Genomic DNA, 144,179 nt, shown 5'->3' on the forward strand with positions numbered 1-144,179 from the left:
TATTGTAAAACTCTTTTCTCCTCTAGAGGTTGGCTATTTCATTTGCTGAGCTCATTGCGAAGGCATAATCGCTGTCCACTATACCACAGGCTGCACACCTCGTCACGATGAAATTAGCCGCACTGCAAATATGCCCGACTGTACTCGCTTGGCCCTACGTTAAGTCTTGAAGTTCCGTCAAGGCTTCGCCGAGCAGACGCGACGCTTTTAAGTAGGCTGTGGTTGGGAGTTGCGTTTACCAACACCTACGCTTTCTGCATTGGGATGGCCGACACCGCAGCCTGTGACCACTGTGACAACAAAGAAACCACAAAATAGTAATCAGCAAAGAAAAATAATGGTTTGATTAGCTAAGGCTCTTCATTTTCTTGTTCAAAGTAAATTTAGTCATTACATTCAATTATTGCTCAAGCTCCCACATACTTTCACGACAAGTTTTGTATCACCAATGATAAGAAATGATCCTGTTGCGTTTTTACCATGAAACGAAAATCGTGTTGAATACACACCTAGAGATTCTGAAAATACATTCGAAATTATTTTTGGAGAATAAAACTCAGACAAAAAGTATTAACGCTATGTTTCAGTGGCTGTTGGTTGGTTTGTTTGAGGGATTTAGTGCAGCTACTACATTAAGCTATCACAGATGCCACTGTGGGGAGTTTCGAGTAACTGCGACCAGCTGGGGTTCCTCAACACGCACTGACACTGTACAGTAAAGAACATCTGGAACACAGGTAACCAACACGTATGAAACTTTTCCGAAGTAAACGTAAGCCACGAACGTACACATTTATCATATTATGCACCATTTATTTCTCTGTTGAATAAATCAGAGTGTTTTTAAAGCAGTGTGGTAGCAGGATGCAAAATTTATACAGAAAAACAAAGTGCAATAGATCCAGAAGAGAAAAAGAAGAAGGAAACACTGCATAAATTTCAATCTCTTCAGTCTATATAATTTTGAGCAAGCCTTCTTTACACATACTTAATCATGAATATCTCATATGATATCATTTCATGAGCCCGTAAAAAATTTTCTTCATGTAAGGTGTATCATATGTTCTTGGCTCACCAAAACTACTGGTAGATGCAGCATGAGATGACGGTTCTAGAAAATAAAACGAGTAATGAACATGAAATAGGAGAGGACATTCTCCATAGCTATTATTTATGGAAATATTTCTTTATTTGAAAGCTGTCATCACATCTTATGCTCCATCTTCTGCCTTTTTCAATTGCTGTTGCTAGTGAGTAGGGCTCATATTTTTTATATAGTTCTGAAAAAAATATTATGGTACGTTTTTACTAAGTAAACATTTTTTAAAAGTATGTGCTATGTTCAAAAAAGACAAAAAAACTGAACACTCTACGAACAGCGTAATCAGTAAAAAATTTTATGAATTGTTTCAACACTTCTATATGCATTTGCTGTGATCCTTTGAAGAACCTGCGTTCAAATATTTTGCTGTACGCAATAATGACAGGTACAGAAATAGAAATTATTCGGCGTAGGTATAAGGTGGATCTGTCACATACTTTGTGTGTCTGCCCTCTAATCAGCCGGGCAGGCCAAGTATTCAACCAATTGGTAACAATGAAAACCCGTACGGCACAGATCATGGCCAGGGAACAAACTCTGCATGCTTTTGCTCTCCTGGAAGGCTACCGAGACGGGAGAGTTACTGTCTGCCATTTCGCATCAGCTAACCCACATTGAAATGTCTGACAAGTAAACTCAGCTTTTCCTTTATCTTTTCAACTAAGCAAATGTAAAATTGAAGGTTTCTGGCGTTGTGTGCATGCTTAGACTCAGGAATAACTTACCTGAAAAACCCATGAACAAAAAATTTAATATACAAAGCAAGCTATTTAAAAAAAGTATGCTTGGAGAGAAATAAAACTGAAGATGTGATGGGATTTCCCCATCCTCGTGGTAAAATTCTTTTTAGACAACCTTTCGATCTTAAAAAATGCAAACGAAAGTGAGATGGTCACAAATCAAACAGGTTCCTGTTCTCGTCTTGTTAAATAATATAATAAACTCATGTGTCATGAATATTCACCAAAGAAATTAACTGGGATTGTTATTTCAAACCGAGAACATGTCAACCATCTGAATGATCTTTGTTAATATTTGCATGCTTCATTTACATCTCAAAAAATCACGTCGCCCTCATTTCATTGTACTCTTGTTAGTTGAAAATTATTACAAGATAAAAACAGCGTTACACAAATGGTGCAGTCGATAGTTTTGATCAATCGACAGTTTGCTTTCGTGCTATACAGGCCTGTAAAGTTGTAGTCTAAGACTTGAAAATGTGGTCGCTTTCACAATCGTGGCTTGAACTGTCAAAGTACTCTTTTTTTTCGTCTTCCTTCAAGCTTCCAGGAATAACTAGTGCATTGCTAGCAACCTTGATGCACCACCACATCTCCTTCCGCGTAGACTGTTTTTTGTGTGCGCTTCTCCTAGAACATTAAAGTTAAAAACAAAGCACTCTTTACAGGAGTAGAACGACATCGTAGTGACGCATTCAGTGTGAACTTCCGACTTGGCTACAGCGGCACTATAGTGGTATTCACACGAGGGATAAATCCCCGAAGGAGAGGCGAGGATGGCGCATCACGTGACAATGACGTCATGGGTTAGTGTGTCAACTAAACCTCCTCGCAGCTCCTCGGGAGACACGGGGTTCATTTCTCCGACCAGTCAAACAATCCCCGTGCTGTGGGGGATGTAGTGAAATTTCGGGTGTGTGTCTGGCAACATTGTAGCCCTCCCTCCTGCAGAACGTGGCGCTGGTAGCCTTTGCGAATCACGGTCCGGACTCGCGGGTGCTGTGATGGCGAAAATGAACGCTGAATCAACTTTTTTTTCTTTTTTCTCTCATGAAGAATATCCTTGCTTGTGGGAAATCTCTTCCAATTACTATAGTAAAACTAACCTTAAGAATGGTGTGTGGGAGACGATAGTCAAATAAAAGATGGAGCACTACTCTCTCTACAAAGTGATATTTATTTTGTTTCAATGTCAGTATTTTGATGATATTTGTGACATCACCCGCTTTTCTTGTTGTTGTTGTTGTTGCTACAGCTCTGCTTATTCAGCTTGACAGAGACATCTTTCATTTTATATATGGCCCGCCATGGTAGTCTAGTGGCTGAGGTACTCGGCTGCTGACCCGCAGGTCGCGGGATCAAATCCCGGTTGTGGCGACTGCATTTTCAATTGAGGCGAAAATGGTGTAGGTCCGTGTGCTCAGATTTAGGTGCACGTTAAAGAGCCCCGGGTGGTCGAAATTTCCGGAGTCCTTTACTACAGCGTCTCTCATAATCAAATGGTGGTTTTGGGACGTTAAAATCCACATATCAATAAATTACTTTTAAAATAAATTTTAACAGGCCTCTTGAGCCAAGATTAGACGCTTGAAATATCGGCACTCGTAAAATCCGAGGGATGTCTCTTTTTTTATTTTCAGAAACATGATGTAATTCACATTTTAATTTATCGGCGGTATAAGTCTTTTTTAAGCCGAATTAGCGTAGGGAAGACAGAAGTGGTCTTTTATTATTTTGTGTTTCAAAATTATAATCAAATACTTGTGCCCATATATGGCAAGTATTATTGGCTGGACCACTTCTGTTCTCGGTTGTTCTCATGAGCAAAATGCTATGACAGCATAATTTCTTCGTTCACAGAAAGCCATCCTACATCGAAAGATAATTTGTTGAAATTTTTATCTTCCGACTGAATAGTAGTATTTGACAAGGCAAAGAGACTTTGAGCAGTTTTTTAGCGAAAAAAACTGGCAGATCCCAGGTACAGTGGAAATCGATGATGTGCGAGGCAAAACCGAGGATGGTTGATGTGATATGGTTGACTTGATATCTCTAGATTATCATGTTTGCACCAGTCAGATACCCTCGTCATATATTCACGAACCTTAATATCAAATTTGGTATACGTGACGCAAGTGAAATGACCGAGAGCGCATCATGATCGTGGCATGTTGTCATAATGTTACAAGACACGCATGTCATGATTTTTATGTCAGGGTCTGTCGCTTGTGTTCACCATGAAACCATGTCATAACATACCAGTTTTGCAACATGTCATGTGAACGAAACCACCGCAAGAGCAGCAAAACCATGAATAGTAAATCATGACATTCATAACATACATGTCATGATTGGTGTAAGGCAGAGGGACACAATCTTCCCATTGCTATTTACCGCGTGCTTACAGGAGGTTTTCAGAAGCCTAGAATGGGACCAGTTAGGGATAAGAGTTAATGGAGAGTACCTTAGTAACCTGTGCTTCGCCGATGACATTGCATTGCTGAGTAACTAACTCAGGGAATGAATTGCAACTCATGATTACGGAGTTAGACAAGGAGAGCCGAAAGGTGGGTCTAAAAATCAATCTGCAGAAAACGAAAGTAATGTATAACAACCTCGGAAAAGAGCAGCGCTTCGAGATAGGCAATAGTGCACTTCAAGTTGTAAAAGACTATGTCTACTTAGGGCAGGTAATAACCGTGGAGCCGAACCATGAGATTGAAGTAACTGGAAGAATAGAAATGGGGTGGAGCACATTTGGCAAGCACTCTGAAATTATGACAGGTAGACTGCCACTATCCCTCAAGAGGAAGGTATATAACAGCTGTATCTTACCGGTACTTAGCTACGGAGCAGAAACCTGGAGACTTACAAAGAGGGTTCAGCTTAAATTGAGGACGACGCAGCGAGCAATGGAAAGAAAAATGGTAGGTGTAACCTGAAGAGACAAGAAGAGAGCAGAGTGAATTAGGGAACAAACGAGGGTTAAGGATATCATAGTTGAAATAAAGAAGAAGAAATGGACATGGGCCGGGCATGTAGCGCGTAGGCAGGATAACTGCTGGTCAGTAAGGGTAACTAACTCGATTCTCAGAGAAGGCAAGCGGGTTAGGGGGAGACAGAAGGTTAGGTGGGCAGATGAGATTAAGAAGTTTGAGGGTGTAAATTGGCAGCAGCAAGCACAGGACCAAGTTAACTGGCGGAACATGGGAGAGGCCTTTATCCTGCAGTGGACGTAGTCGGCCTGATGATGATGATGATGATGATGTCATGGATTTTATGTTGTGACTAGTCAATTACGTTCGTAATACAGTCATGTTATATCATACCAAGTTTGGCATCGATACCTTTCTCCAAATGGCCTGGAGAGCTAAAAGTCGTAGGCGGATAGATAGATAGATAGATAGATAGATAGATAGATAGATAGATAGATAGATAGATAGATAGATAGATAGATAGATAGATAGATAGATAGATAGATAGATAGATAGATAGATAGATAGATGGATAGATAGATACGCTCAAAATCGCTGATGTTCGCTAAGAAATCCTTCGCAATAATAAAAAGAGAAAAAAGAAAAGCTGGTGTCGATGACGCTACCAGGAATGTCACTTTATGCGAGTTTGTCCATGCAAAAAAGAAAAGCTTGAGGTGGCGAGTCAAACCGAAAGCAACGCCGCATCTGCATTCCATAAATACATATAAAGCAAAGCGGCAGCAAAATCATCAAAGCAGCAGGGGGGGGGGGGGGGGGGGGTAAAAAGGTCTCTTTTTCAAGCTGCAGCAGCACTTTTCTCCCCCAAGCTACGCCAGCACTTTCCTCCTTCTCCAGTCAGGACATAACATGGCTTTGTACCCCGCCCCGCACCCCCCCCCCCTTGTCTAATAAAAAAGAACTTGCCGATATCTAGGGCTGGCGATAAGAGAATTATTCAGTGCTCCCGTTTCTGCTAACAGTACCAACAGCGAACCAGAAAGCTCAATACAGCAACGACAAGATGAATTCGAGTCCTTAATAAAAAAACTACGCCAGGAAAATGATGACTTAAGAAATGAAATTGCAACGTTAAAGGGGGAGGCCCCTAATGTCTCTTAACCTTCCCCTCTTCCTAAACCCGATGCCACCAACGCGGCTGCTAATACAGTCCAGAGCGCGCAAAAAGCTGTGGGCGCGCAAGATGCACACCCCGCAGCCTCTAAAGGTAAAGTACTAGACCCGGAGCTCGTCAAGCCCCGCCGCGGTGGTCTAGTGGCTAAGGTACTCGGCTGCTGACCCGCACGTCGCGGGTTCGAATCCCGGCTGCGGCGGCTGCATTTCCGATGGAGGCGGGAACGTTGTAGGCCCGTGTGCTCAGATTTGGGCGCACGTAAAGAACCCCAGGTGGTCAAAATTTCCGGAGCCCTCCACTACGGCGTCTCTCATAATCATATGGTGGTTTTGGGACGTTAAACCCCACATATCTATCAATCAATCCGGAGCTCGTCAAAACCCAGAATTGCGAAGAGAAACTCTGCGAGCGAGTCGACAGACTCGACGACAAGGTAGACGCGATATTGGCCCAACATATGTAGCAAATCACGCAACTTAACAGCGGAATAGCTCAACAAACCGCACAAACTGAACAGTTAAGCGTTGCGATATCTCGGCACACAGATGCTCGCGACGCTGCAAGCACACATGGAGGATAATGTGTCTTCCAAGAGGAGTGGGTCGCCCTGTGCGGAATACCCGGAAACTTTACTTTAGGCCGTTACTTGACGAAGAGGTGCAGGATCATTTGAATGACAAGTAAAAACACGTAAAGTCACCATGGATCCACACAAAACCTCACAAACACAACGCTCACGACAGCATATTACACGGAACACGCTCACGCTCTGGCAGTGGAACTGCAGGGGGCTCAGGAGGAAACGAGCAGATCTCCAACAATTTCTACGAATCCGGAAACAATCGGATGTTATCCTTTCGCAGGAATGAAATGACCCGGTCAAGCTGGTGGGTCATAAAGCTGTGAACGCGGGAGCACCACCGGTCGCTGCAACAAAAGTGGGACGTAACCTCACCGTCATGCAACGCGAACTTACAAACGTCAGCATACCGCACGTACTCATAGAGCTCATTCCATGAAAAAAGGTGTGCTTTGGTATGTTTATATTGAACTTAAATTGCTGGCTTGAAGCCAAACATCATTTTTGCACGTTACTGCGAAAGACGGGTGAAACATCTGGCGACGGGTCCTTGCTCATCGCGGGTGACTTAAACGCACCCCACGCGGCTTGAGGGTATGGATACGAAACGCCAAAGAGTAAGCGCCTTTGAGTCAAGGTGCATAATGAGGGGCTCGAGCTTATAACAGACCCTGCAGTGCCTACGCGCAGGGGCGACAGCGTATGTGCGGACACTTCACCCAACCTCACGTTTGTTAAGAACGTCGCTAGCGCGCAATGGCAAAATACGCAAGAGGACCTGGGTAGTGATCACTCAGTGATCGAGATCCAGTTCGATGGTGGACCTCACCACCACCTTCATCGGGGTGCCGCAGAGGGAAAACATCATCGGCTATTGGATTGGGACGCGTTTTGCCAAGCCCGGAATGAGCAGAAACGTGGCAGTGTGGTTATCGAGGATATCGAGAGCTGGACCACGACGCTTAGGGGTGATATAGAAATAGCAACGCGGGAAGTTCTGCCATAAGCAGAGCTAAATGTAATAGACGGCAAACTCCTACAAACCTGGGAAGCCAAACGTAGCGTGCAAGACAGGTGGAAGCGTCAACGCCTCAATAGAACGCTACGCAGACGCATCGCACGGCTAAGCAGGGATATAGAAGAGCATGCCTTACAAGTATACAGAGCGCAATGGGAGGAGACGAGTAACGAGATGGAGAACCAACTGGGCTTGGCCAAGACTTGGCATCTTCTCCGGCATCTCTTGGATCCGGAGGGGACTAAAACAGCGCGCGCACATAAGCTAAATAATTTACTGCAGGAGTACGAGGCACGTCCGCGGAATTTTCGTATGACGTGCGTAGCCATTACTTCACGTAATCAGGCGCCATCGCACACCCGGCATACGGACAGGATAGTGAGAGTAACGTAGAGCTAGATGAAGACTTCAGTGTGGCAGAGGTGACGGCGGTACAGTACAAGCTCAACACGAAATCGGCACCAGGTCCGGGATAACAAACGACGTAACTCTATTCAAATGATGACTCGATAGATACATTCACAGATTACATGAACGAGTGCTGGTGAGCGGGCGCTATACCGAGCTTGGAGAAAACTGCGCGCGTAATTGCAAACGTGTAGAGATTGACAACCTTCGACCGATGTCACACAGGTCCCGTTAATTAGGGAGGCGATCGCCGGCCTAATTCCAAGGGTCGAAGTATCGGCCCCCCGAACAGCACCATGAAAGCGTGGACAATTTAGAAGTGGTCCTTTTTGGCGTGCAAGCGGACGCCGGCTGCGGCCCAAAGAACAAGTCAGAGCCGAGAGTTGATAAACAACACAAAATTATATTCTCAATAATGGCAGATTAAAAAACAATACACAAGTATGCACACTCCACAATAGTTGCATACAATATGTCACCAATCAAACAACGTACTACACAGTACAATCAGCCACACCTGAAACAACGGGCACAGACAACAATACGCATTACAATGCAGTCGCATGCATTGAACAACCAAGACACTTAAAGACTAAAGAGAGAAAACCTATTCAGTCCAAAGTTCTTGGAACAAAAGTCTGGAGGATACTCTTCCGAGAATCACTCACTCAAAGTCCAGCGTTGTTGTCGTTCCGCTGCCCCTGAAGTTTCTCTTCCAGGAAACCTTGCCGAAGTTTCTCTTCCAGGAAACCTCGCGTCTTCAATTGGCCTCTCTCCAAGCTTTAAACTTCTTCGCCGGAAACACGTCGGCTTCACACACGCAGCTGTTGCCACGCGTCTTCGCTCGATAGCGGTAAACACACACTCTTGCCTGTAGCTCGAGTCATCACCCTTCAGGTGGAAATCACCTTCTTCTCCTGTTTTGTCTCCACGGACAAAACCTTCGCCGACTACACGGCGGAATACCCAACGCGCTCTGGCGCTAACTTTCGTCTTCTCCTGATCTCTCACCTCGGCTGCTCGATTAAATACCCTCCACGCGAGATTCCAGAAAGTTCTCGTCATTTCGTCGGCGCGCTACGCAGCGAAGGCTGGGGAGAAGGTCGAGACGATACGAGGGCCGTCCCCAACGGATGACTCAATCCGGCATCTCCACGCCGCTTTCCATCTAGAAAATTCGAGTGCTTGCTCGGCCGCCGATGTGGGGTGAGGAGGTTCGTCGGCGAAGCCACGCTTCCGAGAGGAGAGGGATTGTGCCCGTGGAGCTTGTTTTCTTTTCCTCTTTTTCTTTTGACCTCGCGGCGTCACTCCGGCGTTTCGTCGCGGGAATTTGGCGGCGCGCCCTTTTTGAGCGCTCGTTCTATGACACTGCCCCCCACTTTAAGAATATTATCTCATAATATTCAAAGCCACACAAACGAGCGCGAACAGTCACCACACTCTCAGAGACTGTAACATAGTCCGTCGCTCATGACACGTCACATTCACAATATATCACTCAATACAACTGTACATTGCAATTCAATTCCACAACACATTAAATATAGCCACAGGTACTTGAATGCAACACTCCATCACATATTCCAAACAATACAAATGTACAAAGTTCTCTGATTACAACAATTATACAATACTATACATCACATCACCGTAACAAACATTTTGACTCGCTCGACATACAGTTGTGACACAGGACAACAACCACATTAACTTAACATATAGCACTGTCAAACACATTCCGGTTCGACCCAGCACTTTTCCTGTGTATTTCGAGCTGCACTTGCGTCCTTTCTTACGGTGCTCGCTCGATCTCTTCCTATTGTTTTTGCTCGTTTTGTTCCGGCGAGCCCCTTCCAACGACGGTATCTGAGGCGGCGTCTCAGCCATTGTTGTCACTTCCGACACTGCTAACGGGTCATGACGCTCAACCGATCCTGCCCGGTTATTCAAACGCTTGTTCACGTCCCGACATTTGGCCTGGCTGGCCAACTCCGTCACCTTTACACTGTCGGTCGGTTGAGGTCGTGCCAACGTAAGTCCAGCTGCTCGGCCCGTGAACTCATTCAACACAATCGTCTTCTCATTCACTGTCTCTTGCGCCGCGGCTTCACCTTGGGCTCTAGTGAGATCCATCACGGGCTGCTCCTCCACTGTATCTCGCGGTCACTGGGTTGGCTAGGGCTCTATCTTAGGGTCTTCTCCCAAACATTCCGGATCATTCGGTCCTCGCGCCCCGTCGATGTTTCCGATGACAAGGTCGTACAGGGGGGTCGTCATGCATAAAGCAGTAACCTTCCCGCTGAAGTACGGGGTTTCAACCTCGATTTCTGCTTCGGGAAGCATCCGAACCGTACGGTCAATTAGGCAAACCAGTTTCGTTTTGCCTGTTAACTCCCTTTCCCGTACCACATTTCTCCGCACGATAACAGTGGAGCTGCCGGTATCTCTTAACACCGTAATCTTTTTGTCCGTAACTTTTCCAGGCAGCGTTGGCATTCCCTTCGAAACACCGGTTGGCTGTTTTGTCATTACAGCACCCACAATAGGGATTTTCTCCCCATTTTTCAACTCTACAAATCCGTCGGTGACGGCATTATCATCGGATTTCGGTGCTGCTAGCACACAGGACACCTGGTGAGTTTGACTCGCTCCGTTTCGGCATGCGTCTGCTTTGTGCCCAGTCTGACCACACTTGAAACATTTTACAACCGTGGGGCTCGTGAAGTTAGTTCGGCAGTTTTTAGCATGGTGACCCACTCGGTTACACAGAAAACAACGCGGAATGCTCTCCGGTGCACGCTTCTTTTCTTCGGGAGCCGATTTCTTCGAATCTTCAGGACACTCCTTCTTGACCCTGGCCAAATTAGTTCCACCTTGCGCTTCCAAGAATTGATCAGCCAATTCGAGCATGCCTTCAAGTGACTCAGCCTTCCTCTCTTTCAAGTACAGCGACAGGCTTGGGTGGCAACTAGTAAGAAATTGTTCTCTAATTAGGAGCTCTCTAAGCTCATCGTACTCCTGCGCTGTCCCTGAAAGTTCAATCCATCTGTCGAAATAATGGCTAAGTCGGGCAGCGTACTGCGTAGCCGTCTCACCATCAGCTGGCTTTCCTGTCCGAAATCTGTCCCGGAATCCTTCCACAGTGAATCTAAATCGCTTCAGCAAAGCAGTTTTCACCTTTGCATAGTTGGCTGCATCGGTCGGCGTCAGCCTACCGTACACACTGAGCGCTTCACCACTCAAGCAAGTACTCAAAGCAGTTGCCCATTGATGTTCCGGCCAATTCTGGCTCCTCGCAATCGTCTCAAATCGGTGAAGGTACGCGTCAAGGTCGTCCTTCCTTTCATCAAACGCTACGAGCAGCTTGCTTGGGTTCAAGCGGAAGCCATGATCTTCCTGTTTGCTGCTTTCCACTCTAGCTTGGACCGGAGTTTCACTTCGCTGTTGCAAACGGAGCCGCTCGAGTTCCATCTCGTGCCGCCGCTGCCGTTCCCTTTCAGCCATCTCAGCTTCTCTTTCTTCTCTCGCCCTTTCGGCTGCCAACTTCTCTCTCTCCAACTCCAACTTCAATTGGTGCTCTCTTTCTTCCTTCGCCCTTTCAGCGGCCAGTCTTTCTCTCTCCAACTCAGCTGCTTTTTCTTCCTTGGCCCTCTCAGCTGCAAACTTCTCTCTCTCCAACTCAGCTTCTTTTTCCGTTTTGGCTCTTTCGACCGCCAAGCTTTCTTTTTCCAGCTCAGCTGCCTTTTCTTCTTTGGCCCTCTCTTTTTCTTCCTTTTCTTTCTGGGTGACCCACTTCCGCAGTTCGGCGCCAGAAAGACCCATCTTCTCACCAAGAGCGACTAACTTTTCGAGATCCATTGTGTCTCGCAATCAAAACCTTGCCGCGTGCAAAAAATATCTGCCTAACTCAGTATATCGGAACACTCTCCTGCACTCGTTAACGAGAACACTGAACAACACACAAAATCGTTCCGATAGCACTATCAACACTCGAGGCTCTTTCTCACTACTTTGGACACACTGTGCACCAAAAGGTCCTGTCGCGGACGCCAGATTAATTGTCACACAGGCCCCGTTAATTAGGGAGGCGATCGCCGGGCTAATTCCAAGGGTCGAAGTATCGGCCCCCCGAACCGCACCACGAAAGCGTGGACAATTTAGAAGTGGTCCTTTTTGGCGCGCCAGCGGACGCCGGTTGTGGCCCAAAGAACAAGTCAGAGCCGAGAGTTGATAAACAACTCAAAATTATATTCTCAATAATGGCAGATCAAAAAAACAATACACAAGTATGCACACTCCACAATAGTTGCATACAATATGTCACCAATCAAACAACGTACTACACAGTACAATCAGCCACACTCGAAACAACGGACACAGACAACAACACGCACTACAATGCAGTCGCATGCATTGAACAACCAAGACACTTAAAGACTAAAGAGATAGAAAACCTATTCAGTCCAAAGTTCTTGGAACAAAAGTCTGGAGGATACTCTTCCGAGAATCACTCACTCAAAGTCCAGCGTTGTTGTCGTTTCGCTGCCCCTGAAGTTTCTCTTCCAGGAAACCTCGCTGAAGTTTCTCTTCCAGGAAACCTCGCGTCTTCAATTGGCCTGTCTCCAAGCTTTAAACTTCTTCGCCGGAAACACATCGGCTTCACACACGCAGCTGTTGCCACGCGTCTCCGCTCGATAGCGGTAAACACACACTCTTGCCTGTAGCTTGAGTCGTCACCCCTCAGGTGGAAATCACCTTCTTCTCCTGTTTTGTCTCCACGGACAAAACCTTCGCCGACTACACGGCGGAATACCCAACGCGCTCTGGCGCTAACTTCCGTCTTCTCCTGATCTCTCACCTCGGCTGCTCAATTAAATACCCTCCGCGCGAGATTCCAGAAAGTTCTCGTCATTTCGTCGGCGCGCTACGCAGCGAAGGCTGGGGAGAAGGTCGAGACAATACGAGGGCCGTCCCCAACGGATGACTCAACCCGGCGTCTCCACGCCCCTTTCCATCTAGAAAATTCGAGTGCTTGCTCGGCCGCCGATGTGGGGTGACGATGTTCCTCGGCGAAGCCACGCTTCCGAGAAGAGAGGGAGCGTGATCGGGGAGCTGGTTTTCTTTTTCCTCTTTTTCTTTTGACCTCGCGGCGTCACTCCGGCGTTTCGTCGCGGGAATTTGGCGGCACGCCCTTTTTGAGCGCTCGTTCTGTGACAACCGATATCTCAGACTTCCACGTTGGTAAGGTCATGGAACACGTGGTTCTCACTCGTCTTACCAACTACCTCGAGGACCGAGACATGCTCCCGCACACGATGCTGGGGTTCTGTCGTAACCTTTCCATGCCGGACGTTATGCTTCAACTCAAACATGATATCGTAGACAATACCACGCGATCTACAAAAGCAATACTCGGGCTTGACCTCAAGGAAGCGTTCGAAAACGTTCAACGTGACACAATACATGAAAGCATATGAGCGTTGGGACTGGGTGAAGGAACGTACCACTATGTACAGGATTTCCTTACAGGTCGCCGGGCCTGCTTAGTAATCGGCGGACTAAAATCGCAAGATATAGTCATGGGTTGCACGAGAACGTCGCGGGGCTTCGTAATTCCGCCCATGCTTTTCAACCTCGTCCTTGTCTGGTTACCACGAAAATTGGCTGAGATAGAAGGCCTCCACCACAGCTTATACGCCGACGATATCACCTTCTGGGTTGTCTAGGGAAATGACGGACATATTGAGCAAATGTTGCAGGAGATGGTCGATGTGGTACTGGACTACCTTCGCAACACGAGCCTTGAATGTTCCGCGGCTAAATTGGAGCTACTTCTCTACAGACCCACAAGCAGGGGCCGTAAACCCAAGAATGCCGATTCTTCCGGCGAGCATGTAGAAGGAGATATCAAAGTAGTAACATCGGACGGCGCTGTCGTCCCACAAGTGAACACCATTCGAGTAATGGGCTTGCACCTGTCGGCCAATGGCCACAACGGCGAAAACATACGCAGAGTAGACGATGCTGTCAATGGAACGCTCCGGTTACTGCAACGAATGACAAATCGCCATAGCGGAATGAGAAAAAGCAATACCATCCGTCTGTTACATGCTTTCGTAATGATACACATTACGTACGTCGCCTCCTACCTTAAGTGGCAGGTCACGGAACAAACCAAGCTAGGCCACCTCATCCGCAAGGCGTACAAAGGCGCAATGGGCTTACCAATAAATACTACTACGGAAAAATTTCTCGAGCTGGGGTAGCACAATACCCTAGATGAACTAATTGAAGCGCACAGGATCACCCAATAGGAACGTTTGGTGAGAGCCAGAACCGTTCGACACATCCTTGAGAGAGGGCATAAACTACCATACGCCACGAGGTGAAAAGGTCGGAATACCAAGACATATCCGCGAGTGCATCGTCGTTCTGCTGTTGCCCAGGAATATGCATCCCACTCACCACAACGGTCAGCGCAACAGACGCGCGCAAGGTCTGGAAATTCGGCAACACTAAATACACCGTTACGTAGACGCGGCCCGTTACAAGTGGCAACGCGGTTTCACCATAAAGATCACGAATTACGCCGGAACTTGCATCGCAAGCGCTACAATACGCACGAAAGAAACGCATGTGGCCGAAGAAGCGGCGGTAGCCGTCGCGATAGCTACCACAGACGCCGAAGTTATAATAGGCGAATCTCAGGCGACCCTACGCAACTACACCAGCAGCCGGATCTCCCGCGACGCAGCACACATTCTCAAAATTCACGAAGGCAGTATTTGCCACAAAAACAACAGTTTCCTCTTATGGACCCCCACCCACACAGATCCTCCACTCGCGGGCAACCCGACTGCCCACGCCGCGGCTCGAGGCCTTGCACGCCGTGCTGTGGCGCCTGCCAGCAGCCCCGATATCTCTCAGACATCCAGAACAGCGCGCTAGTGTAAGTGGGGGGATCGCATGACAACTTTCAGGGACATCACCCAACACTACAGACTGAACTGATGCAAATATCCACCACCACACTAAAAACTAAACAAGAAACAGGAGGTTGCCTGGAGACTATTACAGACTCACACGTACCCGAACCCAGTGATCCTGCCCCTCTGCTACCCAGACATTTATACATCCGAAGGCTGTAAAGCGTGCGGGGAAAAAGCGACGCTGCAGAACATGCTGTGGGAGTGTACCGGGAGCCTGCAGCAGTCCCCTATGAACCGGGTAGACATGGCAGTCTCGAACCAAGATGCGCGATGGGAGGCGGCTCTGCTCAGCCGTGACCTCGCCGATCAACTGTGGGCAGTCCGGCACGCCCAGGAAGCCCTCCGTGTCCAAGTACTCGAGGTCATCCCCTAGGCTAGGGTGCTTGTAGCGCCACCCCGCTAAATACCGCCGCACAATGTCAATAAAGTTTTTACTCACTCACTAACTCCCACTTCATAGTACGGTGAAGGCTCAGGCCACACTGATCTCTCCCACCGTTAGCCTCGTCTGTTTTAGTGAGGGACATTTGCGCGGAATTCTCTTTATCGGCGTCACTAGGTTGCCCCTTTTTCCTCCGTGGATTTGTTCCTCATGTGAACACCGCTATACGATTGGGTTGGTCAACCGTGCATTAAAGACCAGGTGTGTGTTCGACCTGGTGTTTCACTTTAACCACCGAGGCGTAAATTGTGGCAGTAGGGGTGGGGCCTGCTGGCTGACGCAACGAGTTAAAAAAAACTTTTGGTTTAATAGGACCACCGTAAACACCCCGTGTGGTTCTAGGCCATCTCGAGCTCGCGAGGCGGCTAGTGTCGCGCCGTGTATATATATACAAACACATGGCGAGTCGGGACAAAGTGACGGAGTTCCCTAATCTTCCACACGTTGTCATGAAAAAGGGGGGGAGGGATGGGCGTGATCACCACCCGTGCAAGCTCGGTATCCTGCGTGGCCTCGCAGGCAAGGATAGAAATGACGTCAGATTTCATTACGGGCTTCCAAACAACCTGCACCTTACACATCTGTAGCATGCTTTCAGTGTTGTTCTATGTAGCAGTTCGCTTTCTTTTTTTTTTCTGTTCACGTAAGCCGGAGCCGTGGTGTCGGTAACTGCTGGCGCCCTCATTCATATTGCAAAATGGTGCAAATAAAAGAAGCGCCGGCCAAGAATAAACATTCACTCGTCAGGTTTGCGATCTTCCACGTTGAATTTTAATGGGGAAGCAAGGAAATATCTGTGACAACTGCGGCTGGAATAAAGCTGGCAGCTATGAATTCTAGGTTTGGTACCCAAAAAGAATGAGAATGAGGGTACTGCTAGAAAAAAGGCACTGTATCAAGTAAAATTGAAGTGATAACGGAAGCTCCTTGGTGCTGTCTACAACAAGGAATTGCCTCGACTTTCTGTTGTCACAATGATGGGAAAGCAGAAGAAACAAACCACTGCGGAAAATAAGCTGCCAATAAGGTGTGGTCACACTCAGGCTACCTTCGAAACATGGCCCCTTCTTCAACTCTTCTCCTCATTGGCTGAGTCGCCATGTTTTTGTTTTATACCATTGCTTCATTTCCTCCACCACTGCGGTATACAAGATACTTTTACGTCACCGCATGGATACAAACGTTTAGACGTCCAAGTTCATAAGTAAATGAATTGACTGTTTTTTTTTTCGTGGTTAGTCCAGCATTGTTGGCGCGTACCCACGGCTTCGTAACTTGAGCGCAATCAAAGAAAACCCCTAACCGGAGCGCTTATGGTCGCATATTAATCACGCCCCTCCTCCCCCTTTTCCCCTTCGTTTCTCCACCTTAATGGGATCGCTGGCTCAAAAGCACGTCTTCTGTCCAAAACAGTCCTTTCTCTTCACCCCCTCCCCTCCACCCCGTCCCTTTGAGACATTGACCTGAAGCTACCGTAAGTGCCCTAAATGTTAACTAATCACCATTAAGTGGCTACTGTTGTAGGGTTTTATAGATAACTTTTGTTTAGCTGTTGTAATTGGTTTTGTGTTTAGTAAGGCACAATTTTTCGCAGTCTTCCAGAGTCGCTATTCATATGAAAAGACATTGACGGTGTTATTGAAACTTGCATCAGTGACCATATGCGAGACTAATAGTGCTAGAGCAAGAAGCCGACTCAGAGAAATTATAGGCATCTCTCAATTATTAACGGGCCGCTGAGCATTCCGGAAGAGCCGTTATAAATTTAAGAACACAAATTTTGTGGCTTTGCTCAGGCGATTCACTGGTCGGGACATTAAAGAGTCAACAGTTGCAAAATTCAATAAAGAAGTTATGATAAAAAAACTGAAGGAAGACTCTCACATAAAGAAGGAGTTAATCCTATGTAAAGTGACAGGCATTCGACACTTACCACGCTTAGAATAGGCCTTAGAAAGCAGGCCCAGATATTTGTTTGCAGCCGTCATAAAATGATGCTAAAAGATATAATTAAAACGACATTAACATGACGGTTAATCATGAGAGAGCTTTGACCAATTTATTAAGGCAAACTGAGGGCTAGCTCCTTTTATGAAAACACCATTGCGCTTCTCATAGTAGTAATAAATACAGAAACAAGGGTATCTTATCGAACATGTCTTTCCATATGGCACTTAGATTATGTATCTAGTTTTCTGGGTGCAAGCTTGCCCATAATAAACACGGTTTAGAACGCCGCACTTTAGCAGTCGTTCCTGTGCTGAGCGTCATCGGCATCGCGTAACCGTCAGAGCGGATGAGTACAAAAGAGAACGAACGCGGAGTGGAACAGAGAAAGGAGGACAGGAGAGCAGCGGGAGGAGAGGAAAGGAGGGGCTATAAACAACAGGCTCTACGGCACCCACCCACAGTGCCACAGTAGTGCACGTGGTCGTGCGTTCACCGAATGACCTCACGACTACAATATGCAGCGAGGGTGCCCACAGACTCCATACATTGAAATAAAGCGCTGCACGAACGAAGGCCTGTCAGCGACGTCTGTTGTACACCGCGCCCGTGTGCCCCCTTCCGCGGTCTCTCAATTAGCAAGGCAGTCACATCTCCGCTTATAGCAAAATCAAAACACGCAAGCCGCAGCGCTAAGAAGTAGCAGTAGAGAGTATTGTATTTTTAAGCCACCTAAGTGGTGCCTGTGTACTTGGACATATTGCGAGTTTCTTATTTTCCGAGATTTCCTAGCATATTTCTTTTGAAACTGCAGAAGTCAAACCTCTTCACGCTTTACGAATTACTGACGTTTGCACTAGTGGCTTTAGAAAACGTTAAGAGTCTAGAGCACGAGGTACTCTACTATGGGAGAGCATAAAGCCGTCTCGTGGGCCTCACCCCAGGCTTGTGCAAACATGCTTGCTTTAACGCGGTCCGGTCTTTGCTGCGGTGACAGTGTCAGTTAAACTCGGCCTTATCTTTGCTGTGGTCAGAACTACCCAACCACGAGACACTATTAGGTCTAATCAAGTTGCGTCTCAGATACGCCTTTCTTTTAATGACGTGGCTATCAATACAGGATTACTCACTGCAAGAACACCAAATGAAACAAGCGGCGATTACCAAAGTGAAAGGAGGTAATGCACCCTGCAAATATGTTGACTGAGATTCTCAAATCCTGATGTCTTGACTTGATTTGCATCTGCCATCTGGAGAGAGGTGGGTTATACACAGCGAATGTTGTTTCATTTGCATGGACTACCATTTTAATATGTAATTAGGTAAATGTAAGTGTACGTCGGCGCTTCTTGCTCTGATATACTTTTGTGTAAATCAACAGTTCAATCAATATTAGTAGATCCACATCACTTTACTCCTTAAGTAGATATTTTTTCGTATTTAGCAGAAAAAATGGGCGTCCTACGGAGGTTATTTTATGGTCAGTCACCACTTCACAGGGTTTTACTTCTCCGTTGATAACGATCCCGCGTAAGGTTTATTCAGCCGGACACCTAAGGGTGCGCCGAAAGCAGCAGTTCGTGCCTGTCTTCAGACAAGCATCGTATATTTGAACTGGGAACCACAGCTACGTACTATTAGACCGAAATGTAGTGCAATACATCAGCGTATAATAAAACGCTATATCTCCCCATATTTTGACCAGTGAACCAGAAGGGCGACGCATCAGTCAAGTTGCTTATGGTGTAGGAACAAGCCATTCATGGGTACCGCAATGTACGGATCGATGCAAAGCAGTTCCGGGATGCAACGATGTGATGTACAATGCAATTTTGTACGTATTTTGAGTATATGTCTGCTGTCCACATACGCAAAACATACAGTGGCTGCGCGATATCATGTTATGAAACAAACTGAAGTATCATGTTGCAACCGGAATCGTCGTCGGCCATTACGTCAGCATTGCAGTCGTCTTGGATGAAGTCCCATATTCCAGTTTATACAGCTTATACTCCTTTACGCAATGGCCTTCAGTGAAGAAACGGAATGTAACGTAAGATAATAGTCCAATGCATTACTATCCTTCTATGCACCAAAATTATTCCGGTGACAAGCACGTGATGGTTAATATTTGGCTTTATTTTTCTTTGATTGAGCTGCATGCTTTTTTGTTACATTTTTTACAGTTCAATATTATACTTTATTTTCCTTTGAGCTGTGCCACTCGAATGCATCATTACAAATTTCATAGGCATGTCGTACTTTTACTGCAGCTTCAAGAGCATTCCTGGTCTCTGCAACTATTTCAAGATCAGCCCTGCTTATCTCTGCTATTGGGAACAATGTTAGTAGTCATACAGATAATGATAATCGGCAATAACTGGCACATAGAATTGTACCAGAAGTATTAGGTAAGTTTTCACGGCCTTTATGTTACCCGCTGAAAAACAGTAGAGATCGATTACGGCATTTTCATATAAAAAAAAGAAAGGTTACAATGACAAATGGTGCGAAGCTCCAATATCCGAGTTATTTCATGCATGTTGATTGCTTTGCTAGCCCTAAACAACTTTCATGACAATTCAGCAAAATTTTATTGCTTATTGCCAATACACTTCAAAATAACTTCACTGGCACGAGTCATTCAAGTTCCTGTAATAAATTATTTCGTTATCAATTCGTATTGAATGGCAGTGAAGTATCATATCAAAGGCAGTGAAAAGGAGATGAAAAAAGTTTGTCAGATGCCACATACCTTGGGAATCTACGTTATGCGAAGCGTGCGGAGTGCAGGAGACCATATTGCAGTTTTGAAATGACAAACATCATGAAATGACGCAAAATATACCGAACGAATCCTGCACGAACATACATATCTTCAAGAATTGCAGATGTCGATATAATCAGGTATTTGAGCTAGTGCAACGAAGCCAACTGGAACATGCGTGTTACGAACACAAGAAGGTGACATGAAGCGCTGATGCTCGCGAAGATGCTCGGCCATGACACTGCTACATGGATCAACTTCAGCGCATGGCTCCTAACTATAATTGACGTTAACCGAAAGTGACGGCTGTATCAAAGGAGTACATATGTAATGTTTGCGAAATCGGATAGCCCAGCACTGCAACCACTATTGACGTTTCACGAACACTAGTTTTATTGGAAAAGTAGTTCCAAGACGTGGCGTAGCTCTGTGGCAGAATGCTTCATTGCCACGCAGAATGCTTGGATTCAACTGCAGCAGGGGCCTTGACATTTATTTGCATTCGTCGGGTCGACGCTAACGATCTTGGGTATTTCTTAACGCTCACGCGTTAAAATCGCCCATGTGTGTCCTCGTCGTTGCTGGGTAGAGACAGATTTCAATTACCTGTGGCGCATACCCACATACCAGTGGCACATACGTACCCGTGGATATGTGCCACTGTCTTGCAGGAAGTGTTTGACGACGTACGCGACGAGATTGTGACATTATTCATGTTTTGTACAGCGCGTCATGTTCGTCAAACCATCTTGCCATCTTATACTAATTTTGGTTCCCGCTAACCAAGAGGAGTGATCATGGGACCACCTAGACGTAAGCGGATAGATAGATAGATAGATAGATAGATAGATAGATAGATAGATAGATAGATAGATAGATAGATAGATAGATAGATAGATAGATAGATAGATAGATAGATAGATAGATAGATAGATGACAGAAGTGCCTCGAGTATGCAAAGAAATGCTTCACATTTAAAAATTTAAAATAAAAGTGGTGCGCGAGAAGTAGAGCATAGCAAGAGGATCACTTTTGAGGCGCGCTCATACGCTGTATATGGTCTCCCTGCGGTCTCCGCAGTTCAAATGTATTTTTCAAATATACTGTTAAAAATGCACATAGAAGTATACTAACGTTACAAAATAACAGGAAAGCATATAGTGAAAATACCACTTCAATCTCTAACTCTGTCTCAGCGAACAGCATAAGTAAAACGCGGTATTTTTGCTATTTATCAATAATAAACTTAAAAGCGGTAATATTTTGCTTTTAAGTAATGTACCAAACAGGAGAAGATTCTTTCACTTGGGCACTTCCTTTGCGGGAATCGCAACGCCACTAAGAAATTCCAACTGCTCCGTGGCCTCATAAACACTTGCGATATGTATTCAAATGGAAAGTTTCCAAACACAAAGACAGTCCACACTAATTGGCTTTGCCTGTATTTGTTTCGCGTGCACGCGAAATCTTTCTTGAGAGAAATTCGCAAGATGCTATTTCACGTATTATGCTTAATCCCATCATGCGACAGGGAGGAAGCGAACGTATGATTTCTGGTATTTTGCAAAAGGAACTTTTTAAGTCATGACGCGTGAGATACATAATTGCCTCTTTCTTGTTTCAGTTTACCCTAAAGGAAAAGAAAACAGAACCAAGATTTACAACTGTGACTTCCCTCAGTTTCGAAAGCTCTACATTATTACTGAAGCCAGATACAAAAAGATTACGCTACGGTGTCAAGCATGACGACGGGCTTTGGTGTAATGTTGCTCGTCTGAGAAAGAGCTCTGACGCAGCGTGGGTGGCATAAAGAGGTCGAAGCCCGACAGGCATCCCGATAGTACTTTCCGCGACAGTTCGCGCGACACGACCCACCTTTTGTCACCCGTGCATACGATAGAGCATTGGCATGGCGCAATGGGGGCCACTATTCCGACATCACTGCTGTGGCAGAACGTGGATGCTTGTTCTGCTCGCCGCGACACCATTTCCCTCGGGAGCTGTAAACGTGCCCTGATTACTTTCCCCGGAGATTCACTCTGTGTATCATTTGTTTATCTTCTCGCTTATGATGCAGGGGGCATATTCATCGCAAGATAGAGCTGCAAACTGGAGATAGCGAACAGCAATGAGCTCTCGTTTTCGTGAGCTGCATCTACATAATAGGGTGCTGTTGTCATTTTGCCTTATTTTCAATCTCTCTTCTGAATGTTACAGCATTTAGCAGCGCAAACGAGGTTACACAAAGAACAAGCGCAGAAAAGGGCGACAGAGGTGCTGACCATTTGTGCGCGTGTTCTTTGTGTAACCTGGTGTGCGCTGCCATATACTCTAAAGTATTACCAACAAGCCCCCCCCCCCCCCCCCGCCCGCCCCAATACGTTTGAAACTACTGAATACATCTCCACTTTGCGAAGTTGCTCCAAGAAAGCAGGCCCGCATCTACCAGAGACCTAAGCAAGCTTCGGCGAATGTTTTTCTAAGAAGGCCGTGAGCTCCTTCCACTCATGATTTTTCACAGCCCCCGTTCATAAGCGACCTCCTGTGTGCCATCGTTTGCTGGCTCTGCATACTGCTCAATACCAGCGTTACCTTCATCCAAAACAGATCCAGCCTATGAAGCTTTTTCTGAAAAGTCAATGAATGCACCTGTCTCTGCTACTCTTGGATCTCTTTGACGTCAATTTTCTGTGCTGTTCAAAAAAAAAAACAATGTTGTACACGAAAAGGCGACAACAGAATTACTGTGCAGCTTTGAGCAAGGCCTCGTGATCAATGTCAAAGTGTTCACGTGTGATTGCTCAAGCATACTGCCGCAATGGTTTACGCACTTTGTGTTTGAAACATAATGCGAGCGTGTTTGGCTAACTTCGTGCTCACGCTTTTTTATAGCTTACAGAACGCTGTACAAGTATTACGCCTAGATCTAAGTAAAGCTTCCAGTAGCGGTGTATAATTGTGTATCACTTGTGTGTATAATGTGTATCACTTGTGTATAAAATTATGGATTACATTCACTGAATGGGATGCTCAGTCTTTGTGTCAAAATGAGCTCCATCGCATTGGCTTAGCGTGTAACAAATGCCGTTTTTGTTTTAGAAGTTGTAAGATTCGCGTTGGCTCTACACAGGCGCTTTAGAATAGAGTTAAGTGTCATTTACTTAATAGAACACAAGTATTTCGTTGAATTTCATGCTTCGACCATGAGATTCAGAAAACAATTTCACCTTTCTGTGCTGCACAGTGCAAAATATCCAGATATGTAACCTGCTCCTTGTTTGAGTCTCATTTGCTGTCAGGCCACTCATTTATATGCTACGGGGAGATGATATAGGCTCTGACTAAAAGTTCTTAAGAGACCCGACGTTTCGGAACCGACTTGGTTCAAGACGCTGCTGCGTAGCCTACGCAGTCACCCTTCAGGGGTGACTGCGTAGGCTACGTAGCAGCAGCGTCTTGAAGAAAGAACCAAACCCCTGAAGAAGGAACCAAGTCGGTTCCGAAACATTGGGTCTCTTAAAAACTTTTGGTTGGAGCCTATATCATCTCCCAGTTTCATATCCAACCAGACAGACTTTTCTCATATGTTTACATTCAAATTTGTATGCTACGGTTTTTATTGTTCGCCGCACCCCCTGTTACAAATAGCTGGCATTCAGACAAATGAGTATACTCACTGATGATTAATGTGGCATTGTATGCAAGAAGGTCCAATGGCACACGCCGCAGTAGAAACATGTAGCTTCGGGAGGGAAGGAAGCATGAGAACGATAGTCAAATAAGAGCAACGCAGCCAAGCCTTTAACTTATCAAATGTTGTCTCAGTTTCGTAGCAAAGCAAACAGCCACATTTACGCTAACTTCATCTACAACTCTGGGTTTCAAGAGGGACCTCATTAAAAATGTAAAACATAACTAAAAAGATTGATTGATTGATTGACATGTGGCGTTTAACGTCCCAAGACCACCATATGAATATGAGATACACCGTAGTGGAGGGCTCTAGAAATTTCGACCACCTGGGGTTCTTTAACGTGCACCTAAATATGAGCACACGGGCCTACAACTTTTCCGCCTCCGTCGGAAATGCAGCCGCCGTAGCCCGGATTTGAACCCCCTGACCTGAGGGTCAGCAGCTGAGTTCCTTAGCCACTAGATCACCGCGACGGGGCTAAACTAAAAAGACACAATTCTGGGTGCCTATAAAGACAAATGTCTCTAATTGAAGACACTATGCGCAGTGTCGTTTAGAGACAAACAATTTTCGTGCACCACCCTTTTACCTCTCTTATTATTCATCTCATGTTAGCTGTGCATCCATAAACATTGAGCGTCACGTAGCACCCACAAAATTTCTCAAAAGAGTTGTTAAAAACCATCTGTGCTGCTTAAGACAAATTTTGAATAGCCTTCGTGGTAACGAAAACACTTGAGTTCATTTTCTGCAAAGTATATAGTTATTCACTGTAGGTGTCTGCGAGTGTCATCGCGCAGTGGTGTGTGCACAAGCACTAAGCTGGAACTGTTTGCGTTGCAATATTATTCCTTATGAAGCAGTAGCTTACGGTGTTTAGCAAGTCTGCGCTAAGAACGCTCTAATCTGTGCTCAACATAGATTGTCCATTAGCCAGCCTTCAATACGGTGACGTGGGCGCCTGTTGTGAAAGATTTTGCTTTGCTTGAACTAGGTTGTAAGATGACACAGACTACGTCGTTGAATATATACTGCCGAAGGAACGTTATTTCTTCTTTGTTGATAGTCGAATTGCAACAAAGGGAAAGAATAATCGCGTAACTCAAGTGCTCGATATATACGGGTAATTCAACATGCTCTTATAAAGTGATATGCAAGCAGAGCTTTTAAATATCTTTATCGAGCATTTAGTGGTAGCTTCTGGTTTACCTATTTCCACTTTATCGGTAAAATGAAAGTTGCCATTGCTATTGTGAACAGCACTTCCATTTCAAGACAGCTGCACAAAATACCACATAGATTTTTTTTTTCATTTTTTGGAACTTAGCTCATCAATTAAAGTTAGGAAGTAATTAGTGCTTTATACGAAAGGCGTAACTTGATTACCTATTGATGAATACTGTATATGGTACTGAAGTATAAATACAGAGACTTTCGAACAGTACAGTTCGGGCAAGCGTAATCATTCTTACTTGGATGTAGAGACAGCGCAAATATACATACGCAGACGGAAGAAGAGACCACAAGGCGCTCTTCTTCCATTTATGTCTGCATGTATTCGTTGTTTCTACATCCAAGTATAAACCACCAACTATTCCAACTTTCGCTTTTAGTGTAATCATCCTAGTGTGTGCCCTTTCTGTGAGCTCGCTACATAAGCCAGTGCTCTAAGTAATAAAAGGCGTATTTCGCGCTTTCTGTTCTTATTCTTCGTCTTCTCCTGCGTCGTTTCCCGCAACGCACACTCACATCAAATAGGTGATCCTGTAAAACTGAGAGCTCTAGAATTCCAAATGTACGGAACGCTTAATGTGCACAGTTTGTGTGAGATTGTTTTACTTCACCACCTACAGTAATAGCACGCGTTTCTACGGCTGATGGTTTTTTTTTTTACTTTGCAATGTATCATTTAAAAATAAGACTCCCCCGCACACGTCCTCGCGCAAATTATTTTGAGGCTTCGTGAGCGAGTTTAGGACGTTAACGCGGCTCCTAATGGCCCAAATATCTTCCACGAGCAAATAAAATATGAGGAATGTATAACTTGAACAAGACTGCACGAGCAAGGTATGACAGATCCTTATAACAAACCAAAGCAACGTAGATATACGATAATAACATTATCATTCCGACGTAACATTGTAAGGCCTTCGATAAAAAGGTGCGGCCATGGTCAGTAAGCAGCTGGCATCGAGCTCAGTGTTGCAAAATCACATCGTGTAGGAGGAAATCAAGCCCTCCTCAGCCGATTTGTTACACACAAAACAAAAGAGATGACTACAAGGGAACCTGGACGTAGGGTGCCAAATAGATAAATAGAAAGATAAACAAACATATTCAATATGCACTTCGTTCGTGACAGAAATGTTCCACATTTTAATTGCTCTCATATGATTTTCTCAGACAATAAGAAGCACTTACATTTTCACTCATTTCCTTCACAATTAAGTAATCACAAATTGTAACCAAGCCTAAAATCTAACTTAAAGTTCCTTTTTCGGTTATCTTGGTTCCGTGATGTCTTGACCTTAGTGACCGTACAATAAAAAGTTCTTTCTACAATTCAGACTACAGAAGTACCTCTATTGAGGGAAATAGCGTCAGCAAAGAGCAAAATAAAGAGTCGTCGATTGCCTCTGCTTCTGACTTCTCTTTAAATATTGAATGAAACTGTTTAAGCGCTAACCTAAAAAGCGAACGAAGAAAAGAGGCACAATCTGAAATAAAAGAGCGCATTCTCTCAAAGACAGCAATGTTTCCTACCAAAGTTTAGTTTTGAGATAACAAACGTCTTGCTGCTGACGCCATGCCTTTTTTTTTTCGTTTGTTTTTGGCAAGATTGGGCTCTTAGAAAAGAACTGTGATTTGTAGAAAACGATCTGAAGCTAAATATGGACAGAAAAATCAAGACCAATTCAATATAAGATCAGACTGTTCACTGTCGCTTGACCTCATTATAAATTGAGCGGCTGTGCAGTGCTCTTCGAAGAGTGGCTATCCCTTGTTTCATTTCACTTGACCTTTCACAAATTGCTTGAGGCGTCATTTAGCTTGTGGGCAGTGTCCCGACTGTCCATCCTCTAAACCTCATTCTTTTATTTTGATCGGTGCAAAATGATTCGTTTTTTAATGAACGAGTCAACTGCTGCAGACCATAATAATTGGATTAGAAGCAATCACTCTGAAACCTTGGCTCCATTAGGACATAAACATTGAAACATGAAGGCGAGGGCTTTAAGCAGTTCGTTTTGTTGAAATTAAGTGTCAGCGTCAGCGTCGTTGCATGTGAGCGAAAACTAAGTTTCGTCCTTGAGTAAATTTGGAGATTATTTAAGTAAATAAATATACAAAAACTTTGGTTTAAGTGGAAATCAAATCCATACCTTCAGCGGGCCAAGCAGCTATTTTACAACAGAGCTATTCCACTCTTTGAAACTGATTCCGCAAAAAGAAAAAAAAAATCTATTCTTGGCAGGATAACGCTATCACGTTCAACTCCTAAAAGCGAAGCTTAAGGGTCCACGAATTTTTCTCTGCTTGTTATGTTCTGGTGCATTGGACTGAAGTACTCTTCACGCACAATAACATGGTAATTGCGGGTTAAGCCCGCGAATGAGCGTATGCAGTCGAACTCTGTATTCCGGTCACGTAAGCCTTCCCCAGCAATGCGGGCAGTTACTTTGGACATATGTTTTGTACGATATCTTTGCTTTGTTACCGCGCACTGTAGCTGCGTAGTGACGTCATTTGTGTGAGAGAAGTCACATTACAGGCATCACATAAAAGGCTTACGAGCCGACGGCACAAATAAAAAAGAACAAACAAAGCAGCATGAGTCTCTTCTTGTGTTTAATTTGAACAGTGAGAGTAAGGAACAAACATTTGGGATATTTGGCTCATTGATTCGCACAACTATTGCTATAAAGCTTCATGGGACGCGTATAACGAAAGCTTCCTGTGGTTGGTATGAGAAATGTCTACCATTGATCTTCACAAACTGAAAAAAATAATTAGTACGAATGATCATCAGATATAAAAACATCACCTTGTGACAACCTTCTGTGCAGAAAAAAACAATGGTCTTTCGAGAATTCTTCAATTATACTCTTCGGAGCAATATTAATTGAATTCGTTAGCTCTCTGAATGCCCTATTAAAATGGTAATCTAATTTTAGCATGTTCTCATATATTGAGCAGTTAGTGCAAAATTTTGTTCTTCTATTTATCTGTTCTCGGCTTAACAAAACATGTTTGCTTTCGTAGTAGCAAGTAATATCGTAGTTTTTCCATTTGCAGTAGCCTTCTATTGACAAGTCTACGGGAAGAAATTTAGGTGTAAAGCACCTTGGCAACACCATCTATTTAGCTCGCTGAGCAAGGCAAAACGAAAAAATAACTAAGCAAATTAATAGAAAATGCGATAACATTTCATATTTCTAAGAAAATATGCAGTTTTTCGTACGTCCTAGCCCAGTGTGCGACGATAAAAAACTTCATTGTGTGTTACGAACCACATGTCGTGTGAAGGAAGCATAGACATCGAACGTTTAATTTTATAATTTTGCAAAGACCTCATTACCTGAGCTATTTTTCTCGCATCAATACTAGTAACGTATGCTGTTTTTGGTGTTGAAAATGTTATAACAACATTAATTAATCATGTTCTACTAAGTAACGCTTCGTCTTTTCCTGGCCTTTTGCTCTATGTCACTGGGTGAAACTATAATCATAAACAGAACTTAACGTTGACATCTTTCGAAGAGCAACTCCCCGCGGCAGTAAGTTGACCCATGGCAAATCTAAAAATTGCTAATAACTTTTCAATCATTGAGCAGCTTATGTACCTTCATATTATCCGTAAAAAACTGCTGTGATAAACGAAGACTGGAAACGAAGGAAAAAGAAATAAAAACCGTTGTCGTAACAAGAAAACAGCTGGTCTATCACTGCACAATGTGAAACGGAAACACAGTAATAAAACATTACAGGAAGAAGGAGATATGTACCCGTGAGTGCACATTTCTGTGCGGCCAAACACTGTCCCACTGGCCTGTCATATTTAGAAAATGCACTAATTGATATTCACTACTTTAAGCATCGCTGAGCCGTGAGCACTCTATTCATGTAGCGTATAGGCGAACAGTAGCCGACCGGCTAGAATTTGTGATACATATTCAGCCGTTCAGGTGTTCACAGGTTCGGTAACGTACCACGACTGAACCGTGCACCGTAAGCATGTTTCAAAGTAGCTCTCAGGTCACCCAACTGCTTTCAGAGGCAGCGCCGTGCCACTTGGCGCAACCTTCCTGCCTGAATATTCCCGCAGGAGAACAAAGATTGGCACGAGCACACGCGAGTTGGTGTGAGAGGGTAACCTATTGAGTCGTTGTGCATTGGTTCATTTGGTTCGTTTGCCCTGTTGATGCAGCTGTCGTGGTCAAAAGAATGCGACGAGCGGACAACTTCGCCACCTCGCGAGCCAACATCGCAATAAAGGGCGTCGTTAACGTCAAGGTGCCCGGCCACCAATCGGTGGTGAACACGACACGAAACTCACTGCTTGAAGACGTCGACGGCGGCTGTGCTCCAACAAGCGGAGGGAAAAAAGTGTTTTCTTTTCGTTGGTATACACGGTGCTTTCTCTCCACTTCCGGCTGCTCACAAAAGTAGGCGCTGCGCCATGCTTCTTGCGCTAATAGTGCCTTCCTTTCTATGCAACTTCTCCCCCCCCCCCCACCAGCCCGGTGCAAACACGCGAAACACGTATATTACCTCATGCTTCGTAGGCCATTGACACCTTAGGTAAGTTTTGCTATTACTGGTGGGAAGATGATCAACATGAGTCAACTGCAGCATCTGCTGTTGGCTTATGTGATTATTTCTAATCTTCAAATAAAATTTCGTGCCCTCGTATCCAGATCAACTATAACCTAGCTATAAAAATGCGCCCTTGATAAAAAACATACAATTTGAAACTTTCCGAAAATTCTTAAGAGTCCAACAAAACTGTACCATGCTTTATTTTTTTTTTGCTCTAGCTGTGAAGTTTTACAAGAGCACTGGAATATTCCAAGTATCACCATCTTGTCTCTCCACACATACAACGAAACACACAAACAACGCACATTCACATTAGTAGTATCTTTTCCTGCTTTTTTATGTTGTGCCCACATTGTCTGAGTAAACTAATACAATATAGGAGTACGAATTACCACCATGCTTTCGCAGGATATTGCGATGAATATCGGCAAACGTACAAACGTTTATCAAAGCTTGTTTGCATAATTTCAACAGGGTATCTAGTGAGTTTTAAAACTGCATCCGGCACAGCTGTGTTGTATGCCAGTGATCAAATGTGCCATGGATACGAAGTCCCGTATGTACTCAAGCTTATAGTACAAGTTGCTTGGCAGAGTTGCTACCTAAATAAAGGCTAATGTCCACAAAGAACTAATCATACTGATTTGACAGAGCAAAGAGTGTTTTATTGCGGTCCCAATATCAATCTTACAGTGCATTCTTAAGCTGTTCAATCCCAGGAATGTGGGTAATATACAGCATTATAGTTTTACATTGAGACAAATGGGTGAGTACAGCCGCAATCCCCATCCTTGTAGAGCACGCGATCAACTGGTTTTGCTCTGTGGCGTGGCACCATGAGGCAGGTGCGGGCTTGACGTGGTGTACCCGTGAACATACGCGGCCTAATACAGATGCAAATCTGCACACATCTAATCTTTGTAGGCGCCTTTGTTTCGCCGGCTGTGCACGTTATTCGAAGATAAAACTTTTTCATGTATTATGGCGTACCTCAGAACAGCCACAAAGGCTGCATCTCTTTTTATGAGAGAGTAAGGCGCGTGTCATCTGTACATGCGCATCATTTTCTTGTCACCAAGATGGCACAACAGCCCTTCCTCCGGATGCATATTTGGCTAAAGAAGCACACTTTTCGGCAATTCAACTAGAGCAAAGTGGTTCTGCACTGTCTGTTTGGTCACGAATGCGCTTTGGCACACCCCGTCGAACCTCACCATGAGCACCGAAGTGTCGCCTCGCAGAGCGAAACCCGCTGGCCACGCGCTCTACCCAAACGTGGACCTGGCTGTACATCACTTTCCCACTAGACTAAGACATCGTTCGGCTCATTCAGTTAAGGATGACGTGGTATGTTTTAACGCAAGAGCGTAAGAAATCTCGAGTCGCAGAAATTCCGCCGTCGGCGTCGGCACCGTTGGTTTTAGAGAAAACTCGTTCGTGAAAGACAAATCGAGAAAGAAGAACTAAAATAAACAAATTATTGTTCGGCCCCATTGAGCATCGAACCCGGGCCGTTCGCATGGCAAGAAGGTGTCCTACTACAAAGCCACGAGGTTACTTGCAGCTGCTTTGGGAAAAAGCAATACATAAATGCTATCTAGTGAAAAAAGTCTCCCAAATGCATTTTGTTCGACAGGTGTCACGACGAAAACGAGCCCGTTAGGCGATTTGTAGGTGCATTTGGGAGGTCGTCCAACTAACAGCCAGGAAAGTGCAGCCATCGCCGCTAAAAACACACAGGAACTTTCAAACAGCTCTAAAAATGGGCAACTATGTTCATCTAGCGGAAAACATACCTTTCCAGAGGCGTTGATCAAGCTGACAGCAAATGCTAAATAATGTGCTGCTATCTGTTAGGCATTGTGAGAATTTTTATGGCCTCCGAGATGGCAAGCGCATGGCGTGTATCTTGGAAGCCATGCGACTCATGCTTGAGTTCAAAAACCTGCACGTGCTATTCGAGCGTGATGATGATGATGATAATGATGATATGTGAGGTTTAACGTCCCAAAACCACTATATGATTATGAGAGACGCCGTAGTAGAGGGGTCCGGAAATTTTGACCACCTGGGGTTCTTTAACGTGCGCCCAAATCTGAGCACACGGGCCTACAACATTTCCGCCTCCATCGGAAATGCAGCCGCCGCAGCCGGGATTCGATCCCGCGACCTGCGGGTCAGCAGCCGAATACCTTAGCCACTAGACCTTTGCGGCGGGGCACCATTCGAGCGTACGTGCGTGTGTGTGTGTGCCTGTGTGCCATCTGTGAGACATTGAGCAAAACGTGTCTCGGCTACAGCAGAGTGCCATGCTAGCAGAGGGAAGTGTCCACACTGCACAGTCACTGCATTATTATAGACACATCGCGCTCGCGCTTGCGTTTGTGTGTGTGTGTGTGTGTGTGTGTGTGGCGTGCGTGTTCGTGTGTGTGTGTGTATGTGTGTTTGTGCGTGTGTGTGTGTGCATGCGTGCGCGTGCGCGTGCGCGCGTGTGTGTGTACGCGTGCGTGCGTGAGTGTGCGTGTGTGTGCGTGCGTGCATGTACGCGTGTGTGTGTGTGCGTGCATGCGTATACGTGTGTGTGTGTGTACGCGTGTGTGCGTGTATGTGTGTGTGTGTGTGTGCATGCGTGCGTGCGTGTACGCGTGTGTGTATGTGTGTACGCGTGCGTGCGTGTGTGTACGAGCGTGTGTGTGTGTGTGTGTGTGTTTGTGTGTGTATGTGTGTGTGTGCGTGTGTGTGTGTTTGCGTGCGTGCGTGTACGTGTGTTTGTGTGCCTGCGTGCGTGCGTGTACGTGTGTGTATGTGTGTACGCGTGTGTGTGTCTGTGTGGTGTGTGTGCGCGTGCGTGCGTGCGTGTACGTGTGTGTGTGTGTACGCGCGCGTGTGTATGTATGTGTGTGTGCGTGTTCGTATGTGTGTGTGTTCGTGTATGTGTGTGTGTGTGCGTGTACGTGTGCGTGTGTGCGTGTGTTTGTGTGTACGCGTGTGTGTGTGTGTGCGTGTGCGCGCATTTGTGTGTGTGTGTGTGTGTTTATGCGCGTGTGCGCACATTTGTATGTGTGTGTTTGTGTGTGTGTGTGTGTGTGTGTGTGTGTGTGTGTGTGTGTGTGTGTGTGTGTACGTCTACGTGTGCGTGTACGTGTGTGTGTGTGTGTGTACGTCTACGTGTGCGTGTACGTGTGTGTGTGTGTGTAACAAAACATATTAATAAGTATGAATTTAGCGGTTGAAGAGCGCACTAGGGGCCGGATTTCGCTGCCACCTTCAACTCGTAAAGACAAAGCTTAAGGGTCCCCCAATTTTTGTCTAAGTTGTTGTTGGCAAACAACTAGCTGTAGACTGAAGATGCGATCTTCGTTTGTGCATTAAGACAAACAACCTAATATTTAAAACAAGAATGTAACTGTGAGAACTTGTCTAAGAAATCTCATACTTAGTTCAATGTGTCGTTTAACTGATTTCTATGCGATGCACACAACATAATATCATGCAAGTGCTCGCACAAATGTAAAAAAATTGTCTTAATGTAGTTGATTTAAACAATTATGGGCAATGGTATGTGCAAGGATTTTCGCTTAACCTCACCAAACTCTTCCAAGTGCTCATACAAATCTAAAAACAATTATGAATTATTGTAGTTGATTGAAACTGTTATAGACGATGGTACGCGCAAAAAATTGCTTTTACCCTAACCAAAATGAATATGGCATAAATATTCATTTATGCCGTATTCCTTCATGAAACTATTCATTTCAATTATGGAAGTTCATAATCATTTATGAAGTTCCTGCACAACATCCCCTGAATGGAAATTGATCAGCGGGGGCAAAGGCTTACATATCTAGACAAAAAAAACTTGAAGTGGTATAGTTTTCACGAGAGGCACAGATTTGTTTTGGTACAACAGTTCTCAAGAACAAAAATTACCGCTTGCAAAAAACTCACTAACCGAACAGCTGCATTTCTGTCAGGCTGACAGACGGTAGGGTGGGACTTTGACAATGCTTCGACTAATTGAGGAAATTCGCAAATATGTAACAGGGCTTTCAGTAAGGACAAACTTCTGGAATGCTGCCTTCACACATGGAAAGACTGAATCCTCAAAAAAGCGATGATCGTTACTACAATTGCTCAAATCATTTATTATGCACCTGCACCTTACAGCATCCGGAATATTCAAAAACATTTAACGCGTGTCAGAGGCATTCAAAAGAGTTACTGGTTGGAAATTAGATTGTCCATCGTATGAGAAGCTGAGTGGAAAAATCTCTTATGGCTGTGCGCTCATTTGAGTGGCAGGGACAGCAAATATTACATTTTAATTTATCCAAAACTTCTAAGCGAAATGATAGTACAGGACAGGAAATGCCACTGCGATAGAAATGATCACTCGACAGAGTCATTATCAGGCCGTGTATAATTATTCTGATTAATGCAGGATAATTGCAAGGCACTTGCTCCAGCAGAGGGCTAGGAGGACTTCCCAATAATACGTGCTTTGCAAAGTATTCTATTGACTCATTCATTAATTCGGAACTTGTTCAAAATCTCACAATGCACTGAGAAAGGTGAACGGCTTCAGTAAATATTTGTCAAAAGAAACAACTTCTTGACCTAGCTTTGAGCTTTTTAAATCACATGACATATCATTCTTCAAATGAAACATTTAGAACTTCTTTAACTGTTATAATATACTGCGTAGGGGTGACACCAACTTCAGGTTAGTTAATACAATGATGTTTAGTCTGTTCTCCTGCGAAAAAATAATAAATTAAATCCACGTAACGAAATCTCATAGAAACGAGAAATGTAGAGGGCTCTTATTTGGTAGAGTAATGAAATTCATGTATAATGTTGAATTCTTATCACAGAGCATATCGCGAAAAAATGAATGTACAAGACGTATGCATGGCGTCAGGATGATATGTACCATTATGTTTCTGAAGAAATAATGTATCTTTATAAAGGGCCATCAATCTAACTATTTAAGCACTCATTACAATAAAAAGCAAGTTTTAAATTACGCTCTCGTTTATTTATAAAAACGCAGATATTCAATAAAAACAAAGGCTCATAGAAGTATTCAGACACGAAAGTTCAGATGGATTTTGGTGCAGGCTACATTTTGTTCAAATGTAATATGATAAATCTTAAATTTCATGTACTTCCAGCTTTGGAAATGTATGTCGCTTCTAATACAGCCTTGGTGATAACACATAAAAAAGTCGTGAAGAGAACTGCTGATGAAACTCAACATGAAGTAAGCGTCGAAGACGTCTCTATGCTTTCGTAATCATTAGTTGTACACGGTTTTTTTTTGTTCTGTGTGTGCATCCAATTAGAACGACGGTCCTAATGGAAGATACTTCCATGAACGTGCCAACCAAGGCGTTAGTGGTGGTGACAATAAAGTTGTTTTCATTCATTTATTAGTGGTGCGAGGCTCGCCAGGCAGCTTCCAAGTTTATAAACTAATAAGCTCGACTAAGCTTTATTTTTTTTTTGTTCACTACATTTAGTTGCTTTAAAAAGAGGTGGGAGCCGCAGGTTTGCGATTAGTGAAACTTGCACGTATGCGATGCACGTTTTCACGCGAAGAGTTTGGTAGGACATGATTGGCTACCGAAGACTTGTTAGCGGCATAATGACGTTACCGCTATACTGCAGGCTTCGTTATAACGTTGTCTTCCATCGAAGGTCCAAGAGAAAATCTTTAACTTACACGGTGTTCCTTTAAGAGCGATATACAAAGAGAAAAAAGGCTTTTTATTTCTGCATATTGGAAGAATCGTTCTCGTTGACTGTAGGCATTAGTTCAGGGCCCCATTTGCTCGCAGCCCACCACGTGCCCACTGCATCGGCTGGTGCTGCTCCTGCGGCTACGAGCTGGTCAGTGCAGTCCCCCAGGAGTAATGTAAGGGTGAAGAAATAGGACGGTAGCTCGGTGGTTGTGGACATTCCCGGGTGCAGTGATATACCGCCGGCTTATCTCCACAGTATAGGCAGGCAGTATGAGGGATTTTGTGTGGCATGGAGGAGATGAAGGATGTAGAGGAAGGGGAATGAATAAGTATGAAGCTGCCGCCAGGCAACCGCGACCTCCCAGTTGAGTGATTTATGTGGTGGTGGAAAGTACATGCGACTTTGTCGTTAATAAAATGCGTGTCAGTGTAGTTTAAAGCTTCGTTCGGTGTATCGGCTGGGTTGGACAGCTATTCCTATGGCGCCTGGTTTGCAAGCTCTCGAGCTACTGCATTAGCACATTCATTGCCATGGAGGGAAAAAAAAGTGCCTTTTGTTAGCCAGTCCAGCGAAGTAAACTTTTTAGAAAGTGACTAGCGAAATATGAACTTGCTTTCAGATTTCGCAAGCAAGTTTAGAAAGCAGCTTATTTTTCCCTAGTTATAGCAAACTATCGTAGAAAAGTGCAATAAAATTTGATTTTGAAAAGTATTTAGTTCTTACCATTTTTACAAGTATCATGATATTCAGCTTGTAAATATAACGACACTTACAATGCTAACGCCATCTTACAGTCTCATTCTATGTTGATGGGTTCTTTTAAGACTTGGTCTACCCTCGCTAAGTTATTGCTTAACTTAAGCGGCAGCAGACGCTGTCAACATTCGCCCAGTATTGTGCTCATTGGTAACTGTAAGTGCATCAACATAACCGTGGTAACATCAACCTAACTTAACATCAAAACAGACCTCTTCAGTTCCTTACTGTGTATTACCATGTAATTACAAGATAAGAAGCAAGAAGCAACAGAACAAAGAAATAAACGTGTTCACGACAGATACTTCCAATTAAACTCCTTAGAATAAAAAGAGTAAAAGCCTGTCAAAAAAATATAAACACATTATAACACGATACCTTTCCAAACTAATGGATGGCTGTTTACTGAGGTAGTCCAGCTACTGATCGCGGTAGTATTTGGAAAATGTTCTAGCGGTATTGCTTATTAATGCCTATGAGTTCATGAACATTTTCTAAAGCACAGCAGTACATAACTACTAAAAACCGAAATTTGTTCGTCTTATGTGCGCGAGAATCTCCATGCATGCACGCGGTAGAAATTTAGAATACGCTACTGCTCACCCCTGGTCGTTACTCGTCTCTGTAGGCCTAGTACTTTGACATTCTAGTAGGCAATGAATTATCAACGCGTAATGCGAAACAGTGTTCGTTGTCCTCGATAGGATTGACAGCGTTACTTTGCACTCACTCAGGCAGTCACCCACGTTTCTCCGACACTGCTTGCAGAAATTGTGCCCTGCCTTATATCCGGGAGCCTAGAAGAAAAGCAAAAAGCCCGATACTCATAATTCTGTTTCAAACAAAGGGCACGATAAAGTAATAATTTAGCGATATACCTACACTATAATCATATTCTACTTAAGATGCTTTCTCTGCAGATCAGTAATGCTGGGTGCAAACAGCTTCACATCATGAAAAGTACAAGGCTGTATACCAACTAGAAAAAGTTATAAATGAGCAATGCTTATAAAGACATGAAGAAAAAATACTAACTAATAGACGAGTACTAACAGACGAAGATGTAGGAACTGATTGTAAGCAGGTAGATATGATAGGAGCAAAAAATGCCTCGATAAAAGACACCTGTTGGTTATTAAAACAACACCTTTTTGACGTGCAGTAGTTATGTTGCAATAAAAATTATCGAAATTTTCGAAGTTTCCAACTAGTTTGTTTAGGTACTACAAAGACAAAGTTCACCCACAAAGTACGGCAAAAGGAAGTCGTAGTCCTTCTTACCGATCCCTTCATCTCGCTAAAAGTAGCAATCTGAGGTCCTCACTCTCCGTACAGCAGTGCAATACAATATACAGTAAAACAGAGAACATAAAATTTCACAAAATGCTTATTTTGAAAATAGTTCTGATTACACAGTATTTACGAAAGGGCACATAAATGTAAAGTCTCTAATGTGCATGCTCTCAAAGCCTATTGTCATAACGAGTGCATCATGCGGCTGTTTCAATACACTTAGTTGGAGCACAGTAAGAGCACAGTTGGAGCCCTGTCATGTATTTCTGTAATCTTGTTTCAAAATTTAGCGTTCGATAACTTTCATGATGTAGAGGAGAGGGGGGAGATGAACAACAAAAGAGAAGGCAGGGAGGTTAACCAGGCACATGCCTGGTTTGCTACCCTACTCTGGAAAACGAAAAGGGGGCATAAAGATGAGAGAGAGGGGAAAGATAAAAGAAAGAGAGAGGAAAAAACAGGATTGTCAGTCAATCGGCTGGCGCGTATGCAGCAGTGGCACTACACAAAAGTTAAAGGCTGTCACGTAGGCCTGTAGCCCTCAAAAAGCACAACGCAGCTTTGACTACTTTTTGAGCCGACGAAAGGCGAGGAAGGTCTTCCAGTAGCATCTGCATAGAGAGTGGCCGATCGTCCAATTGTCGCAATGCGTCCGAAAGCTTCTTTCTTTCGGAGGCAAATCGAGGGCAATGGCATATCAGATGGTCGATGTCTTCTTTGGAGCAGCAGACATCGCATTCCGCACTGTCGGTCAATCCGATGAGGGTTCTATATGCTTTTGTGAAGGCAACACCCAACCAAAGGCGACAAAGAAGCGAAGCTTCACGTCGTCGAAGCCCGGATGGAGGTCGAAGTTCCAGTCGAGGGTTTATTTGGTAGAGTCTCGTATGTCTTATACTTGGGGTGTTCCACTCCTGCAGGCACAGACTACGTGCCAGGTGACGAAGTTGCTTTTCAGCGTCAGTCCTTGACAAAGGAATAGGAAGGGTGTATCCTTCTTGGTGCAATGTGCGAGGCGCGTGTACTGCAGTTAAACTATATGTGTGCACAGCACAATAACAAGTATCCTCGTACACACATACCTTCCACGTCTACCCTACAGGTGGCTCGTTCTCCTCCATTCAAAACATCAATGCTAATCCAATAAGACGCCAGAAAAGTTCACTTGTTCGTCAGCACACAGCTCGAACCCCTCTTTGGCCATGGACGCCCGAGATAATTTTTCACTCGATATTGTTCTAGGCATCCGGCCTCACCGATAACTTTAGAAAACGCGTGCTTACTTGGTTAAGGAAACTTGTGTGCGCAGAACGCACGTTGTTGAAGCAACACGTCACGACAGATTTTGCTGCGCGAGATTTGCGTGGGTCTTGTTAGAGGCGTAATCAAGTTACCGCAAGTTATTCCTGCGTTATGTTGGTGTCAAGCGTTGAAAAAGTAAAGCAGTGGTACCTGTATGTGTACCTTGCTTTAGTGCGCGGGAAAATCTCTCTGAAAGGACCCGTGTGCTTTACCAAAAACTGAGTCATGCAGTCACCTGATGTTTACTTCTCAAGAGTTCAGTGTTGTGTACGAAAAGTATGAAAAGTAAGCACGCATTCATCATAAGCAAGTTTTTTGCCGTCATAACAATATAGAACTTTTCTCATCACCTTGTTTCAACTGTATTCAAGTCATCCACACCAGCCTGAATACTCAGTTATACAGTGCCTTATCTGCTTTTTTTCAATGGTGAGTAAAATAACCACAAAGCAGATACCTGTTTAAAATTGCTGTCTGTCATGACCAGGACTCAACCACCAACAAAAAGCTGTAATTGTTCTTTTTCTACTTTGCATTGTTACGATGCACCTTTCTGTTTTTCGTTTTTTTAACCTTATCTTCCGTTTTCCTGTATTTATTTCACATTATACCTAATATTCTATTTAGTAAATACTTACTACTTTTTCGCTCTTAATATTTCTTCTTTTCATTTTATGTATGCACCAACTTCAAAGTTGCTCCTGGACACATTAGATATATAAATGTATAAAGTGCAATAAAGGAAACAAAGGAGTATGCAAGGAAATATATATCAATACATAGTGGTGTTACCCTCTAATAGTACAAATTTTTCGCATTGCATTAGTTATTTCGGAGAAATTATAGCGACCATTCACATTACCACTTGAGAGGCCTTAACTAATGAACACTTTTGAGAAACAAGACATCCAATCATGTAGAGATACCTTCATAGTCATACGCAAAGTTAAACGCATGGGAATCTAGCGTTCCCTGTTATACGAATACTTCGACGATGCTTAGGCCCGTCCAAGGCAACAGTCACGGCCATACGTGCTTTCCTACGTAGCCAGTGCGTAACGGTTTGGCTGCGCGTAAGTACAAGTTGTGGAAAGAAAAAAGAAAGCGACTTTTATTCACTTATTCTCTAAATAACAACCAGTAGTCCAACGAAAAGAAAAAAAAAGAAGCGACCGATGCACCACATACACAGTGCATGTAGACATATTCTGTAGCATTTGGCAACACGGTGTGTCATGACAAAACATAACCAGCCAGCCTCTTATTGACACAGTATGTAAGGGACACTTTATTAGACCGCAAATGCGAACAAATCTTTAGTATGAAAGTCATCTTCCACAGCTGTCGCGCGTGTTTTGTTTCTCTATTTTTGTGGCCGATGTACTCTGGTGCATATACTTATCTTCCTGACCTTAGTAACGTTCTTTTTCTCTTTTTTTCTAGACCCTGAATTGACATGACTTAGTGAGCACCATCTCAATTTTGGGGGAGCTCAAAGACTGACGCAGAGACAGGGCTTTTAGATACGATATGCTATCTGTCCAAAAGCCAAATGTGAACCCCTTTTTTTCTCATTGTTACAGTTTGCTTCTCCTCGATACTACGAGATCCATCGCGGAGGTTCAGTGCTTAAGCCTGTACTGTACCTAAATCTATGGCGATGTTTTCCTGGCAGTAGAAATCTGTACAACTTACATACCATTCAGGCGGTCACAACCGCATTGGTATTTCTTGGTCCTTACTTTTAGCTATGGACTCTCGATCACTACTGATTAACCTCTCTCTCTCTCTCTCTCTCTCTACATATATATATATATATATATATATATATATATATATATATATATATATATCGCTTCGTTTCTCGGCCTAAGAACATAAAAAGTAACATAAAGAAATAAGTGGAGTTGGTGAATAGGCAGAAGGAAACTAAGAAGAAAAGCTGTGGTCAACGAACCCTTACAAACACTTACATCTTCTGAAGCTACACTAAGAAACTACCGGTATATTTAGTTGCCTAAGGCATCTACTGCATCGCATTCGCACCAGCTTTCACCTCTTCCATCGCTGTTCTTCCTCGGTAAGGTGGCGTATTCTATCGCAAGATGCACTTTTGTACTACCATGGATGCTTAGTCGTTAGAGCTTCGCACGAAGCTTTCCCCTCTATTTGCGTTTCCTTCCCAAATGTATACCCACAAAGTTGTGGGAGTAATGCTCTCGAGAAGTCCAAGTGGTTAATGAAAGTTTTTCCAGGTGCACCTGTACTTATTGGGCCACACAAAATAGTCATTCAAGAGTAATTTGCGTGGTGTGGGCTGTTAGGACATTAGGACATTTTCGCTAATGAAGTTGCAGGTGCCATCGTAACGATGCACCTGCAACTTGCTTCATTGACTACAACAGGGTACACAGTGAAATGTTTTCTCAGGAGGTGATTTTGTTTTATCTATAGAGAGAGTTACTTGCGGCCATCAAACTGTGGAAATATTGCTGTGATTTAGTAGAAGTATAAGAACTAGACGTACAAAGCTAGGCAGGGAACATTACGAGCCGTAACTGGGGCAATGTTGTTTCTGTCCTTTTCCCTCAACTGCATGGCATGCACTCTTTCTTCGTATTATTCTTATCCATAAGCTACAAACCAGCATCAGCAATTTATCTCTGAAAGAGAGTCACAAAAAAGTACAACATTAGACTAGTATCAGTTTGTGATGGCCCATTATTAAGCACGTAAAAGCCCAAACCCATTATACTGGTCCGCGACTTGAACGTATACAGTATGCACCTTTAGATCTAGCTTCGTCTATTCGTCACCATTAATTTCGTGAATGTGCGTAAATTTTTTGAATAAATATTTCTGAATTGAAACTGATTTCCTTTGGATTATTTTCTTTTGACTCAACCTGAACAAACACGTTGTCGTCCCACGTTTACAATTCCACATCGCCATTACAGCATTACAAAATCGCAATTTTTGACCGAACGACTATATCGAGCTATTCTTCAATAGCAATGAATTTTTTTCTTTGAGAAAAGACAATGTTTTATGGCTAAATTGGCAAATGAGATCGCATATTGGATCATTGCAGTCCCCATTTATTTAGTCTCTGTGTTTTGTACTCTCGGTCTGTCTCGGTGGAACAATGACTGGGGTGCTCGGCTGCTGTCGCAAAGGTCACGGGGTCGATCCCGACCGGGACAATTGCTTTTCGATGACGGCGGAATGGTAGAGGCCTGTGTACGAAGTGATATCAATGCACGACAAACAACACCAGATGACAAAATTTTCCGGAACCCTTCACTACAGCGCTTCTCATAATCATATGGTGGTTTCGGAATGTACAATCCTCGATACTGCTACTCGACGTTGCATAGTACGAATTACGAATTATTTCTTGTTGGAAAAGAATAAAATATAGTGAGAACATGAGCATTATATTGCGCGTTAAAACATACGGAGAAGAGAAGAGCAGAGTGACCTTAAAACTTAGGGCAGAGCGAAACTAATACGCACCTGTAGCTCATCTAGAGTACGACTCACTAAGATACTTGTTGGTTAGTTAAAGCAGTTTAGGGTCCCAAAGTTTCTATATTTTTGAACTAGGTCTCATTGGAAGGCTTAAGATAATATCAATTATATAAGCTTCTTTACCATGGACTGACATCGCATAGTAGACAGGCCTCTACTACTTCACCTGCATGGAAACGCCACCGCCACATCCTGGTTTCAAAACCCCGATGGTCGGGTCAGCATTGAACCGTTCAGCCTCATATGCGGCCAAAGATATGGGACTTCAATTAAATGAACATTTTCATTGCATATGGCGCATTGCTCTTTACCTATTTTATAGATATGCATGATATGCTTGTTTCTCGTGGTAACAGCACAGTGGCCATACATGTTTGCAAGACAGTAGCTGACTTCAAATACATGTAACAGTAGTAGCATTGTTCTCAAGGATTACGTTTTGCCACGCAAAATTCTGGCTTCAGTTCGGGAAGTTTATTATCAATTTAAACAGCCCCATTTCTATTATTACTGAAGCCGATATTTATTTTTATATGCTAATTGTTTCTGAGATAAGCACCCATACGTCATCATATAGCATGGTGTTGACAGTGTATGTGCTCACTGAATGCTATTTTTGCGCCAACTACCGACTTTTCTGAAGGTCAAGCGGAAACCAATATTAATGGCGTGATTATGAAATCTGCTGAAATGTCACACCCACCTCAAATGAAAGAAGCGTGCGCTATGTCAAATCTAGATAAATCTAACTTTCCGAGCGGTCCACCAGCAATCTTATTCGCGAGGCTGGTAGGAGACGCATTGTCGATAAATTGGAAGAGGTTGCGTAACGATGAGTGCTCTCCACGACTAGCGAATAAAAATGTTGCCGACGTTGCTAGAAACTCGCAGCGACAAATGCGGCAGATGAGTTATATGGCTGCACTGACGGAGCCTTGGCGAGCAGGACTCTCTGTGCGGCGTCTTTTGCTTCGGAATATTCCTATTTTATCATCTTGCTGAAATCGCGTTGTGTAAGGTTTTCGCAACTGAGTGAGGAGACGTTGACGACAGGCTAAAATCTTCAATAACGATATTGGAAAATTTTTTTCGAAAAGATATGAAAGGGAGCAAAAGGTCTAGAAAAAGACAACTCCAAACTACTTCACTTTGCTGAGTGCTGAATTTTGGTCGTAATACTGTGGTGACAGAAAAGAATAGCGTTAATAAACGTATACCTATAGTCAGGAATGATTTGTACTTTATTCAATCAGGCAAATTGGCTATATCACGTCCAGTAAGTTTTGCACCATCAAAATTATTTGTCTAGAACATAACTTTAATGTACGATAGTTGACATACATGGCTCAACCATAGTTCTTCTGCGTGGAACTTTTTATTCAAATTATCTTTATGGGGCTAACCCTTGGAGCATAATCGTAATATCAAGTACGATGCCCTTTTTGGCATCTTTAATTGCATCTCATAGTTGCGCTCTTAGAGCCCCGTCACTGTGAAACAATGCTGTATCAAAACATGCGCCTCATCAGCATTCCTTTATTTTCTGGCGCCGTATATTGAAATAAGCAGTGGACCCATGGACTTTTTTCTGAAAACAAATGAGGGACCATACCATCATGTGGTGGTTGATCCATGATCATTTCTTAAGACTTGTGCACATATATACCAACGCATACTCAACGGAAAAGTTTTGTATTTATATTTCGGTTTCTGTCAAAAACCTTTTGGGAGCGCAATGATGAAGGTATCTTCTGCTAGCCGTAAGTTATTAAGTTCAAGTTACGCGCATAATTTCCGGCAATGTTACTTTAGTGTTGAGACAGCCACCAGTGCAGCCTCAAAGCAATGTTATATCTAATTAAACAAAAGCACTTCTATTAAGGTGGTAGTCACTGACAAAGCTTCCCACAGTACGCACGCTGTCGGTAAAACATGCACAGAGCCATTATTGCTGGCTTCCAAGACCGGATGTAGCATCACTCAGCGAGATCCTCAAGCCCTCGCGAAAGCCGTATATGCCTCTTGTGACATATACGTTGGCATTCATCATGGTCTCCATCCACGAGCCGCTCTGATGGCGTTGTGTTCCTGCAAGCAACCGGACTGAGAGACAAACTGTGACTGTTTACTGAAAATGCTGCTCCCTTCTACTTGGATAGTGTTCCAGTCACAATATTTTTCTTCTTACTGACAAAAGTCCTTCTTGTTCTCTTTCATTCTTTTACACCCCTTTTCCCCTTCTCAAGCACAGGGTAGCAAACCAGAGTCTTCGCCTGGTTAACCTCCCTGTGTTTCCTTCATCTTTCTCTTTTTCCTATATGCTTCATCAAATGTGAAATTCTACTGGCGCCTCTCGTCTACGTCAACACGAGTGATGCAAAAAATAACAATAGACTATAATCACGTGATTACATTATCATATGATGTCATCATGACGTCATATGTTGAAAAATTATCTCATATGGACATTGCACGAGATCGGAGCTTGGTGAATGGTAGACATGAAGCGCAAAACTGTAGGTTAGGTGCCTGTAATGCTGGAGGCAAAGCAAATTCTCATTTGGTGCATGAATCATTCTGATGGTGTCACGGCAGGAACAACACGTAGATTGAGTGAAAAAAAAAGCCTGGGTTTCACCCTCCGGTTCTCTTAGGAATATAGTTTCCTATAAATACACTAGAGGGAACTCTGGCGCTAGTGTATATGGAAGCTGCAATGCACGGCGCTTCAGCGAGCATGCCGATGATGAGTAGTACACGGATTTGTCTCATTTTCGTATCTCTGGCTCCGTTTAGCTCCGCGTGATTTGAAGCTGTTTTGTCGCGAAACAAAAATCAGCAAATGCTGAGCAGTTGCGCTTCACCACCTTAATCTTGTAGGCTTACCATTTCAAATCTGGTTACGAAGTTCAAAAGAGTTTGGTCTTTCCTTCGAAACGAAACCAAAACACGGCAATGAACAAAACGGCAAGTGCAATTTGAGGCACGCAAGTACGAAGAATAGGCAAATCGATGTCCAGCGCCAGAGTCCTCTCTAGATAAATTTAGGAAACTCTATGGTCTTAGCGGAGTGCATAAAGAATCCTGTGAGATTTTGCTCAGGCATCACGAAAGCGGGGAGGAAAAAGGTGAGTATTCAGAATTGAATAACACAGCTTTGATTTCATGGCCCAACCTTACATTTATCACGGCCACCGAATGGTTTTATATATCCAGAAAATAACGTCGCCCTCTTGGGAAATACAATACAAGAACCAAATGAATGAAGATCCGACACTACCTTAACTTTTTTTACAGTGTGAAAGAAAGAGTGAGAAAGAAAGTGCGCGGGTTGGAACCATGACTGCCTTGAGAAAATTATGGTAGCTGTTCAAGCAAAACCAAGTAAACAGTAAACGCACCATGAAGGTCACTATTCATGCGGCAGAGTAAAAGGGCAGCCAAATCAAAAATCTGAAAGCAGGCCATTGTTTCTTCAGTAGATTGTCTTTGGGAGCCTACACGGTGCTTTATTTGCTCCAAGTGCGCAAGACAAGCCCGTCAAAATCACGAGAACCCCGAGCGTAAGTACATTTGTCCTTCAATCGGAATAAAAAAGGACGAAGCAGGGGCAAGAGGAATAATACAATTCTGAAGCATGAGCAAACCAAGCAACCTTTAGGAATTCCAGTTTCTGCACTGTTTAGATTAGTGCTATGTTTGGGGAAGACGGGTCACAGTCAGTTCGCAGGCCTTTCTTCCCGACAATAGAAGATATTCGCTCGGCTGCACTTCTGATATCCCCTTGTTCGCTCGGAGATTGCTCGCTTCAGAGCGAACGAAAACCCTCCACCTGCCAGGCTAAGAAGAGAAGGTCCGCCTGGACTGGCGATGGGGGTCGAACCTGGAAATCTGATTTCCCCTTCATGCACGGTTAACAGTGGTTTCCGGGAGGCCTTGCTTGAAGCAATCATTTAGACTCGCCTTACGTTTTCGCCGACATCGCGTTTCGTGTGAGCTTCCCGTGGACCTGACTTGGGAAAGGGTGATGCTGTTCGTTTCAAGCTTGCGAAAGGCCAACTTGGATGAGGCTTGATATAATGGCAGAATTAACGCTCATGACACATCAATCGGAAAGGTTTCAGTGCCCTATAGATCGTGTCTGCTCACACATTGGACAAGGGTTACAAGCTTGAGACAAGCTTGAGACAAGGGGACAAGCTTTGAGATCAAACTGGGAAAGCCGGATGTAAGATAAATATTCCCACGCAGATAAGCTCTCCACTGATTCCAGGGCTGGATATATTGAGCAATGAAAGTATTATAAATACACTAACACATTTAGGTGGAGTGAGATAATTAGGCGTGCAGTGAAGCTGTACGTGCAGCGTACTCGAAAGCGTTCAAGGCGAACGTTAACTTCCACGGTCGTATCGCAGTATTGTAAGTGCATGATTCTCACTGTGAAAATTGGAAGCACGTGTTTACACCCAGAACAGTTGCGACCCCGCTTATACTCCGAACGATTACAGCTGCTAAGCATATAATTTCTCAGATGCGCAGCTCTTCTCTTTCCCGAGCTTTTCGGAAAGAGGATGTTATTACTGCGGAGGGAGCGGCGGAAAAACGCGATGACCAAGTCGTTCATAATGCGAGTTGTGCACCTCCCCACTCGCTAAACCACCAGTTTTCAATTAAAGACTAAGTGTGTGACGCGGCCGGGGCTGTTTTGCACTTGTCTCTCTTTGTTCTGCAATAATGCTCGACTGCAGGTGTCTGCACCATTTATTTGCTCATTATAATAAGCCTTCCCTTTCAGCGGCAACATTTTGAACCCTGCAGCTTAGTTCTTCTAGAAAACACGTCGCAACGAGCGGTGCATGTTCGGTTTTCATTAGGTTTCGAATGCCTCGGCAGTCAAGACGCAGTTCAGGGGTGAAGAAGGGAAGGGGCAAGGCCCCATTGTTGATGCGTCCGAACTGCATTCTCTGCTTCATATAGACGAAATCTATTTTCATTCTTTTTGTTCAACGCACCACCAAGGCAGAAGCAGCAAAATACGAACGAAGCACACACAGCTGAGGAGATCGGTATGCAGAGCAACGAGCAAGATTTTTGAGAGGTGCCTCAAATACTAAAAATGCGCTAGTACCCTCAGCGCTTCCCGCATGATTTAGGTAGTGACTGCGTTCGTTTGCCGGCACTCAGTAATTTGATTGCACCCCTTAAGGGGTCAGGTTCCAGTGCCTCGGCGACAGTTAAACTATCTTGTTTTTAGCTCGAACGTGCGGGTGTGTGTCTTGGTTCGGAACGCTGAGGCATCTCAGACCCTCTCTCTCCAGCTCTTGTCTTCTCTTGCTCTCTTTCTCAATGTCTACTGAGTAGTATACTTCATGTTCGGGGAATTCAATTTGAGGAGAGTAGCTTGAGAATGATTTTATTACTTTTTTATTCCATAATTCCCATTTCTTTCCCCGGCGTAGGATAACAGCAAATCGGTTCAGTTTCCATACTCCTATCTCTGTGCAGTGCTGTTCAGATGACCTCCCCTGAGAGAGACAGTGACAGCACAGTGCTTTTTTTTTCTATTTTAAAAGCCACTGCACATCTGGTCGACCTTCTAGCCTTTCCTTCTTCCTCCTTCAGAGACCCCGCACACATTTGTGTATGTTTAAGTGATTGCGTTGTTTAGCCTACGCTTTCAAAATCGGTGTCCCATTCATTGTGATCACCGTTAAGGAACATGGCTCCGTAATTATTCTATTTAGGCTTTTTATTAGTGAAGGGTCTGATGAGTTCTTAGGCCCTTTGACTATTACTTGTACGCACGTAAATATATTTTTTGTACGTTCCAACGTCAGTGACCGTACAGTCTCTTGATATTTCGACAACGCTCCTTTCAGGGAGGTGTTTTAAGCCCCACATTGTTCAATATGGCCCTCATTGGTCTGGTGAAGGTTCTGCCAAAGTCGGTGTGCCTATCCATATACGCCGATAAAATTTGCCTCTGGAGTGCTGCAGTTACTCGCCCTCAGGTGCGTGCACGAATACAGCGGGCAGCAACCCTCACAACAGCCTACCTTCAGAAACAAGGCCTAAATAGATCAACTGTGAAGTGCGCGTTGATGGCGTTTACACGCAAACCAATGACGCCATACCCTGTTTACATCAATGGGCAGAGTGTCAAATATGCATGGACGCATCGTTTGCTGGGCATAATATTCGACAGAAGTCTTTCGTGGAGCCCACATTGTGCGTACTTGAAGAAGAGACTGCTATTTATTGTGCATATGATGAAATTCTTGTGCGGTAAAACATGGGGAACTTCTGTGGCCTCCATGCTACAGCTGTACAGGGCCCTATTTCTGGGTCTATTGCGCTACAGCTTGCCGGTCCTGACTAACACTTGCAAATCGAATACTCATTTATTGGAAAGTTTGCAGGGTCAAGCACTGCGTATCTGCCTAGGACTGCCCCGATGCGTTTCTACTTATGCCACAATCATGCTTGCCAAAGACCATCCGGTCAGGACATATATAGTTGTGGATTGCCTCAGAGCGCACATTCGACATGCTAGCCGTGTCCCCGACCACCACTTGGCCCTTCTACCTTCCGGAAGACCACGTGCTACGTTTTCAGACGTCATAGCCAAGCACCTAAACAGCATTCCATCAGGATATACGCCCCCTGCGAAAACAGCATGTCCTTTGTGGTGCATCGACCAGCCGCAAGTACGTCTAGAAATTCCGGGAATCAAAAAGAAAAGCGGTCACTCCAGAGTAGCATTGAAGCAAGCAACACTGCTATTATTACATGAGTTGTACTTAAACCGAACGCAGATATACACTGATGGGTCCGTCTCATCCAGCAGCTCATCAGGTGCCGCTGTAGTTCCGGCTGCAGAAATGACAATCAAGTTTAAGTTGTCGCATATGACTACATCTACGGCATCAGAGCTTGCTGCTATAAGGGCTGCTTTACAATATTTCGTTCAAGAACGTCCAGGAAAATGGGTCATATTCTGTGATTCGAAGGCAGCGCTTCAGAGTTTGCAGTCTGCCATGCGTAGGAGGAGTCATGACCAACTGGTACAAGAAATAAGACATTGCCATCATGAAGCTCTAGCACGAGGGCATGATATTATATATCAATGGCTGCCTGGACATATCGGTATTACCGGAAATCAATTAGCCGATGATGCAGCCCGCTCAGCCCATGAAGAAACCCGTGTAGTCCCGATTCCTCTATCAAGGAATGATGCAGCAAGATAACTTTACCTGCTGGCTCGAGATCTCACACGCCCGTTCTGGTCGTCTACCAGCTTCCAAAGGTGTCAATTTTATGAACTGGATCCTTCGCTCAAGCTGAAGCTACCATCACAACTTTCCCGCTGCGATGCGACACTGTTATGCCGCCTTTGGTTGGGTGTTGCATTTACAAAGATGTACTCCTTTCGCATTGGTATGGCAGACACTCCTACATGCGACTACTGCGGAGCTGAAGAGACCATTGATCACGTCCTGTGCAGCTGCGCTTGCTACGACACACAGCGATGCCAGCTCCGGATGGTTTTGAATCGACTTGACCCCAGACCATTTTCTGTGCAGAAGATACTAGGACCTTGGGCATCTGCCTCAGTTGCGCAGAAAGCAACTAAAGCACTGCTACTTTACCTTAAGTCAACAAACCTGAGCGACCGCCTGTAGACTGTGTGTGCTCCCCGAGTGTGCTCGTGATTGTGTGTACCTTCTCATCTTTCTGCAACCTCTTTTCTCCCCTTTATCCTTTCCCCAGTGCAGGGTAGCAAACCGGATGTGCGTCTATTTAACCTCCCTGCCTTTCCTTGCATCTTTATCTCTCTCTCTCTCTCTCTCCTTTCTGCAATATGCCAGGCTGGAAATCTGTAAGTCTCCAATTTGCCAGCTTCCTAAGACGCACAAAGAGTAACTGACAATATTGCCTCCATGAAGAACAAACAGCGTTACATCATCCTCCCCCCCCCCAAAAAAAAAATTTATCGCAGATTTTCATTTGAAGGTTTAATCAGTTCACTCTAACCAATATTTTCAACACCCAAAAGTGCAGTGTAAATAGCGCACGATATTTAGTGTCTGTTTTAATAAAGTTATCAGGCGTGTTACGTCCAAATATCACAGTAAAATTATCAGGGCACGCCATATTGAAAGGGACCAAGACATTTCGACCATCAGTTGTTCTTTCACGCGCACTGGCATAGCAGAGTACACGTTCCTCTGGTATTTCACCTCTACTGAAATAGGACCACCGCAGCCACAATTGAACATGCGGCTTTAGGGTCGCCCCGCCGCGGTGGTCTAGTGGCTAAGGTACTCGGCTGCTGACCCGCAGGTCGCGGGTTCTAATCCCGGCTGCGGTGGCTACATTTTCGGTAGAGTCGGAAATGTTGTAGGCCCGTGTGCTCACATTTGTGTGCATGTTAAAGAACCCCAGCCGGTCGAAATTTCCGGAGTCCTCTGCTATGGCGTCTCTCATATTCATATGGTGGTTTTGGGACGTTAAACGCCACATATCAATCAATCAACTCTAGGGTCGCGGGTTCATATCGTAATTACTTTTTTTTTCAAGGTGGACTCTCCAGCCTATTTTAAGGCTTCTTCAGCTGTGTTCGATAACTGCAAGCTCGCAGTGGTGTTACACCAGCTCTTGAGAAACTTCGAGGTGTGAACGCGGGTACTGCACATATAGGGCGAAAGCAAGTGCCCTCTTGATCCGACCTTTGATCGATTTTCCTGTTGTAATTCTCTCAGATAAGCATCGTACTAAGTACATATCTGCCTTTCTTATGTTGAATTCCAATGGCGGAGTGGGTGCAGCCGACCGACTCCGCGAGCGAGCACTCGACTCTGGCGTAGAGCAACTCCTCCAAATCCGCCATCGGAACACAACCCGCCCTGCTGGAGCAAGGCGGAAGCTGCCGCGTTACCCAGGATACCTCGCGCGTGGTCTTTTCCGCTGTCTGTTTACCACGTGGCTTACCAGCATCGCCGCATCGTTCGTTTGCTTGTTCAGCGCTATTCACCTGTGTGAAATGGATATCACGCCAAGCGTGCAGCAGCTATTGTCCACGATGTCTGCGATGGTGACCACACAGTATGCGGAGCAACATGGTAAGTGTTTCCTCAATTTCAACACTGTGCTGTAATTGTAAGTTGAATGCAACACACGTGTTGGGTGGAGCGATTGTCTGCACGCGCTATGTTCATGTTGCAACGTTGCTCTACTGCTGATGCGATCATGTCACTGAAACGCATCGCATGCGTCATACCGTTGTTCGTTTGCCTGTGTCCGTAGAGAACGAAAACCTTCACCGCATTGATTGCACAAACACCGCTGTAAATATACAGCAAAAAGTAAACGTGCGCGCGACGCCGCTGTTCTTGCACGGAACGGCGTCATTAGTAAGAAGCGACTTCCTATCACTTTAGAATGTAGCCACACGAATAGAAACGAACCGCGTTGGTGACAAGCGTGTTTGGTATAAGGGCAATTGGACCGATCGTCCAAAACAATTGTTTTCTGCCCCCTACTCCGCTCCCGTGGCGAATCTCCCGATTTCAGAAGTCTCTAGGTTGGCAGGTACGCATTTGCGGCGAGATACCTCCAAAGTAACCCCCAGGAAATTTTAGCTGCAGAGGTAGCAGCGTGTGTGCATGTTCTGCTATCTAATGGGTTGGCAATGTTACCAAGTTCAGGACATTGAGCACATCCAAATTAGGAATCGGTCTCAGTCCACAGAAATTACGTTGCTTTTCCTGGAGTGTCACTGTCTGTTTCAGGCCTGAAAGATCCTGCTTCATTTTGATGAACGGTCAGCTGATCAGAAACTCTGTGCATCATGATGAGAGTGTGTAATTCAATCAAGAATGTGCACAATGTGTTGAGCTATTGTTGAAGAACTTGCATGCCACCATGTATGCTTACGTGAAATTGTTATTCAAAATTTTGTGTCGTGATGAGATAGCATAGCAAACATAGAGTTACTGTTTTGTGAAGCTGTGTTAGGAAGCCTCACATGGCTTAGCTTAAGTGCATACATAGTTGCATGAAATTCACATGGTGCTTCTATGTACAGCAACTTGTGTCACAGAACACAAATCGGTCGTTATGTCGCTTCATGTATACCAGCTGTATGAATAACAATGCATTTCGTTTTTCCATTCACAGTGCCAGAACACAGCCAAATGAGCGAGCAACGCAGTGAGTCCATTTATTTATTTATTTAGAGAAAACTGCAGGCCCATTTAGAGGCCCTAGCAGGAGAGGATACAAATGCATTCAAGTAATGAATTATACATGATATATACAGTTAGATCAGTGCAAAGAACACCAAGCACTGTAACGACAAAAATCAAAGTAGAAAAATCGATATCAAGACAAACTAAAACAGGTTGGTGCTTATATATGCCTATAAGCTCTACATTAATACCAACACAGCTGAATACCACAACTCTCTAACAACTGTGTCGGGTGACGTGCAACTGGTAACGTCTGTACAAATGTCTCAAGCACTTTTTTTTTTCAGGTACAGGCTGTGAGTGGACGGCGGGAGAAACAAAGCTGTTGCTCGAGTACTACCAGAAGTATTTTTCCCGAATAGGGCCGATGAAAAAATTTAAAAATAAAAAGGCAATGTTTGCCAAAATAGCGGCCGACATTACAGAGGCTGTGGGGGTCCCTAAAACAGGTGACCAGTGCTGCAGCCGCTACAAAACAGTCATGCGACGAAAAAAAAGCGCTGCAGCACATAACAGCAAATCGGGGAATTCTCCTTGCGATGTTCCTTTTGAAGATGACATAGCCAAAATACGCTGACTAGATGACAGCCTTCAGCCAGAAGAGCTCAGGGACAGCTCTGGAATAGTCTCTATAAAAAGACCGCCCAGACAAGCGTCGACGAGCCAATCGTCGACAAGCCAAGCATCGGGGAGCCAGGAGTTGACTAGCCAAGGTTCAACTAGCCAGGAGTCTACCAGCACAACGAAGGAGCCTGAGCCCAAAAAGCCGAAACCCTCGGCTTCTAGATTACTGGAAATGAATCACTTCTTTGATGAAATGAGGAAAATTCAGGAAGAAAAAGAAAAAATTCGAACTGAACGCGAGAATGAAAGAAGGAAGCGCCATGAAGAGAGGCAAGAGCAGAAGGAGCGCATTCGGCAAGAAAAAGCAAAACAGCACGAAGAAAAAATGAAGCTTTTGAGCCGCTTTCTTGGCTTAGACACTGATGAATAATTTCAGTGGCCTAAAATACTATTAGCTAGTTGAAATAAATTGTGCAGTGCAAAACATGTGTTTGTGTATATAAAGGGGGCTGCGCATTGGTGCACACACACAGCCTCCAAACTACTGTGGGGAACTAAAGGGCCAGTTCAGACAAAACAGAGAATTATGGTGTTATTTCCCACAATCACTTTGCAGGAGCTTGGTCAATACCTTTGCACGCTTAATTTCGCCAAGCTTGTGCAAAGCTCGCTCCTCATCAGTTTTATCACTGTGGTTATCTGTGCAGTTCTCCCACTGAATAGCATTGGGTGCTCCATCATCATCATTATCATCATCTGGCTCTTCATCACCGTAATCAATGCACAAGTTATGAAGGATACAGCAGCTTATAATAAACTTATTGAGCCAGTGGATAGTGTGCAACTCCAGGTACATGAGCTGCCTGAAGCGCTTCTTGAGTGTGCTGAATGCATTTTCAATGAGCACTCGTGTGCCTGAAAACTTAAAATTGAAGCTTTTTTGTTGCTTATTCATTGCACCGTAATCCCTGTATGGTGTCAACAGGTACTCCCGCCGCGGATATGCTGCGTCCCCTAATATATGATAACGGCCCTGACATACTGAAGCTATGTTCTTTGAAAGAGGCGATAAGCTAAACACATGAGAATCATGCATTTTGCTGGAGGTTCCAGTGAACGCATCGAGGAAGCGCCTCTTGTGGTCACAGACGGCTTGCAGCGTTAGTGAAAGGTAATGGTGCCTGTTGCAGTATGTGGAGGCAACCTTGTTGGCTGGGCACTGTATCTTGACATACGATCCATCTATACAGCCAATAACAGCAGGCATTCCAGACACCTGCAAGCAAGTTGTACTCTTCTAATGAGTGATATCATCCATGCCTGAGCAAGAAATGAGCATTTGCGAGGAGTTTTAACAGGAAATGCTGGTGATCAAGCCCATTAACTCACAATCACAGCATACGCTTCATGACTCAGCACAATATATTTTATGGTAAAGATTCAAAATGCAAACCAAATTCAACTTTAAGAACTATTTAAGATAACATACATTGCTGTCCACACCATATACTACACGTTTTCTTGCTATCCACCTTTCTTTTTACAATGGTAAAATGGGAGAGAAAACAAAACAAAGCCTGCATATGTTTTTTCTTAAAGGGAGTTGAAGTACGTAATTGCAATTTAGTTCTTAAATTTAAAACCAAACCTCATCCATATTGTATCGTACATCTGAACAGAAATGGCAAAGCATGCAGCATCATCCGCATGCAAGGAATCGACTGTGACTGCAGGAGAGACATAAGTTGAATGTTTCGAACACAACTGGATGAAGCTCGGTATTATCATCACGACCTATCACATTTTTCTTAAAGTCCCACCTCAGCGTAAAATTGAGCTTGAAATAACCCACAATAAAATGTGCACTCGTGTTTCTGATATGATCAACATAGCTTGGCCGGCCAATATTATTGGTCCTCACAATAAATAAAATCAAAACAAACCTTCTCAAAACTGCTAGTGAGGTTCTCCAAGTCTGCGGGAAACTTGATCACCGATGGTCCCAGCGTCATCAGGAACTGCGCTACTCTCTGAAGAACTCTGTACACGGTGCTTTCTGACATGTCGAAACGGTTTTCCACGTCTCGCATGCAGGTTTTGTTGGCCGCGTACCTGCGCAGGGGGATTTCAGGTACACGAAAGAAAAAAAAACAGCTTCAGATCACACTGCACTGTAAGCAACAGGCTCATAGTCAAATGCGTTCTTGTGCAGGCATCGTACAAAGAAAAAGAAAGGGGGGGGGGTGAAGGGGGGGAGGTGTAACTAACCAGATAAATGTCAAGACATGCATTTCCGCGGATTTCGCTTGAACTCCTCCGTGTGTGCTCGAAGGGCACATTGACGAGACAGCAAACTCCGCGACCAACTTTTCGGCCACAGGTCGAGCCAGCCTAAAGTGCCTCCGGGACTGCTCAAGAAAAGAAACAAACGAAAACACCACAACGTGTTAAACCTTGAGCATAATGCTTTCCTTCTTTTTTTCTATTTCTTTACCTCGTGGTCCGAGTACTGCCGAACGACGTCCTCGATGAAACCGACGACTTTGGGCCTCTTCGCGGGAATGCGGAACAACTTGTTAAATTCCCGCTCGTAAGCGCAAGCTTTAGCGTCGCTGTCGCTGTCCGACGAATCACTCGTGTCAGTACTTGAGCTTTCCGACTCAGAGCTGTCGCTATCGAGTAGCAGAAGCATTGCCGCGCGCTTTGCCGAGGTAGCCGAGCCGTCCATGCCGTCCGCCATTATCAACACAACTCGCGCCGCGCCAGCCGCGCCCCCAAGCAGGCAAACGTGTTAAAGGAAATGCGTCACGCTGAGTTCCGGTCCACTCCACCGATTTCGGCGGAGCAGTTTTTCCTGCTCCACGGAGGGACTCCCGCTCTGAATCCACTCCGGCTCTCTCATTGGAACATTTGACTCTCGCTCTCACTCTGTCATTGGAACACACTTGCTCTGAAAGGAGCAGAAAAACTTGCTCCGACTCCGCCATTGGAATTCAACATTACTGAGCGCAAGCAATCAGCATATACCGCAAATGAAAACGTTTTTCCGCCACACTAAAATTACGCTGATACTGTACTGCAGAGTGCAATTCCGGATGTAGCACAGATGTACCGCAGATCCTGCTGCTTTCCGACAACAAATGCGCGCGCATCAGTGGTTACCAGCAAACGATTAAGCTTTGCTCCCAAATTGCCGATGCGCGAAAAATAAGTTACCTAGAATCTGTGTTCCAGCTCCTTGGCGTCAGTGTCCTTCCAGAACTACGTGTCTGCATCATCGGGTTGTTTCGTTCGCGCTTTTGCACACACGTTTTGACACGTACTATCAGCGTCAAACTAAACCCGAACAGCGGCAAGGCTTCATGATGGTTTAGTGCGTTTCGTTCAGTTGTCACCATTGACAGGTGTGCGCATCCTGTGCGGCATCTTTGCGCTTATATGCGTGCCTGTTCGTAGCGGTAAGTGGACGGCACGCACTATACTATAGCCAAGGCTTGCCGCTGTTCGCGATTCGTTTGACGCTTATCGTACACTTTAAGAGAGCCAGTAAACAGCCCCGAGCTCCAAAAAATATAACGAAGAGAAACATGCACACTTTTGCACTGGGAACATGCTGCCGCAAAAACTTATTGAATGCGTTCTAATATAAGGACGTTGCAAAGACAAGAACATTCATTTGAGCTGGTTTCAAATCCTCAGCTGTTCCCTTCACCTTACTTTCTTGCTTGCTTGATGTTTGTTTCTTTCTTTTTCCTATTCGCTTCATTTGTTGAAAATGAACGAGGTGGGAAGGAAGACAGTGGTGGCGAGAAAACGCCCGCAATGTAAATTCGTCCCTTCCTCTTAGTCACCTCTTCCTCTCCTCCGTTTTATCTCTCCCTCAAAATCATGTACGACATTGTGATGACGGTAACTTATTTTAAGCAATGAAAGAGGGGAGACTATTTCCCGCCTTCCACCCATTCAGTTAGCACAGCATTAGTGTACCAAGCCTGTCTCGAGAAAGACAAGGACATTGTTGCGATGCTTCAGCCTTGTACGAACACCATACTTTTTTTTTTGCCCTTCACTAAGCTAATAGTCTGCAACTGCTGGAAGTTCTTTAGCCAGTGTTTATGGCAGTTCAGTTGTGACCATGGCTCGACCTCAAACGCCACGATTCTTCGATATAATATGAGGGCGCTGAAGTGATGTACGACAAAGCAGCTACGGCCATTCCCCATGCCCGCATTGTTTGGGCTCGGTAGCAAACTGGACGATCGTCTGAATAGCCTCCTTATTTTTTTTTCGTTTCTTCTTGCATTATTCTTCACCATTTTTGGTACTTTAACCCCTCTCACGACCCCTCAATTTTGTCCTCTCTCACGTCAGTGTCTCGAAGTTGCAAAGAGAAAAAAGAAATTTGTGCCATGAGGTTCCTACCTCATGGACTCATCTTCTTTTTTCTTCACGCCATTGAAACGAGTAGTACATAGAGAAATAGAAAAACACGAGAAATAGGTACGTCGCTATAAAAACGACGCCTCTGAAGCCGCGGATGCCGCTCATTTCTATGCTCCCAGAGCAGCATAATTCTGCCGCTTAGGCGCTACTCCCAGAGCAGCATGCGGGGTCTTGGTGATGGAGAACAGCTGTAGCAGATGTCCCTCCACAGCTCGACTTCGCAAGCGCCTTTAAAAATAAAAAAAAGAAAGCGCACGCAAGCCCATCTGGCCTGACGCTCCACTACTCGAAATTCGCGAACTTTTGCGTGGTGGTGGCGGCAACGTTCACCATCAGCGCTTTTCATGTTAGCCTATTTTACTATGTTGCTGATGTCATTGTTAGCGTTTTATCGGCAGTCGAAGCACCTACCATCGTCTATGCACAGGAATTACCACCTAATGACGTATTTGCAATGCAGCCAAGATGTTCGAAGAAAACAACGCGGAGCAATAATAAAGCGTGGAGCAATGGACCACCAGCCTTACATGTTTTTGTTGTTGTTTTATTTGTGTGTTTGTTTGTTTGTTTGTTTTTTGCCGGAAGCCTATGTCTCGCTGATGTGGAGTACCTGAAGGCTACACTTTGTTTATGCTCGTGCTTTTTTCCTATCTTTCGTTTACTACTGGGGTTGTATGGAACATACAAATCATTTTGTTTCTTTCACGCTCAAAGCCTTGTCCCAAGTGTGGGCCCCGAACCTACTCTTTTTTTCTCTGTATCTAACTTTTTGGTGAGTGGAATAAAGAAAGACAGAGAGGAAGAGCGAGAATTTAACTGCTTATTACAACCTTGTCTTTACCTCTAAGAGTGAGGCTAGTGCTTACAAGTCACCAGAATGAGGGGGGAGTGGGGTCGAGGGTTATTCAATATTATGTAGCAAGTCATCACAAGCCTTTTACATTCAGAAGCTAATGCTGGACAGACAGACAGACAGACAGACAGACAGACAGACAGACAGACAGACAGACAGACAGACAGACAGACGGATGAACGGACGGACAGACAGACGGACGGACGGATGGACGGACGGATGGATGAATGAATGAATGAATGAATGAATGAATGAATGAAATGATGGATGGATGGATGGATGGATGGAGGGATGGATGGATGGATAGATGGATGGATGGATGGATGGATGGATGGATGGATGGATGGATGGATGGATGGATGGATGGATGGATGGATGGATGGATGGATGGATGTATAGATGGATGGATGGATGAATGGATGTATGGATGGATGGATGGATGGATGGATAGATGGATGGATGGATGGATGGACGCTTCGCTCCACTCATAATTCATTCCGTATATTTCTTCTGAATATTTTTTTTCTTTCTATCTTTCTGTTTTCGTACCTTAGTACCCTTTCCCATGCATAGGACAGCAAACCGGAGGCTCGTCTGGTTGGCCTTTCAGCATCCTTTTCTTGTTGCTTTTTTTTCTTCCAAAATGCAAGTGTTAATGTATGCTCTACCCTCTTGACACATTCAAACATTCGGCTTCTATATTCAAATAAGTTTCATAGGAATAGGTTAAGCATTTTCGACGTTCAATGCGGACGTAAAGCTTCCGGATAACAGAAAGTGCAAATTCAACCACCAAATTTTCACATCTACCATATACAGCAATCTTTCCATCTATGAACAACCTCTATATACTATATTCATTACGTTATTTTCTCTGCATTCATCATTCTTTATCGAGTTTCTTTATATCCACGACACTAGGCAAGGTCGCTAAAGATTCTAGCCATGCCCACGCCCTTGCAAACAAGATGCAGCTGTCCTTATGCACTCAAAAAGTCCACTGTCACACGAATGTTTATAGAGCTTTGCAGTTGCTGGACGGTGTACTCGCAAATACGTGAGGACACGCGCGTGTTCGTACGTCACACGCATAAGACGTGCACCGAAGCGACGCCCAATGGCAGTACTTAGAAACACCACTGATACCCACCGCCGAATGTCTGGGGCAGGGACGCGAGATTGGCTTTACGGCGCTTTCGTGACCGCCGGCGGAAGAAGAGGCCTTAGCCAAGCCTGTCGACGGGGACCCAGTCATCGATCACGTAGCGGGTGGACTTTTATGCGCATATATTCTGGGCCGCGCAGCAGGAATCGCGACGCCTAGGGACTACAGAGGGACGAAAAGGGGCCGAAAGTACTTACCACTCGGTTTTAGCTTTACTAATACCGTGCAGCATTGTGAAATATTGATTAGTCAGCACCTCAGGAGTGCGACAAAAAAAAATAGAGCTCTTCTTTACACGAAGCCATAGTTTGAAACTCCTGTTGGAAGTCATCGCCCGTGTAGTGTGATCTCTTAGGCCTCTCGCTTTTGCGCTGTTTCGAGTAACTCTGTGTACGTACCAACAAGCCCCCTAGCCACCCTTTTGAAGACAATGGTCTGCATTGCGCCTGTTTTAATTTTAAAAATCGATAGTCGTGAGGTCGGCCTCACTACGTCAAATATCGGTAAGACAGTACGAAGTGATCGCAACTCGACTCGAAGCTCACATCTGCAGTTAACTTCGTAGTTGGCTGAAAGACACGCACCAAGTAAACCATGACCGCTATATTTGCATGACACAGGAAGTTCTAAAAAATTAGCAGCATATCTATGGAGTGAATTAGGAAGAGTGGGGCGAAGCATTTGTCCGTCCATTCGTTCTTGCTTCCGTCCATCCATGCGTCCGTCTGTGTGACCGTCAATGCGTCCATCCGCCCGTCCGTGCGTTCGTCTGTTCGTGCGTCCGTCCCTGCGTTCGTCCATGCATCCGCCCCTGCATCCGTTCATGCGTCCATCCATGCATCTGTCTGCGGGTCCGTTCGTCCTTCTATTCAACACTCCAAGTACCACCATCTCGCATCTTTTCATCATATATTCCCCTTATAGAAGCACCACCGTCCAGCGGACATTCCAAGGACTAAACGAGAGGTGGCACATGCACACTTTCTTACGGCTCGCGCTTCGGGTCTACTTCCCACCTTTAACCACCTCGAGTACATGGTATTGTGGGCATTTGTTACTTACATCGTCATCATCCCTGCATGATCACAATCACCATCATCAGCTTGTCTTTTTGTCCTCATTGACACTCTGGGTCATCATCATCGTCATCGTCTGTGGGCTGGATCTGCCCGTTCGTTTTGCGAGGTCTTTCCTCAAATAAACGCTGACGCAGCCAAGACTACCAAGACTTCATAGTATATTCTAGTTCACTGTATTTATGGCACTGTGGCTCAACGCTCGCTAAACCTTTCTAAAACCAAGAGGGTCACGCCCAGCGAGTATAACGTAGCAACCTTTACCTGTCAGATAGTGCCTAATGTACACGCCAATGGCTGCTAATGGGAAATGAGAGACAGGAGAATTCGGTTTTTACTTTCTGGCGGCTTGTGCTTCGTATCTACTTCCCACCTTTAACCACCTCGAGTTCATGGTATATACTACTTCATCGTATTTATGGCACTGCGTCTCAATGCTAGCTAAACCTTTCTAAAACCAAGGAAGTTACACCCAGCGAGTATAACGTAGCAACCCTTTCTTAACAGACAGTGCTTAATGTACATGCCAATGACTGCTAATAGGGACCGCAGCGTGCGTGGTAATTAAAAGCCGAATGCTCCTGTCTCTCATTCCCCATTAACGGTCATTGGCATGTACATTGAGCACTATTTTTTATTGTTCAACAACGCACAGAAGAAATCTTCCGTCGGCACCACCTTGGAGGTCAAAATGTCGCACATGTTACACACTACTACTACCGCGAGGGATGAACGGGTGCCGTTAGAAAGAGCTTCGCCCCTAAAATACCAGTGCGTAGTCTTGCCTATTCTATTGCCGTCTCAGGACGCACCATTACCCTTTTTATATACAAACCTCCGCACTGGTAGGTTGCACGGGTATGCGTTCGGTCAGGTCTTAAGATTCAATTGAAGTAAGAGCTTTTTTTATACCTATATAGGAATTTTCTAAATAACACTGTAGCTCTCTTTCACTTGTGAAACGCGTGATAATAATGTCGTAAACAACACCATCATTAGTACGAAACCGCCTCCATCAAAAATTTAAAAACAGAAAAGTGGTATGTTACTGAAATAACTCGCGATATCCATAAAAAGTGTTTTCACTCCGTTACACATGGCAGGACCGAAGCTTAAGATTTGTATGTGTGCTGCAATGGTTTGTTCGTATCGGAAATGATGGAGCTGGCAAATGCGTGGCGCTTTCGGTAGAATAATTGTAGCATCGAACTGAACGACTGAACCCTGGCAGTGCCCGCGAACGGGCCGCCAAGCTCGTCTTGGCAGTCTCTACGTGGAACGCGCTTACCCTGTGGTTGAATATATGCAGAACTTAAAATGTCACTACTCCTATACCCATAATATTCTATGTTTTTTCAGAAATAAAACAATTATGGCAAACACGCGGACACTGTAATATCTAACCATGAAATAATATGCCTTTAAGCGGCTTATGTTCATGTTCAACACACATCTCTGAATAGCGAAACGTCATAAGACGAAAAAATGCCGTAATCTAGACATGATAGACGCGTAGCTCTCGTTTTCGCAGTGCTGCGATGTTTTATACGGACAATTATGCGTAAGCAGCGGCGATTAAAACAGCCTATTTTAAATGCGAAGCATTTCTTAGCGAACCTCGGCAACTTTTAACGTATCTATCTATCTATCTATCTATCTATCTATCTATCTATATAGCCGCTTACGTTCGGGTGCTCTTGTGGTCACCCCCTTATAGTGACGTGAACCAAAATTAGCATGGGAGAGTAAGATAGTAGGACAAATATGACGCACTGGTCAAGACATGAATAATGTCTCAATCTCGTCGCGTACGTCGTCAAACACTTCCCGCCAGACAGTGGCACATACCCTCGGGTGCGTATGTGCCACTGGTATGTGGGTATGTGCCACATGTGATTGACACCTAGCATCTATCCAAAAACGACTAGAACACACAATGGCGATTTTAACGCGTGAGCTTTAAGAAATACACAACATTGGTGGCGTTAACCTGATGAATTCAAAGAATAAATGTCAGTGTTCCAGCTGGCATCGAACCCAAGCATTCTGCGTGGCAATGAAGCATTTTACCACAGAGCTACGCCGGGTCTCAAAACTACTTTTCAAATAGACGCTAATCTTCGTGAAACTTCAATAGTGGTTGCAGAGCTGCCTACCCAATTTTCTAAACATAACATATTTACTCCTTTTGTACAGCCGTCACGTCGGGTTAGCGTCGATTGTGGTTAGTTGCCATGCGTTGAAGTTGATTTATGTAGCAGTGTCCAGGGCCAGCATCCTCACGGGCATCAGCGCTTCATATCATCTTCCGGAGTTGCTAATACGCATGTTCCAGTTGGCGTCGTCGCGCAAGTGCAAACAACTGGTTATACATATAAACATCTGAAACTCTTCAACATATGTCCGCGTGTGCAACATTGGTACATATATTTAGCATCATTTCATCACATGTTGCTCAAAGAAAAAAATTGCAACACGATCACCTTTCCTCCGCATGCTTCGCATAACGTCCTTTGCTAGGCACGTGGGATCTGCCAAATTTTTTTCTCACCTCTTCCTCATTCTCCCGATCCTTTCGCCCCCTTTTTTTACGGCTATTAGCGACTCCCCATAGTGCAAAGGTGGCCATGGATTCAATTAGCTCCAGCATCGATGCACGGGCTCAGATGGCTCCTTGAACCACAAAAAAGAGGGTTCCATTAAACAGAAATAACAAAGTTACTATGAATAATAGATAAACCAAATGGCGTGCTGCTTACAGCTTCATTTTTGTTTTTGTTTTTTTTTTTCTGACGAGGGTCTATGTATGCCATTGATCGATTGCGTGAGCCACACGTGAGCACGTAGCGTAAACGCTGTGCATCATTTATGGAACGACCTTAGTTGAGTCGTATTTGCCTACGAAAATCTCTCCAAAATAAGCTTCATATGCATCAGCGCCTAATGAATTACCTTATTCACAAACCTCATTTGGCAAGCAGAAACCTAAAGCTCGTCCACACTTCAGTTCCCCGCCTTGGCGTTCCGAGAATAGCTTCTTCACTGGCAGCGAGCAGGCGATAGCGTACTAAAAGAGTTATAAAAGAAACGAGACGTCCCTTCACAGTGTGCATACATATGAGCACTATCTTGGCTATGCCTGTCTCTAAGCCTAACTAGGCACGTGTTCTTGCATGAATGAATAAAGAATTTTTCATAATACCGTCTGCAATTCAACCGACTTTTTCAATCATAAGCTCAACACATTAAAGATACCCTCTTGATGATGCATACAGACGTATCAGAATGTCACTCTGTACATCTAGAAGCAACCAAGAGGGCAGGCCCACACTATGTTCTCGTGGCGAGATGTCAGCTCTTTCTGCAGTGCCACCGCCGACACTCTTTGCGCGAGCGAGAGTACGATGGCGTTGTTCCTCTTTACCCTATGCAAACAGGCTTATCGTATGAGTTAAATCAAGATCTGTTCAGTTTGGTACATCCAGCTACACCGTTTAGATTGATTCACGTGCCACTATAACACATAACGGCTACACCTGTGGTCTCTGGGGACACGTGGTGACAATTTCAAAATTCAGGAGATGCTCAGGTGGAACGATTGCCGGCCATGCAGACCAGGCTAACCACGCCTGCTGCAACATCACCCCCACCACGATCACCACCACCACCACTACCACTACCACTACCACTACCACCACCACCATCACCACCACCTTGAGGACCAAGCCTCATATGCCTCATGAAACGCGAAAATTGTCGGCGTCCCACGTCGTCGGCGTCAACACGAACGACGCAAAAAGCAACCATGAGATAACGTCGTTATACGAAATCCTCACGTCTCGCTGTGTCGCCATCTGCGCAAAGAAACTCGGGGACGGAGACTGATCAAGACGTCACACAGCACTGTGTCCCGTCTGGATTTGTCACAGTCCGTGAGATTTTTTGCGGTAATGTTCTGAATTCATCGTCATCATTACTCTGACTAGTCCACTGCAGGGCAAAGGCCTCTCCCATGTTCATTCATCATGCTGGTAATGTGCCTTCTGCTGCCACGTTATACAAGGAAACTTCTTAATCTCATCTGTCCACCTTATTTTGAGTCTCCCCTCCCACGTTCACCACATGTGGCCTTTGCCAGCCTGCAAGATGGCAGAGGCTACAGGGGTCCTGTACTGAGGGCTCCACTTTCACCGGAAAAAAATATTTGTAATAAAGTTTTGCATTATTTCGTTCATTCTTGTAATCAACTCAGTCTCCCTTAATTACCAGCGGTTATCTTGCCTTCGTGCTACATGCCCGGTCCATGACCATTTTTCTCTTCGTGATTTCAGCTACATTATCCTTACCCACTCTGCTATCTTCCTGTCTCTGAAAGTTACATTTGTCGTTTCGCTTTCCATCGCTCTCTCCGTCGTGCTCAATTTCAATTGAACCCTCTTGATAGGCCTTCAGGTTTCTGCTCCGTGGGTAAGTGCCGGAAATATGCAGCTGTTATATACATCATCTTGAAAAATAGTGGTATACAGGCCTACGCCCCGACGTCCGGCCTTGATTATAACTTGGTGGAACACCTCTACGAAGACGTAGAATCAGCAGTAAGTAAGGTTAAAACCATATACTGTTCCAAAGTATGCACTGCCAACTAGCTCATCAGTCTGTCAGTATGACGTAACAGATCGCCACAATTGGTGACACCACCATGACAACAGATAAAGGGGCTTCGCATGACGTCATCACTCGGCATCGGCGTACTACTTGACCAGTGGTACGCCGATTGCGAAAACAGGGCAAGACAAAGTAGGGTGTTGGAATCTTTCCGCGCATCCGATTCTAGACGCAGTACAATACCCCTTCAGGGGTAGAAACTCTCGGAATAGGGTGTGGGATTATGTTTACATCGACAGACAAAATAAAGATGACTTTGGCAATCAATAGGCCTTCGGTGAAACACAGAGAACGCTACCCTTTATGCACAATCCTGGTTTTTTTACCATTGGTTTTGGTCCGAGTCTACGTTAATTTGACGCTGTAGTGACAGCCTCCAGTGCCCATTTCGCTGGTTCAATCACTGAATGAACAATGAAAACCCTATACGAGAAAAACTACAAAATCTGCTACGAAGAACAGCAAAATCAGACTCAGGGTTGTTTTGTTCACTTGTTCACAAACGACAAGTGGAATCTCGTGCGAAGTGCATCGAAGGGTGGTTACTGTTGATGGTGTTCAGTGTCGAAAATGCTTTGGCATTCGCTTCCTTAGGAGCCTGATTCCAAAGTGGCAGACATCACGGCAGATTCTCTTCTGCCAAGCGTGGCTTAGCTATAAAAGCAGCGGAGTTGAGGGCAGGCAACATTTATGATCAGCGTAACATGAAATATTTTTTTTTTCGAATGCCTTGGCAAAGATGTTAAATTATACGTTTTCAACAGGCCATTTCGGGTCATTTGCAATTTTCAAACATGTAGATATGAAGTACAAAATAACTGTTTTACTTACTAACATACGCCGGCAGTGTAATCACTTTTGAAGAAAGTAATTTTAAACGTTACGTCTGCTTTACATTCATAAAATTAGCAGCAGCGTTAATTTCACATTCCCTTTTGCTTGGCTTTTTGTGTTCGTACCTATCGTTAGCGAAGGGGGCTTCCATAAGCTCCCTTGATTGCGCAAAAGTACGTAATTCATAAATAAACAGGCCTATAGCTTTCCAGGTGCGTAAGTGTTTGCAATGGACTTCAGTGTACACAACTGGTGCTCTCTAAACGGGTAGTTCATATACATATCTTAATTCATTTGAACCATTGAGACTCGCCTTCCCATTTCACTAAAAGACGACGAGGGCTAGTAAAATGCCACGGATGGCCTGGCACTCCGTTAACATTATGAGACCACATGGTGCGAACCGAGCGTGCGTGAAAGACCAGTATGCGTGAGTGACGAGAGTACACTTTTTCCTTTCAGTTCATAACCACGTCTTTTGATGAGTTGGGTACAATTTAGAAGAAGTTCGTAGAATCGAGGGCGCAGTAATGCACCCAAATAATTGTGCTACAAATATAAAATATGAGTGTTACCCATATTTTTACTTGGAAATTTAGTTAGGAGCACAGTAATGACGGTGATCTTGTGAGTGTTGTTGACTAACGTTTAAAAAAAATTAAAGCTGGTTGAACATCCCTGAACAGGCAACAAACGTAGCCTTTCACTTTCCTTCCGCCGCACAATCTGTGGGCAAACTACAATGAATATTTCCCGAAGAACGACATGCAAAAGTATGAATCAGAGGGCACCGTAGTTTTTTTTGTCTTTTTTATAAAGGGTTGAAGTTTTTTGGGGCCTAGCCTTGCCACCCGCTGTTGTCACAGTACAGAAACATTAGTATAGTTGAAATATAGTGAGACACGAACAAAAGGTTTTACAGTAGACTTCTTCACAAACGTAGCCTTACTCTAAGGCAAGCGATTGCTGTTTCTGGCGGAAATCTTCTAACCAGAATAATATTGATGAGTTGATCTCCAATAAAATGTGCCTATATGTTGAGGTTTTCCAAGAAAACCTGTAATACAAAAGCGCACAGTGAACACTATGTTTTTCAAAACATTACCCTTAATAAAATTATATTTTGCCCCTGGTAAGATGGCAGGTTCTTGGGTCCACTTTCTAGCCTACCCTCTAGCCATTTTCTAAATCCTTCTTGAATCGCGTAACATGACTGGAAGGCATAATTCACATTTTTATATACACTGTACGTCAATGAATTTACATTATCTACGGCAACGCTCAGATCACATATGGTTACTCACTGATACGATACCCGGAGTTTCACCCAGTTGTAATTACTTTTTTTGTGGACATGCGTGGATTTTTTTTTACTCACGCTCGTTTTCAATACCTTCGCAAATAAATTGTAACGTAGCGTCTGCATGTACTCAAAGTGAACCTTTCATTTTTGTGTTATTGTTCATAGGGAGGGAACAAATTCCTAACTTGAAAGATGATCTCCTCATAAAATGAATGTTTGAAGCGCGCGCCCGGCCCCACCCCCTCGCCTTTGCACACAAAAGCAGAAAAAGAGAGAGTGTTTTTGTTGTTGTTGTTGTTGTTGTTCCCAGCATTCAATTTCTGGCGTCTAGTAAGTCATTTTCCTGTCTGGAATTCCCAAGACCTTGTTGTAACATCTAATGCTGTATCAAGCATTGCATACGCGTTTTAGGGTATTATTCTATCATTTTTTTCTAGGCTCTACAGTGGTGCGACATTTGAATGGACCCCGGTGAACAAAGATTTGGCAGCCACGCGAGTAACCTGACTAGAGGGGTGCCCTTTGACGCAAGCTATGCAACGCCGAGAGGCCACCACCAACGCAAGAACACAAATAAAAGCTGAGACACTAAAATAAAATTTAAAAATATTGTTCTTCTGAAAATGCGAGTTCAGTCTCTCGATTCTTTTCCCAGCGTAGCACAATCCGATTCGTACCAAGGGACGCCGTTCGCTGTTTCGTAAATATTTAAACTCGGCTTTTAGTTCAATGCAGGAGACGCACTACGCTGCACAGCGGTCACATGAACTGAACCATCCTGTACAAATCTAGCGTACTGTTTTCCTCTAAATTCCGCCAAAAAGATACTTCGTTTAAAAAATCATGCAGAGCTCTTTTCAAGGATTTAAGGGTCAAGTGAAAGTGTGTGCTATCTTGTCAACTGTCATGTACCGCTTTTATTTTGATGAGGCAATTCTTACTTTCTTTTCCGAGGAATATCGCTCGAGACGGGAGAATGTGGGCATTAGAGCGAGGAGATTTCGAAAACATTGAGCCAACAAAGAGAGTTAGTCTTTCCAGGTGCTTTTGAGCAGATAAAACAGACAGGGGTCACGCTAGGCTTGCCTGCTCTTTTTCCATGGGAACAGTGAACAAACTTTTAACGCCACTTTGCTCGGGATATTCGAAACTTCCAGCGTCTCTGTTGTTTCAGCTGAATTTATTTTATACTCATGCATTATTTTTCAATGTTCTTTGTTGTGGTTTTAAACAAAAATCTGATCTATAAAATAACTAGCAATGAACAAGGTGTCAAAGAAATGGAATTTTATAAGCGAGTTTCCAAGCTTTCCAGGCTGGCGAAACCTAAAAGCGTTTCTCGCGTGTTTTCGCGATGATGAACGCGAAATTGCGCCTTTGAAAGTTTTGGGTGTTTTAACTTGGTTGACATTCTGAGTATGAATCACAGAAAGTACAGCAGAATAACGAAGAATTTGCCAGGCATTCTGACATTTTTCACAAACAATGATTGATAAAAAGAGTAACGTTACTTGAAACAATGCTGGTGCATATCACAGAAAATGATGATGATGATGATGATGATAATGATGATGTTAATATGATGATGATGATGGTGATGATGATGATGATGATGATGATGATGATGATGATGTCTGGCGTTTAATGTCCCAAAAACCATATTATGGGTACGAGAAACGCCATAATGGAGGGCTCCGGAAAGTTTGACCATGTGGTTCACAGAAAATGAGTATTGATGAATGCTGACCAAGAAGGACGTCTTCTTTGTATGAACACACATGCACTTTTTGGTACTGATGACTGTACGGGCAATGACACGACTTGACCTGAATTCAAATAATAATAATAATTACCTGTCCTAAATCTGACAAATCAAAGATGACATTGCACAGGGGACAAAGATATTCCCAGCTACCTAAAGATCAGTCAATCTGATGGCTCTGTTTATGTTCATACAGGCTTACTATACTGTGTCGTGTGCCCCCAGTTTTACTTAAGAAATTTCTCTGGTCATTAGAAAGTATCGTGGAACTAAGTGGTGCATCGAATAATACAGTTTTCCGTGTCTATTTCAATGATTGATTGATTTATTGATTATTTCATTTATTCATTTATTCATAAATAATTCATTCATTGATACGTAGGGTTTAACGTCCAAAACTTCCATATACTTATTAGAAATGCCCTAGTGCAGTGCTTCGGAAACTTCGACCACCAGGGGTTTTTTACCGTGCACCCAAATCTGAGCACAGGGGCATACAGCATTTTCGCCTCCATCAAAAATGCAGTAGCCGCAGCCGGGATTCAATCCCGCGACCCACGGCTCAGCAGCCGAGTACCGTAGCCACTAGGCCACCATGGCAGCGCTAGCTTTGCGTGTCAGGGACCCCCTTAAGTCTCTCAAATAACGTCTTATTTGCGAAAGCCCAGACTACTTTATTTTAACCTTTTGTACAAATAGTGCTTACTCTGAGGAATCCTGGTAATCAGCCATATTAGTTTCCCAGACGAATGAAAATCAGCAATACTTCTCAGGGGGCAGAGACATATTCGAGACTGATTTTCGAAACCCAAATTTTGCCGACCCGTACGTGCGAATTTTGTCGACTTCAGTAAATCAAACAAGTATTTTGATAACTCGGTGCTGAATACTTCGTTTCCTCTTCATGCACACACATACACGGGCCGGCTAAAGAGTCCTCTGCGAACCGATCAGCCCTTGTACGATTCAAAGATCACGTGGATAGTTGCGTGAACAACTGGCAGCTGCCATTTTTCATTTTTCCTTAAGAACTTATAGCGCCAGTTATGAGAGAACGTAAGGGTACGAAGGATCAGTGCCGAGTGAAAACAGATCAAGACTCTGGGTCCGTGTAATCTTTTGTAAACGAGCGGAACAGAATTTGAAGGCACAGGCGTACCTATCAGGGCGTTGCCAGCTGGTCTATGCGTCCGTCTTATCTCGCCCAGTGCACGTAGCAAAGGGCTTGGTGGAAAAGAAGTTAATTAGGTTGGAACGCGCCGTATGAAACGGAACTGAGCAATGAAGCGTCGAACTCAAGGAAAAAAGAAAGGCATACAAGATACGCTCATCGTAAGAGGGAAGCACCGTGTCTGGAAGATACTGGTTACGATGAGAAGCCAGATAGACTGAAAATTCTCTCTGAACTCAGTAAGTAGGAAACCATCTCTCGTGCTTGGCCTCTTTTTACGGCCGCGTTCCTAGACAAGGTACTTCTCACTCAGACACTTTCTCCATTTGCCGGGTCGATGCTTCCATGGTGCCGTAGCCCCGTCTTTATTTTTATACACGCGTTGTACTTTGTATAGTTTGTTCTACATATATGCTTCACCTGGGGCCCAAAATATGAATTATTGGCTGGTGTAAAAGCCTTAGGTAGGAGAAAATTGGCTACTAGACATGCGAACGTCATTAGGAAGCCTGCAAAGCAGAAAGAAAAAGAAAGTTTTTAGGAAATACGGTTTTTTTACACTAGGACGCCAATATTAGGCAATATAGATCCGGCAAATTTCGGAGATCCGGGATTTCGGAATTTGCTCTTTTTTGCGCACAGCGTGGTATCTTAGATGTGTGGCAGTTTTGGCTAGTTGGTATGACATGACGATAGTTATGGCGCAAGAACTCTTTGTCGTCGTTCTGTTCTCGCGCTATAACTGTCATCAGTGTGGTATAGTTTAGTTATAGCCTGCGATGTGGTCACCACGTCATTCATTGACTGGGAATGGTGCAGTGATGTTCCGAGTTCTGTAAATAGGTATAGCCGGCATGATTGCATTAGAAAGCTTAATATACGTACTGTATCGCATCTAGCTTTTTCAGTGACAAAACAAGCGAGCTGTTCAAGCCAGTGAACAGTATGAATTACGGGAACGTCCCTTTCCTGTTGTTAAAAAAAGCAGTGGGATGACCCTTCTGATGGTCTTGCAGAGTGTGTCTGGGAACGTGCCCCTGAAAGTGTGGTGCAAACAGTAAAACGAAATATCGAGTAAATTCTCTTTAAGGTTTCCATTCCTTACTCCTTTTGCGGATTTATTCTGGCCATATCACCGTTGCTTTTCATCTAGCGCAGATTTAACGTTATTCACCTTTCTAGCATCAAAAGCCTGCCCAACCCTGTTATTTAGTTGTTTTTTTATGATTGCTGCAAGCGTATACTTTCACGAAATATTTCGACACTCCTCTTTTTAAAAATATGACCTTGTACAACGTGCTTGTAACGAATGCTCCCGCGTCACTCGTTATCGGGGGTGGCACAATAGAGAACGCCCTTGTTCTACATCATTCATTGTCGCCAGTACTTACATTTTCTTTTGTTGGCTATATCCGGTGTGGCTGCGTCGAACAGGTACGTGACCTCAATGTAATTTCGGAAGCTTCCTAGTGAGGGACGCTGCACTTCATCATTATTGGGTCGAACATTTTGCTGTTACTAATTCTCTTATTCCTTGCAAATCAATAATTATTCGACCTGCCCAGTCAGTGTAGCCGACCCACCAGTCAGGGAGAAGTGAGATGAAAATTTTATTAGTGAGATAGACCCACGCACCATCTATCGTTAGCTGCACCAAGCCTGCCGTATCCGGCGCTTGGCAGCGCCGGCATGAGTCAAACAGGGTCAAGGCCACGTTGTATAAGGTTCGATTTCCGCATGCTTAAGGCCGTACACATAAGTAACATGTGGACATTTCATTTGAGTGGTCAGTCGTGTTGACCATGTGTACTGAAGTAGTGAGATTAGGACTCGTATTGTGAACTGATGTGTTCATTAATATAGATTTATCGGCAGTTTTACAATACGAACTGCATTATGTTAGAGAAATGAAGAATCCAGAGCCACCTTTTTGCCGCAATATCTCCTGAAATACTCTTATTCTTGTCACAGCATGAAACAAAAGAAACTAATCAACGATGTAAATCCAAGCTTAAGTTACTCGTTACCCGGCCATAATAGCTCTCTTTCCCGAAGTCTTGTTAAATCAAAGAGCTTAGCGCTCAAATGCAAAGCCCTCCAGCCGTAAGCCAGACCATACTCCCAGCTCGATAACGCCGGCAAGCGTGCGGTCATACGTCATACACGGATCAGTGAGTGTTAAATGAACGTTGGCGTGTCACCCACAACACCGGGATGCCCTTAATGTGGTTGCTTTTGTGCCATTGATTACTGCTACAGTCAAAATAAAAAGCTGCCTCTAATGATGTCTGACCACTTGTTCTGCTCAAGTGAGTGCTGTAATTGGCAAGCTACCTGTTACTGAAGCACAGTGGAGTGCTTCGCATGCTTTGCCACTTCCTTAATTCTTCTCCTATACACCCTTGCCCCTCTTCGTTTTCCTATAAGTACCGTGCTTCAAGTAAACAGCTTTTCGCTTGTGAACACAAGTCTGTTCCACGTGGTTCTGCATAACCACTCGACTTTGTAAATGTAAGACTCACCCAACGCCACACACCATACGCGCAACTCTCGCGAAGTACACGAGGCTTTGTGGCTTGTCGATGTCACTAGCTAAAGAAAATCACGTGAAAAAAGCATAGAATAGTGCTTGATGTGGAACATCGTCTTCCAAAGCACACTTTGAAAAATTGGCTGTGGCATAACTAAACTATTTCTGAGTGCGTGTAGCGATAAGTTCGGTTAATCCTATTCTTTAGCTTGGTTCTCAGTATGGTTACGCTTCTCGAGGCTCGTTCTTCCTCCGTCTCTTCAGCTTGCTGCCTCTGCTTCGTTTCGTTTTGACGACGAAGCTAGGTTTTCTTTCAGTATCTCCGACTGTCTTGCCATATCCGTCAATAAATTCCACTGAGCAGCCCCTTCTGTATATGCGATGCAACGCCGGCTCCTGCTCTGTTGTTTTAACGCAGTTTCATCGGCTCCTGCTCTGACTTCATGCCACACGGTGGGGTGAGCAGTGCTGACAGCTGCGGGGGCTTTTCGGCAATTGTTCAACTTGGGGTGGGGCCACCAGTCACAATGCAATGGCGAGGACGCGGTCAATGTAGCTCTCGCCACAAAATAGGCGTAGCACAGGTATTTCAAACACCGATGACCAGCAGAGAAGTGGAGGTATAGCAAACCATCGCAATGTCACGCAAGGGATATGCAGTTTTCTTTAGCAAGGTGACACCTAAGCTTTCAGTCCTGTCTGTAAATGCGTATCGTTTGTTAGTGTTCTCCTTCAGTCCGTGACTATACGAAGGTTAAATTCACCCCTCGCGAAGAAAATAATCTTTTCAAGCGATCTCATTTTCTCTTCCTTTGTTTACAGCCCTTTCTTTCCATCACTCTTTAATCTTTCCCTCTGCTTCTATGTTTCTCTTTCTGTTTTTACTTTAGAGTCTTTTTTTCTACATCTAATAATACTATATGAGCATTATTTTGAAGGCTCCAGCTATAATGTGACGATTACGATATATATTTAAATTAACTAATGTGGATTAAAAAGAACATCGCCCTTGATAGGAAGTGAACCCACAACCCTTGGTCTGTATCAGTTGCATGTTGTCTTTACGATGACTTTCATGAACTCGCATTCATCGTGTGATTTCTACAATGCAGTGAAAACTACACATTCTGGGCATGCGTTTGCCTTGGCTTTATTGTAAAGGTTTCATTAGGTTGAACACAAAAAAACAAGCCTAAGATCAATTCTATTTTCTTTGTAGATTGAAGATGGTCACCATTGTGAAACTTTATTTTATGGGTACACTTACTGCTGAAACTTAAACGCTGTACAACATCGAAGCGAATCTCATTCCTTAAGTATTTTTTAAACTCTACTTTCGGTATCTTGCCTTCTTCTGCTCCGTAAAGCAGGACAAATCACTAAGTAAGGCGAACTGATATGAAGACGAACGCTCAAGAAGAGACGCGGAACAATGACACACGTAACTCTAAACGACGCCTCCACGTCAAAAGGCCGGAAAATAAAGCCGGAGGCAACTGGTGAAGCAACGCTCTTGAAACGATTCACCTTCATCCAAGCTTTATAACAAGAAAAAAAAGGAAAAAATAGGTCAACAATAACATTACTTCCACTTGTTATCTCAGCCCTCACTTCCCCCCCTCAACTTCTAAAGACTGAAATGGGAACCCCCTCATTTCCTCCAAACGCCGTTTTGAGAAATGATCAAGGTGCCGATAGTTGGTTCTTTTCTGTGGTCCTCAAAATCGGTCTTTGTCCAAAATGAATTGTTCCACTTGCAGTTAAATTTACTCTGTTTTAGAACAGTCACTGTTTCCTTCATAGCCGAGATTTATTTGAGGAGAAAGAACTGAGCTAGCCATGCTTCGCATCCTTGTTTGGTTTTGTTCGTTCTTTTCATTCCAGTTATTTCAGCGGGGCCTTGCCTCAGCCATTTGCCCTTACAAAGGAACCAACATTACGCCCGGCGCTATCAATGCACCTAAACTGCGAAAAGACGAAAGCGTAGGAGTTGAAACTAAGTGAGGCCTTAACGCCGAATGCTCGCTGATGATTTGCAAAGATATGTCTATCTACTTCAACTGACAATAAGACATTTACGCTTGTATGTCTTTATTTTTCTAGTTTATCTCTTTTTACTAAAAATTATTTTTAGTTAATACTATCGACACCTAAGTACCACCCGCTTTTTATTCCACCATTTTCAAAGTGCTATAACGCCTGAGTCACTAAATCACTCGAACATTTCGTAGATATCTCTCGCTTACTGAATTTTAGTGAATTGAACATCATGAGCCCAAATTTGACCACGTCAGTCTTATTGCTCACTAAGCTCATTCGATTGACTAGGTCTATGTAAGAGTACCGTGAAAACAATCAAGAAAAAAACCAGCCGTCAGACAAATCGTACAAGGCTTATATGTCTGTATGGGTTAGAATGCAAAAAAAAACTCGGTAGATTTCTTTCCAAAGCACAGTGTAATATTCAAAATGTTGACGCGCAAAATGTTCAAGCAGACTTTCGTGGAAACACTAGACGTATTATTAGGTTTTATCACCTACAAATGAACAACAATATTCAGACGTAACAAATGTGGTCCACCACTGAAACATTGTAGTCTTCGAAATCATTGTTGTCAAGGAATTTCGTTTACGTGCGCATACACAAACACAAAAAATCTTTTCTTTTTAAAACACACACACACACATGCATAGCCTCTTGTAATACGCACACGTGCAAAGACACTTGGTGGTCGCAATAAAATCAATGTTTATCCACAAGTCGTGGCAGTCACATGCCTTTTTTACTTATTGCAGTTTAGTAAGCCCTCTGACATAACTTGACTTGCAAGTGTATTGCTCTCGTTCATCACTACGAGCCAGCCTCTGCTACAGTGCAGCGAGCAACTATGATTGCTTGACACATAACAGAAACCGCATAATGTCGTGTCAATTGACAGCTGTGCGCACTACGGTACAGGCTTCGTGATATGAGGGCCCGGAAACTCCACATGTCCTATATTCACGCTGCCGAGCAATCGTTAGACGTTATGTGTTACTGCTAGTATGAATAAAATTTGGGCGAGTTGGCTCGCATTATTACTTGATAAGTGTAGAGAGACAGTCACAAAAAAAAGGTGGAAGAACACGAAATTATGCGCTGCCCGTAGTGCGTGTCGTCCTGTGCTTTTTTCGCCTTGCTTTTGTGGTGCTCTTTTAAATCTTTTTAAGTGCGCTACCACTTGCCTCTTTCTAATCTATTATATTGGTTGAGAAAGTCACACTCCTAACAAAATCACGTCTAAGTACTCTAACGTAGGTCAATGCATGATAGACGATAACATATTGCACATGCCCTAATAATTTTAGTATAAAAAAGGCACTACATGATGCAGCGAAATATTGCACAACTGCATTTCCCAATTGGTGAACGAGAAAATCTTAATTTTTGTTGGGGTTTAATGTCTTGGAACATACGCGAAGAGATGCCGTAGAAGAGGACTTCGAAAATTTCAACCCTTTGGTGTTATTTGACGTGCACCCAAGTCTAAAACACGGTCTTCAAATATTTTCGCCTACACCGAAAATGCGGCTATCGCGACCGGAATTCCACCCCGCGATCCTCCTGTCAGTATTTGAGCCCCATACCGACATGAACAACATAGTGGGTCCAGCGAAAAACTTTAAGGTTAAGGTCCCGAAAAACATGAACCCATAAAGAACATAAAAATACACATTTCAATTAAAATTTTCAACAAATAAAACACGAAGAGAAGAATAACTTTCGAAATCATGCAAATCTGTTTATCGCATTTTGTGCAAATGAGCAAAGCAAAAAAACACAATTTTCATAAGCATAAACTTTTCGGAATAGTAAAGTTGTTTATATGCATAGAATTCTTAGTCATTATTTGTCCGATATATAAGACCACTAGCAGCCATCACATTTAATGAAGACGAGAACTGTCGCATTCCCCCTCTTAAATCCCCCGAGGCTCCCTTCGCTGGCCTGTAAAGAGCACTTTGTCTTGAACTAATATGTGATAGGTGAAGCCAAACCAGCAGTCTTTTTGTTACCGACAAAGGCAGTGTGGGAGACTGCGATCATAAGTGCTGACTACACCAAAACTAAATGTCAAAACGAGAAAATCATAAGATAGAGGAAGAAACGAGAATAGTCATACTGCAATGAAAATGGTTATATGAACATTTAAAAAAAGGAACCAGTAAATGCATCCCAGGAACTAAAGTGTGAGGAAAAAGAAATGGTCTGCATATATTGCTTGGTTTTAACTCCATCACAAATTTTAACTTAGCTTTAGCTACAATTATGAAATAAAAGGACACAATACATCAGTGTGCGAACCATAGCCGCAGTAAAATCAGTTAAAATCAGCAGGCAGCCCGTCTTGAGAAGATTTTAAGTACATTTTTTATTTATTTATCTACTCTATTTATTTATGTAAATAAATAAATAAAGTAGCTGAAATGGTGTGCCCTGAGCCCACACATTATCGTCCCTATATTTCTCGGTAGTGTGTTCAAGTTGAGTCCGTTTTTCATGGAGACGTAACGCGTTTTGATTTTACTCCTCAAAGCATAAGCATTTTCTTGACTTCAGTTGGGCCATTGCTCAGTTGTGCGAGAGGCAAAGAAGAAAATACAACGGTACATTATGTGCCTTTGAAAAAAAGAAACCTCTGTTTGCCCTAGATTCACCGAATAAAAACGTTTATTTTGTGACCGTTTTCTTCTCAACGCAAAACATTGAAAAGGTTCATGCTGTCACTGAGGTTGAAGCATGAGTCGCTGACCACGGTGCCATCTATTGTGTTACCGCTGTCCGCTTTGGTTTGATCCAAGTACGGAATTTATAAGCGAAGCCTTCCCTGCCTCCCTTTTTGACTTTGGCTTGCTTTGTCGGTCAGCCTCTGTTTCGGAGGATGCACCTCAGACATGGCACCTTACATGTTTTTACATAAGTGTTGATAGTTGAGCAGGCTGCCACCCCGCTACAGATCAAAAGCTAAGTGATACGCCTTGAAGTAACAAGAATGAAGCCAAGTAATTACTCGAGCTCCAATGGAAACACGTCTTCATTGTGATGTAGTCAGTCTTTCTACTGCTGTCAATTCATGATATTTGTTAAGAAATTGCCTCAGATTTATGTCATTGTCTTTGATCCGCCATCTTCACGTCTCGCTTTTCCTGACATGCTGTCAACACGTGACAGTTATATTTTTACGTCCTTCCTTCGTAACCATGACGCAAACACACGTTGCAGTCTTTTTCACGATGTCGTCATGATTGTTGCTGTTGTCATCATCGTTGTTCCATACTATTATCGTAAAATATTACCACCTATCAACTCACAGGGATTGTTCAATAATCATTGGAAGCAGGTATGAACTTATCAATAATATTTACGAGTGATAGAACGTTTAAAATAGATTTGAATGCAGTTTTTGTGCTCCAAGGGCGCTATGCAGGATCGCCAGAGCTTGGCGAAAGTCGGGATAAGCTCAGGATATTTTCGAGCTCTGAAGACGCCTGCTTTTTAGTGAGCCAACAGTACAAAAAAGTGAAATCTACCCTTCAGCGCGCTGCATTTTATTGGTTACGATGGAACATGGTATCACGTCAAGAACGGTAGACAAAGCTGAGCGATGTTTCTTTTGTATTTTTGAACCCTTATGAACAAAGAAATATATTATATAGTAAGTGAAAGATAATGGTACAGATATTGAGACACTTTCCAAGTGCTTCACTATTGAGTTCTTTTGAGAGCTTTGGCGCAAAACGTTACAGGACAGGTAAATCGCCAGTGAATAGTGTCACAATGTATTTTGCGCATAAAGGGCAGCAGCGTGCAATCGTAAATGTTCCCGGCACCAAGTTTATTCGCCATGCGGTTTTGTAAAAGTGACGTCTGCGGGAGGTGAAACATGGGCTATCATTGAATGCTTCTTTCCTACTTCTATTCTTACAATACGAACGCATCATTTCACGTCAGGAACTCAGAGCGCCGAAGCGCAGCCATCACGAAGGCCATTCTCGCTGTACATACAACTCCAAGCATTTTTCACAAGCGCTTTGTGGCGCGTTCGGGGCGTCATTCGCTTCGAAAATGTTGGTTGTGTGCACGCTTTTCTTCGCGAAATGAGAAGGGGCTGGAGATTTCCTGCTCCTTCAACAACAACGCAGCCTTCACCGTAGCAATTCTCTATAGACCCGAACGCTTGTTTGTTTTATAAGAATACGCAAGCCAGAAACAAGAACACTTACATACGTAACGCCGAACCTCTTGCAACGAGCCAGGCCCCTCAAACTTTACTGGGAGGTATCGAAGTACAACACTTTACCGTGGCTCTAAGCTAATATCTCCTTCTCTCAAGCGGTGTTAAAGACCGATAAGTCTTTTTGAGAAGAATACCGCTTCAAAAAAAAAAAACTCGATGATATTGATCTGAAGATCTGAACAGAACGCGAAAACGAGGGTCTCAATCTAGTACTGATATTTTATGTTTTCTTTTTGGTAAAAGCATTTCTTTTTCATTTCTGTGCCCCTTCTTTCTCTCCTGGTGTCCGGTTTTCCTTAAGTCATTTTTTTTACTTTGTTGGAGTACTAGAGGTTACATTTCGCTCATGGCATCTCATCACTCCTTAAAAAGCTCACCACAAATGTCCAGTCCTTGTGCGAATGTCCAGATTCAGTGGAGCTCTTGACTTGAATACGTACGGCTTCGCAATATTACAGGTGCGTCCTATTTTTGCAATCCGTAGGCTATTCAAAGATGAGGCTTTGCAATACAAAAAATTAATTTAATTTCACTTTATTCTCGACTGTGTTCTATGACTGACCGCAATTTATAGCGGTCGTACTTTGAGCAATATTTCACAGCGTTGAAGGTGGATTGCAGCAACAGTAAATAAAATTGCAATAATATGACACATGGTTAAAAGCACAGGGAAACACAAATAAATACAACGAGGGACACAAAGTTTCATCGAGAAAATTTACTCATTTTTCACTAACTAACGTTTTTAAATAGGTATCAGCCAACTCGCCCAAAGCATATCACGCAGGCATTTATAAAGGACATTCATACGACTAATAAGCAAAAAATATTAGATTATATGTACAGCATGTATCTACAGAATTGATTAAAAGTTACAGTATCTATCTGTGTTCACTCTGATTGCCGGACGTTAGCGAAAAGTTTGACCATGTTGTACAAGCAGCAACAAAAAAAATGCATTAATGAACACCTGCTGTGGGCACGGGAAGACTTGTTATAACCGGCCGACTATATTGCAACAAGCAAGTAAAGCTTCTCGGCGTCCTTGGTACAGAATCGGAACAGGCTTCTGTGCAATTTAGCCAGCAAAATTACCAATCTGTATTTTCAAATAGCACTCACGTTATTCGCGTCTATTTATAACCAGTTATCGGTAACATAGCTACCGAAGTGAAACAACGTGTGACAGTGAACACTTCTGCTTGCCAGGCTTCACATGCTCAGCAAGTGACGGGAACCTATTGAAAACAAAAGAAACTCATGAACTTTTGCACTACCAGCAACGTCATTATAAAGTGAGCAAAGTTACACTCTAAACATTTCAATCTTGTGTTTACTTAGAAGGCGTGCAAGTAAAAAAGAATTGCCACTGTCGAGAGACCCGCAAGTAAGTACAGTGAGATAGTACGAAGCGAAAGTCCGGTGGTTTTGTTTATTTATCATTGTTGTTGATTTTTCTGTTAACATGGCTCGCATCGTTCAAGTGCCCCCCGAAGCATTCAATTATGTGAACGTAGAACGCCGCCACCGCATCTCTAAGAAGGGGCCTTCAGTCCCGTCCGCAAGCTTTTTTTTTTTTGTTTTCCTCCTGAATGACAACATAAATAAACTTGCTCTCCATATACGCTTCGGAAGCGAACACTTTTGCTGGAATTCTTCTTTACTGCAAACAGTCAACAGTCGAATGTCCGCCTTTTCGAAGCGGTCGGTGAGGAGGCATCGCCCGCATGTACGACAGTGCTTGTTAGCGGTCATCGCCGTTCTTCACCACAGGACCCCTTCTTATTCTAATCAGGTCACTTCTTGCTATCTTTCGAGTGTGCCCACAAGCGCACACGTGCCGAACCGTAGCTGTCTTGCTTTATTTGGATTGTCCTGTCTTGCTTCCCGTGAAAACTGCGCTATAGTTTGCCCTGTCGTGTGCTTTCAAATTATCAAACTTCCCACTCACGCTCATTTCTCGAAGGTTGCGCCAAAGGTGCACTGTACAAAAGGAGCTGATCTTCTCCACCAGATTTCACAGTTGAATCATAATTCATACAGGCGAAAGGTTTGCGGACAGTGTTGCACTAGAAAGCGAGTTTTAAAAGGCGGGAATGTAGAGAGAGGTTTTTTTTTTGCTGGATGGGAGTAGGAACGAGAAAGTAGATAGTGTTTATGTGTGAACATCTGTATATATCAACGGGTCATGTACATGCATTGACATAGGGTGAAAAGAGGGGGTTTGGAAGTTACGAAACCGCAAACTCCTCATCCTTTTTGCTACGCCATTGTTTGATAGTATTAGAATGCATGCAAAAGTGTCTGGAAACACTTTTTTTTTTGTCTCCTAACTCACAAACAAAGCATATGTATTTCCGTTTTCAAATTTTTTTCTTCCTAGTCTCTAGAACAACAATATTCGACTCGACTGAATAGCGGATATTTAATGCTTTGTGCTTGCGCCCTATTTCCACTCAACTCCTTCCAGGTAATGGGCGTAAGCGGCACCTCTTCAGTCTTTGAGCTGCTGGAACAGATAACTTGGGTAAATTAAGCAAGCGTGGCTCAAAGGTCAGTATTTCTTGTTACGGCACGCCGCTTCTCGCTTAATAATTATGGCGTACGCAGTGTTGAAACAGGTGGGTGGAAACGTACAAAAAGTCTGTTATTTGGGCGAATCCATCGAGTATGCTTGAGTGGCCTCATATCACAATACATTTTCTTCGTTTCTTCTTCCTTCAACCTGTCTCTTTTTCGAGCAATTTGCGTGCAATACGCTTGTGTTAAGCTCCTAAAAATTACTTCATAAAAATAGCTTGTTCAATCACAAATCGATTCATACGTGTCCGTAGGAGGGTTCGTTGAAATTAGCTTCAATCCGAAGCCACCCAAGGCAAACTTTAATAGGATGCAAAACACTGACGCGCCTTCTATTCAAAAAGGCAACACGTTTTATTGTTAGCTCCTTCAATTTTGGGCCTCCCTTGCAGACGTATTGACTTCACTTATCATTTGTTTTAGGTGGATAGGTTGTCATACAACTTATTTGTAAGTGTAAGCGCTGAAATCTTTTGTCTAAGTCCCCGAAACAAATTTCTTTAGGCGGACTTAACACTCTTCCCTCATAAATGGGATGTATTTTAATGCAATATTGATTTTAACATTTTGTATTTGCTTGTAATCTTCATTTCAAAATAAAGAAAAAATTTCCCTAAAAGAAAGAAGAAAAATGTATGTTGTAGAGCACCATAGCTCTTATTTCAAGTTTTTCATGTAAATAAAAGTTCTTTAGTTCGCGACTTTAGGCTAAAAAAATTATGACAACCCATTACATTATATTGTGAAAACACATCTTTACAAAACTTTTGCGAAGATAATCTTTAATACGATAAGGCTATGCATTCATCTTAGAAAGGCAAAACAACTTTTTTTTTTCATGTAAGCCATCAGGTTATGAATGGTCGAACAATGTCAGTGTCCTTTAATGAACACTAGATGCTCGAAATTGCTGGAGCCCTCCACAGCGGCCTCCCTCACAAGGATGTCATAGTTTTTCTGAAGTAAGACCCTGTATATTATTATATAAATTATATTATTCTAAATTTTATCATGCAGTGTTTGTCCACCGTGTTCATGACACGCAGTGTTCATGACACGCACGCAGTGTTCATGAAAAACAAACTAAAAGATACGAAAAGCGTGAAGGAATACAGCTAGCATTGCTAATTTATTTTGGCACTTCGAAATCAAATAACGCTTATGATGGAGAGTTCGTAATTTTTTTCCTCTGACTTCCTCAATGTTCAAGATGCTTGCTTTCTTTTTTAGAAACAATAATATTGAAAGCTCATAGACAGCAATGCGAAGGAACGTCTCTGGAATGTAGAAGTGATTGAAATGTAATCGTCAAGAAAGAAGAGTGGGTGAAAAGATAACTTGCCGTGGGCAGGTACTGAACGTGCCACTTTAGAATAACGCGTCCGTCGCTCAACCAAATGAGGAACCACGACGGATATCCCCCCGTCCACTTTGTTCGCCATACCTGTGCATTTAAGCGTTCGGTCTCTGCCCACGACAACCTATCTTTCCTCCACTATTCTTTCATCATAAATTACATTACAAAAAACTTTACTAGCATCCTCTATAATTTACTTGGCATTATTATCTCTCAGTTCTTTACAACGTTATGTCTAACAAAAAAAGGAGTCCTTAAATTTAATCTTCTTGCATTTTTAATGTACTGTACACTTACGTACTGAAGCACAATAATTTAAGGTTCAGTAACACACGTATTTTTGTTTCCAGCGTCTATACATTTAGAAGCAAGGTGTGGGAGCGAGCTAGTTGGTAACATGAAATACTAACATAGAATACTAAACATGTAACACCATGTCTTAAACGCGCGTCAGTAAGCCATCCATAGCACTAACAAAAAAAAATAACTAGATTACTTGAATTCACCGGCAGGTAGTTTATCCATGTAAATTCACTGCTGTTTGGGTTTTGTTTTCATTTTTGTACGTTCATTGATTTGACTGTGATGTCATGTGACAAGTATATATTCTTGGTGGTTTGCAATAAAACTTTTGTTGCGAGTTAGCACTTGCCCTCGTTGTTCTCTTAGTCCGTTGTTATCCTTTTCAGCGCGTCAGCTGTTTAAAATCTGTACATTCAGTTCATGTTATATGAGCCTAGGTTGCATGCTCGAAAATTTACGTGGAGATAAGGAGAAAGCAAAGAAAGACAGATAGGACAAACTATTCTAATCTGATTTGCTACCGTACTCTAGGAGAAAAGATGAAAAAGAGAAACGAGAAGCAGAAGAAAATGGAGAAATCAATAGAGAGAAAAATGAGAGAAAGGCAAAGATTTGTTAACTCTACCTACTTAAGTGGCACTTTCGTGGCACTTTCGTGGCCTCATCGCGCTCTCAATGCACACGTCTATGGTAATAGAATCTTCCTTTTAGAAAATTTTCTCGAGTAGTGTGCTTTTCAACCACGACTTACGTACATGAGAGGAAACGCTACCTTCAATGGACAAATTTACAGCCCCATGACGTGGTTATCACGGAAAAGTTATCATAATAGTTGTTCCATTGAAAAAAATATATGCCGCTTACAATACACGAGTACCGTGCATAAAAACAGAAATATTCTAAAAATACTTTAATTGCTGGAATTCCTAAAATTCTGTCACTCATTTTATTATTGTTTTTCCCGTAAAATCTCTAGAATTCTTTTTTTTTGCGAAACTCTTGGTAGTGGCGCAAAAACAAGAAAACCTTGCTGGACATATAAACCTTTGCACTTTTTCAATAATATTATAAACGGAAACTTCTCTTTTAATAGAACAACGAGGCAAGTTGCGAACTCAAGCTGCGCACATGAAGCAAAAAAATGTCTGTGCATTCTTGTTATTAGTATCAGCTCATCAAGAAGTGCAACTAATTGACCTAAACATGTGTGCATTTCCTTCCAGCACAACAGTATTCGCTGCTTCAGTGTTTTATCCTTCATAGACCAGCGTTACGCACACTCCACTTAAATTATTACTTTTCATTCTTCTTACACCCTTCCTCAATGTTTCAGCTCACTGTATAATCACAGATGAGTATGCGAAACATGCGCACAAAATAAAAGGCGACAGACTAAAAGCAGTCGCTGCGAAGCAGCTCGCATTTTTCAATATGAGTAATGTGACTTTTTGCAGTGGAACGTGGCAACAACCCTCCGCGGATGCTGCCACCAAAATGTGCGCAAACTTTTCTTTGATGGAACTATCTCCCCGGGGCTACGAAGAAGTCGGCGCCGTGCCGGCACGCAGAAGGATGATTCTTTTTCGCTCGCTGAGCATACGTCACGAGAAATGGCTTGCCGGGACTTTGCACTAAGCTAAGCGTCAAGATTCACTTTCTTTTTTCTAACGCACAATGTTACTGTTTTAATCCCATGTGCTATGTTTTTTAACAATTTTGTGTCGTTCGTTCTTCATCGCCTTTTTTTGCGCGCCATTGTCCCTTGCATGTGCCTTCAGAGTGCTTAACGGCTGCTCCCGAAAGTGCCACTCTGTCCTCCACCAGAATTGCTGCAGATGCGCCCTCGTATTCCTCAGTCACTACTCGCAGGCACTGCGCCATGCTCTTGACCGGGCTGCAAAAATTAGGTACCTTTCTCCTCTTCTAACCACTACTACCACCACCCTACTCGGATGCATCAAACGAGGGCGCATGGAGCGCAAGGCAGCGTGCAATGTTATTGCCAGTTAGCGTTAGTATGGGTGTGGTTTGTCGACCCTACGTGGTTTTAAGGGCGATAGTCTTTATTCAGGACCTTCGACGCCAAAAATTTGGTCTGTCTGTCTTTCTGTTTGTCGGTCTGTCTGTACATTTGTCTGTTTATCCGTAGTAACGATTTCTCTAACGGCGCCAAACGATACCTAAAACTACCAACCCCATCCACAGCGCCCACCAATATTGCTCAAGTTCAGCGTTCATACTTGTGCGATTGTCAATTGAAAGGATATTATTGCACATATTTGAGGCATCATAACAACACGTCGATGTTTTGTATGTGTGTCTTTATACTAGAAGGCACACACAAGGAATTCTAACGACCGTAGCGTTTTTGACGCTGCACTTACAGTGCAACGCGCTGCTCAAAAAGGCTAGTGTCTCCAATGCTTTGCTAAGACAACATGGTGTTTTTTTTCATGTGGTTTGTCAAGGAACCTGACGAGAAGCTTGGTCAGTTGTGTTTCAACCAAAAAGTTATCTGGAGCAGACAATATATGAAAGGCCCTCGAGAATACTGGTAAAAGAAAGGAAACAGAAGGTTACAGCGGTCAAGGGAACTTCGTAAAGCTTTTTTGCAGAGTTCCGTATCGAACTGTGTACTTTCGATTTCTACGCTTGTCATCAGCCTTTCATGGCCAACGTCCTGTTTGCACGCTATGACGTCGTTACGCATTGATCTGTTGTGTCTTCGGATGGACATTGTCGGCAGCTTCGTATGAAGAATACGTTAAACTCGTGGCGACAAATTGTCGAACTTTCAGTCAAGCAGTGCCAAGTTTAGCGTTCACTTAGGATACTCGTTTTTATCGATGAGTGGGCAGCATCTTAAAATGCGCATCGATCATGACGGGTCGGAACTGATGGAATGCGGATACATTCGTGATTGCAAGTTTACTTTTTTTTGGCTTTTTCCCAGGTCATTCCCGTTTCACTTCAATGCTTATAACTCGTGGTGGAATGGCACTGCAAAAGGCGACATGCCGGCGACATGCAAAAGGCGTTATACGTCATCAGTGGCCATTCCCGAATTTTGCCTCTTATCACCTGGCTTAGACATATCGTATTTTGTTGTCAGTGATAATATATATTAGCCATACACTATACTATGACAACTTTACGAAAATATATTTGCGTGTTCGCTCTTGATGGTCTCCAGTTTGTTCTTCACGTCAGAGACAGGCATTCGTGAAGTCCTTTAGAGCCGTCGAATTTACCCTTCAGTAGGCGATTTCATAGCAGTGTATTAAAGGGGCACTTGACGTGATCTTTTACAGGTTCCCCAATTGCTTTTTATAAGTCCTTTTTATGCGTATAGTAACACAGAAAAAATGTAGAGTGCTCTTCAACCTTTCTGCAAGCGCAAGTCACATAAAGAAATGTCTTGTTCTGCAAGTACTACGGAACAACAACAAAAAAAAATGCCACGCCTGCGCGGAAGGCGGTGCACAGTCACAGCGAAAGTTATAATAGTGGCCTTTCAGAGCCTTGTTCTTGTTCTTGTTGCCCTTCACTTGTGGCTCATACCCACTGTGGGAGATCGGCTGATTCAGAGCCTCTTCTAAACACTCTATGGGTAACTGCTGCAAGCACATTTGCTTGATACCCACTACGGCATTATTAATAACAATTTTTGGGTAGTAAGCCGGCATTCGATATGCTATTTTTCGTCATTCTTCTGAGAAGCGTGGTATACCCTAAATACTTGCAAGGAATTTTGTGTCAATTGTTCATGCAGTGTCTGACGACGATGAGGAATTGTGCCTGAAAGGGGTATGCACCGCAGTTATTAGTAGAACAATAACAAGCTTTTGTAATAGGTTGAAACATTGGACGACCCACTCGTTACGCTAATAGCATTGTGCGATGACTGGTTGTTCTTTCGCTCTTTTAAAATGCTTTATAAGTCGTATTAACGTTATTGCTTCCCCGACATCAAGCCTGCCTAAGACAAGTTTGCCAACAAGTCCCAAGCACTTGCATAGTCTCAGTGGTAGAATACCGAGCTGGAACTTAGCGGACCCGAGTTCGAGCCCGTCTGTGGCACTGGTACTAGTTCTTTTAAGTGCGAATACACTTTATAAGCGACCCCAAACCATCCACCACCGTCGGCGGCGTCCCCAGTCTTCTCTCTATCTTTAAAAGAAAGAGGACTTGGCGGGCCGCAGCGCGACGCTCTACCGAATAAGCCACGGACGCGACGCTGATATCGGTGTCGCTCCTCCGCTCTCCTCGCTCGCTGCAGCTGCGCGCGCACCCCTCTCTCTCGCGCGCCCGCCTTCTCTCTCAGTCTCCCGTCGAGAGCGGGTCGTGAGGGGGAGTAAAGTTAAAATCCGTTGGCATTCGCCAGTGAGTTAACGTAAACTCACCCGTGTGATCAAATTGCGATTCCCAGGAACCATTACACCATAAAGGCACCATAGTGTGATTAATAAATATAATAGTGCGAATTAATTAATACCCCTCATAGCATCACCCCGTGTATTCGCACTTAACCATGTTCACCCTCGGGGAAATGCTTGGGAGTTTTTTTTTATTTCTTCGTGTGACAGTGGTTACGGACACAGGCGGCGTCGGCGGATAACTACGGCGATGCGCGAGACCCGAGGTGTGATCTCATAACAGCTTTCACTGTAAAACTGGGAAAGCTTCGCATTAGTTGTTCTAATTCAGAAAGGACAGCGCAGCTGTGAAGATTTCCTTAGCATGCCAGCATAGCCTAGCCTAGCCTAGAGGTAGTAGTTAGGCCTAATTATAGCCACATAGGAGTGAAGAGTAGCTGTTAAGCCCGGAAAATCAGAGTCGACCCAAAGAAAGTCATGTTGATGCCCCCCTCCCTTATCTCTCTCTCTACTTGTTCCGTTTTTCTCCACCTTTTGAATTCTCTCTCTGTCTATTGCTTTTTTCGTTTTGTTTCTATGCACTTTTTTGTAGCTGTATGTTTCTGTTCCAATCTTTTTTCGTTACTTTATTCTTCCCTTTATCTTTTCCTTCTTCTCTTCGCTCAGAAAAATTTAGTCACACGGTTCCTATAAACGCTTGCTCTGCTAACGTGACTGGATATTCGAGTGAATACAATGATCGGCTTCGGACAGTCAGTACCTGGGTTCGCATCTTGTCTCACTAATAAATTCCATTAGTGTTTCCCCATTTCATCTTTTTTTACTCTCTTCTCTACTTCTCACCTCCTCTCTTTCTCATTTCCTTCTTCCAGCGCTTCGCTAAGGAAAGTAAGTTGAAGTCATCACGCGGCGGGTTTTTCTGCGCACAGTGAGTGATATAAAAGTGGTCTGTTTTAAGGCGAAAATTTTTAGTGTCTACTACTCGCTTCCATCCACCCGTGCTCTAGATTGGTACCAGTCGTGTCCTCTCCCTTTCACAATCTTTCAGTAAGAACATAATTACTGAAAGAGTGTATAAAACAAAAAATAAAAAAGAACAAAAAAGACATGGCAAAGTCAGTCGAATGGTTATAGGCTTTTGCCGAAGACACTTTGAAATTCACAAAGTGTCCTTCAATTTTCAGCATCCGTCACAAAGCAGCACCATAGAACTAGGACAGCTCTCTCAGAGATTTATCATGGCCGTTGAGCGGAGAAGTATAGGTAGCGTGTGCTTTCCTTTTTTCATTAGGCGCCAACCAGATAGTCTTTATGTTGAAATTGACAAACTATCAGGGTCTAAGCTACATGCCTGACTATGATCTACACTTATACTTGTCGGTGATCTATTTGTCCAGCATATATGGCAGAGTTGGACTACTAAAGACGGCGCGTAAGCAAACCTGTTAAGAAGCACAAACGAAATAGCCCCAACTACCTTGAAACATATATAAAGTATTGTACTTCCGAGAGCGTTTGTAAACTTTGAAAAGCCCAGTTGGCACTTGCTTTCATTTGCAATTGAATCTTGTAGCAATCAAACCGAATTCTTTGTTTTTGACGAGATTAGCAATTTTAGGTAGATTTTTATTACTGAATAAAATCATGTAGATTTTTCTTACGTACTTTCAGAAATAGCACATATCAGAATCCCCTTTTGTGAAAGCATGACTTCATTCTTTGAGAATATGCCCTTCAGCAGGGACTGACACAGCTAACGTCGAAATTGCTTTGAAGTCGATAAGCGCACATGAAAAAGAATATTGCTTTTCGTGCGCGCATACACGCGTTTATGGGTTCCTTCCTTTCTCCTCAAAGGATACGCTCCGACTTACAATGCAATCTTCAGTGTTCTTTGCTTTTCTTCCCGACATTCTTCTTGCTTACATTACACAGTAAAAAAAGTTCGAATCGGCTACATCTCATATCAAATGATATTCTTGGCTGCTGGAAGCAGAATGGCCTTTTTCAAAAATCAATTTCAGCCTCCTTTTCAAGACGACCGAGGGTGTGGTACAAAAAAAAATGTTCGATACACAATGATGGAAAGACGTCTTAGATGGTGCGCCGAAGTCTATTTTATTATTTCTCTCTTTCCCCTTCGGTATGTCTTCAACCGTAAATGTTTTATCTAGTAGACGCAGAGAGACAAAAAGTGAGGGCATTGCATGACACTGTAGAAGTTTGATTGATTTGCGGGCTTTAACGTCCCAAAACCACCATATGATTATGAGAGACGCCGTAGTGGAGGGCTCCGGAAATTTCGTCTGTAGAAGTTTAGTACATTTCATAATCTGTTCGTCAATCGTATTCATCGGACATTAACAGTTCAAGAGAGGTAGGGAGATATGATGCGGCAAAGCGGGGAGGTTATCCAAAAAACAAATATCTGATTGACTACCCAGCACTGTGGAAGGAGTAAGGGGAGACACAAAAGTGGGTGAGAAAAGAATGAGAGAAGGAGTTATGGAAGTAGAAACACACACAAACACACAAGATTGTCAAAATCATCCAGCGAGGCATTTCACCTGTAGGGCCCGTAAACATGACCTGTTTGTACTGGTGATGCGATTGTTCGACAGCACCCCAAATTTAACATATTGTACATTGTTCTTGTTTTTTGAAAAGATGGAAAGTACAGAGTATGCACTTGCGCGCATCTTGTGCACATTCATAGAGAGAAAGTCAAAAAAAGCAAAAGAAAAGCAGGGATGTTAAGCATGATGCACGCACGCTTTTCACTCCCCTATAAATTGGAAGTGGGAAAAGGGAGGAAAATCTACAGAAGAAGAGAGGTTTTTTTTTTCGTGATCTCCCGATGACAGTTTTAGCGGGACGGCTTAGTGCTGTCCCATAATTGAGTACGAAGTACCTGAAATCGTTAAACAATTTTTCCTAAACACAATATGCTCGCATGTTCCGCCCATGCAAAATGTGCAAGCACATTCACTGCCTAACACACAGCACACACACACACACACACACACACACACACACATATATATATATATATATATATATATATATATATATATATATATATATATATATCGGACTACGAACTGTCATAGGACTGAATGTGCAAGCCCATTCAGTGCTTCCACATAACACGCAGGCATATAAAGGACATTTCGTTCAAAGTGCTCATTCATTGACACATAATACAAAAAGCCCCGATGGGTAATCAGAGGAATGAAATGTTGTGCTGAGTAAAAGCTTGAGTATGGTTTATGGTCTGAGGATCAACTCATAATGCACTGGAATAAGTTATACCCATGTCCGCATAGCAAGAGCTGTTGGGTATGCTTGGGCTATCAGAGTGGACAAAAGCTGAAGGGGCAGCTGAAATAATAGAATTAAATCTAGCAAAACGCTTTCCTAGAAAGCGGTCTCGAAAATATTTTCATTTTCTTAGAAAAGAGCCTGAAGTGAGACAAAGTACGAATTTGTTTAGACCATCAATAAAGATACTAAACTAATTGGGTAATAAAGCTTGCAAGGTGCACGTTTCAGATACAGATATGATACTAATTTTAAGATAGTTTTGATATTTTAAAAAATATTTAAATTGTATTATCCCTTTTCGCATGGTCGCTATTATTGTTTCTTTTTCATCAACAGACTATGAAAATCTGTTTTTTTATCTACAGATATATAGATCTACATCAAATATTACGTCATATAAGACCCACGAAAAAAAAACGAAACAAGCCTCAAGCCACAACAAAGAAAAGTGAAAACCAAAGCTAACTTACTTAAGTCAATGCGGTCTCCCTTTGAAAAATACGTGAACACGACGCTTCGCAGGAAGACCAACGGAGAAATAAAAGTTGGTGTGGGCTGAGAGCAAGGCGATCCCGACACCACAACGCTTTTGAGGTTTGGCAAGGCGTGTCCAGGGGCAACAAAGCTGTACACGCAGCGAAGAACGGTATGATGCCTGGAAGGATTCGCCGCGCTTCTCGGCATCAGCGTTCAGTGTCAATAAAAACACCCGCTAGCGCAGCAGCGCGGCGGTGGCATTTTCTTGACGCAGCTGCTGCATATCGCATCTACACAGCCCGTTCCTGCGGGAGGCGCCCGCCACTGAACAAAAGACCTTATGTGGACTTTTCTTCTTTCTTCTTTTTTTCTTCATTTCTTTCGTTCTCGTCTTTGTTGCTTTTTCTTCTTTCATTCTCTTTTTTCTTTCTCTTTCTTTCTTTCTTTCTTTATCCTTTCTTTCTTTCTTTCACTTTTTTTATGCTACTACGACCTAGTTTTTTGTTTCTCCTTGTGAATGCGCCCGAACTGTCAAGCACATTGTGATATGGGCCCTCTTTTGTATATACGAATAGCACAAAAAACACCTGACGAGAAATATTTCCTGAAGTCTTCAGCTAACAAGCAAGAACTTCAATACAAAGGCGGCTTTATTTTGTCATTATAACAAATCTTCTTTGCACGTGAAGTAACTTTTCAATAACTCCCAAGTCTTTGTGAAATTATCGGCAGTGAACGGGCCAATCAAGCTGCCCGTTAAGACCATACAGAAAACTATTAGATATAACACCGCTCTCGAGGACTGACGCTGCATGGAAGCTACGCGTGCTAGCTCGCCAGTGCACCACGTCACAGTGGAACCGGCCACACTTCCACCACGCACGGCTCTATTCCTTAGATTCAACCCTCAGTCTTTGAATTCTCGCAGGACTTCGCCGATGTTTTGTGTAGGTTACGGTTGGGTGTCGCATTTACGCACGCGTACGCATTTCACATACGGATGGCTGACACCACAACATGTGACCACTGCGGCAGTTTTGAAACGATTTAACACATTCTTCGCGAGTGCCCACAGTACTGTTTACAGAGACAGGCGATTTGCAATACGTTTGATAAGCTAGACGACCGAACTCTTTCAGAAGAATGAATCTTGTGGACCGGACCTAACTTCTCGAAAGAAGTATGTGCAAGCGCTACTGCGCTTCTTGCGTTCAAGTAGCCTCTCAAAAAGACTTTGTTCTGAACGTCATGCGTGTGTGTCTATGCGTGTATGTGAATTTTCTCTCACTTTTATTTATTTGTCTATCTATGTCATCTGTGCAACCACTACCCCCCCCCCCCCCGCCCTTCGCATGGTAGCAAACCAGTAACTTTTACCAGATTAACTTCGCAGCGTTTTCAATTCATCTCTCTCTCTCCCCCTCTCTCTCTCTCTCTTTCTTTCTTTCTTTCTTTCTTTCTTTCTTTCTTAGCACACAGAAACAGACAAGGAAATTTTTGTTTTTGTTGCCCTTCAATTGTGGCGCATACCCACTGTGGGGGATCGGCCAATAATTGAGTGCTTTCACAAAGTGTTATTCTATTTTAGAGTAAAGGAACTTACAAATTGAACACGTTATAAATTTTAGAATGAAATTTTGATGATCACTGATCTGTACTTACTATAAATATTTTGTATTAGTAATAGATAATAACCTATATCAGAACCTAGCTTAAAAAAGAAATAAAAAGAGAGAAGTTATGCGTATGTTGACACAGAACAATAATTTTAGTTTGTTAGCCTTTTCGATTCATTCAGACGATTCCGCACTGCCGCGCAAACTTTCGCACTGGCAAACGCAGAAATAGAGGCTCTGAAGGACAGAATCACGGAAATGGATAAATTCATTCCATTAGCACGTAAAGGATTTTATACCTTAGATCTACGAGCTGCAGTAAATCGTCTACATGTTAAAAAGTAATGATCCATAGTTTCTGGCTCGCAACAGAAAGCGCACATAGGAGAATGAGCCTGACCAGACCTGCGTTGGTAGAAATTTAGTTTGGGCACCCTACAGCGCAGCCTCGTAATTGTGACTGCTAGTTTATGTGTGTCACAAAAGGATCGACGGCAGGAATTTAATAATTGCCGACATTCAGTCGATTTTTTTAGTCATGTACCTGGGGAGCTTTCTATAATGGTACGCCTTTGAAATCGCGCAGCCGCCACATAAGCGGATGGTGGAAAACATGGTAAAACTGGCCCACTTATTGCTGACTTCACTGAAGAATCGGTCATTTTGTTTAAGGGCAACCCTTTGTAGCCCGGCACCTAAACTAACGTAACTTTTCCTAAATGAGGGTGGGAGGGGGGCATTAATGCACCAAACGCCTTTATTACGTACGATTCAGCACCGACCGTAAATGCATCGCAAAGAGACTGAGAATCTGTAATTATAACAGCCAAACAAGTTCCCGCGTTCCACTTTCGTCAGGCGAGTACCACTGCGAGAAACTCACCCACAAAAACGGGTATGAAATCAGGTAGTCGGAGCGAATAGGACCAATCCAAGTTCGGGCTGAATATAGGAGGAAAGAAGACGAACAAACGCTTCTTCGTCTTCTTTCCTCGCCTAGTATTCTGTTGATTCGCTGAGAAACTTTCTTTGGAATAGCTCCTGCAACTTTTTTCACTTCGCCCTACTACCTGTCTCCGCTAGTTAAAAAGTTGTTTACCTTACTTTCTTTAATTTCTCTCATATCTAATAGCTCTACTCGGCTTAAGCCTGCGGCCAGAGGGAGTGCAGTTTTGAAGCCAGCGTGAAAGCATTTTTTTTTCTTATTTCTGAGCATTGTCAGACACTTCCTTGAAACACTTGTATCAGGAGCGTCGTTCCTCTCATACAGTCGCTTTCTCAGAAAATGCTTACAGTGGTTTTTTTTTCAGTTTAAAAATAAACATAGTATGTCAGCTCCAAATGCATACAAGTATATTCCCAAATAAAGCATTTATTGGGTTCACGTGCATAAAGATATTTAACTATCAGAATCTGCCTAAATATTTGGTATCGTGCCGCTCCTTATTACTTTCCTGTGCTGTAGCTAACAAGGAAAGCATTTCACATTCAGCGCACACTGAGGTGTGTTTTGTTTTCTCCCAAAGCTTTGCCTTGACGTCTCCACACTACGAGTGTGAGCGGGGACAAGCAGCACCACACCTCCTGTGAGGTGAAACTTACACCATTGAACAGCTCATTTCGCGAGGCGTGACAAAGCTAACATTCGCCTCACTGTTCAAAACACAAAATTAAATGCCTTTGCACACCAAAGAAGTGCGACGCGTGAATTATTCATAAGCTGAAGCGTCTAAAGAATACAGACTATTAAGTCGGATACATTACGCGGAAACAGGGTATTCAGCGAGACCCTTTATGGCCAGATGAGTTTCTGCGAATGGAGAATCTTTGGAGGCAGAGATGAACAACACTAAAGAAGTTGAGAATACACGCACTAAACGATAACCGCGGGGACAGGATGCCGTTTGCCGAAATGGGTTCAGGGGATTCATTCAGCACAAGCACAGATTTCATAGTTCTGGCCAGCGTGTCGCGTCCTCCTTGGATCGATCCCACTCCCGACGGCGTCGTTCCGCTGAGAAAACCATTTACATAGAATGCATACCTGACTCTCCGAGAGGATTTTTATTTTTTTTTAGTATACCTGCAGAAACGTTTCATTAATCCCACAGCGATGACTGTGTTGTCATTTCCTAGACGTTGTGTCAAGTCTTGTTCTTAACACGGTATACGTTTGCCGCCGTTTGCGCGTCTTTTTTTTTCTTCTGCTTATTCCCCGCATTTTGCATCACAGTTTGGGACAGTCACTTTGTCATAAGACGCATTCCATGCCTAAAATCAGCGCATTGAGCCACCCTCCACGGTAGTTTCGTAGATATGGTTCTCGAATGCTGACCGGAAGGTCATGGGATCGAATCGCGGCAGCGGTGGCCACGATTATAAGGAGCCATGGTGCTGGAGGCTGGTGTACTCAGTAGCAGGCGCACGTTAAAGAACCTGAGAGGTGTGAAATTTCCTGAGACCTCCGCTAGGGCGTCTCTCAGTAATAGTGTGGTTTGGGGACATAGAACCCCAGCAATTATTGAAACTGTTTTAGAATACTGAGCCCACTATAGCATTGAGAGACTTACAGGAGAAAAAACGGAGCGCGAGTATGGACATCGGGAGTGGTCTTTCTCGAGGTTATCTGCGCTGGACTATGAAGACTAAACTAAGATTTATATTGAACCAGAAACATTTGTTTCACGAGAGGGACAAGCATTTACAAAACAAGTTGCGGGGAAGTTGGTGTCCCGCCGTGGTGGTCTAGCGGCTAAGGTACTCGGCTGCTGACCCGCAGGTCGCGGGATCAAATCCTGGCTGCGGCGGCTGCATTTCCGATGGAGGCAGAAATGTTGTAGGCCTGTGTGCTCAAATTCGGGTGCGCGTTAAAGAACCCAGGTGGTCGAAATTTCCAGAGCCCTCCACTACGGCGTCTCTCATAATCATATGTTGGTTTTGGGACGTTAAACCCCACATATTAATCAATCAATCAAGCGGGGAAGTTGGTGATACATTCCTAACTAAAATATTGTAGTGCTACATTTGAAAGGATGGTACAGAGAAAAACAAGACATGACGGGCGCTAACTCCAAGTACGTCGGCGCCCATTCTGTCATGTTTTCTTTGTGCTGTCCTCGTTGAATGCAGCGATAGAATATTTTAATTATGAAGAAGCATTGATTGTCATGTTCGTCTTCAAATAGGGAAACAAACATTCGTGCCGTTGCTTAAAATTGGAAGAAGTCATCGTTGCTTTTACAGTCGCAAATATAAACACAGGCCCATAAGATTGCGTCTGCTCTATCTGTTCATGCTAAATTGATTTGTCGTCTGAAAACTTGACGCCAAGTGCGTTAGTAATGACTCCTGCCGGGCGGTTCCTGGCGGATGTTTAAACAGTCTCGCTTAGTTTTACCACTCCGACCTGGACACCTTTAATTTCCGGACCCTTTTGAAGAGGAAGTTTGCGTTGTTAATCAAACTGGCCTGCGTCGGTCGTGAGTTGTTCAATTAAAGACTTGAGTTGTCACAAAAACTGGGTGGAAGCTGTTTAGCACCTTACGCTTCATTAATCTGTTTTGCTGGGAGAGAAAAAATGAAATGACCAGATGTACCGTGTACTTAGAGGCTGCACTTAAGCAAATGCGCAATACGCTGTTTTCGAGGAAGTATTAAATCACCAGGCTGACGTTAGCGATACTTGGGCAAGGTAGCAAGCTCAACGGTAATGCACTGCCATTAGTGAAGTGCGTTCTCAAAAAGTGATATTTCTTTTCGTTATTAGCCAAAGTAATTGTTTTTTGTTCCAGTTGTTTGTTACGTTATGAGGTCCAACAGTTCCTTATTTTTTATGCTGACTCAAATATTTTAGCTGCGCTGCATTACCTGTGAACACACGCTAATGCATTACGTATAACACGTACTAATATGCAGTGTTGTAGGGGCTTCTGCCCCTCGTGTTTCTTTTTATTTCCGGGAAAAGATAGAGAAAGCCGCCGAAAAACATTTTTTTTGATTCAGCTTTAAGAAGTAATCAGTCCTGTCCCTGGTCTAATAACGTATGTGTATAGTTCACTATCGCAAAATTACAATTATATTTCTCAGTATGTGGCAGCATCAATTAGACAGAAGCATACCGAACGATCAGTAATTATTGCCGTGATCTGCCACGTTTCCAGATAAGTTTAATGTTATTACGTGATCTGTCACCACATCTAGTAATTAACGCGATACGAAGTTAGCAAAAACGTAAACGAACTACCGCTAACGCTGAAACTATCTAAGTTGGGTTTTACCAACCGTATTTATTAAAATATCACTTCATGAAGTATTTTCTACAGAGCATGAAAAAGTTATGAGCAAGTGCAAAATGCCTTACTTTTACACAAGTTTTAAAGTTGAAAGAGATGTGCAATTTTTCTTTACTTCACATAAACATTAAATACACATCCTATATTATTCGGAAAGTTTCTTTTGATTAGCAAGAATATTACGTTTAAACTTTCACCAGCTAAAAAAAAGATACAGGTCCTACGAGAACGACGTAATTTATTCCTAATGACAAACATTTCCGACAAAGAAGCCATTATCCGACGCAAACCACCGAAACCATGCGAGGTCCCATTCACTCTCGAGTCTGTAAAAAGAAAGTGCTTCCTGCCGGAGATTCATTGGCGGTAAAGCAGATTGTTTGATGTAAAAAAAAATCCCGAATTGGCTGAACTGCAATAAAAATTGCAGTGCGCATGTGCAAAATGAATGACTTTGTTTGCGTTGCGCCAGCAACCTCCGACGTACGTCGAGCGGCAAAAAACCTGCTTAATGAGACCAATTTGGTTGCCTCGTTTTTATCAGAGGCAATTATCTAAATGGCACTGGTATAGAATGCGATAATGTATAGGTAAGACAGAAATCAAAACCGGGACACGCAATAAAGTAAACAGCAACACAAACAAAGGAAAGAAGATAAACTCAATGACGTTACGAAGAAAACGCAAGCCGCTATTTGGTGGGCAACCGATCTAAGAAGAGTACTTTTTCTTACAAAGATGAACGCTCCACTGGTTGAAAATTATGCTGCAGCGCTAGGGCATAATTACTTTCACCCTGATAGCTACGCTTATTGTGCGAATATTTCGACTCTAAAGCATCAAAAAAGTTTATGGAAAACTGTGCGAGGCATGAAAAAGTTTGCGAAACTGCAAGTGTAGCAGCGAAAACAGCTAACTACACATTCAATGAATGAAAGAAACGAAACAGAATGCCCTTCGATAATCACCGATGAGGACGAGCAAATTGGCATATAAAAGATTTTTTTTAGTGCAACAAATACGAAAATGGCCCCGTGTTAAAGTAGCCGGTCATGCCCAGAACACGTTTTATGGAAAAATTACTTCTATATAAAAGATCTTCACTGGTCTTTTTGGTCAGGTATTGGGTTTAAAACAAAGAGCCTGTAAAACGGAAGCTTTCCCGAAGGATTTTTAAGGCTTGCGCAGTTTGCTTGCATGTGCAATGCAAGACATACCTAAATTCTCTTACCAGCTCTCAGCCAAGCTGCAGCTGTCAAGTTGCTTCGCATTACAGCCACAATGTTTTATTTTGTTTTTTGTCGAATAAAATTTTACTGTTTGAATGCCGAGAAACAGACCTTCAGAAAGCGAGCACTAAATAAATTTAAAATGTTTTATTTGTTGCATTTGCGGTGTACCTCATACCACCCGGCCGTAAAGCAGTAGCAGGTATAATTCAGACTAATACAACTTCCATGAAAGATACATTGCGACAATTGTTTGCTTGTAAAACCCTTTCTGAGCCTCGTCCTATCATGACAGAAACATCGAGGTCAAAAAAACAAACCCACTGCTTCAATAAATTAATCTAACATGCAAACAGCGTGTCGTACTGACAAATGTTCTGTGCGAAAACGAGAGACAATACATACAAAAAGCATGTGCTATATGCAACCACTGAAAAAAAAACTGTTTTCTATAGTACATTTCTCATTGTTCATTTTCTAAGGTTTCCGGTTCCTGCTTTGGCACCAACACCTCGGTACGCTCAGGCATGCGTGTTCTCTACATTCCACCTTGTTTCCTCAAAGCACTGATTTTTCCAGCATGTCGACAGTCCGCGTGCAGTACCAGCTATAAAAATAGGTTTCCGGTGGTTCCTAGAAATAGCCCAATTTACTTGCGGTGCACCGCTCCCCTTCCGGTTTCCGGTTTTCCCCCACAGCTCGATCCCATTTTTCCCTCCTGCACATACGTCTCCAGCATTTCCGTCGAAGTGGGTCGACATATCTCGTCCAGAATTCTGTCCTTCATTATATTCGCCTTCAATGAGTATTTATGAGCTAAAAGCATGATTATTGTCCCAGTTTCGTCCTTGGTTGAAAAACAAAACGCTCCTGAACTTGAAGTTTACAATCTATTTGCCACAGATTTACTTCGGACTGTTTTGTGAAAAGATATTTCATCCCTTCAATTTATTGAGCTTCTCTCTGTATCGCTAAAAAAACACTTTCTTTGGACCATTGGAAGAGCTGATCTGGATACATTTATCAAAATAAAACCAAAGAAATTTTATTTTTAGTAATGCGTTGAGAATAAACGAAGTTGTCCTCGTGTGTCCTACCGTTGTTCTACTGTGTCCTAGAAGTTGTCCTATTGTGTACTTTATGTGGAATTGCAACGACGCTACTCTTGAATTATGAAGATTCAGCAGGCGCAGCTAAGTTAGGAAAAGAGCCTATTCAGGCGAGACAGGCGTTTGCTATTCTCGCAGCTCTACTAAAAAGTAGAGATGTTCGAATAGCTAAATTTTTGGTGAAGCGAATTGGAGTAGTCAAGTTTGGCTTAAAATCGTAACGAATATTCTTCGAAAATTTTTCGAACATTTTTTTAATACTTTGAAGGGAAATTCTGGAAAAAAATATTTACAGGGGATCCCTGCTCTTACGAGATGAAAGTGCTCTTTTTGTCTAGGTTGGTAAGGCATTCGCAAGATGGTGTTTGCCAGCTGTTTTATGAAGGAGGAGGCAACGCAGAGACATGATTTGGTGCAACCAATGTGGCGTCGGCAACACTTTACACGCGAATATTTCCCCAACCTTTCTTTCTCCTTCAACTTCTGTGGAGTAGTGGCAGTAGCAGTAGCATTAGTAGTAGTAGTAGTAGTAGTAGTAGTAGCAGTAGCAGTAGCAGTAGCAGTAATAGCAGTAGCAGTAGCAGTAGCAGTAGAAGTAGTAGTAGTAGTAGTAGTAGTAGTAGCAGTAGCAGTAGCAGTAGCAGTAGTAGCAGTAGTAGTAGTAGCAGTAGCAGTAGCAGTAGCAGTAGCAGCAGTAGCAGTAGCAGTAGCAGTAGCAGTAGTAGTAGTAGTAGTAGTAGTAGTAGCAGTAGCAGTAGCAGTAGCAGTAGTAGTAGTAGCAGTAGTAGTAGTAGTAGTAGTAGTAGTAGTAGTAGCAGTTGCAGTAGTAGTAGTAGTAGCAGCAGTAGTAGCAGCAGTAGTATTAGTAGCAGTAGTAGTAGTAGTAGTAGTAGTAGTAGTAGTAGTAGTAGTAGTAGTAGTAGTAGTAGTAGTAGTAAGTGACTCTTGAAGGAAAGAAAAAAGGAGCTAATTTCTGTCTGCCTATTTGGCGACATATCTAAGCTCCTTGTAGCAGATGGAGTATGGGGATAAAAATAAAGTAGAAAGAGAAAGGTACACAAGACTCGCCACGCACGAGTGAGGAAAGAGGAAAGAAGAGATTCAATGGGTGTGTTCCACTACTCACCGTAGACGGCTAAATAGACAGCTAAATGGACGGCGGCCATCTTAAATCCCATTCCAATTCTCACGTAGCCGGCAAAGTAGACAGCTCCGAGAAGACCGAATCGTAGACAAATACGATGCAGGCTACTTTGCTGTATAAACAAGATGGCGAATCAGCGAATTGCTCAAATAGATCAAATCTCGCCGGAATGGTCATCTGCGCACAAGCAGACGCTTTCCCAGACGCTCAATGTGAGTAACGCTTATTTGTGTTTGCTTTAGAAACAAAATGAGCCAGAAGATACAACTGTTACGTTTCTTTATTTTAGATTTTTCTTCTCGACGCGAGGTGGCACATTGTCGCGTAAAGCCGTCCAGAAGTGTTCCGATTCTCGGACAGCATGGGCTCGGTGCTGTTTTCTAAGCAGTCAGCGTAGACTGTCTACGTGCTGTCTAAAAATTAGAACACTGCCAATTGCGACCATTACCACGTGTGGGCAGCATGCGCATGTAGCGCCCTCTCGTCGATGATAGCGACAACCTGTCGTAACTGAATGGGTAACATAGGAAAGAAATCATATCTCATGAAAAATGTTAGTTACCAAAACTACTCCTGGTTGTAGCAGAGACCCACTGGGCGATTTTGGCAAAATTACAATATCGCGCTGCAAAGTTTGTGGTTTCCCAGAGCAATAAATATTTTACTAAGGGGACCAATGCATTTCGAATGGCTGGTGTTTATATGTCCTGTGAAGCCACATGCCTTAAAGTGCAACACTGAAATTTTACTTGTATATTCCGTCGAACACTCTGTTGCATACAAATAGTAGTCATCTTTGATAACAAGCTTTTTTCGTGTGATAGATCTTTTTCCCCGCCTACGTTGAGTTATGGCAGGATAGCATTGGTGCAGCCAACCGATCACATCAAATACAGATTCCCCAAACTCCCAGGCATGATTTCTGATCACATCACCTTCACACTGGTATGCGTATAGAAGAAACACGTAAGAGAAGACTGACTGACTGCTGATATATATATATATATAAATATTACAGCAGTCAGAGTCAGTCTTCTCTCACGTGTTTCTGCTAAACGTATACCAGTGTGAAGGAGATGTGATCAGAAATCATGCCTAGGAGTTTCGGGAATCTGTATGTGATGTGATCGGTTGGCTGTACCAATGTTATCCTGCCATAATTCAACATTATATATAAATATATATATAAATATATATATATATATATATATATATATATAACTCTTCCCCTGATGAAGGGAGGACCCCTCCCGAAACTGTTGGGAAATAAATGTATTTATCCTAGTTGACAGCGCTTCCGTTGTGCCATATCCCATACCTTCACGAAGACTAACTGGCCCATTGAATTATTACTCCCACTATTTATATATATATAAATATATATATATATATATATACATATATATATATATATATATATATATATATATATATATATATATATATATATATATATATATATATATATATATATATATATATATATATATATATAGGAAACCAGCGACCTTCGGCTAATAGGTCTCAGTCTCAGTTTTGGTTTTTGCTCACGGCAGATAGGTTATCCTTACTCCTTCGTTTTTCGCGTTAACATTAGTTTTACGATTTATAACATCCCTTATACTTTCCTTGGCAGTGTTGTCTGTTAGTTCTGGTTAATATTGAGTCTAACAAAAAAACCCTTTCAATTTTAATTCATTTCTTTTGTTGATTATAGCGAGTGTCTCATTCTGGCAGACTGGGTGCCTTCAGTTAATAACAAGGAATTATTGGTTAGCTCCCATCCAATAATACGACCACGTGCTATGTAACGCCAACAGTAAAGAAATGTGTGTTCCACTCTCACCGTAGCTACTGGTGGCACTGAATGGCACTCCCACGTTTAAGTGCCCCTATATGAGCCATAATGTGGGCAGAGTGATAGCCGCAATGGTAACTCAGTTGGTAGAGCACCGGTATCTTTTCGGTACCTTTCGTCCACTTTTTTTTTCTTTCGATTTACATTTTATTAGAGGCGAAGCTCCTCTTAGTCTAACCTGGTCACTGGTACGCGTAACCGAGAGAAGAAGAGACGACAAAGAAAAGAAGGCAAAAGAAATGGATTACCATTTCACGTCTCATTTCCCAATTGGCGCTACTCTGCCGCTACTTTCTGAAGTGCCGGTATACTCTCCGATTGGCTGCTGTGCGCACTTTGCTTAAGTGCGCTAACAGGGAGTGCCTCTCTCAGTCTCTTGGATAGTCACCGTACGTGGCGGATCGTTGGTGGGGCATGGACAAAGCAGAGCGGCGGGTGCGTTGAAGACGCTTGCACTCGACTTCCTTGGCTCGCGTCTCGTCGGTGTTACTCATGCGTGATCTGCATTCTCGAATGCGATCGGACGCATGGATGCATGCACGGACGAACGTACACAAACACGGATGGATGGAAGGCCGGACGCTTCGCCCCACTCATCACCATTCACTCCATGGATATGCTGTGATTTTTTACTACTACTAACACACCCTATACTTGCCCTGGCAGTGTTGTCGGTTAGTTCTCATTAATATTGTGTCTAACAAAAAACCAAGCCCTTGAAACATCCACATCATTCTTATTTCGTATTTATGACAGCAATCGAGTTACCTCTGCTACAGTCACAGCGAAAGCTGGAAGAGTGACCTTTCAGAGCCTTTACTAAACGTGACTGTTTGGGAGACTGCTACATGTCGACTTGCTAGTTACCCACTATGCCATAAATATTCCTAATTTCTGTGTAGTGGGCCGGCATTCAGACAGATATCCTTCGTCATTCCTCGGAGAAGCGTGGTGTCCGATACACACTTGCAAGGAATTATGTGCAAGCATTTAATGCAGTGCCTGACGATGATGAAGAATCAGACCTGAAGTGGGTATGCGTCACGGTTAATATGTGAGCAATAATAAGTTTTTTGTAATGCGTTGTAGCATTAACCGACCCACTCGTTACGCATTTCAAATTCTGTGACGCCATGACTGTTTCTACGCTGTTTGAAAACGCTCAATTATTCATATTAAAGCAATTCCTTTCCCGACATCATGCCTGCCTTAGCCAAGTTCGCAAATGAGTTTCAAGTGCCAGCGTGGCTCAGATGCAATAAGGAAAGAAAAACGTCGTGGATCAGGGGTAGAATACTGGGCTTTCATGCAGGAGAACTTGGTTCAAACCCCGCTATGTCCTTGTTGTTTGTTTACTTAGTTTTTCTTCCTTATTTCGTGTGTTTGTGGTTACGGACAGCGGCGGCGGTGGTGGACAACTACGGGGCCGCACGTGACCCGTATTGCGATCTCATAACAGCTATCGCTGCGAAACTAAGAAGACATGTGCGGGCAAAAGCGTCTGCGTGATTGGTCACATCTTACTAAGACGGAGAAATTCGAATACGTCTTCTGGGAGCGAAGAGAAAGAAGAAAGCGCGCGCCAGTTCATGATGATGATAACTTTATACTATCACACTTCTCCAACCTCGCATATAACAGGCCTGCTATACCAAACAAGCTTAAACAAAAAACAACATGTATTTGGTTCTATTAGGTCAGTCATGACACATGGAGCTCCCCTTTTTGCAGGGTAATAATTGCAAAATAATGGCATCACACTCTTTCTTGATGCTAAAAAAGCGACCTGACACCCACAATAAAATAACGCAATGTTGTTGTTTTTTTTTTTGCCAAAGCTGGGTCATATTTCACATACCCAAGCCTCAAGTTCGTTTGTGTATCTTCAACTTTCTAAAGAAATATTGGCAATATGAGCAAAGGGATTGTGCGACACTTGAAATATGAGAGTCGACAAATAGCAGCACATGGTACGAGCATCAGTTATCCTTGAAAAATATCTCATGGACCATACACAAGACAGGCCGCAGATATTTTCCCAACACAATAGCACCATCTAATGGAACACTGTCGACCTTCTATCCATTTGCTCAAGAATTTCAATATATCTTCATTTTTGGAGTGCCGAAATATGATACCTCTGTTTGTATATTAATGTAAACGTGTGCTTTTAGAACGTCAGCTGAGTCGGGACTTCGTGCTATGACAAAAAAAGAGTCGCAATGGATTGTTGCTGCACTTCACGAAAACTAAGCTACCAGGAATTGCCGCATTTAAACGAGAGGCATTTAACGTAGCTTTATTCGTATCGTTGAGAATATCACAGTATTGAAATGCCAGGACTAATATGGAGTTTACCAATAACAAATATAACTGCATTGAGCCTTGCTGGTCTGAAATAGAAGTGAAAAACTGTGCACCAAAACAAGTAAAGGTACATGACCACTCCCAACAATGCCCTGGTGCCCCTCAATTTGTGCTAAAGATATGCTGTCTCACGAACACTGCAATTACTAAGATGTATCTGCACCGCTTTGACAGACCCGTTTTTTTTTTCTTTCTGGCACATTACTTCACATTATAGTTGGGGAAAATATATTAACAGAATATGCAGCTTCTAAAATAGAACTTGAATTAACAAAAGTAAGCAGATGCTTCGGCCATTCATAAAATGTATGTCGGAGTATTGACTGGCTGCCCTGTAACATTTGTCATCAATGACATATCCAGCCCTTTCGCTCGGTCTCTCTCAGAGCTTATATACCGGTTTGAAACGGCAGTATATTTTATGCACAGAAAGCAATATTCTCGCTTCATCGCCTACACCGCAAACACTCGTAGGACCTATCTCATTGCCGTTATCTTAAAATATAAAAAAGGCCTTCCAAAGCAGCAATAACTGCTTTTCTTTTGCATAGTTTGATTTAGGAAATGTCAGCGATGGTTGGATGAAGCAAAGGTGTGACAGTAATACTCTAAACTGCTATTTATGTTTATCTATTTTTCAGCACAAAATAGCGATATTTTTTCTTTGCTGAAAATTCTTTAGCTATAGTATGCAGGCATATTTGCGTCACTATTTTGGCCATGTCATCTAATGAGACTAACTTCGCAGTACGAGCACACGCCATTTCCTTAGAACAAAACTACAGGTAAGTTTCATTAGGCGAACAGCCGTCGGACGGTGCGTGTAATTTATTTTGTGTGTTACAGAGTGTGCACATGGGAACGCTATGAATAAATATAACGTCTCCAAGTATAGCAGATACGTTTATTGATCTCTCATGAACCTTACGCAGTTCGAGTGGGCTACAGGCAGTGCTACAGACTGTAGCTCAGCCCACTGTATTCGCAGATGATGAAAATGCCATCCTCGTCACGCCCTTCCACTCACCTATATTACTGGTAGTAGCCTACCAGATAATTTCACCTCTCCATGAACCGACGTATTCGTGTATGGTCCAGACCGATTCCCTTGCTGCAATGTCCAATTGCTTGGAACAGCGCTCTCCTCGCTATATGTAGTGGCGATTGCCCCATCCATGCCGCAACAACGGGTGTCATCGAAGTAAACACTACATGCGGGATTGAGGAACAGCTTCTTTGCTTTATTTACAACGTTATTAATGACACACGCGGGCGTTGGACGATATTGCAACGGTATAAGCGATCATACGTGCTTCCATCATTCCTGCTGCTTGCGCAAGCAACCCTCTCTGCAGACCGAAACTGAGCACGTCGCTGGCAGAAAAACTCTTCATCACATTCAATATTGACATGCCTGTCTGTAACATCTCGGTAACATGTAGTTTTCTTTTTGGATTCTCTCATGATACGGGTACTATGGATACGCAGCATGAAATACGCGCAGTCTATAACGCAACTGAAAAGTTGCGGGTGTCGCCTCTTTCAGAGGTCGGCTTTGATAGCCATTGCACCATCAAGGCTTTTGGCGCACCTACTATGATATTTATTCGCGGAACGCTGAAATGACAAGAAATATCTACTGAAAAGCCGAACGAATCAGTATTGATTTCAGACTTCAGTGAAATACCAGATTTGCCGTCCCAATCATTCGCCTAAATGAAACACCCAAGCATGGGTGTAAGCTTAGAACTTCTACTTTTTTTTTTACCTTTGCGCAGTGTCGGTACCAAGCTATCATCTCGTTTTGTGCCGCTTAATTTTGCTTTTCACTCACCTGTCTTCCACTGGGCGTAATTTTAGTGATAGTCTTTTAGTATAACGAATGGTTTTCTTCCAACTCCACTGCTTTTTTTTTTATTAGGGAGCACTTTGGTGCACAGTATTTGGCGAAATAGTTTACCGTGGTGTTTCAGAAATCAAAAGCTGGTTAGCCAACACATCAACAGTACTTCGTGGAGTTTCCTGTTCCTAATATGCACAGTTGCGAGCAATAATAACAGTCATAGAAATGGACGAAAGAATTTATTTTTCTCTAGAGAAACAACGTCCAAATTCGGCTAGCCTGAAACTATACTTACTTCAAACCCAAACCCGGACTGTACTATTCAACGTTATCCTTCTTTTTCAGCATGTCTGATTCGTACATATCACTTTTTATGTTATACTTTTTTTGGTGTACGTGCTTCATCAAATCACTAAAGCTGTTTGGCAGCGAATGTTGTAAACAGTCTCAGCTTTCCAAATAACCACAAAACACTGAACATAACCGAGGCAAGGCTTCCTTTCTCCTCTGGTGTGACTTGGTTTGCATAGTTTACCATAACGAGTCTCGGAAAAAATGACGCCGCTTGTAATCAACCCTTATTGTTCTAAGAACGCTGATGCTCTCTCTATAATCATGTCCCTTGCCACGACTTCGACATGCACATAGGCCCGACTGACGACTTACGCCCGTTTTAATTTTACGCAAGGCTGGCGAAGAGCGCCGTAGTGCGGTGGTACCTGCCGCTTCCTTCTCAATGTGTGCTCTAATTAGAGCATGCTGTAACTTCTCCTCCATGACTCAAACGGGACGAAATTAGGAGCTTCGCGTTAAGACTTGTTATAGATGACTTGAATTGACGTCACTAAAACAGCCACTTTAAAGCACCAACATGGTGGTCCATGACCTTTGTGAACTCACCTTAATGTTATCACTGCATCGCATGCAAGCTTCTTCATTATTCGTACCCACAAGTATAATAATGTTTCTGCAACGTCGTTATCACACTGAAGATAGTTGATTGCCTCATCGTTACGCTGTCACGGCGTCTTTTATACAAGACGTCATGGCATGCAGTAGGACACGTTGTACCTGCGCAAGTTTTATTGAGCTTTTTTTTTTACATTAGTTTATTGACGTTAGAAATGACTTGGGTACCTTGTAGGATCATTAGAGGTTTATTATCTGATGCTCAGAAGGCTAGTTGTGTTTGTTTTCTTCCATTTCGATGTCTTACAGATTCGTTTAATTAACATTGTATGAAGCCAAGTCAGTTTCTTCGCAAGGTCAAGGCGTAATTGGACAATTGTAAACTTCAGACTCAAGAAACGTTGATTAGTGCACACCTGGATAGTTTTTGTACACATAAAAAATACGTTCGTGAGCTCCTCGTTTGTGAGTGCAGGCTTCTCTTAATCGCTCTTCAGATTCGGCTCTATTCAGCGCCTATGTTCACTCATTCAGTAGCGCAGTCAAACATGTCCTTTCACTGAGCTTTCTCCGCTATAGAAAATGCTGTACATGTTCGATTTTGCAAAATACTGGGAGATTTTTCTTTTTTCACCCACGTGGCATAGTGACAAATCTTAAGGGTGCATTTCGCAATAGAGCACTGATGAAACTAACTACGATCGCGACGTTCGAGGACTTTCTCGCTATTGAGGAAGCAAACGAGATTTCAAAGCAAGTGCCTACGTTTTCGGGACAGTATACGAACATAAGTCCGGACTTTTGTGAACAGTTTTGCGTGGGCTTACTATCTTTTGGAACACAAAGACTTTGCTGTTCGCTCCATATGATCGTGCCTGAAAGCCGCCATACGTGTACAGTTACTTCAAACCCCACAAAAGCTAGCGTTGAGAAGGCATCAAAAGGCATTACGCTATTAGCAAACTTGGCGTGCGTGGGATGAAAAATATTATTAAAGGTGAAAGATTATTAAGGCGATCATCAGCTGAAAGAATCTATTGAAGATGGTCTGGAGAATATGTTTTGGGGGCATTGCAAATCAAGAATGATAAGCACTTGGTTTTCATCTGTCGCACGGAAACTTACTTCTCTAAGCTACGCCTTCTGCTGCCAGTGAGCAAGAAAGAGAAAGATAAAGATGCAGGAAAAGGCAGGGAGGTTAACCAGACGTACATTCGGTTTGCTACTCTGCACTGGGAAAGCGATGAAGGGGAGAAAAAAAGGTTGCAGAGAAGGTACACACAATCACGAGCACACTCGGGGGGGGGCACAAACAGTCTACCGGTGGTCGCTCAGGTTTGTTGTCTTCAAGTAATCTAGGAGTGCTCTAGTTGCTTTCTAGGCAACTGAGGCAGACTCCCAAGGTCCCAGAATCTTCTGCACATAGAATGGTCTATAGAGTCCAGTTAGTTCAAAACCATCCGGAGCTGGCATCCCTGTGTGTCGTAGCAAGCGCAGCTGCACAAGACGTCTTCGATGGTCTCTTCGATTCCGCAGGAGTCGCATGTAGGGGTGTCTGCCATACCAATGCGAAAGGAGTACACCTTTGTGAATGCAACACCAAACCAAAGGTGGCATAAGTGTCGCATCGGAGCGGGAAAGTTGTGGTGGTAACTGTATCTTGAGCGAAGGATCCAGTTCATAAAATTGACACCTTTGGAAGCTGGTAGACGACCAGAACGTGCGTGTGAAATCTCGAGCCAGCAGGTAAAGTTGTCTTGCTGCATCATTCCTTGATAGAGGAATTGGGACTACACGGGTTCCTTCATGGGCTGAGCGGGCTGCATAATCGGCTAATTAATTTCCAGTAATGCCGACATGTCCAGGCAGCCATTGATATATAATACCATGCCCTCGTGCTAGAGCTTCATGATGGCAATGTCTTATTCTATGTACATGTACCTATTGTTTCACGGTTCCTCCTATGCATGGCAAACTGCAAACTCTGAAGCGCTGCCTTCGGATCACGGAATATTACCCATTTTCCTGGATGCTCTTGAACGAGATGTTGTAAAGCGGCTCTTATAGCAGCAAGCTCTGATGCCGTAGACGTAGTCCTATGCGACAACTTAAATTTGATTGTTATCGCTGCAGCCTGAATGACGTAAACAATAAACAGAGTGGGTATCTCATTCTAATGAAGTTATTGCATGAGTAAAAGATGCGTCTGCGGTTACGCAAGATTGGAAGAAACAAGGCTTCATCAAAAAAATGCTCAGTGAAACTGTGTGAGTTGCAGTTAAAATTTGTTTCTGAGTAGAAGCGGCACTATACACCTGCTACTCGTTGACCATATGCCATTCCGTATTTTTTTTAAATTTTCTTTAGTCATCGTGGTTTCCTCTTGCCTTGAAGTTTTTACAGAAGTTCACTGTAAACACAACAGTAACATGAGCTCGTAAACAACACCTCTTTTTTACTTTTATTGAATGACCACGTAAATATCGAAAAACCTTTACTACACATGTGAAGTGCACTTTCAGGAGTTTGTATTAAAGTCAGTGCATGTGTAAACATCGGCGCAGGTAGCCAATTTTAACTCGATAGATAAATCATGAGAGTATACTTGGATCAATGAATAATTTATACGAAAATCTAAAATGATCGAAGTTTTATCTGATAGCGCTCATTTACTACCCTGTGATGCCTGTTCGAGACCAAAGTTAGCCACCACATCCTGACGCAAGCAGTTACTCCTATGAACAGCTTAGCCTAATCTTGTCGTCGTGTGCCGCAAGGAGAGTTTAGAAGCGCAATTCCAAGTAGCCACCTTCTCTCGCCCACTATTTTCATATGAAGTACTTTTAACTCTCTTTGTAGCAGCAGGCGCCTGCTGTTCGGTGTCACACTGCAGATAGTGTGCTATTGTGCAGTAGTGAACGAAAAGCGGCGCATCTTGCAACGGGGTGCCATTCGTGCCGATGCCGTGGTTCGTATAGGCCACCGTGGTATAGACTTATTTCATGTTTTTAAAAGGCCGCTCACCACCACGCTTTCAAAGACAACGGGATGGTTTTCTCCTCTCCTTCACACACTCGATGCATCCTCCTCGCTCTTTAGTTCTTAAAGATCACGTGACCAATGTCAGTGCTCAGCGCTGGAGCCAATAAAGATTTCGCTCTTCTCGGCTACACGCTATTGTCGCCGCTTGCGTGATTCTGAACGCACAAAATGAAGTGTAATTGGTTGATAGAGCACAATAGTCATGAGATACAAGAAAGAACATATAGGTGGCTGCATGGAAAAACAGTGCCGAAGACAAATCGCATTTAATATTTTGCGTACATGGACCAATCGAGAGCGTGTACACTCTCGACGTCACGGGAACGACTGTTTGCGTCACAGAAGTGCGCAAGGACAAGAAGTATTCGGAGAGAATATTGTGCTCGTCTTTTTTTTATTGTATCTTGAGAGCCTGGTGGGTAGCCCTTTAAACAGCGGTAGGCACCGTCGACATATGGAGGTAATTTTAGTGACGTCGCGGTGCGCATGTTTCGGGCCCAGCTCGAAAACTTGCCACGAACCTATGAAGTGGCAGCTATACCTTACGATTACTCACATAAATAACGCATGTTATTCGCAAGATACCAGACTCTTGAACTTGTTCTAAGAGAGGGGTAACTCATTTCTCTAGCATTTTCAAAATAACATCTTGCAAATTGCTATGTAAGTACTCATGCAGTGAAAGAAGATGTGGCATAGATCTCAAACTCAAGCTATGAAGCACCTATATGCCAGTTTTCTTGAGCGTCAACTCATGTGAAATAAAATGTTCTTCAAAACCTCGCACTCGTCTTCGCCTACGTGACGTTCACGTCTTCTATACAGCAATACGGTGCAGTTTGTGTTTGCATATCCCCTCAAAGCTGTGGACATTGCAGACCATGCTTGAAATAAGAACTGCAAAAGGCCCTGATAGGAAACGCCATTGTAATCGAAGTACCGTTAAACAGACGTATTTTTCATGCTACTGTGATTCGAAGTGAACTCGAAAGCTAACAATGCAGTAGAAAACCTCGTTCACTGAGGCTCACACTAACGTCCACTAGGACGCTCTCAATTTTTGTATTAGGAAAACAACGACACACACTCAATACGACTTTAATAATCAGTGAGAAAAACTGGTACCGCGTCTGCAGAAAACAACGACAGATATGCTGTATCACTTTCTCGTAAATTTCGTGAATATTTTGTGCCCTGAAATCAGGGCATTCCTGCTTGCTTCATTATTATCTCTCATTAAGCTTCAAACTCTAGGTGTGCTTGGTTTTCGTGACAACCTAGCTAACAAATTATTTAAAGTAAAACTCTTACTAAATATTAATTTCTCTTTTTTCTTTCAAGACACGCTTTACATTGCGTATTGTCTTTCTTCCGCTTATATCGCTTTTCTCTTACTTCCGTACGCGACAGTAATTGCGCAGTGCCCAATTTAAGAAGCAGCCCTGTCCATATCGCCTTTGTTTTTCGCACTTTCATGACAACTGCAAACAGAAAGAAGGAGCAAATATCTTCCCATTGCGGTGTTTACGACATCGGGTACTGGGTCAGAGTGTTTCGCAACGCCACCGACAAGATAAGGGAAGCGAGCAGAGGAGCCTCGCTACCTCTCACCACGTTCTGCTGAGCCCCCGTCTCACGCAGTGCTCCTTGGCGACCTCTTCATGTCGTCGATGGTGGCCACGGAATGGAACGGCTTACGGGTCAATTCAGCGGAGGGGAAAATCTCCGGCTCTCACACCATGAAGAATAGTGTGAGCTTACACCACACTGAGAGAGAGCTACAGCCGATGCCTGTATTTGTACCTGGTTTCCTCTATAGCTTTTTCTCTTGCAATGTACGACTGCCTCAATTTTCGTTCGCATATTTTTTTTTTTCTTTTACGAAGTTTTCTGCCTGTTCCTTGATATTTCATTTGAAATTACTTTCTTTCGTAAGTTTCTTCGTCAACAATGTTCTGGCTTAACGTGGTGTTTAAGATACAATTTATTTAAGTACGATATTGTCACCTTACTATAGCACCACTAAAAGAAATGTATTGAACGAAAGAACAAAATGACATGTCACAAGTCATCTTGTCCAAAACATTCCCGCTTAACGGTGTTCAAGTCTTGGATACTATCTAGTTCGAACACACACGCTTGTAAGTTATCAATGCGTGCTTCAATTAGGGTAAATGTCTTTGTAATCGCTTCACTATCAATGTTTTTTCCATGTACAGGAGGGCAAGGGTTCGGCTGCCAGCTAGGATGACCGCATTCAATGGCAGCGTAACGCACAAGCCACTCATATTTTGAATCGTGCGGGCATTGGGGAAACCAAGGGGATCAAAGTCATTGTCGGGTCTCCTACTACCACTTGCATCAAAATCAGCTGCAGTTTTTATATGTACAGCCACAAAATAATTTTTTTTTGCTTTAACCATACCAAATTGTGCATCACGTAGATATTTAGTGTGATTTCTATCGATGTCAATGTAAATTTAAAATCACATTGCCACCAAAATTATAATTAATTATTTAGTAGTGAATAAATGTACTAACCCCACATAATTTTATTTTCATAGCACCAATTTAATAAGCACTCCTAGCATGATTACCAGAATATTTGGTAACGTTGGTTTCACCGTGGCATAGCATTATCTGAATTGTTATGTCAATCCATCTGTCTGATAACTAGTGACGCATTTGTCTTATTTTAAACACTACTTGGTCTTGGGGCAGCTGCGTAGAGATGATGGCACAAAATGCCATGCTGGCTTACATTGGCAGCGAAACGCACATGAACAATGGTTCATGTACGTACTCTGCAAGCTAGTTGCGGTACGTGTTGTAATATAGTATAGCTTGATTGCCGTCGTACATTGTTTCCTTTCCTAATACGCTTTCCAGGTCAAAATTATGCAAGATCATGTAGATTGCATTTCAAAACATCGAAATATTGCAGTCTGGTGTGCTTCACCGCTGATTTGTAAATGCCTAGATATGCTAGTGTCACCGTTGCTAGTATATCATAGGACTAATATATTGCTGTTGTTTTTCAGTAGCGTATTAGAAATAAGAAGATAGGTGATAGCACGAGAAATTACAACTACTTTATAACACCGCAATATATCTCGTGATGCCTTTTGGACATGTGTAAAGCTAGTTCAGTCTCTTTATCTTTGGGAACTATACTAGGTTGCAAAGAAAGCATGACAGTTTGTTTCCCAAGAAGAATGAGCAAAATGTAGAGCATAGCATGTCACCAAGCTTCTTCCTTTGTATTGTGTAATCTTGAGAGACAGAATTATGTCGTCCCTTTGTGATAGACACAACTCAATCTTAAGCCCACAATAAAGCGATAGTCTCAAAAAAAAAACATAGCATTTTTTTTTCTTCTAATATTTTCGGGTTTTCCTCATTCCTCATTTGTTTGGAAAGAAGGCGGGTCACGTTCAGTTGGAGAATTGCAGCACTCAAGGAGTGTCACGTTCGTCCATTGTCTCGAAGAAAAGTGGTCCTAAGAAAAAGAAACACAAAAAACACAATCGAAACTCCAAGGTTCGGGGAAAATTGATGTTGCTGTGAGTGACCATGAAGTATTGAGCAGCTGCGTCGCACTATTATTTTTATCATTTTCTGGTCGCAGTTTTAGATATTTTGTCAGGTCAGCCACCCTGTCTTGCCTTGATGTATTACTCTCATTTACTATAGATATTTCAAGGGTAGTGTTAGGCAGAACATTTATAAGCTGCCGACATTTCACGCCTCAACGGCACGAGATCACAATGAGCGCACTTTTTGATAGTGCCCCCATTCGGAACTCCTGCTGGTCCGCCATATTTTAGGGTTTAACTACACATATGTAACTGTCTCAAAGGTGCGACAAGGGGTGTGACGCAGAACCATGGCTTTCTTACAAATAATATCGAAGTTGAAACATTTCGCTCTAGCAAGTCCTCTACTTTGATTCTTCTTTACCGTCAGATAGTTGGAAAATTGAGTGTTCGCGCTGATTTAGTAATTTTTTGCGCATGTCCTTCACATTTCTACCAACTGACTGGAGTGGGTGAACAAACTTTACATGGTGTGTCATTGTTTCAGAGATGTTGTCAAAGATCTATTCAACTGGTACAAATTTAAGGCTCTTATCTTTTCTTTCTCATGCCCAGTTTCCTGGTGGCTTTCCTAATTCATTTGTTTTTTTTTTCTCGTTCATTGGTTCGTTGATTTGTTTGTTTGTTTGTTTGTTTGTTTGCTTGTTTGTTTGTTTAGGCGTGAATATAACTTGTTTTATGTCAATTACGTCGGCTGTTTGGGTATGTTTGTAAGACATGAGAGAAACCAATAGTGCATGAGACGAGTAGTGAGAAGAGGCCTGAGTCACCAAGACCTCGTGTGTCTCAAACCTTTTTTTTTTGTCCTTGTTTTATGCTTTCAGATGGGGGCAGTGCGTGTGAGATGAAAATAATTGTGCATCCAAGTACACTTCAATACAGCTTCAAATTAAACATGGTCCAAGCTATGAAGGAACTGTTTATTTAAGTCTGGAAAGTTGTTTATGCTGAGCTTTGCAATTAAACGTTTGTCTTTCGCAACACCATTATTATCCTTCCCTCCTTCCCTTTTCAACACACTGTTAAGTCTGCCACGGTCGGTACGTAGAATGTACGCCAGCACTGAATGAATATGCCTGCACGAGCATTCGTTGATTGAACTAGCGTTTGAACGCGCGTATTTTAGAGTGATTTCGACAGGTCATTAGGCGGCGACTATGCAGGGCGATTCGTACAGACGCCTCCCCTCGTTTGCAGTGAGCGTTCAATCGGCTCTCATCTTATTAACACGCTATTCATTAGGCTAACACCGAACCATGCTGACTGCTAGATTATTTTAGCGAGAACTCTGGTAAACATTTGTAAGGAACACAGTTTTATTAGTACAAAATATTTCACTCTGTTAAATGCTTCATTTTTGAAGACACTATAGCTTCGAAGCATATCCAGCCTGAACGTTTTCTCACCGCCCCTGTGTTCAAGTTCCAACCGAATAAGTAATATGCGCGAGGCAACACTTAACTACATACACTAATTGCAGGTCTTGCATTGTTTCTCTCTGACGCGGTTTGTTTATGGGGCTCCGATCCTCCTGGAAAGACCTATATTGAGCCCTCACGAGAACGACTTTCAAGTGTTGACAACAGGGAAATAATGTCGGGCCGGAAAATTGCCAAGTCCTTGGCCAAACAGCCTTATATATTGTTTTGACGCGAGGAAGCGACACACAGTGAACTCAGCTGTTTACTTTCAGCTACGTGCAGCCACCAATTTCGTCCTTCTCGACCTCTACGGCCACAAGATCGTGGCAGTAAATTAGAAAACAGCGATGAAGCTCGCATGTATACTTCGCTGCGAACACGTATTAACGAACCATAAAGAAGCCTCGTCTTTGGCAGCTGTTGCGCTGTTGTCATTGTTGCCCAGATGACAGTGATGTAGCAAGCCTGTTGGCGAATACGCACGCAGGCTTCGTTTTAGTGGCTCATCGGTTTGGGGGTGATGCTGCTTGGTACAGCCTTGTTTGTGTGGCGGGAAGTGCTTACAACACTGTGGAAGGGCGTAAGGGGTAAAATAAATGAAGAAACTAAATATCCGCCACATCACATGTTACTCTAACGTAGAAAATATCTGTCATGGGATGCATGTATTGACGACGGAGCCGAAAGTGAATTCAGATAATATTGTCGAAATACAACGCGAACAAAGCACAAGTACGCCTTGAGGCAGCGAAAGCAGCGTGTTTTCAATAGCTGAGCCTTTGTTTGTTTTCTTTGTTCTCGAGTCAAGCCAGAGGCCCACTACCTGGTGTCCGCTAAATCCCCACATCATCGTTGTTGTTCACACGCAGACACGCGTCATTTGCCTCCCTCTCAAAGAGCATCGACCCGATGCGAAGTCAATAATGCAGTTTTTTTCTAAAGAAAAGTCTCACGCAATCACTCGCTGACGTAAGACTTCATGCGCACTACGTGAACGAGTTCAGGATGGTGCTGGCGACGCTTGGTACTACACGAACTGTCGGGAACAACTTTGTAAGTAACCTCACTCAGTTGTCGCAGCACTCAGTATGGCCCAAAGCATCTTCTCAAAAGCTTTTCGGGAAGTCCTCGTTTCTGTACGGGTGTCCAAACCCATACTTTGTCGCCAGTTTGATAGACGACTGTTCTGCGGTGAGCATTGTAGTGGCCTGCATCGTACTCTTGTTGCTGGCGGATCAGTAAACGTGCAAGTTGCCTAGCTTCTTCCGCGCGTTCCGTAAACGTGTTGGCGTATGGGTCGATGTCGTCACCTTCGTGCGGTAGCATCGCATCTAACAGAGTTCGTACTTCTCGTCCATGAACGAGGCTGAATGGGGTCAGGCGAGTCGTTTCTTGCTTGGCCGTATTGTACGCAAACGTTATGTATGGCAAGATTTCATGCCAGTTTTTGTGTTCAACGTCTACGTACATCGAAAGCATGTTTTCAATGGTTTTTTTTAGACACTCTGTCAGCCCGTTCGTTTGTGGGTGGTAGGCGGTGGTCTTACGATGCGCTGTTCCACTCAGCTGAGGACGTGATCCAAAAGAGCTGCCATAAATGCGGCTCCTCTGTCTGTGATCACGATGGTTGGTGCACCATGCCTCAGTACAATGTTCTCAATAAAAAATCTTGTCACCTCCGCTGCTGTGCCTCTCTGGATAGCCTTTGTCTCGGCATAACGGGTCAGATAATCCGTCGCGACGATAACCCAGCAGTTCCCTGCTGTAGAAGTAGGTAGTTGGCCCAAAATGTCCATGCCGATCTAGTAGAATGGAGCTGTTGGGACCTGTACGGGTTGCAGGAGGCCAGCTGGTTTACTCGGTGGTGACTTGCGTCGCTGGCAGTCGAGACAGGTACGGACGTGGTGCTTCACGGCTGTGGTTAGTCTCGGCCAGTAATACCTTTGCTGTATTCTGGCCAACGTTCTCGTGTAACCCAAATGGCCAGAGCTCACCTCGTTGTGGCATGCTTTGAGTACTTCGGAACGAAGGGCTGCTGGGATGACGAGCAGATAGGCGGATTCCGTCACCAAAAAGTTTCTTTTGTAGAGTACTCCGTCCCGTAAACAAAACAATGACAACGCTCTTGCGAAAACTCTTGGCGCCTTTCGAGATCTGCCATCCAAGTAGGTAATTAAGCCAAGCAACTCAGCGTCGTCACGTTGTTGCTGCGCAATGGCGGTCGTGTCGAGGGCACCGAGAAATGCCGTTTCCTCCTCTTCAGGTAGGGATGCCGACTCAATGGGTGAACGGGACAGACAGTCAGCGTCCATATGTCGCTTGCCTGACTTATGTACGACTACCATATCGAATTCTTGCAGCCTGAGACTCCAACGCGCTAATCACACGGTAGGGTCTTTTAGACTGGTTAACCAGCACAGTGAGTGGTGGTCGCTAATTACTTTGAAGGGGCGGCCATATAAATACGGGCGAAATTTTAAAACCGCCCATACTATGGCGAGACATTCTTTCTCAGTTGTAGAGTAAGTAGCCTCAGCGCGTGTTAACGTTCTGCTTGCGTAAGCGATTATCTTTTCTGTGCCCTCTTGATGCTGCACAAGCACAGCTCCCAGACCAACATTGCTTGCGTCTGTGTGAAGCATCGTCGGGGCTTCTTCGTCGAAGTGGGCAAGCACCGGGGGCGCTTAAAGACGTTGACGTAGATCATTAAAGGCAGCCTCCTGTTCTTCGTTCCACTCAAATGCAACATCGTCTCTTGTGAGACGAGTTAGTGGCGACGCAATGCGGGCAAAGTCTGCGATAAACCGGCGATAATAGGCACAAAGGCCCAGGAAGCGTCTGACAGCCTTCCTATTGGAGGGTACTGGGAACCGTGCGACAACGGCAATCTTTCCAGGATCGGGCCGGACGCCTGCGTTACTGACGACGTGACCGAGAAACTGAAGTTCGTGGAAACAGAAATGACACTTTTCCGGTTTCAATGTTAGGCCCGCAGACCGTATGGCACGTAAAACAACTTCCAGCCTTTTGAGATGCTCGTCAAAAGTGGTTGAAAACACTACAAAGTCGTCCAGATATACTAGGCACGTCTTCCACTTCAATCCCGAAAGTACCGTGTCCATAAAAGCCTTTGAAAAGGCGCGGGCGCGGATCACAAACCGAAAGGCAAGACTTTAAATTCGTATAAACCATGTGGCGTCACCAAAGCGGTTTTGTCTCTGTCTCTTGGGTCTACCTCGATCTGCCAGTATCCACTCCTCAAGTCCATGGAAGAAAAGTAGCGAGCGTGCCGAAGTCTGTCAAGGGAGTCATCAATACGTGGGAGCGGGTACACATTTTTTTTTTTTGGTCACCCCATTCAGCTTTCTGTAGTCCACGTAAAAACGCAGCGTGCCATCCTTTTTTTCTTTACTAGCACTACAAACGATGCCCAGGGGCTCTGTGACGGTTGAATTACATCATCTTCGAGCATTTTCGCGACTTGTTGTATGGCTTCACGTTCCTTTAAAGCTACACGATAAGGGTTCTGGTGAATAGGTCTCGCCGTGTCCTCGGTGATTATTCGATGCTTTGTCGAAGGTGTTCGACCAACTCGTGAGGTCGATGAAAAGCAGTCGCGGAATTCAGCTAGCAGCTGAAGAAGTCTCTGTCGGTCATCCTTTGACAGAGTGGGGCCAACGTCGAGAACGGGTTCTGGTTCTTGATTAGGCGCTTCGTCTATTACCGATAAACATAAACTGCCTCGCATTTCTACGATATTGTCGTATGAAGCAATAGCTGTGCGTTTCGGAAAGTGCCGGCGCTCAGTACTGAAGTTGGTCAAAAGTAAATTCGTGCGGCCACCAGTCAGACGGACGATACCTAGTGCGACCGAAATGCCATGACTAAATATCAGCGAGCCAATTTGGTCGGCAATGCCTTCGCCATCAAACTCTTCGTGCCCTTCCACCGAAACAAGAGTGCATGACCGTGGTGGGACGACCACATCATCATCAATTATACGTAAAGTGTTACGTACTGCGTCTGATCAGTCAACTAAGCCAGGACTGTTGCGGAACGTAATTGAACGGTCCAGGATGTTGATGACGGCACCATATTCTCTTAAGAAGTCCATCCCTATGATCAGGTCCTTGCAACATGAGGTGAGGATGGCGAACGTCGCCACGAAAGAAGAGCCGCCGATGTCGAGTCTTGCTGTACACCTTCCGACAGGCATCAACAGCTGGCTGCCTGCTGTCCTCAGGTGAGGTCCCGTCCACGTAGTCTTCACTTTTTTTGGGGCGCACGGCAAGGTTTTCACTTATGATAGAAAAGTCGGCACCGGTGTCAACTAAGGCTGTTACTTGCTGTCCGTCTAAAAAAATGGTAAGATCTGTGGTCACAGTTTCGTCAACGTTACAACTAGTCGGCTTTGCGGCGTCCTGTGGTAAGAGTAACGGGGGCCTTTTTACGTCGCCTTGGCGGCCTGCAACCTCACCCCCGGAGGTCGCCGCCTTCAGTTTCCCCGGCGTGGACTTGGTGACCTCCTTCCGCTGGCGTCGGCTGTAGTGCGGTGGCGCGACGAAGGCGAATATGCCGGAGACGGAGAGCGTGGTCGACGTCCCAAAACTGGCTGGTAATCAGGCTCACTGTCGTCATTGTTGGCACGGCGGTTGTCAAAATGTAACCGAGACAAGGAAGGTCTTTGAGAATCAGCGTCCTGGCGTGGTGGGCAGTCGTCGTTGGGGCGTCGATCGTCATACCATTGCCGAAGAAGTCGAAACGTATCAACGCGGTGCCAGCAATGACGGGAAATGTGACCCACACCTCCGCAGGTAGAACAAAGCGTACGTCTATCTACGGTGCGTCAGACGTCTGTTTTACGAAGCTGTGGACGCCGCAACGGCTCGTAATGTTGCAAATGTAGCAAATGCCGTATCTCGTTGGGAGACGGCTCTTTGTACGGCAGCATTTCATACGGCGGCACGACGGCAGGGCGCCGTGGTGTCTGTTCTTGCGGTGGCGACCAAGGAACGGCTGCCGATTGCTGGCGGTACGACGGCGCAACGGGCGGCGGGCGGCGAAGCGCTCCTGCGTAGCTCATAGGTCGCTGATCGTGAGTAGGATCAGCTGCTGAAAACGCTTGGCGTATTTCTTCGCGGACGACTTCAGCGACAGACGCCATGAGTGGTTCCGTGACCAGAGTCCGCAGCTTCACAGCTCTTCGCGAACAATCTCTCGTATTAATCACGTAAGGAGCTTCAATTATCAGATGTCGTAGCGGCGAGTTGAATGTAGGTGCTGCTGGACAAGCGATCGTAGTGTCGGCATCGTAGTTGAAGCGCCCGCTCGATAGCCGTAGCTTCTTTGATGAAGTCTGTCACGGTGCTTGGCGGGTTCCGCAAAAGTCCGGCGAACAATTGCTCTTTAACGCCACGCATGAGGTCGCGTAACTTTTTGTCGTCGGTCATGTGTGGGTCAGCTTTACGGAAGAGATGGGCCATGTCCTCAGCGAACATTGCGACCATTTCATTGGGTTTCTGAACCCGTAGCTCGAGTAAATGGTGCGCACGTTCGCGCCGGTCGACATTGGCAAATGTGTCCATCATCCCTCTTTTAAAGTCACTCCAAGTTGACAAACTGCCTTCTCTGTTCTCGTACCAAGTACGAGCACTGTCGTCGAGATAGAAATAGGCGCGGGAAAGCCTTTGTTCAAGAGACCACTGGTTGGTGTTGGCGACACGTTCATAGTGATCAAGCCAGTCTTCGACGTCTTCATGTGCTCCACCAGCAAAGCAATCAGGCACCAGCGGTGAAAAAAAAGGTTACCTGAGATGGGGTTGGAAGACTACTGTCTCGTAGTGACTGTTGTGGACTGGCGGTGGCCATTGGTAGATGTGAGCGGTGCCTTGTAGAGTGTTCCTGCGAAGGGGTGAACTCTTGAGGGAGGTTTCGCAAGTACGACTGAAGCGATGCACGAGAGTGTCGACAAGTGCTTCTGGGCTGGATGAACGGCTCCCCGTGGGACTGTGGAGCATCAGGTGGTGTCGCGGGCCAGCACCTCCACCAGTGTCGCAGTACAACGCGAACAAAGCACAAGTACGCCTTGATTCAGCGAAAACAGCGTGTTTTCAACAGCTGAGCCTTTGTTTTCTTTGTTCTCGAGTCAAGCCAGAGGCCCACTACATGGTGTCCGCTAAATCCCCACATCATCGTTGTCGTTCACACGCAGACACGGGTCAATATAATATTTATTTGGGTTTGACATCCCAGAACCGCCGTGTGATAATGAGAGACGTCGTAGAGGAGGGCCCAGGAAACTTGGACCACCTGGAGTTATTTAACATGCACCTAAATCTATGCACACGACCCTCAAGTATTTTCGCCTCCATCGAAAATGCGGCCGCCGTGGCCAGGATTTGATTACGTGACTACGGGTCAGACGCCGAGGGCCTTAGCCACTTTCTTGTCCGTGTTTTTTCGCGCTACATTTACGTTGTTATGTATCAGCAACAATTCGCCCGCCTCTCCGTTTTGCTCCACCGTTGTGTGTCAAAAGCGAGTTTGGAGACGTTGGAAAAGTGTCACATGACTAGGTATCTGTAAAGCTTGTGTTCTGGCAAACTGCATAGGCATCTAAGTGATTAGAGGTGATGGAGGGGCATATTATATGGTGTGCACGATGTATCGGTTCAGTAAATATAATAGAAACAACACGTCTGAACCAAAAGTGGCATCGTAAACATGTTGCTTCAAATAATAAAACTATTATGTTGGCGAGCAGGATCCCCCAATTATTTGTTTTCTGTAAGACGTATTTCCAATATTGTATTCCCTCTTGACACGATAGATCATGCGCAAGTCAAACTAACGCTAATAAATAACAAATCATCTCGTTGATTTATTCTGAATAAACATAAAAAAATGCATCCACGATCCACAAGTCAAATGTGTCTGATTACATACCTCCTATACGCCAGAATATTAGGTCGCACTTGTGTTTAAACAAATGATTAAACACTCGAAGTGGCACTTAGCTATTGAATCAAGCGGGTCGATACCATTTCTTTAAAGTGTGATGTATCGATCGATCACTCACTCACTCCCTCACTCAATCAGTCAATCACTCAATCAATCAACCAACCAATAATCTAATCAATCAACGAACCAGTCGATTTGCTCGTTATTGTTTTTTTTGCGTTTAGACATGTAAAAACTGTTTCAATGCATTCCTATGTAAACGCTATTTTTTGTCCTATCTTTATCTATGGGCGTGTTTTAAGGACACCCAGTAAGGGCTCTTTTTTTCAAGACATTAGTTAAGGTACATATTGATATGTTATTGTTTGTTCATTAGTTCGTGTGCTTTCGGTGCAACTCGGAGTATGAATTTGAATAAAGTTATTTCCCTGCTGAAGGAAACATTCAGTGAAGAAATATTACGCTTAAATGTGCTACTCATATTCATTGAACACATGCAACCTAACGCTTTATGACATGACATGCATATTTTGTTTTCATGGCGTTTGGACCATGGACCCTGACATGACAGAAAATGAAGGTCTTCTATGCTACTGGAATTTGCCCCTGAAGGAGCTATATTTAGGTTACCGTTGCTTCAGTAGATTATTTAAGGACAACCACGAGAGCAACCAGCATCCTCTGGAAACCATATGTGTTGGCAGAAATGATACACGGCCAGGCCACCTTAACCCTCTCCTAATTTTATACATCTGATACGAAAATGCATGCTATTTGATAGGGAAAAAACTTTGCAAATAACATAGAGATACTTGTAGGTAAGCAAGTTGTTTACATGTAACCATAGTCATGCTAATTCTCGTTCATCATTTCACTCATGATGCAATCAAAATGGAGCACATTTCTTAATTTTTTTATATTGCAACAATACGTCTGTGTGAACACAGTGAAGAGTATCTCCATGCAACATTTCTGTTGGCCACCGCTGTTGCCATTCATGTGTTTTTCTACAAATCAATAGCAAAAAATAGGACGTTTCTCTCCACCTTGACTTCCTTTTGTTGCTCCGTATTCCTTACGATGCGCCATATTTTTTCTACAAAAGGCGATGAAAGGTGGAGGAGGAATCTATCCTCCCTGTTTAGTTCTAGAAGTAAGGTTTTCTCATCAATGTCACAAAAGAGTGCGAAAACAGCGGAAGAGAAATTGCCCGCGACCAGGTGCGGCTGCTTCCATTCGAGACATTGTGCGATAGGTTCCATAAGTCGCTATAGGTGCCATAGACAAAGGGCCACCAGCTGAATGGAGCCGATAAAGGAGCGCTTTTTTTAATGCGTGGCGCTGCTGTGTTTTTATGTTTCTGGGAAGTACGTGCGGGCATGCTATCCGCTGTGTGGTGGGACAAGTGCAGGGCAATCACGAGCGAAAGCATCACTCGCAGCAGCGCTTTGTAGGACCAGCTTTTTGAATCGTCCACGGGAACAAGAGCTCGTGCTTTGGTGAATTTGCGAATGGTATACTCCCGGGATCAACTTTACTAGACATTATCTACGCCCCATTTCTATCTATGTGCCTTTCCGCACCACTAGAGTCATCGTCCGCGTTGCAAATGATTATTCACTGGCTCGCCAGTGAAGATCATTAGCACTGCGTCCAGATGTTAAGACTCACAATTTGCCTAACTGCCGCACACGTTATGCAACGATATGCCGCATGAGTCTTGCTCCTAGGGCTTTGTGTAAAATATTCACTGAAACGAACTACGTCAGAGACAAATATAAGATAAAAAAGGGCAACCTTGAAATTGTGAAAATTTATTATTTGACGAAAATGACAAACTCTAGCTGTTAGCTGAGCTCCAGTACTGTTACAAGTGCACTGTTTTTATTTCTTACTTATTGCCCTTGCCGTGACGTTCTAGAATACCAGCGACCGATTACTGCAACAACTTAGCTTACGGCACAACTTCACCCAGATTGCCGTCGCCCCGTAAAAAAACTACATCTCGTCATAACCGTTCTGCTGACAATCATCGTCAGCCATCAGTACTAAGCTTTGCATCACATAATGTAGCTCGCTATGATAAAGTCTTCATTATTTAGTAACTTTGAAAGTTTTTTTTGTAATTCGATTTAAAACAGGCGGTGACGTAGTGTTCAAAAAATTATTTTGAAAAAAGATGCTGAAGCTTTCAACATGTCAGTAAACGCCTTGTTTTTCTCCTTTTTTTAGCTCAGGTCTACCTACACTCAGTCAAGATATATGGAACGAGCATCAGCGCATTACAAGTTAGACCTGCTACGCTTCAGTGAAAGGCGGATTATGATAATTATTCAGAGCACTGGAACCTCCGCTCTTGGGCGAAAACTAGTCATTTTAATGTCGTTGCCCTTGCTGTTTTCTCCTTTTTTGAAAAGTTCATATGTCCAGTGAAATCTTCCAAAAGTATCAACTACACTCCCCCACATACTCACCGATCAATGCTAACTTTTGCTTCAGGACCAGAACGTTGCCAGTAAAGAAGACAAGCAACAGTGTACAACAGTGAGCCACGTAATTGTTTCGTTGGTATTAAACGCATAATAACAAAACGAAACAAAATTATTAGAGCAGTAATCCCGAGTAGAACACACACAGCGGGTCACGCGCAGGTTTCATGAAAAGTCACTCCCCTCGCCTCACTCAGCACTGAATGAAGCACAACAATTAACGCTTCGACTGCTGCAAATGCACAGTTACCCCAGCCCCAATATCTGCAGCAAATACCTACCAGATATAAGCCAGAATGCCCCAAATGCCAAAATTCAAGGTGCTGTGGCAGTGTCCCGTGCTAAACGCTAGCTTCGGGTCCCCTGCCACCGAGGACGACTGCATCAACCACCTCAGGAGCCCTGACAGGGCCCTTCAACACCAGGCCATCCAGAAGGCCCAAAAGGTGGCTGGCGAGCTTCGACTGCCAGTCCCCACATGGGCGGAGCCACCGGGCTGGCCCCCGTAAGGGGTGCCCAGTCCCCTTCAGAACCTTTAATAAAGTTAATTCTCTCTCTCTCTCAAAGCGGCGTAAATATGTTCGGACGACCATTTACCTTATCACGGCGCATTCCAAAGTCACTCATCTTAAAGATGCATGCTTCTGGTTTTGGGACGTTAAACCCCAACAATCATTACTAAGATTCACGCTTCTGTCATTTATTATAGAGTTGGCTTTAAACTCAATATTTACCAAGCTTTAGATTTTCTGACCTTTTTAATCTTTTCTTGTGCCCGCAGAGTTCAAGCCCACATCGCAGAGGAGAGTGCTGTCATCTTTTTCATCACTGGCTTGACTGCTAGGTTGACCACGGTAAGATGCTCAGTGGAGGCGTCCTGTATAAATTCATCATACAAAGGGGGAGTAAACAAAGTATTTTGTTTGTCATTGAGGAGCTACGTCTTCCTAGTGCTTTACACCTAGTTACCAAAGATATGACTGATTAATGTGTAGGGTTTAACATTCCAAAACAATCAAATGATTATGAGAGAAGCCGTAGTGAAGGGCTCCGGAAATTTCAACCACCTGGGATTCTTTAACGCGCACCCAAATCTGCGCACACGGGCCTACAGATTTTCGCCTCATCGGAAATGCAGCCGCCGCAGCAGGGATTCCATCCCGCGACCTCTCTGTATATATGAAGCGGAAAGCTTAGCATACTTGAGCAAGCCCTGCAAAGGTAGCTTGAATACAATATACACCAGCAAGCCCTATGGCTTAAATTCCTAAACCTTTTGCAATCAGGGGGATCAGAAATATTTATCTCATCAAAGATTCTCTCTAGCTGAGATGAATTAGACAAGCGGTTAAAAAAACAACATTGAGTACGTAAAATGTGCATAGTTACTGAATTGAGATCAGCTTATCAAAGTAAGCTACTTCAAAATTTTAATTCGCAGCACCACCCAACATTACGTAGCTTCATCAATTCCTGCAATGCCATTAGAATATTCTTTTAATAAGCATTTAGCTTTCATCCTCACTGTAATTGCGTATTCTGAAGTTATAGGACTGCGCCAAAGTTGAATTAAACATGAAATAGTTTATGCCTTAAAACCCCCAATGCATAGCCTTTCTGAAGATAGAAAATTCCCTCTAAGTTCGCCCTGCCCATTTTTCCGATCTTTGCACCACTCCTGTTTCTTTTCATTGCTTGCCTCCATGAAGTGGGACAGCACGTGTGATTCCAAGTATACGGAGTGCTACGCAGCTGCTATTGTAACTGCGTGGCTGGTAACTTCTGCTGAGAACTCGCTTCAGCCGCAGGCGTTCCCGAGCGCTGCCCGAAATTTAATTTACACCGCCAAGCCGGCACTCCCGTCCCTTTAACTCTGCGATTCACTTATCATTCGATTTGGACGAAGCCAGAGGTGCACGTGTCCCTCCCCGATGATCTCTGTTCTCCCAGCACTTTCGTGGCCGATTGCTTCTTGCCATACACTCAGAGCTTCCATGCATCAGCGTTAATTTTCCCAGCCGAATGCCTCTACTATCATCCCCACGTGCGTCTGGCCGCTGTCTGTAGAAAACTTTGTTTTAAACGTGCACGGAAGCGGCACAATGACGCAGTGAAGCTGGCTGGTCGATTCTGTCTCGTCCGCTAAATGTATTGTGTTCCTTTTTCTGTGTAAAATTGTTCTTGACTGACTGACTTTTTCTGTGTGCGAAAAAGGGAGCTCACTCCGGTGACTTCGTCTGTGAGTATTAGTCAGAACTCTCATAAGACTCAATTACATCATTTTTAACAATAAGTTCAATGAATCAGTAATATTTGTTTCAATTTTAAACTCTTCGGTGCGAAAGGGCACGCTGAAGGAACGACGTCGCTCTTGTTCTGCCTGCGAGGGCATTTAGGTTCCGAGAAATTAGCACCAAACTGCGACATAACATATGTGCGTACTTACTTTCATATAATTTATCCTCTTGTTCAGCACAAAGGTAGGGATTCCTCAGCTTTGTTGATCCATTTGCCTTGCAAATGCAAGAAATTCGTGTTCAGTACAAATACTATCAACGTAGTACAAATGGTCTTTTAATCAATCACCTCATGATAAGATCTAACGGTAATGGCCATATCAGAAAAAATCAAGGTCATACGGAGTGTCTACTGATTGATTTGTTTTTGCAAACTGACATCTTGTAAATGTCAATATTATCTAATGAAGTGCTGCTTAGCCGTACTTGAGAAGTTTTGGTGAGTTTTAGCGACATCGACATTTGTCGTAATCATGTAAGAACATAATGGAATATATCACCGGTAGATTGTTTCGAAGTTGAACAGAGAATTACGTGAGGTTGAAGAAAAGAAAATCCATGATATTTTGGCAGGAGGAAGGTCGGTAACAGCTTATCATTCGGTTATCACACAATTTTCCGCTTGATATTATTCTGCTGGAATACAGATGCAGAACAAAAAATCACAGCATATTCACGGAGTGAATGATGATCAGTGGGGCGAAGCGTGCGTGCGTCCATCCATCCGTCCGCCTGTCTGTCTGTGTGTGTGTTGTGTGTGTGTGTCTGTCTGTCCATCCGTCTCTCTGTCTGTCTGCCTCTGTCTGTTCAGCCGTCCGTCTACCTGTTCGTGCGTCCGTCTATCAGTCTGTCCATACGCTCGTCCGTGCATCCGTCCATCCGTCTGTCTGTTTGCCTGTCTGTTTGTCTATCTGTCTCTTTGTCTTTCTGATACTGCCGGTTACGCCTGACGCGGGACAAGGTAAAACTAATAGGAGCTTCGTCCCTAAAACAACGTCAACATATATGAAATTACAAAAATTATATGGCCCTCATGAAATCCATATACTCATAAAACATGTATCCACCACGCGCCGGTTTGTCTCCGACTGCGGCACTGAATTTTCTCTTGAGCACTTTCATCAGTGCGTGGTAATAACTTATTCATAACTTCACTCCTGGCGCAGTTTCGAAACGTACGGACACATTTGCAATGCGCGCCGCGACTGCAAATGTTCATCGGAATCTTTGGAGCTACCAACCAATGCCCCACCGCGGTGGTCTAGTGGCTAAGGTACTCGGCTGCTGACCCGCAGGTCACGGGTTCGAGTCGCGGGTTCGAATCCCGGCTGCGGCGGCTGCATTTCCGATGGAGGCGGAAATGTTGTAGGCCCGTGTGCTCAGATTTGGGTGCACGTTAAAGAACCCCAGGTGGTCGAAATTTCCGGAGCACTCCACTACGGCATCTCTCATAATCATATGGTGGTTTTGGGACGTTAAACCCCACATATCAATCATTTGGAGCTACCAAAACTTGAAGGCCACCTGTAAAGACAACAGTTATTCATGCAAATACGTATTAATCATACATTTTACAGTAGCCTTGCTGCTACAGGTCTCTTTGTATTTGCCAGTTTAACTCATGCGCACAAAAGTGGTGCTTGAAGGTAAATAACTTCCGAATGTACCAGAGCTGTGCATTGGCAAACAAAAAAAAGCAGGGGCCGAATTCACAATACTGTCTCCTGGCTGCTCGTTTCTTTTTTTTTTAACCAAGACCTCTCTTATCACGAGGGGGAACAATAGTAATGGCATGAATTTTACTTATTCGCCACTTTTGAGGGCAAGAAGTACACACGAAAGCTGATGAAACAAAAAAGAACAAGATAATTGTGTGCTGGTGATAGCAAGGTAGCAAGCAAAGCGTCTAGCATCGAAAGTATCCGATGATAGCCAATGGTTTGCGGCATCTCAACTTTCAATTCCACGGGCGCCTGATGCACCACTTACGCGCTGCCGCGTTGAAACAAACGTCCGGGTGTCCTTCGCATAGCCAAGCACTCGCGTTTCATTAATGACCTTAGATAAAAAAACATTGGCTTGATGGCTTTAATGAGGCCCGCAAACACACTTTTTAAGTTCAAAAACTATGCAATGAATGCGCTAAAAGATCTTATTGGCACACAAATTCAACGCCCCGAAAGTTTTAGGGAATCCGTCCAGTACGAGCGGAGTTACAAAGATTTGTCGCACGCTTCAATCGCACTCTCTCTTCTCTATAGTCCAGACGAAAGCACTGGAAACTAATCAGGGGGGGGGGGGGTAATGGCATGGGCAAAGAAAATACGTCACGAGTGCCTCATGACCATGAGAACTTTTTTTCTTTTCTTATTCTTCGAATACGTGGCTTTGTTCAGTGTGGTCGCGCGCGCAAGCGTGGGCAAGTCACGGCCTCCCGCAGGGGTCCCTGTAATGATCGAGCGCGCTATGTTCAAATCAGCCAATAGCTGATAGAAGGTTTTCTACGACTTAGATTTGAGCTTTTTCCGTCAATTGTCCGGAGAAGAGAACGCAATTTCTGGCTGACTGATCATTTATTGAGAATCGCAGGCCGCGTGCTGCGATATAATATTTGGCTCACTTGTTCTTGGGGGCCTCTACTACCGATCGGCAGCGTTTTCTGACCATGCTAAAAAGTGCATGTTGTAGGGCCCCTTTAATAAATAATCCATGCGCTATCTCGCCAAGTGCAAGTGAACAACACTTACACCACATCAATGAAACCGCGCAAAAATTGTTGCACGCAATGTTTGAAGATGTGCCCCAAGTGTCTTCCCCTGTTAACCACTACCAGTTAACTTGCATTTTAATGAAGCAGTGCTGCCACTCAACTGCTCCGGCAATATCGAGCACTGTACAGTGTTTGCCGTAAAAGTGTTTTGTAGCCAGGCGTAAAATGATTCGATTTATATGTGGGGTTTAACGTCCCAAGACCACCATATGATTATGAGAGACGTCATTGAGGAGGGCTCTGGAAATTTCTACCATCAAATATCAAATTACAAAAACTCAAATTACAAAACTGCTGATGTACTTGTCCCCCCCCCCTTCGATAATATATGTAAATGTAATAATTGTAGTAGTAAGCTTTTTATACTTGAACTTAACATGAGAAAACATTACATGTGTTGGGCTGAAAAACTTGTTCCTCTTCACGTTGTAGTACTACGTGAAGAGGAACAGTTCCGCAATTTCTACTCACCGATGGCAGAGCGTTTAGTATCCTTCAGTGTCATCAGGGATCAAGAGTGCTCAGGGGCCAACAGGCAAAGACCGTTTGCAGACTGGAAGCTGCCGATGACGTATAAATGAAAAAACTAGCAAGGCGTATGCGTCCACTGGTAAAGTGTAAGAACTGGCCGTGAGCCACTGTATTCAAGGTTCTAGGGCCATGAAAAACGATGGGCAGATGGACACGAAAACCTGTAGTGTGTAGGTACTGGTCTACAACTTCATCCAAGGCAAGGCACCGGCGAAATGTTTGCTCTTTACGAAGGCCAGAGGGAAGCTTGAAGTTATGGTCTGTCAGTGCCAGGTTCAGTTTTCACAGAAGAGTCTGGGCGTGCTGCCGAAGTAACGTCATCTACAACAGAATGTATCATCTTGTAACTTCGGTTCGACACACCATGACGCTCGGACTATGATTGTCACAAAAAGGAGAAGTGATGAGTTGATAAATGAAAACGCCAAGCCTCACCGCCTCAACTTCGCAGGGCAAAACAGTCGTCAACGCTGTCGTTCAATATTCTGTCACACGAGCACAGCCTCTTTAAAGTCCACAGCACCACTGTTCACACACAGCACCACTGTTCACAACGAAGATTCATTGCACTTCCGACTGCTCACGAAAAAACAAAAGCGCACGGCCTAGCCAGTGACGAAGAACAACCCCACACAGCGCGTAGTTCACGCGTTACCGCACGTATTTGTGGTCCCTAAAGTAACGTGCGAAACCGTGTCAATCAAAAATGTCGCACAGCACCCAACTTAGAGACTGGAAAGGAAAGCGAATGAGCTGTTACCGGAACGCAAACACACACTGCAGGCTCCTCGAGTGCTGGTGGCCGTCGATACACAGGCACCGATCCCCGTTTGATAAACAGACCGAGGCATGGGCTTCGCTACGCTTGACCGTACACCGATACACAGCCGCTGGTTTTCACGCCGCTTAGGCGCACCTAAAAAGCAGCGGTAATCACAACACGTTCAGTCGAACGCTCAAACAACTCAATCGAAAAGCGTTTGTTAAAATAGGCACCGACAGGTACCCTGTTGACGACGCTATGTTTTCGCCTACTGCGCAGCACGTAACAGAGCTCTCAAAAAGTTCTTGAGCATTTTTCATGGTGCGGCGAAAATTGCTCCTATGTGCGATGGGTAAGATATTGGATTCGATGAACGCGACAGGCGTGCCAGCTGCACGAAGTGTTTTGGGGACGTGATAAAGTGACCTGATGTTGAGAGTACTGCTTCACAACCGATCACAAGCCGCCGTCAGCTCGTGTTTGTCGTCTGCTTCGATAAGAGCTTGCGGCGGGGTTTTATTCCTTCACGACGCAAGTATTCTCAGGTCAACTGATCGCTAATTCGCATAAAAGGCATATCATTAGCAAGCTCCACCCTTAAATGATATTCTTGCGCCAAGTTAAACAGCTGTTAATTGTCGAAAAAAAGAATATAGCCGTTTGCCCGAGAGTAGTGTTTTGCGCTTTTCCGGTATCCTTTAAAATTACTGGAGCCATTTTATCCCGTCTGCTTGCCATTTTAACGCGGCCCACATCGGTTTACGAACAACAAAGGTGGGACAGCTTGATTTGTTTGTAGGTTCATGCGTAAGCACCCACAGCCCTAATACGCTTTAGTTTGCAAAGCACGTGCCCATTTTATATTGTCCGAAAGTGCGTCGACAGCTGTATCTCCGAGATCGTTCCCATTTGACAGTTAGGGCCATTCGAATCATATATACGAGAGTGCAACCACATAATAGGCTTTATGAACGGCCAACTGAAAAGTACTGCTCCCTATTGTTTCGACTAGCATGCAGGTGATGTACCCATGTGGCAAGCATCCCAAGTTCTACATTTAATTGGATGATTTGGGGCGCAACACAACAACATGACAAATAAGGTTGACCATATATCGTGCCGTGTTCGAATTAATCGATCATTCATGTAGCAGATTGGTTTTCATACAACCGCAAGTCTCTACATACATAGTTTTATGCTTTTGACGCCCAACAGGATTCTTTAATGGCTTGGACTCTAAGCTCGTTAGACGACTGTGGTTGTCAATAACGTACATTGCGTAAAAGGGAAACAACACATGAAACTCAAAGCACTGAAACGAATAAAAGCGCGCCAGCAGCCATTTGGCAGCCCTACATGGCCATGCATTAACAAAAAATCAGCCACGGCACCCAAATATCCCATCGCGACGGCAGGTTCTAAGCAGCCACAATGTTCGTAAGAGTGGTCCAGACCACTCTTAAGATTACTTCGTAGCCATGCTGTATTCACGCAAAGTTTTGCTTCGTGAATCCACTTACGAGCATTTTTACAGCGAAAGCTGTTATGAGATCACACCTCAAGTCACGCGCAGTTGTCCTCCGCTGCTGCCGCCGCCGCCGGTGTCCGTAACCACATCGCGCAAAATTAGAAGAAAAAAACTAGAACCTAAGACACAGTGGGGCTAGAAAACCTCGGCTGCTGAGTGCCAGCCCAGTATTCTACCACGGAGCTACGCCGGTGCTTGTGACTTGTTGGCAAACTTGCCTTTTGCAGGCTTGATGTCGGGAAACCAATCGCGTTAATACGACTTATAAAGCGTTTTAAAACAGCGAAAGAACAACCAGTTGTCGCCCAATGCGAATAGCGTAACGAGTGTGCCGTCCAATGCTCCAACTCATTACAAAAGCTTGTTCTTGTTCCCCTATTAACTGTGGCACATACCCACTTCAGCCATAATTCCTCATCGTCGTCAGCCACTGCATCAACAATTGGCACGAAACTCCTTGCAAGTGTTTAGCGTATACCACGCTTCTCAGAAAAATTACGAAAAGTAGCATAGCGAATGCCGCCCTACTACCCAAAAAAGTTTATTTGTGTCCTAGTGGGTATGAAGCAACTGTGCTTGCAGTAGTTACCCAATGAGTCTTCTGAAAAGGCTCTGAAAGGCCGCTCTTATAGCTTTCGCTTTTACTGTACTGCGCCTTCTGCACAGACCTGACATTTTTGGTGACGTAAGCAAATATAGCAACTGCATCATCATTTCTCACAAGTTCATAGGCAGTCGCAGCACGCTTTGTTGCAGTGCGCAGTGATGACCTTTTGGGACGTCCTCTTCGTGCGTGAATCCACTGAGGCGACAAACATTTTTATGCAAAAAGTTGCTCGTAATTATTTTTGTGAATACTGCCCCAGCATGTTCCCGTAGATTCATTATTATTATGTTTTTTTTTCCTGCATTAAATTTTAAATTTTCACACCCATAGGTCATGACGCAGCATCGGATAAGCGATTGGATGATGCTCTAAACATGATGTGCGCAACTTCGCGACGCCTTCCAGAGACCCGTTGGTTTCGACATAGAGAAAAATAGTGTTAGGTTATCTGACGTTCAATGCAAAAAACTTCGGTTTGTCGGTTTGTGGAGAAGCACGAAGGAGATTAGAAACTGCAATACTATTCAATAATAAACACAGGTTGAGTCCCTTGGAATCGATAAAGTCATAAACGGGAATATTATGCAGGTTTCGTGGAAGCGATTTTCCACAAAGGCAATAGAAGGTGCCGTTATCAATACGTTAACCAGCGTAAATGCGCTCCACATATACTTACTGCGCCGCAAAAGCACCATCATGTAACACGAAATAAGGTATGCTCACTACGGGTGCCAGCCATTCCTTTTTATGCGAGTTTGTATTCAAATAAAGTCATTTTCTCTGGGTCCACAAGTCTTCGAAATGCGCTTTATTTGTTTCAGCTGTGTACGCCTACGCCGAAATCGAAGTCGTTTGCCGCTACGCACACTGGCTTCTATGTCTGGCCGTTCGTGTTTTTCTGCACCTTATTTACAGGCATGAATTGCTTCAGTGTTTTGGAAACGCTTTTTAGTTTATTTTGCTACCTCATGGCAAGTGTCAAGAAAGCTCCTTACGAGCTAAGCCCCCATAAAACTCGCTTCTTACATCCGAGGTAGAGTTTACACAATATTTGCAGCCGCTATATTTTCATTTGGCAGAGTTCATGAATAAGCCGTTAAAGCTACGTTACGTGGAGCTGCCGGGAAAATTCTCACACTCGAGGTGTTTCTCTCGTGTCATTGCAGCATGTATGAGTGCACCAAATCTTTTACTCTCGGGTTTCCACAAGTGAAACAGCCTTTGATTTTATTACCTGCAACTACTTTTTTTTCCTATTTCAGAAAATCCTCCGTACGCAAATAACATTCTGGAATTAGAAATGAGCATTTGAAAAACAGCCTACCAAGCAAACCATCAAAGCGAATAGACCAAATCTAAATCGTAAACAATCGTAATTATCAAAAAGAAATATACTCGTAGAAATTCTTGTTTTCCTCGCCGTATGACTTGGAGCTTCTACAAGTACTGAGAGAGCATTTCCTGCGGTTCTAAATGCATGCACCGTGCTTGCTTATTCTTAGTATTGCTTTTAAAAGCTCCAACTTTGCATGAGCTATAACATGTCTCACGCTAAGAGCTTTGTGGGTACAATATGAGTATTTTATCATATACTTAAGCTTATGGTACCACAAGACATGCTTTAAATTCATGCATGCAAGAACTTTCCCAAAGGGGGGGATTCTAAATCTAAAGCTTTTACAAATTCTTGCTTCGGTAAAAGCTTTCAATTCTCATGTTTCGTTTTAACCTGGATTGCGATGGAGCACAATTTAATCCCCAGGCTACCAGGTTATGTTATCATTTTGTAAAGAATATTTATTTGCATGATTAAGGAAAAAGGGCTCAACCTGTAAACTTGATTATGCAGAATTTATATTTTCTGAGAATTATAACGTCCAATTTACGGTGCGAAGGCACTCATATGAAGTTTAGTGGAAAGAACACTTGCGCCTGTACTAACTAAGGATAGAAAAACTATTCATACAACTTAAAAAAAAGGGGGGGGGGGAATCAATCAATAATATTACAATAATTTACTACTTGAAGAATACATTGTTCTCTTCAGCAGTGATGGCGACAAACTATGAAAAACTATTGCAGATATAAACCGCAAAAACGTTAACGCAGGTTTGTATTGAAGTACGGTAATTTAGCGGTAGCAGGTAATACTTTCGGTACCAATTGGAATTTTGGGGGGCGATGTGGTTCAGTTTCTCTTAAAATAGCGAAAACTCAAGACAGCGCCAGGGATCTCTCTTGGAGCTCGTGTTTTTTTTTTTTTCGGGAAGAAAAGGAGCAGATATCATTCGCCGCGCACCATACCTGATTTTAGTTCTTCGTCGACAGTTGCTGAATATTTTCCAACTTTTTTCTTTCCCGTATTTATCTACTGAAAGATTCGCCAAAACATGTTCTGCTGAAGCCTTGTCTTGTTCTCGCCTATATTTGTGATATTTTTTAAAACTAATGTGTTATAGAATGCGACGCAAGGCAACGTCATACTTCAATCTGGATTTCTCCTTTTCGGCTTGTTGTGCCGCGCATTTCCTGAAAGCTTTGAACTTCAAAACCGTCACATGTTCTCAAACGGGCCAACGAAGTACGTGTCTCCACCAGGCATTTTTGTTTACGCTCGAGCCTGCATGCTCTCATCTTAGTGCTACTTAAAATGCAGCCGCGAGCAGCATGGATAAGAGCTCAAAATGGCCTCTCGCCACTCTCGCATCTTTGAAACCCTTGTTCGCTGTTTGCAGAGCAGAAACACGTTCCGAATTTTTTTTGTATTTTAACGGGGGTATTTTTGTAATATTTAACGGGGGTCTTTTTGTATTTTTGCATTTTTCTATTTTGAATGGGTATATGAAGAAATTTCCGTGATCTATAGACAGTAGAAGGGCGACAAAAAAAAACATGTATGGGGAGAACCAGAACAGGACACACTTTATGAATGAAGAGCTGCTAAAGAAATAAAAGTGAAAGACAAGAGCGGGAACTCGAAAGAGAAGCACTAAAAGAGGTGGGACATGGTAGTGGAAGAACTGCGGCTCTTCTCTATCGTCCTGTTCAGTCACGCACATAAATGGCTTAACCAGAGTGGGAAACAACAGGCCCACTCTACCGTATAGCACCTCTCACAGAACTTACGGTCGTCTACGTGGGCATCGCCCTTGGGCTCTCGTTCTTCCGCGTAAGCCTCGTCTGAGCCGAGTCACTTTGGTTGACCGAGTACCGTGGACCCAAACTCGGTCGTGACAACACTGGCTCCCCAAGCAAGAAAGCGCCATGAGCAATCCGGAAGTGAAAGCCTCCGCGCGCTTATGGTGGCGTACGCCGATGAAATTGTCAGCCATGGTAATGGCTGTCGCGGCGGGAGCACCGGAAGTTTTCGTTGACGGAGAGAGAAACGAATGGAAAAAGCAGGCATGTTCACGGGGTTTGGGTTCACGTTGCTATCCTGTACGTCACATAAGGGACAATGAAGCTATAAATAAGAAAGCGCGATAGCAAACTCAACTGCATCTACGAATGTGTGACCGCTACGTCGCTGTAGGACTCTCGGTTCTCGTCATTTCCCTCACTAGGCCTAGAGAAATATGGAAGCCCCTCCCACACTTATTTTTTTTTTGTCAACCTTTGTCACATTTCGACATGACAGATTTTCTCATCTATCGGTGCTGTCAAAATACTGACTGCACAGAGACGCCATAGCGGAGTACCTTCGTTCACACGTTGATTTCTTCAAGTATGGTTGCGGATACAGAAAAGCAATACAAAGCAGTCTTCCATGTCTATTGAAAGGCAAACGCTTACAAGTGATCGTATAGCCTGGCCTATATAAAGAACACTAAATAGTGCAAAAATATAATACAATGATTCTAGCAGTCTTTCCTGTTAATTAGTAAAGTTCAGCTCGTTGAGGTGAGGCATCTAGCGTTGAATTGAGGTATTTGAGCAAATGATCGGTAGCTTATATGCTTTAACGCCCAATTGAGTGCTGTAAGTTGGCAGCAAAAAGCCAATATGCACCTGCACACTAATTGCATCGGAGAAAGTTACATCCCTGTAAGACCACGCAATATGTTACATCATAGAACCGTGTGTATGCAGCTTTAGCTTTCCGACAGGTCAAAGCTAAGGTAACACAAACATACCAATAGGTCACTCCTCTTTCACATACTAACAATGCGCAGAAACTTACCCACGAATTATCCGCACATCATATCGTGTCCACTATTACGGCCATTTTTGAACAGTTTCAATACTATGACAAGTGAAAGTGACTCACACGTTGCATGCAGAAAGATCCAATATCAATAGCCAATAAATGATCATGCATTATATTATGCGGGCAGTGAAAAAAACGCACGATTGAAAGACGCCAACACGACTGCATGGGCCACCCATGTCGTCGCGTTCGTGTGTTTATTGTGCGTGTTGTTTTCAATAGCGGAAAAACGTCATACAGTAAGCAAATCAAACTTCGCAAACAAGAAGTTCTCCGTTATTTATGTTTAACTGCTATTTACTCTCAAGTCGACAGATGTGTCCGGTGTACTCACGAAAAAAAAACGTTTTTTTTGCACACATCTTGAAAAACGAAGGCATCCCTACAATTTCTGTGTCCATGCCCTGCGGTATGAACCATAGGAGCAACTCGCATTCTAGATCAGACACCTTACTAATGCGTCATTTGAGAAAGGACACAGTGTGATGTGGCGTGAGAGTCGACAATGTGACGACAATGAGAGGCAACGACCGTGGCGATAATGCTGCTCGTTCTTTTTTTTTTTTTTTTGCAAGGCCTTTCACCTCCGCAGAAAGGCCACTCTGCTGTGCCCGTTATTGCTTAGAGTCGCTTTCACAAAGTCATTTTCTCTTTGTAGAGGGATGGCCGGAAACGCTGTTCGCACGGTCTGTGGTATCGAGGAGACTTTGCAGTATATCATCTGCGACTGTCCTCGCTCTGCTGTGCAGAAACGATCACACGTAATCTATGTGCCTCACCATGACCAATCAGTGATGTTCCTAGTATCCAACATCGAATGTCATGCCAAAAAATCATCGAAAATTAAAGCAACAAATGAATGAAAAAACTGTCCCACCCTCTGTTGACGATGATGTCGGGGCCCCAGGTGACGGCTCGGAGACCTTGGCAGCGCCTCCTCTAAGATGGAGGAGACGTTGCCTCGGGTGGCATTGTTAAATTTCTGAGAACATTCCGCTTGCTCGAATGGCTGTAGACTTATTAATGATGCCGTATACAGCACAAGACTGCCACACCGAGACGTTGTGTGCGTGCTCCCCCTCTATTGCTCTTCTTCTCTACTCTTCTTTGAATCTCCCCCGTCCTTTTCTTCTGTGCAGGGTAGCATACCAGTTATGCAAAACTGGTTAACGTCTCTTGCCTTAATACTACCACCGTTTTCCTTTCGAGCTAATATTCAAAGCAGAAAATAACGGCGATAAATCTCCTACGCTATCAAAATAATATTGCACACCCATCGTTGTTTAACAAGCCACTTAGGCAAAGTGCTTATGGGTATGGCTTAATTAATGAGAATCCACTTTATGGAAGCATTCAATACAGGTAGTGAACCCTAATCTACATCAACTACCCCTTATTTTACATTAGTCACTCTAATGAACCGCATATCCAGTTAGAACAATTTTTTACTGTTTTGAATAGCAAAAAAAACGTGTTTTATGTCTCAAATTTTGAACGCATAACTAAAATTAGAGTTTCAAGATCAGGTTTGTTTTGTAAAAGAAACTTTATAATGAATATTGAAGCTTTGTCTCATGCAATAATTAAGTCCCACGGTTTATGCACTGAATTATTAAGAAAGCAACACTAAAACCGAGGATGGTCTCAAAACCATGAAATGTTACATAAATTACCTTCTGCATGCTGAGCCACCGCACAGTTTCAGGCTGAGCTGCGCAAACAGGATCCTTTTATCTCATCGAACGCGAATGGAAAGTTTACACTCTGAAATCCATTAGGTGCAATTCATATTTAATGATGCGCTTGTAGCACGCACATTTAATGCTAAAGACACGTGGTTGGATCAGTACAGTCCCCAATTTTTGTTCATCTAGTCATCTTTATTTCTTTTTTTTTTGCGTTTCTAATAGCATGTTGTTCATCGTGAGCAGCTGATGCTCACATAAAAAATAATTCCTAAGAGCTTTTATCCAGTTAGAACCCTCATTTTCTTCTTGTGTAGAAATAGAGGCCTTATTACTTTCAGCATACTTTCACCATATTTAATCAAGACTAACTTCGAAATATTGTGCAGTTTCGAGAATGTCTTGCCACTCATCTATGTTCACATTAAACGGCTTCAGTTTTCATTTAATTACTTAATAGCTGTAAAAGTAAGTGTGTGCCATTATATCTGATAGGGATATCTGTACACACAATAGAAAAACAGTCCATTTGAAAGGAAGAGTGAGAAATACAATTCGGGTACACTCAAACCTACCACCTTACATTTGTTTGTTTGCCCGCCGTAATGATACCCCAAACGGCCCCAAACGATATATCAAACGGCCAAACCCATTCGCAGCGCCCACTAATATTACTCAAGCTTCAGCGTTCATACTTGTGCGATTGTCAAATAAAAAGCAAGTATTGCAATATCTTAGGCACCATAACAATACGTCTATATTTTGTATGTATGCCTTTATACTTGAGAAGGCACATACAATTAATTCTAAGGAACCTAGCGTTTCTCACGCTGCACTGACAGTGCAACGTGATGCTCAAAAAGGCGAATGTTTCCAACGCTTTGCTAAGACGACACGGTGGTGGCACCTGTCCGTCGCTTTGCGTTCTAGGCCTTATCGCCTCCGAGACAGGCGCACATCTTTCTCCGCGGGAGCGCACGTTTTTCTTCGTTTTCGAAGATAGCTGCCAGATGGTGCTCGTGTCTAACGTGCCTCCATGCGCTCGTTCACCTTGACGATTGATATGTAGGGTTTAACGTCTCAAAGCCACCGTATGATTATGTGAGACGCCGTAGTGGAGGGCTTCGGAAATTTCGAACACCTGGAGTTCTTTACCGTCCACCCAAATCTGAGCACACGGGCCTACAACATTTCCGCCTCCACCAGAAATGCAGTTGCCGCAGCCAGGATTCGATCCCGCGACCTACGGGTAAGCAGCCGAGTACCTTAGCCACTAAACCACTGCAGCGGGGCGACGCACTCGTTCGCCTTCGCTGCACCTATCGAGGATCTCTAACGCAGCGCTTCCAGAATACAATTCACCGATTTTCTCGCGCAGACCATCAAATAAACTTTTTGTTAACTCTCTTCCCTCCACGCAAGACTATCGTCTTTCCACGACATTTGCAGCGAAACATGCAGATACGGGGCATATTTTTTTAAATTTTGAATCGTGGAAAAATACCCTAACTAAACAAAATAAACGTAATACACTAGTTATTACGAAGTCATTGGAGGTTTATAATATTTCCGCAAGCTGACATTCATTTTTACTTAGTCATAATAGAACTATCAATTAGATACCATACATCATATTTTGTAGTTACATTGCGTGACTGCCCTGCATCACTTACGCTATCTAAAGTGGCAAGATCGTTCAACAACGTCACTGTATCTACAAAGCTTACTTCTTCAATAAAGTAGTTTAATCTTCTTTTTCCAATGCTGTAACATCTGATCACGCAGTAATACAGTAACAACTAGTTGTGTGCAACCAGGACCAAAAATGCTACTTCTCTTTAATAGACGCCTCACCGTGGTGGTCTAGTGGCTAAGGTACTGGGCTGCAGACCCACAGGTCGCGGGATCGAATCCCGGCTGCGGCGGCTTCATTTTCGATGGAGGCGAAAATGCTGTAGGTTCATGTGCTCAGATATGCGCGTTAAAGATGTGCGCGTTTAAGAACACCAGGTGGTCTAAATTTCCGGAGCCCCCCACTACGGCGTATCTCATAATCATGTTAGTTTTGGGACATTGAACCCCACATATCAATCAATCTGTTTAACTGAAAACGCTACCGACTCTGACTGCTACGTACTGAGATGAGGGAGCACTAATTTGCCATTTTATAAGGTGGTGGGTAACTGATCTTCGTGCGAAATATTTGACGAACAGTTCCCCAACCAGCAGTTCAACCGAAGTGAACGTACGAACTGTTTCTAGTTACACTTGTGAACTCACGCTGTAAAACTCCTCAGCGCGAAAATTTCAGACAGCGAACACAAGAGACGAGGACGAGCGCAGTCTTTCAACTGATTCGACGCGTGAAGGTCCGGGGTGAGCACGTGGTTTTCTGCAGTCTCTTTTGTCTTTTTGGTATTGTGTGGTGTTCTTTAGTTTGTGTGTGTGTGTGTGTGTGTGTGTGTGTGTGTGTGTGTGTGTGTGTGTGTGTGTGTGGTGTGTGTGATGTGTGTGGTGTGTGTGTGTGTGTGTGTGCGTGTGTGTGTGTGTGTGTGTGTGTGTGCGCCTTTTGCTTAAGCGAGTGATATTATCTTCTTTTCTGTAACATATATGTGAGTCTTAATAGTCATAAATCAGTTGAAAGTATGCGCTCGTTCTCGTCTCTTGTGTTCGTTGTCCGAAGCCTTCACTCTCAGAAGTTTAATAATGAATTACCAACTAGCCCAATTCCACACTTTACTTCAGAACTCACGGTGCACAGCTTCTGCATAGATTGCCGTGTATCATGAAAAAAAAATATCCCCTAGCCTCCCCTTCCTCCTTTTCTTCACGCCAGAGGGTGTTCATATGTTAAAATATACCTCAGACAGTATATCTACTGACTGAGCACAGCAAAGCAACGCAAAGCAGTACCCTACACAAAACTATCCAAGAGTAACAATGTTTTTATGCACATTCGTCGTTTGAGGTTGCCTAGAAATTATCTCCGAAATTCTGGCAAGCGGTATAACTACACAAGACACTACACACCGGCGAATAAACTGTTAAGGCATCTCCATTTGTGGACTAATATTTAGGAAGCATGCGAATTTTACACAAAAATGTTACCATCAGTTCACTGGCCCAGCACATAGCGTAAGAGCCACCACTTCATCGAGAAGATTTTTTTACAGCGAAAGCTGTTATGACACCCCAACAAGGGTCACGTGCACCATAGATGCCCGCCGCCGCCGGTGTCCGTAACCACCAACGCATGAAATAGGAAAGAAAAAACTTAGTACATAAAAACACCAAAGACGCAGAGGGACTCGAACCCGGGTTTGCAGCGTACCAGCCTAACATTCTACCGCACGGCAACTCCGGTTTTTTTTTTCTTTATTGTCTTGCATATCATGACTGTTCACATTTTACATATTTACATATTGGTCCAAATTTAAGTGCGTCACAAAATACACCCACAGAATTCATTGAGGTACCGTCAGCTCTCTGCTGACCATTAATCAATACTCCGGTGCTCGATGCTACGTTACAAACTTGCCTTAGACAAGCTTAAGGTGGGAATACTAATCGCGTTAGTATGAGCAATGAAGGATATGAGTAATAGTGCAAAGAAACAACCAGGCGTAAGACAATGCGAATTGTGTAACGAGTGGATCGTCTAATACCCCAACTTATTAAAAAGCTTGTTCTTGTTCACCTATCAACTGGGGGCATGCCCACTTCAGGCATAATTTTTTCATTACCGTTAGCCACTGCATAAAAAATTTGCACAGAATTATTTGCAAGTACACAGCGGATATCACGCTTCCCTGAAAAAGGACGTAGGATAGCATAGTGAAAACCGGCCTACCACACAAAAATATATGATTATTAATGGCGTAGTGGGTACCCTGAAAGTGTGCTTGTAGCAGTTACCCAAAGAGCGTTTAAAACAGGCTCTGAAAGGCCGCTCTTCTAGTTTTCGCAGTGGCTGTGCTGCGTGTTCCGTGCAGGACTGGCTTTTAATTTTTTTACGGAATATCCTATCTTCATCGCTAGAAAAATCATCTAGACAACATTATTGATGGACGTTTACTTGGAACTCGCAGATTACAAACTTTATTAGGTGTCACTTCACACAAACATCTAGCGAGAATACTTCCGGAGTAAAATAAGACTCAATATCATCAATGCTTCCGGGAAGTCTTCCGTTCCAGACATGGAGCGAGATAAAGTAAACAAAGAAAAAAGGTTAGACTCGAAATGAGAGCCCAGAAAATTGCCTCTCGTACGGAGAGCCATGGAAGAGACGGGTGAAATAAAGCCGCCACGTGAGCTTGGCAAGCATAGTCCTTGAATCCCTGCAGCGTTGTTTTGTG

General features: G+C 43.6%; 1 protein-coding gene and 1 long non-coding RNA gene across 2 annotated transcripts; both read right to left on the reverse strand.

Moving 5' to 3' along the window:
- Positions 1-27,645: 27,645 nt before the first annotated feature.
- On the reverse strand, positions 27,646-91,722 carry LOC142813913 (uncharacterized). Its single transcript, XR_012894732.1, has 3 exons — positions 91,552-91,722; positions 36,849-36,915; positions 27,646-27,794 (listed from the first exon to the last, which is right to left on the reverse strand). It is a non-coding gene; the product is annotated as an uncharacterized LOC142813913 (long non-coding RNA).
- Positions 52,465-55,753, reverse strand: LOC119167249 (putative nuclease HARBI1). The gene is made up of 4 exons (XM_037418698.2): positions 55,556-55,753; positions 55,330-55,469; positions 55,005-55,173; positions 52,465-54,337 (listed from the first exon to the last, which is right to left on the reverse strand). Exons 1-4 carry the CDS (start codon positions 55,751-55,753, stop codon positions 53,654-53,656), a joined length of 1,191 nt encoding a protein of 396 aa, XP_037274595.2. The 3' UTR covers positions 52,465-53,653.
- Positions 91,723-144,179: the final 52,457 nt, after the last annotated feature.

This window comes from Rhipicephalus microplus, chromosome 4 (genome assembly GCF_043290135.1).
Source record: "Rhipicephalus microplus isolate Deutch F79 chromosome 4, USDA_Rmic, whole genome shotgun sequence".
Lineage (NCBI taxonomy): Eukaryota > Metazoa > Arthropoda > Arachnida > Ixodida > Ixodidae > Rhipicephalus > Rhipicephalus microplus.

What these genes read in the sequence shown, in the direction of transcription:
- LOC119167249 (XM_037418698.2), bottom strand. Translation starts at nt 55,753, where the DNA reads ATGCTTCTGCTACTCGATAGCGACAGCTCTGAGTCGGAAAGCTCAAGT. An exon ending in GGCAGTACTCGGACCACGAG is followed by an intron (nt 55,470 to 55,555) that starts GTAAAGAAATAG and finishes TTTCTTGAGCAG; the next exon opens with TCCCGGAGGCACTTTAGGCT. An exon ending in CATGTCTTGACATTTATCTG is followed by an intron (nt 55,174 to 55,329) that starts GTTAGTTACACC and finishes CCCCCTGCGCAG; the next exon opens with GTACGCGGCCAACAAAACCT.